Source organism: Microtus oregoni, unplaced genomic scaffold (assembly GCF_018167655.1).
Source record: "Microtus oregoni isolate MIOR12 unplaced genomic scaffold, Mior012 000009F_ref0000495, whole genome shotgun sequence".
Taxonomy (NCBI): Eukaryota; Metazoa; Chordata; class Mammalia; order Rodentia; family Cricetidae; genus Microtus; species Microtus oregoni.
The window spans coordinates 49,953,108-50,097,286 of record NW_024543068.1 but is presented as its reverse complement, the minus strand read 5'-3'; the positions used below and the strand labels follow the sequence as shown (position 1 = coordinate 50,097,286).

The window sequence follows — 144,179 nt, the reverse complement described above, 5'->3', positions numbered from 1 at the left end:
ATGTGCTAAAGTACTGTCTGGGTCGAGGGAAAACCGGTCTATGTGTTTATCGTTTTTTTTTTAATTAATGCCCCCTAAAAAGGTAACTTTCTATATTTATCAGACTATAATCCACTCCACATTTGTTAATTTCTCCTAAAGAGTCAGACAAAACCTCGGAGAATTCTTAGACCCAAACAGACTTCAGCTGCCTTTGTGATACAATGAAATGCTAAGCCTTCCATTTCCCCTTGTGACGGGATTGGTTTAGTCATCTTAAACCCAAGTCTTTTGAAAATAAGCAAAAAGAAAAAAATAAATAAACCTAAAAGAACTCTAATTTCAGGCTGCCCTGCTCTGCTGATGTATTATTCTAAATTGGCCACAGTTCGTTGGAAGCTTCCTAAACCGGAAAACGGTAATAATAACAAGCGCATAAAATGCATTTTATAAACCCACTTCTAAATTGGATCTCTTTCTGATGTGGATGCAAGGCCTTGGCCTCATCTTACCTACCGGGTTTGTAATGCAATTCTACCCCATTCCTGGCCTCAACCTGCTGTTCACCCAGCTTAGCTGGACACCCAAGCGAGCCAGGTGGGCTTCCTCAGTCAGCCCGCCTAGGCGCTCTGGCCGCTCTGGCTGCTCTGGCTGCTCTGGCTGCTCTGGCCGGGGCCGGGGCATTGTCCAGCTAATGGAATCCTGGAAAGAAGCCAGAGCTACAGCCAGCCTGTGTGGGGTAGGGTTTGTTTTGTTTTGTTTTCAGTGATCACACATATTTTGGTCTAAACTGGAGTGAAGACTGGGAGGTGGAGGGGAGCTTAGAGCAAACCAAGGACAGTGGCAGTGGCGTGTGGGTGAACTGACTGAAAGAGAAAAGTGTTGCAAAGATTTTTATAAATCTCATCAAAGAAGACATAGATGGAAAAGCCTAAAAGTCTGACCTCCCAAAGGAGTGTCAACAAGCAAGAGGCAGGGTGAGGAGCTACAAAGTCTTGTGAACTGCAGCAAAAGAGCTTGCACAGCAAAGGCGGGCTGGCAGGAAATGAGTTTAAACAAAGGAAACTGAGCCGTCTGGTTCAGAGGATTTAGAACGTTTTTCCCCCCAGCGGGTGCTTTTGTTTTGCTTTTGATGCTAAGGACACTTGCCTTGTCTTTCACAAGCACAAAAAAGAAAAACCAGTGTAAAAAGATAACGGGGCCCCAACCCACGTTGTTCTCTCTCAGAAAGCAGTCCTCTTGCAGTTCTCTGTGGCGTGCTTGATGCTGGCTAAAATGATGTGCTGGAAAAGGGGGTTTGTTAACAGGTTGAGCGCTGAAGCTTTGGCTCCAGCAAATGGACACGGAAATATTGAAAGGCCACAGTAAGTCATCTGGCAGAATCCACACAAACTACGCCAAAATCAGAGTTGCATCAGTGTGCCAGCAGTGAGCCAAGCCCATTATCGCCCTACAATAATTAATACACAGACTGATCGAAAAGTGTGTTGCAGCTTCTCTACAGGTCTCCTAACACGCTATTAACAACCATGTCAGATTGTTGTCCCTAAGTCCTCACTCTGCAGAAAGTCTGAGATGCTTATTTTAAGCCAGTCTTCAGAGATCCAAGAGCATAGCAGACTCCTATAAAGAAGCTCAGACTAGAGATGTTCAGGCACATGCCCGGTTTGCATGCCAGCTCTTTGGCCCGCACTTACTCTGTGGGCTCCTACAGTAGCCAGGCTGGGCTGGGGAAGCAGTCGATAACAGATAACGTGGGCCTCATCTGTGCAACCTTGGAGTTCTACAACCAGCACTGCAGAAGTAAATAAAAATCAGACACAGGAAAAGATAATCCCACAGCTGGGGAGAGAAAGATTACCTATTCAAATCAGCATGGCCAAATTCATTAAAGCAAGGTTTTTAACTTCTGTACACGGGAACCCCTCTCCCCCAAAGCGGGATTCAAGAGGTCAGCATCAGATGCGAGGAAGGCAAGGGGTAGGAGGTTTCCAAATGGGAGGATTTGGAGGCCAAAACAGATGGGATTACAGAGCAGATCTTAAATTAACAAGGTGGTCATAGCAAGGTAGTCATGATGACCTTTGAACCAGAGGCAGGGTTGTAAGAAGGCTATAACAACTTTTTGATAAAAACATAGTTGCATTTCCCAGAAGCAGCAGTACAGAATCATATGCAGTTAAAGTTACAGGTGGGGCATAGCCCAGTCCTTAAAAAACAGATTTAATCATAAACAGGAATGAACCTAGTTTGTTTTTACTATAAGATGGCTTTCAAATGTAAAATGGAGGCAGGCTGCTTCTTTAGTAAGGTGTAGAATGATAAGAACTATGCCCAGAGGAAAACTAGTGTGTGGAACTGAAGATGTGATGTCTCTTCCCGGCATTCAATGTCGAGACCAAGCTTGTCTCCAAGCCCCAGGCTCAGCCCTGTACCCGGTGTTTCATGTCCCCTGGTCTCCAGCGGCAGACACAGCCATTCTCAGGCACGCCCAGTTCTTTGTTCCAGAGCTCCTCTCCACAGGGCTCAAAACCAAAAAGGAATTTCATTAACACCTTAATGCAATGCCCACCTCAAACATCCTTCCTTCCCTTTTCATTCCTTTCCACCCCATCACACAGTATAAAATAGATTCATTCATAGCTGAGTGGTAGTGGCATATGACTTTAGCCCCAGCACTCAGGAGGCAGAGGATCTCTGAGGCCAGCCTGATCTACAGAGTAAGCTTCAAGACAGCCACGGATACATTAGAGAAACCAAGGGCTTTTGTTTGTTTGTCGTTTTAGGGAGGTTTGCTTGTTTGTTTTGTTTTATTACATTCATTCAGGAAAACTAGTCTCAGCCTATCAGTACAAGGAAAGCCATTGACTAAAATGGTAATTGTCAGCTAATAGTGGCCAGAGTGTTTGTAAAGGTAAACCTCCCGCCTTTTTATTATAAAAAAGATGGGAATGTAATGATCTGTCCTGTCCCTTTAAGAGACAAGCCCCCCCCCCAACCTGCTGAGGCAGGCAGATCTTCCTTCCTGCTTGATGGCCTGAGACTCTTCCTTTTCTGTCTCCCTCTCAAAGAGGGAGCTTCCATCTTTCTCTCTGCCTCTCTGCTCTTTTGCTCCCTTCTCCCTTTCTCCTGCATAACCCACTAAATAAATAGCCAACCTCACTCTGCATGGCATGCCTATCCATGTCTCTGTCTCTTGCCTGCTGGGTGTCTCCCTGCCTGCAACCAGCCGCCTTTGGAGACCTGTGGTGTGGTGAGGTCTAGTGCACCATCCCTGCCTGGGACTGGCTGCTTCTGGGGTCTGCTGCCTGCCCCCACTCAGGGACCTGTGGCATGGTCTCATGGCCTGCTGCCCACTGCAGCCACTCGGGAACCTGCAGCATTTTTACCGTTACCATTACAATCTTACACGCAGTTTCTTCATTTAAAGACTGCGCAGTTAGAAGGTTAGGGATCGCTCATAGCATTCATCAGACACTCAAGAAACAGCCATAGCTAAAGTCTCTGCTTCCCCTTACATCCTATGAGAAGAGCCACTAAAGGAACTCACAGAGGCTGCATGAACTAAGTTATTCCCAGTGTACAACACTGAGGAAGTGACTGGACCCGCGGCCCTCAGGTTTCTGTGGCATTTTCTACTTCCTAGCTGCACAGCAGTTCTGTTGGAACTGCGCTCCACACCCAACCACACTTCTGATCTCCACACAGCACCCGCCTTGGGTGGAAGTAGACGGAAGAGGGCTATTTATAGCCCACAGCCTGGACCGCAAGGTTTTGAGTGCAGTCCTGGGCATCCAGGAGCCAAGCCGCCATAAAGGGCATAAGTAATAAAGAAGAGGGGCCATGTGAGCGCCTCTCCTGTTTGTCCCAGTAGTGTAGGGGAGGGGGGAGAAAAGGTGTGACTAAGACAGCAGCAGTGGAGAGAGCCTGCCCTGCCGGTAGACAACCCGCCCTGTTGCCTGTCTGCTTCACAAGTGAAGAACAACTTGACGCTTTCAAAGCCGTCAAACACATGGTCTCTGGAAACTCTCTAAAGAAAGTTTTACAGATGTAGACGTTTTCTGAAAGGAATCTTGGGAGTTTTAGAATAATACTTGGTTATTTTTATCTAACCCTACTGCTCATCTCGCAGCCAAGATGAAATTCTAGACAAAATACAATTTTGGTTACAAATCCACGAGAGAAGAACTACACAAAAGAGAGATGAAGAACAAGCCTTCACCGCCTCAGTAACTGCCAGGCATCTTCTACACGCCAGGCGCTGGGTGGATATGACTTAAAGATTAGGAGTTCCAGGATAGTGAGTCTCAGAAACAAAACCAAGCAAAAGGAAGAAAAGTAAAATAAAAATAATAACCAGAAGATGAAAGTATACTGTGATAAGCAGTATAAAAAGAAAAACAAGGAAGTCTACAAGGGGAAAGCCCACTCCAAGGAATTTCTGTTGTTTTCTATAACCTAATAAGATTTTTTGTTTGGTTTTGTTTTGTTTATTTTTTGGTTTTTCAAGACAGGGTTTCTCTATGTAACAGCTTTGGCTGTCCTGGAACTCATTCTGTAGACCAGGCTGGCCTCAAACTCAACAGAGATCCGCCTGCCTCTGCTTCCTGAGTGCTGGGATTAAAGGCGTGCACCACCTGGCCCTAACATGATTTTTTTTAATGAATTATCTAATCAAAAGAAGGTGAGCTGGGTGGTGGGGGGCACAGACACAAGGTTTTCTTTTTTGTTCATTTGGTTTTTGAGACTAGGTCTCAGTGTAGCTTTTTTTTTTTTTTTTTTTTTTTTTTTTTTTTTTTTTTGGTTTTTCGAGACAGGGTTTCTCTGTGGTTTTGGAGCCTGTCCTGGAACTAGCTCTTGTAGACCAGGCTGGTCTCGAACTCACAGAGATCCGCCTGCCTCTGCCTCCCAAGTGCTGGGATTAAAGGCGTGCGCCACCACCGCCCGGCTCAGTGTAGCTTTGTTAGCCTAGAACTCCCTATTTAGATGAGGAAAACCCTGAACTCAGAGATTCACCTGCCACTGCCTCCTGAGTGCTTGAACTAAAGGCTTGATCCCACCATACATGGCAAGAAAAGATTTTAAATGTACATGTTTAGGTGAAAGAAAGGAAAAAATAAATAAATCTACTCAGTGGAAGCAATCCAGAACCCAAGCAGAGCTCCATGCACCTATAAACTCAGTGCAGGGGGCAGGGGTAAGGAGAGGAGGGTGCCGGGGTAGGGGTAAGGAGAGGAGGGTGCCGGGCAGTCGGCCTAGCCAGGAAATGAAGGCAAGCTTTGGTTCAGCAAGATGCCTCTCTCAAACGCCTGGAGTAATAAATCAGGACACCAAGATCTTCTACATGCTCACACACAGGCACCGATGTCAAAGAAAGAGAACGGCAGAGGCAAGAGAGGCAGTCAAAAGAAAGAGAACCAGGCCGGTGTGGCAGCACATGCCTTTAATCCCATCACTCCAGAGGTAGGGGCAGGCCAAGCTGGTTTATAGAGAAACTTCCAGGACAGCCAGGACTATAAAGAGAGACCTTGTCTCAGAGAGAGATAGAGAGAGAAACTGAAAGGTTCCTGGCACTTCGGGACTAGACACGATAGCGGGTGATAACAGCCGTGACTATTTTGTCACTGATAAGGTAGTAAAGAACGTTAACTTAAAACAAACAGAGTTCTTTCGGTTCCCAGATTTGGAAGTATCCGTTGGCTCAGTTTCTGGACCCAAGTAAAGCGCATCACGGTAAAGTTTACAAGGTGAAACAAAACTACCACAAGAGCCAGATTTAAGAATGAAATATTCTTTCAGACTCATGCCCCGAGGTCCACCCCTCAGCTAGACAGCACCTCCTGTAGCTTTCTCTGCTCCCAGTTCAGCTAGGAACCCCTTTAACAGATTTGCCTTCAATGAAGTTGGAGCCTGTTATAGAATTCAGGCATCTGCACTGGCCTGCCCTTAGGGTCCTGACAGGATACGACCTCACCTGCAGCCACTGAGAGTTCCTCCTGTGCACATTCTCTATGGTCCCTTTTAGAAGATGGGTAACACCAACCTCCCATCTCTCTCCCTCCCTTTTCCCCCTCCCCCTCTTCCTCTCTCTCCCTCCCTCTTCTCTTCTGCCACTCCTGTCCCCAAAGGCTGGTCTCCTCTCTCCCTCCCCGCTTTTCCCATTCACTTTCCCCCAATAAAAAACCCTTCCACATGGGCTCTGCTTGGAGTCTTTCTCTCGCGTGCTGCTTTTTTTGTTTTGTTTTGTTTTTTTAAATTACAGCAGAACCCTCAGGTCCCAATCACTTCTCAGAGTCCCTACCTCTGCTCAGAAGACCAAGCCTTCAACACAGGGGCCTTGGGAAGCATTCCAGGATCAGACCACAGCACCACTGGAAAGATAAAGTTCTCAAGATGCCAGAACCGCTGACGAACCTTTCATAGAACTATGTATAGGATGGCTGGGGTCAAACGCTGTAACTTACTAAGGGCTCCACACAATAAAAGCCTTATAAAATCTTATGTAGCTTTCCTTAAAACCCAGAGACAGAAACCATTTTATTCCGGCAGAAGAAACTGAGGCTTAAGGAAACCAGAACAAGCACGGAATTTGAACCCTAAGCAGTCAGACTTCTGAGGCCATATGCGATGGTGATCTCTTGGGGCTAGCTGATGACCTGTGTTACTTCCGGTCTGAGTGTGAAATGTCCCCCACAGACCCATGCGCTAAACAGTTGGTCCCCAGCCAATAGTTTTATTTTGAGTGATGTCGGGGTTCAGTCTATGAAGGGAGGAAATGCCATAATTATATCATAATCTTAAAAATAAAAGAAGTAATACAAAAAGACCGTCATGGGAGTGACAGGCACATGATGAAAGATTCTTAACTTCATGGTGGCCAGAAAGAAGGAGGGAGGAAGAAAAGGAGAAAAAGACATATATGTATACATATGATATACATATCAAGCCAGATATGGTGGCTCACAACTTTAATCCCAGCACTTAGGAGGCAGAGGCAGGTGAATCTCTATGAGTTTGAGGCAAGCATGGTCTACACGGTGAATTCATGACTATCAGGGCTGCATTAAAGACTGCCTCAAAGAGAGAGAGAGAGAGAGAGAGAGAAAAGAAAAACAGAAAATGAACATGGTTTTTTGTATATTAAAGAAGAAACCGATTTTGTTTAGTTATTGTCACATAGTTGAGTTAAATTTTGGCTGAATATATAAAACTACAAGATGTAAAGTGAGCATCTTCAGTGTTTTTCAAAGTTGATATCTTGATATCATTATTGCTTGTAATCTGTGGCTTCCCAAGCAGTTGCCACATGTTACTGGAAAACTGAGTTTCCTCTGGGGGTTGTTAGTCTCATTGATAAAAGAATTTATGAATAGACTCTACTGGAAGCTAGATAATAATTTTACTAAAGTTTATTAGAAAAATCCCAGAGAAGACAAGCTATAGCTTGCCAGAGGAGGAGAATGGAGGAGAAAAAGAACAAAGTCCAAAACCTACAGGTGAGGTCACCCCAGTGGAAGTCAGCCCGAGGGCAAAGGGTAAAGCCCCAAAGTTTTAGGGAAAATATCCTTAGAAGAGAGACAGAAGAAAAGGAAATGTTATGCTTTTCTGAGCAATTCAGAAAGGCCAGACAGGTAGAGAAAGCCGTGCGCTGGCACAGCTCTGTAAACAATTGCACAGAGTAGAAACTGTAGGAGGGAAAGGCGTGCGATTTCATTACAAAGATAATTATTCTTCCCAACTCCTTAGCAGGACTGTAGGTGAATCTGCCTTCCTGAGGGTGGTTCCTTAGCGAGGCCATTGGCCAACCCAGCTAGATTCCCTTACAAGAAGTGACGATAGCATGTCTCCACCTAGGGGGATTCCATTCTTAACCAGAAGGAAATAGCTTTCCCTTGACCGGCTTCCAGTTCTTCTGAATATTATAATCATCAACATTGACAACAGCACTTTACATAAACTCACAGCAAAAAAAAAAAAATGGCAGAAATGTTTAGGGCCCTAACGGGAATAGTTGAAAATCCTATCCCAACCCAAGTTAGATCCTGATGGCTTTTCAGAAACCAAGCCAGCAACTCAAGCAGCGGTTCTCAAAGTCCTGCATTTGAACATAACAGAATCTACATGTATACCAACAATTTGATATTAAGGAATGAGAGAGAGAAAAATATTAAAAGATTTTGATTCTGTAATTAATCCCTACATTTTTTTATAAGAAATAAAACTCTAAAACAATTATGGGGGGAGCACTGCAAGTCACAGAATGCAGTTATCCTGAATTTGAGTTGCATTTCAGGCAACACTGGTTGGACAGTTGTAGGGCGCGGCAGTTTCACAGAGTTAAGCACACTCGCCCTGTGTTCAGACCCAAGGCTGCACTGTAGTCACGATGAGTGAGCCTCCAGAAACATTGCAGATTTTCAATCAGTTTTGCTCATCTATCTAGAAACGCTTAACTGTTGTCAGACTCACGGCCCTCCATTCGGTTCCAAGGCTGCATGTGGGGCTGTGACCCAGAGTTTCAAAGCTAAACTCCAGAGACCCCTGACATACAGCACGCCTGGTGCCTGGTAAGGAAACCAGAAGCCAGATAGTTACTCTGGGACAGAGCAGGGAAGAGCAGTTGGTTCCTGAGAAGCAGAAGCAGCCAGGGAACAAGTGGCTGGCTCTGGTGTGGAGGAGAGGAAGTGAAAAAGATGTCTGCCTCTGGGTTTCCGCATTTGAATGGGAGTGGCTTCCTTCACCAGGACAAGCAATGCTCGGCAGGGAAGTGTAAAGGTTTACTTTTGGACGAGTTGCTTGGGAAGCTTCTAAGGGAAAATGCATATATATATATATATATATATATATATATGGAGAAGAAGAATAAGAAAATGTTCTGGCTGCATGGACTACAGTCCACACTGAGGTCTGGAAGGACGACAGAAACCTGACAATATTCAGCAGTGGATACCACCCGAGGGACAGGACAGAAAATCTCTCCAAAGTCACAATCTTTAAAAGCAGTGTTGTCAAGACTCACATGAAGAAATTCTCCAAGTGCAGGCCTGTGACCCTTGTCCCCAACAATAACTAGTCTTGCTGTGAGTAAAGAAGTGACTCTTTACAGTTGGTCCATTCAAGACAGAGGATGCAGATGACGTGACGTGAGCTTGATGGGTTGATCTCCCAAGAGGAAGGAGATACCTTGAGAGGAGGTGCTCAGACAGGTGTGGCGCTCAGACAGGCCTGGCGGCTCTTTGAGGTACAGTACATGGAGAACGCGGGCACAGTGTGCCGAACGTGAGCAGCCAGGGTGATGGGAGGAACTGACACGTGGATCGTGAATATAAGAGCAAGAGAGAAGAGTTTCTAAAAAGAAGAATGAGTAGCCGGGCAGTGGTGGCACACACACCTCTGATCCCAGCGCTCAGAGGCAGGCGGTGCTCTGTGAGTCCAAAGCCAGCCTGATCTACAGAGTTACAGCCAGGGCTATGCAGGGAAACCCTGTCTTGAAAAACGAAAACCAAAAGAAAGGAGGAAGGGAGGGAGGGAGGGGAAAGAAGAAGAAGAAGAAGAAGAAGAAGAAGAAGAAGAAGAAGAAGAAGAAACAGTGTCAAATTCTGACCCCTGAGCAGCACTTCTGAGGGCGGGCTCTGTTCTTGGCCTAAGGATCCCTAGAAGCAAAGGATCCACCCACAGCCATGGAAAAGGACCCAGGTACACCTGTCAACTCAGGCATAGATTTGATATTATGCATATCACATTTTCTTTGCTCTGATTAAAATCTATATAGACTCATATTTACTTAAAGTTGAGCGAGAGGCAGTTTTGTGGAAGAAGCTATAATCTCAGCGTGCTGGAAAACCCAGACAGGAAGACCAAAAGTCCAAGGCCAGTCAGGGTTATAGAGTGAAGCCCTGTCTCGAAAAAGATAAGGAGCAAGAAGAAAGAAAGAAAAAAAGAAAGAAAGAAAGAAAGAAAGAAAGAGGGAGGGAGGAAGGAAGGAAGGAAGGAAGGAAAGGTGATAAATACTATCTCTAGTATAGATTTTTTTTTTAAATTGAGACTTATTGAGATTAGCATTTCTGAGCACGCGATGAATATCAGTTCAGTAAATGATGAAGACCTAATTCAAATCCAAGTCTGTGAGTCCAGTGAGTCAGCTACAGAGGTCACACTCTCCTTTGTGTTACAGCCAGGGACACTGAGAAACAAAGGAGGGGCGCATTCCACAGGAAGAGGAGACAGAAGAGTTGAGAAAGGCCCCGTACTAGTTAGGTCTTAAAAGAGAAGCTCTTTTTTTTGCGCAAGGTGAAGAGGGTATTTCCAGCCACACAGTCTATGTGGGTAGTGACAGGAAGGAAGGAAGGAAGGAAGGAAGGAAGGAAGGAGGAAGGAGGAGGGAAGGGGAAGGGAGGGAGGGAAAGCGGGCAGGTAACAGAGTTCTGAAGCCCAGGGCTCCTGTGTGGGAGACAGGAGTCTTGGGAAGAAGATGGGAGGTAGGACTTCATCCCAAAGTATTTAACTGTTTGAGATGCAGCGTCCCCAGAGCAACTTTTGGCGGGAAATCAGGTAGCACTGTTGAGGAAATCAGGTAGCACTGTTGAGGAAATCAGGTAGCACTGTTGAGGAAATCAGGTAGCACTGTTGAGGAAGACATGACACAGGGGAGGAGGGTGCTCTCAGGCAGATCAAGTAAGACAGATAGAAGAGACCAAGAAAGCATGAAGCAGTAAGAGCTGGCTGGCTTGTGTCAGGCTTGGGGAGGAGGTGGCAGGGGCTACTTTCTGCATCGGGCAATAAACAGAAGGAGAAACCAGTCAGAGAAGAGTGGACAGGACTGAGAGGGAAGTCTCAGTCTGATGTTCGGTTGCCCATGGAATGCCCAGGAAGCCAGTTTGCAAAGAGAGCTGGGGACTTGGGACGGGTACCATAAACAGAGGGATGGGCTGTGGCTGAAACGGTGCATAGCTGTGCCATTCTGGGAAGAGTTTACAGTTCTCTGCTCCTGGGTAACCAGTCAGGCTTTAGTAGTGCTCTTTCCCCATTGTTTTCAACAAAAGGATAGCTCATAAAACAAGGACGACAGTAGACCAGGGCCCTCTGTCCAAATTGTGGCCATATTCTTTATTATTCCACCAAAGGCAAGATTACTTAGAATGACAGATTTTATTTAAGGCAAATAATATTTTATGAGGCATCTTTTAAAATAAATTTTCCAGCTTCGATGTTTGTGGATATCTCCCATAGCAATGATTCCGTTTTGAGGTGTGCTTTGGTTAGATAAAGGGGAAAGGAAAGAAAACTGCAGCGGAGCCGTCTTTCTTTATGACGGTTTGAGTGTTCAAAGAATTGAAGAATTCCCTTTCCAAACAAACAACAATTAACTCATGAAGAATGACAAGAGCAAAGGTAGGGGCTGGTAAGGAAAGTACTTACCATGCAAGCACAGGGTTCTGAGTTTGGATGCCCACACAAAAGCCAGACATGGTGCCACACACATCTGTCTCCTCAGCCCCTCCCACATGGGGACACATGATGAGCTGACCCAGGGGGTCCCTGTAGCTCATTAGTCAGCTGGCCCAGCCAAACTAATGAGCTTCAGGTTGAATGAGAAGCACTGTCTCAAAAATAAGATGAAGTGTCATAGAATATTGTTGTTGTAGAATGTATTATTTTAAGATGTGTTCCATTCATTTATGCTGTGGAAAATTTGTTTAATGATGCAAAGATGTGTTGCGTTCTTTTATGTCGCATTTATTTAGCTCTGTGAAGCTGTGTTACTTTGCCTGCCTAAAACACCAGATTGGTCTAATAAAGAACTGAGCAGTCAATAGCAAGGCAGGAGAAAGGGGAGGCAGGGTTGGCAGGCAGGGAGAATAAACAGAAGAAAAAGAGGAGCAGAGAAGTAAGAGAGCATCAAGGAGCGAGAAAAGAAGGAACCAACCACCCAGCCACACAGCCAGACAAGGAATAAGAAGGAAAGAAAAGATATACAGAAATAGAGAAAGGTAAACACCCAGAGGCAAATGATAGACAGGATAACTTAAGAAAAGCTGTCTAGAAACAAGCCAAGCTAAGGCTGGGCATTCATAATTAGTAATAAGTCTCTGAGTGTATATATATTTGGGAGCTGGGTGGCCGGTCCCCCAAGAGTAAGAGTTAAGAGTAAAAACTAACTACAATGGAGAATGATCATGGAAGACACTTGATGCTAACCTCTGGTCTGCAAACATGCGTGCATGTATAATGTGGGATTCCCCTCTGTATGTTGTGAATACAGTTGGTTAATAAAGAAACTGTCTTGAGCCTGTGATAGGGTAGAACAGAGCTAGGTAGGGAAAACTAAAATGAATGCTGGGAGAAGGAAGGCGGAGTCATGGAGCCGCTGCCAGAGACAGAGAGATGTTGAAACTTTGCTGGTAGGCCACAATCCTCATGGTAAAATATAAAATAATGGAGATGGGTTAATTAAGATGGAAGAGCTAGCTAGCAATATGCTTAAGTAATTGGCCAAGCAGTGATTTAATTAATACAGTTTCTGTATGGTTATTTAGGGAGTCTGGGTATCTGGGAAATGAACAAGTGGACTCCTTACTACACACATACACATACCAACTACAATGGAGAATGATCATGGAAGACACCTGATGCTAACCTCTGGTCTGCACACATGTGTGCACATACACACACACACACACACACACACACAAATGGCAAGCACAATATTTAATAGCAACAGGCCACCAAAACATTGCTTTAACTCAATTCCTCTCTGATGGTAGCAATACCACAGAAAAAGTTTCAGATCCTTAATCGTTGGTATGACGTAGGTATTTGTTAAAAGATGGGGGGGGATATTGCACAATTTTTGTAGTAATGATTCAAAAAGGGAGTTTCCACAACAATTATATACTTATTACATAGAAATAGCCACATTACTGGACAGGAAGTCACAGCCCAAGGAATACAAAAAATAGTTTTCCATCTGAACATTGCTTCATTCAGAGAGTAACGTGGTAAGAAAGGAGAGTGTGTAATTCCGGGTCACAGACAGGATCTCCCGTTTGAGCACGGATGTGCTAGCTCGTTAGGAAGATTGCAGGTCACAGGCTCTCCCATTAGAGCATGAACGTGCTAGCTCGCTAAGGATATTCCAGGTCACAGAGAGGCTCTACTGTTTGAGCGTGGATATGCTAGATCATTCAGAAGTTATAGTGTATGATGAACCAGCTCTCCTTGGGCAAGTTATTTTTTCCTGAATAAGAAACAGAGTAAAGAAGCGATGGAAGAAGCAGCTTTGGATCATCACAGCTGGTAAAGCAAGATCCTTCCCAGTCCTTTGCCAGGGTACCAGTCAGGAGCAGGAATGGAAGCCTTTGGAAAACTTTGGAAAACTGCACACTAAATGAGAGGACATCTGCCTTGTTTGTATGCTACCAATGGCACCCTGGGATTTCCAGGTTCTTATGTCCCAGGACAAAGAACTGAACCTAGTGCACATAGAGAGGGAAAAATGAAGCTGTTCATTAAAACGCGAGCACTCCTGGGAGCAGAAGCAGGCCAGAGAGCAGGAAAAGGCCCGAAGCTCTAAGGATGAGCTTTTGGGGTCACATACATGGCACGAACCTTCTCTGTGACGGGGATTCATTGAGTGTCCTAGGACACTAGGTGGGCTGAGCCAGAGACAGAATGCTGGGCAACTGATCTAATGTCATCAAAGCAACCCCAAGCCAGTGGTGTCCGTGGTCTTTGTTTCATGCCTCCAAAGGAATAAGGGAAGGAAGGCTAGCAGCGCAAGCATAGATATTAAGGAAAAGAGAAAATGAACTCCCCAGAGTGGGTGGGACTTTGATGGGAAGAATCAAGGCCATCTGCCCTGCAAAGTGGTCTTTTCTAGAAGCTAGCTGCTGTCTCAAGCTTGGAGACTCTGCAGCTTTTCTTCTTGCATGCTCTGCCCCTCACATGTAGGCCTGCTGGACAGGAGTTTTCAGTTCTATGGACTGTCTTCCTTCATTAGCTAATCCTGATGCCCCTCCCATGCCTGACTTTCCTGCCACACACCCTCTTTCTCCAAAAATCTCCTGCCTTTCTCTCCAGACCTGGGCCTGATCACAAAAGATGACCTTCAAGTCTTCTAGCTGCATTGGGAAGTAACCTACAGAAAAGCTCGTCTGTAAAAACATAAGATGGGGAGCCGGGAAGTAGGGTAAGGGACGAATTCGAAGTCCGAGCTGCAGTGCCACTGGCCACCAACCAGAAGGAAAGTGACCACAGCTGCGTGGCAGCAAAAGAAGTTGTGGAGGAAGAGACCAAATCAGCGGACTCTTATCCAGCAGAACAGGAAGGTATATTAAGACTTTTTATAATTTATAATGAAGACATCATGAGATATGCTTAGTTTAATTACAAAGGGACATAGGATGGAAGGATAGGGATGAATGAGGGTGGGGGTAAGAAAGTAGTAAGCTACTAGCTAAAAAGCAAAAGACTATTATTTTCCATTCTCAAAAGCCTGGAGAAATTAAACTAAATTCCTGTAGAGATCCCAGAGATGCCATGCGATCAAGTTTGCCTCCCAAACCAACTAGTGCAGAGACAAGGGCTGGGCTGCCGGCAGGCCACCCACCCATCTCCTAGCCTTCCCTCCCCTGACAGTGGTTCTTCCATGTAGACACATCGTAAATAACATGTGTCTTCCTTCTCCAAATTTCATTAGCGAATACTTCAGCTTCTTACTCTGGAGGACATTTCCCCTCCTGCCACCCAGCCTTGCGACTGGTGGCCGGCTGAGGATATCCAGAATCAGCCATTTCTTTTTGGCTGGCATCTGTTTTGGTTCATCAAATCTGTTAGTTCTGAAGTGGGCACAAGGGTTCACACCTATAATTCCAATGGTCAAGAGGCCTCAAGGCATGAGGATTGCTTTAGTTTTAGCCAGCCTGTGCTACAGTCAGGGAGAAGAGAAACAAACCATTCAGTGCCTGGAAACTCCCAAAAGCCACAGCTGCACGTAACAGTCTACAAAGGTGGAGATACTGTGACGACTGCAGAGGGGCCAGAACGTTGCAAGCCCGCAGCCATATGACCTTGGGCTGTCCTAACTCCTAAATAGCCATTTAGTACCCAGCTGTGTGTGTTGTAACATCCTCGTGATTGTGAAGCAAATTCTTGGGTAGCATATGAGCAGGTCTCTAGCTTCTCCCAACCCATAAGCTAAGGGTGTCATCAGACAGCATCTGAGACCTATGTGTCCTGGTAGAAATTACTATTGCCATGAAGAAACACCAGATCCAAAAACAAGTTGGGAAGGAAAGGGATCTTTTTGGGTTACACTTCCATATCACTGTTGGTCACTGAAGGAAGTCCAGACAGGAACTCAAACAGGTCAGGAACCTGAAGGCAGGAGCTGATGCAGAGGTCATGAAGGGGTGCTGCTTAGTAGATTGCTCCCCATGACTTGATCTGCCTGTTTTCTTACAGAACACAGGACCACCAGCCCAGAGATAGCTCCACCCACAATGGGCCACCCTCCCCCCCCCCATCACTAATTAAGAAAATGCCCTGCAGGCTTTCAGACAGCCCTAGCTAAAGGAGGCATCTACTTAGTGGGTTCCCTCCTCTCCGGTGACTTTAGCTTGTGTCAAGTTGACATAAGACTTGTCAGCACACCTACAGCAGAGGCTTCCTTGCTTTGCTGCAACCCACCTATCTGCTGTGCAAACCGGTGCATCTGAAAGAATTTTGATTTATGACTTTGTTCTGTTACTGTAAAAGCCTCATGAAATCGTTACCCTCGTTGGAACATGGTAACCGGAATGACTTGAATCTGTGTTCTCAGCCAGGGCTATTCATATTGGGTTCTAGAATAAACTGTCTCTTATTCGCTTTGAGGTGAGAACTATGTTGTTTTACTTCATCATCTTTTATTTATGAGATCCTTTGGCCTCCAGAGTTTGGAGTTAAGAAATTATTTGCAGTGTTTAGGGGCTGGAAAAGTTGCATCTAAAAATAAAAACAAAACCTTAAGTGTACATAAATTTTAACCTATCTAAATGTTGTTTGGAGTTTGTAATGAAAATCAAAGGGTGTTGTTTGGAGTCTGTAATGAAGATAAAGGGATCCGTAGGTGTAGCTAACTGGCAGAATGCATGCATCATAAAAGCTGAATTTGGCCAGATTGATCTAGGTATGAGAACTTGAAGGCTGCGAAGTGAGGCAGTCGTCTTGAAGGCCACGTTCCTTTGTTTAAAGGACAGAGGGCTGCTGCCCTTTCCAGAGACTCAACGTTATCTCCAAATTCCTTCTTCTTTTCACACAGCTAAGATGCTTTGAAAAAACAAAGAAAGCGTCCATCACCTTCCTTTTATTAAGACGCTATGGGAGCAGAGTAGACAATCGGAGAAAAAAAAAAATCAAGATTAACATATGAAAGAAGGCAGTTGAGGAGACAGAAAACCTTCCCTCCGGAGCTTCTGACACCCAGCAGTGCACAGCCAAGGGAACCCTGGAAGGTGCTGCTGGGCGAGGGGTGGGCTCTCTGAAGATGACCTATGTCAGGGTCAAGGCTCAACGCTTTTAGGCTGCATTCTCTTCTTTCAACTCCTCGGCTCTAAGGTTGGAGAGTTGGCTCAGTGGTTAGGGTGCACTGCTCTTGAAGAGGAACTACAGGGTCCCAGCACCCACATGGGACTCTTCTGGACTTTGTGGACCCCTGCGTTCATATATATACACATAACGATACACAGACACACGCAATTAGCTGTTCTCACCAGCTTCGCACTTTTAGAGGAGAGAGATCCCATTTCTAGGAAAGCATCATATTGTACTTTGAAGAGAATTTGGAATACATCAAATCCCCATCCCAAGCACAGTAAACCAGGAAGCAACAGGCACTTACGCCTCCCTTTCTTTAAACCCTCCCCGTCCCTTTATCACGTTATTCTAAATCCAAGGCACCCTTAACGGTTCCTCTCTCAGCTGTTGTGAACTGACTGCACGTGTCCAAAAGAGAAGAGGACTCTAAGCTCTCCTGTCTGGGACTGCCCCCCCCCCCCCCCCCCCCCAGGAAGCCTCCGTGCCAGCTGCACCCCAGGGTCTAACTTCATTCAACTCTCCTTTCAGACACTGCCTGTGTGGGGTAATGGCCTTTCCAAAGGACAGAAGACAAGCCTTTTTGAAGGGAGAGCCTCCCTAGTGTGGGAGTCTACCAGCAAGCAATTATAAAACTGCTTTATAACGGGACACTCACTGGGCCCCACACTTCAGATCCCAGCAGACAAGGCTCGCGCGGCAGCTTTGAAATCCCAGGGCAGTGGTCAAAGAACAGACCTCCTGGAAGGACAAAGTGTTCTTGTCTGTAGCGCAAGGGTGTGGCGTTTGTAACTAGTAAAATAATCGGAAAACAAAGGCCTCCGGGCCCTGTGGGGCACGGGGCTGGACTGACTCAGCGGAAAGCGGTGGGAAAGGAAAGTGGCTCTTGGATTTCGGAACCTCCAAAGCTGCACCACCCTCTTAGTTCCGTCCCAGCCGACAGGAAGGGGCTGTCAGCGACGAACACGTACACACGCTCACAGGCTCACACAAAACAGAAGGTGGGACTAGGAACAGCACGAGTCTTCCAGAGCCTCCTGTAGCCTGTGACCAGCCTCCTGCCCTGTCTCTGAATCCTTTCTTTGAGTAAACCACCAGTCTGTCTCCTACTGGGGAACGGAAGCCCACCCGCTGGTGATGCTCAGCCACCTACAGTCTCTGCCCTGAGCAGGGTCGTAAAATCAAACATCCTCATTAACATGAGGTAGCTTCCTGAATATCGTGAATAACCCCAGATATTTTGGTTGCCACAAAAAAACCCTGTTTGGAGGACTAGGGTTTTGAAAACAAAATAGTGCTTTGTTAGACATTTCATGGGTGCAAATTAATTGGAGAATTACAAAGCGACCAGAAGCTTACACCCGTCTGTAACTCCTGTCCCAGGGTACCTGCACCCTCATACAGACGTGCATGGACGTAAAACAAAACACCAATGCACACACACACCTTAAAAGCTGTCAGAAGTGACAACCACACACACATACACACATTCTTCCACCGCGGTTTAGGCTTAGTCTCTGCAGAATACGTTCTTCCAAGGGCCACGTTATTTTAAACACTCTGATTTCCGCAACTGAGAGAACCAGCGGTATGAATTTTTCATCATACCGTCCACCATTTTTACCTCTCTCTCCTATCAGCTCGTTTTTAATTTCACTTAGATGATTTTGCCCAAAGAAGGTGTGGAAACATTTTAGCAAGGAAAAAAATTACACATAGGTTTATGCTCTATCACAGATCGATGAGGTATGGATTCGAAATCCCAAGGATTCATATTCAGGGAGAAGAAATCATTGGCCAGGATGAATCGGAAACACTGTACTGACTGCCTTCCCTTAAAATATCAGAGAGTCAAGCATTTCAAGCACACTTCAGAGTGTTTCATTGTACACAGTGCTATGTCACCCAAGGGAATCTCCTACTAGTGTGGACTTCAGCATCTTCGGTACTATCCCCCACCTCCACCACCGCCCTCCCCTCCCCCACTGCCTTCCCCTCTCCCCACCCCCACTACCTCCCCCTGCCCCCTCCGCCCACCCCTCCGGTCTTCTTTACTCCCTCTGGGCAGTTTTGCTTCCCCTTCCACGTCATAGACCATCCATGATTTTACGCAGCCTTATAAAATCCAGGACTCACACTGAAAGCACACACGATCTGTCATTCAGAACCAGCTTAATCCACTTAAGAGTGTTTCCAGTTGTGTCCTGTTCTACAAATGTCACAATTGCGCTCATTTTTCCAGCTGCAAACATTGCCATTGTCTTTCTAGAGCCCATTTTCTTTGTCCTTCCTCGGGCCCCTTAAGCTGTTTCTATAATAGCTTCTGTGAACGGTCCTGTGGTAAATATTGCTATGCAAGCATTTCTCAGATTTATCTTGGAGTCCTTGAAGTAAATGCTAGGGAGTGTTGTAGGTGGGTCACACGGTGGATACACTTTTAATTTAGAAAGTTTATCTAAATTAATGAATTTCATATTTGAAATTCACTTGAAAAAACAGCTTTAAAAATATGTGTAGTGGGGGCTGGAGAGATGGCTCAGTGGTTCCAAAGGTCATGAGTTCAATTCCCAGCAACCACATGGTGGCTCACAACCATCTGTAGTAAGATCTGGTGCTCCCTTCTGGCCTGAAGAACAATGTATATCTAATGAATAATTAAATCTTCTAAAAAAAAGTGTAGTTAGAAAAGTTTTATTATGAGAGTTTTGGGGAGACAAAAAGCATGTAAAGCCAACCACAGAGCCATCTAGTAAGCCAAAAGTCTCTGAACGAAAACTGCTATGTTCTTAGATGATTTTATGTAATCTTTGAAAACACTTAAAATATACTTAACTCAGCAAGACTGCTCAAGTTCACAGAGCGGCCCTGCTCATTTTCTTTCACTTTTAATAATGGTAATTTCAAAGCCATACTTTCTAAAACTACATCACATGACACGGTTTTCATTCTGTGGGGTTCCAAAGAAGCCAGGCCTGGTAGCTCAGGCGTCTAATCCCAGCACTTGGGAGGTCAAGGCAGGAGGAGAGCCAAGAGTTTGAAGCCAGTCTGTGTTGTTTTGCGAGTTTCAGGCCAGCCTGAACTAATAAAGTGCAAAGACAAAAGTGGCAGGGAAGAAAGGGTTTATTTTTGCTCACAGTCCAGCGTGACCGAAGCAGCTGGTCACAATGGGTCCACAATCAGAAACAGAGCAGCAAAAGCTGGCACCCATCTAGCTTTCTAGTCTATACAGTCCAGGATACAACCCAGGGAAGGGTCCTGCCCACAGTTATCGTATCAATTAACATCATGGAAATCACCCTCCACCGACATCCCAAGAGCTGCTATAACTTAGATGGCCCTAACAGGTGAGCCCTTGTCCAGGTGGCTCTACGTTCTGGCAAGCAGACAACACCAGCCATCGCTGAGATCTTGTCTGGGAACCACGCGCTATTCTGAAGGACAGAATGGGAAGGGGTACAGAATAACCTTTGCGGGGCTGAAGAGATGGCTCAGCCGTTAAAGGCTGTGCTCATAACCAAAAATATAAGAATAAGAATGCTGTCTGGGATTACATGATTCTAGCAATCCAAGCACCCACTCCATCTGTCAGAAACTAGGGCTGGGAGGCCTGTTCTCAAGACCTTCAGTGCTAAGTCAACAAATCCCCTGGCAAGTCCAGACTAGGAGGTCTCGGAAGTTCTCGACATTTCTTAAGTTACAGAAGCAACTTCAGGAGTGTAGATGTAGGTAAACGTATTTAAACTTGGGTAAAAGTAAAGACTTCTCACTTGTGATTAATTTATATTAAACAACAGCTTTATTGAGATGTAATTCATATTGCTATTTTTTTCAGAGACAGGGCTGTCGTAGGATATTTGTATACTGTGTGAAGATATAATGCTGTGATTGGTTTAATAAAGAGCAGAACAGCCAATAGCTAGGCAGGAGGTATGGGGGGACAGCTGGTTGGCTGGACAGAAGGACTCGTTACACAGGGTCGTCTCTCTATGTAGCCTTGGCTGTCCTGGAACTTGCTCTGTAGACCAGGCTGGCCTCCAACTCAGAGATCTGCCTGTCTCTGCCTTCTGAGAGCTGGGATTAAAGGCGTGCACCACCAAACCCAGCTTTATATTGCAAATTTAAAGTGTTGCATTCAGTGGTGTTGTACAGAAAGAATCCCTGAATTACCACTGTTCAACTTGGCAATGCTGAGGGCTGACTGCGGAGGAGGACACGGAGAGCATGCATGCATTACCAGTTCGTTCTCTATCTTTAGGGTACGACAGTAAGCTCCACGCAGTATCTGACACTTTACAGTAAGACAGGTTCTGTGTTAGATGGTGTCTTAACTACTGGAGGCCACTGTCAGTGCTCTGAGCCCCTTTACCAGAGGCCAGGCTAAGCGAGGATGTCAGCGGCCAGCAGGCCGTGTGGATTAGATGTGCTATGTGCTGGGTACCGAACCCAGGGCCTGGCACAGGAGGGTATATGGTGTACCTCTGCCTTGTGCCACACCTGTCTCCTAAATGCATTTGCTGAGCTAGCCTCACAGGTCAGGAAAGGAAAAGAGAAAGCTTTATATGTGTGCATCTTTAAAATGATTTTAGCATGGAATTTTCTCAATATTTATTTTTATTCATTTCTATTTTAGGCAAATCAGACCTTCAAATTAATCTAATATCCGAGAATAATAGTTACTAGACAAATATTACATGTTTTTTACATATATTTACAAGCCATAAAATATTTAAAGTAAAATATACCATATATATAAAATGTATAGGCATAACAGTTCATTGTCAGAAGTCCTGACAAGTGTCTTCACATTTTTAGTTATGATAGAGGAATTTGTGTGTGTGTGTGGGTACACAGGCATGTGCTCATGTGATTGGAAGGCAGAGGTCAATGCCAAGTGTCTTCCTCCATTGTGTGTCTCACCTTATTTTTTGAGACAGGGTCTCTTACTGCACCTGAAGCTTTGATCTGGCCTGACTGGACGGCCAGCAGGCCCCTGAGATGCTCCAGTCAATGTATACCTGGTCTGTTCTATTCTTTTCAACTCCCTCACAGTAGGACCCTCCCAGTTCATGAGCACTGAAGTCCATATCAGCACTTTGGCATGGGTATGTCTAGGACCATGGTTGCTGTGATAGCTGGTTTTGGTGATCAAGCTGGTTGGACGGAGAGATGCCCAGAGCATTGGTGAAGCACACGTCTGACTGTCTGCAAGGGTATTTCTACAGAAGACACACGTGTGGGTCAGCACATTGAGGGAGGAAGGATGTAGGCTAGGGGCCCGGATGGGAAGAAGGGAGGGAGAGTTCTTTTACTCACACCCACCGTCCCTTCCTTAGAAGGTCTGGTTTCCTTCGCTGCAGTCTCAGGTTGGTGCTGATGTCCACTGTGGACACCAGACTCACTCTCCCCTCTCTCTCTCTCTCTCTCTCTCTCTCTCTCTCTCTCTCTCTCTCCCTCCCTCCCTCTCCCTCCCTCTCCCTCTCCCTCCCTTTCCCTCTCTCTCTCTCCCTCTCTCTCTCTCCCTCTCCCTCCCTCTCCCTCTCTCTCTCTCCCCCTCTCCCTCTCCCTCTCCCTCTCCCTCTCCCTCTCCCTCTCCTTCTCCCTCTCCCTCTCTCTCTCGTCTACCTTCTTTGGGCATCTACCTACATGTTTCCCTGACTATGCAGCCAGCCTACAGACAGCACTGTAGGGCTTTTCATCCTCTAACTGGATGCCCTGGTCCATTACATCCCCTTTCTATGTCCCCTGCTGTTTCTGTTCCCCTGGAGAATCCTTATCCAGTTCCAAACAATGCTACAGTGACCTCACAGGGAGCATCACCAAATATTTCTGGATTATAAGTGAAATGTACCAAATATCTGGTAGATAGTATCAAAACTGACACTATAAATTTAGGGCCAACGGCTTAATTAGCCAAGCACCAGGCATTTCTTCTGTGCAAGAGCCAACGTCAAACAAGAACCACTGAGACATTAAGACTATCATGAACTAAGAACATTCAAGAATTGAAAAGAAATACTTTCAATCTCTTTCCTTAGGTCCAGGAATCAAACTCAAAGTTCTTTGTGTACCACACAAGGACGCCATCACTGAGCTACTTGCTCAGCCCTTGTACGTTTTCTTTCTTGCAAACAAATTTTATGAATTTAGTCCCAGAAAGCCCTCAGCTAAACTTGCAGTCACTTTAGCATCCCTATTTACTGTCTCTATGACAACACATCTCACAGAACTTCTCCTCTAGCTTTTATGCCTTAAAGGGCCTGCTGTTTATATTCTGATCATGAATATAACAAAAATTGCTTGGTTTTGTTTTGAGACAAGGTCTTTCTGTGTAGCTCAGGCTGGCCTGGAAATCACTATGCTGTCCCAGCTGGCCTGGGCCTTTCAGTCTTCTTCCCTCGGCTGTCTGGCCACTGGGTTGACAGGTGTGTACTACCACCATATCCAACTCACATATTTTCACTTTTACATTTACCTCAGATATTTCCTGGCATAAAGAAATACCCAACTTCTGAGGCTTCTTGATTTTTGCTTTTCAAAAATTCAAGGGGATAGATTGGCTTACCAACAACCCATAACCTTATTTCTACTATGCAGTATTTATGTAAATATTTAGCAATTATTAACATAATTTCAGTAGGTAGGTTTGTACAATTACTGGGTTTCAAAATCAAAGTCTGTCCCTGACAGTTCATGTTTTCTGCTAAGAGACAGACACAGAAGGCACCCCACTGGCTGTAAAAATATACGGAGAGTTTAGAAGGAAGATACCAACTCTGTCCTCTGTGGGATGTCACAGCCTCCCTGGATGGCCCCAAACGTTTTAAAGAACAATGAGTCAATGGTCTGCCCCACCATTAGAGAATCCATTAGTGAACAAACCTGAGGACAAAGGTCTCCTAGACCGTGTTACAAGACATGCTCTGTGGTTTCGGTGGCCTGTTAATTACCTCTTACACAAGAGTCATGAGTAGGAGAGGCGTGGCCATTACCATCTTAGACTGCTGCCACTGCTGTCTGGGATACCTCGTTTAGCCGTAGCGTCGCCACGGTTTAAAGGGCGACCCACACCAGTTCTAATGCAGGATACCCCTTACTGCCTATTTCCTGAGACCCTTAAACAAGCTTAGTATAATCAGACAGATACTATGTTTGACGAAATGACTGAAAATTTTCACCACTCACGTCTTGTTCGGAGAATCCAGAAGGTAAATCTCAGAGGACTGTCTTCTTCAGCATCTTAGGAAAGTTGTTCAGTGATTCTCACTACTCACACGGCTGTTATCTTCTGAACTGGAATTATGAGTGAAACCAAAGGGGAGAAGATAAAAGCTTTAGCAGACTTGAAACCTACAAGTCCCCAAGGTGCAAACACCTTGTGGCTGCTCGAACGCTCAGGCTTCTGTGACCCCATGAGTCACGAGGAGAGTGTCACTGTGCCATGACCAAGATAGCAACACACCAGGCCCTTCATGCAGACTCTGCTCTCAGCTGCAGCTACCTTCAATAGGCCTAAGAGTCTTGTCAAGAGGAGACCCAGTATCATCCACAGCTCTTATTCAGCATCCAAAGTGAGCAACAGAGGTGCTGGGTTTGAGGGCTCTCTTTAAAAATATACACTGTACAACTAGTGAAGAGTGGGGGGGGTGCTTTAACATTTGAAGACTCACTTCCGTGATGAAGAAAGGTAGCTTACACAGATTCTGTTCATCACTATTGCCTTCTTTGCAGTCTCAAATAATATGTGCATTAAATTTCTTTTCTTTGAAAACTGAACACCTAAAGTTTTGAGAGTCATGGTGGAGGAAATATAATGGCTTACAGAGCTAGACTCTCAAACCCAGGTGATTCAGAGAAGCAGCCAGGTTGAGCTCGTCAGCATAGACTTATTCTGCTTGTGCCAAGCAGTCCGGGATCAGTTTCTCCACGTGCCCTAACCTCCCCGCTTAGAACCATGGAGCAATAACTACTAATTGAAGCGTGATAAACCCGGCCTACATTCCTCATCATTGAGACACTTAACGAGCAGGCTTTTAAGGACACTTTGCAAAATGGGGAGCCCTTAAAAAGGGGAGGGGATGAAATCTCCCAATGCCATCCTTGAAGTACATATAACTGACTTGACAAAAATTCTAGAATATTAGCATTACTTGGCAATGTAAACAGTTTATAAATTCATTGAAAACAGACAACAAACCCTCACACTAGTTGTGTTTCCTGTGCTTAGGAACAGGTGACTCCAAGACTGTACCTGCAGACCTTGCCCAGCCTGGGCAGCATGAGTCCAGCAGGAAGAAAAGGTCCAGAAAGGTGGGATTTGGAAGCAGCAGCGGGAAGCCAATTTCACCAAGCCCACGGCTAAGTTCTTTGATCACAACGGGACACTGGTCATAGATGCATATGAACCTGAATTTCCAGGCTCTGTGACAGCCACGCCATGAAAAGAAAAATTAATAGCCAATTCTAAAAGAAAAAACAAAGTACACTTGGCTGAGCCTGGTGTGGCAGTATACACCTTTTGGAGGTGAACACAAGAGGACTGGGTCACCAGCTATGCAAAGGTTAAATCCAGCCTGGGCTTCATGGATCCGAATAAATAAATAAACGCTTGATTCCCAGAATCTTAGAGTTTTATAATGTCTACACATCAAAGCATCTGTAAAAATCTATGAATTCTAACTTGTGTTTTAAATATTATATTCCTTCCTTCTGTGTTCTTCCTATTTTCTCTGCTCCTTACTAGTTACTGAAAAGCAACATACAGGAGCAAATGGATAGGAAGGCAGTCAGTCCAGCAAGCCTGACAGACTATGAGTAGGGGAACTGAGCAGTTAATACACTAAACAATAGTGGCCATTACCTCCCCTCTGTCAGGGAAGGAGGGCATTTTAACTAAGAGTGAGACTATAATAAACCATGATGAAAGAAAGTACAGGTCTGGATCTGTACTCATGGTTATACATAAACATGTGAATATATAAATATAATGTATATGGTGATACACACACATGCATGTCGGAGCAGTATGTGTACAACTCTCAGTTTCTCCCTGATAAATGCCTAGAAGCAGCTCCATGTCTGTATCAGCAAGCGTATCCAGCACCCAGCAACTGGTTTCTAATTGCTACTCTCACTCAAAGAAACAGCTACTCGAGTGTAGGGCAAGGAAGCGAACCTGGGCATCAGCTGTGCCAGGAACTGAGGAAGCACTGAAAGAACGCTAGGGATATGTCAAAGGGACATAGAAGCCAAGCTGAGGATGGTGCCTCATACCTACACTCTCAGTACTCAGGGTGCTGAGGCAGGAGGAAGGCAAGTGCCAGGCCAGCTGGGCTACATACAGAGACCTTGTCTCAACAAACAAAAACACCTAGCACTTAGAAAGCTGATGCATGAAAGTTCCTCTCATCCACACAGGGAGTTCCAGACCAACCTGCAGTCTGAGCTTCATGAGAGCCTATCTCAAAAAGAAAATAAAACCAAATCAACATCTACCTGAGAGCTCATTTCCACTGCTCAGATCTCAAATGGCATGAACACCAGAGCAAATCATGATAAACTGAATTAACGCTCATGAGGTAATACAAGATTTCAGGAAATCACAGCACATAAACAAACAAACAAATCTGCAATGACATAAAGAAATAAACAAATAAACTGTAATGATATAAGTAACATAAGTGGGAGTTTAATATTAAGCCATATAAAAAGAATGAAGGCACTAAAAGTCAGACCTTTTAAAACCAATCTAATAGTCAGGCAGTGAATGCTGAAGGCAGTGGACAACAGTAGACTTAGTAGGTAAAGGGTACTTTAGCCTCAAAATGTCTTCTTACAGAGTAATTCCTACTTACAAAATAATATGCTTCTAAGAGAGGAGCTTCACAAACATAACCAGCTCAAGTGTGTCACTATGCCGAGCCCCACCAACACTATCTCGCTGAAATAACTAAACCAGGCATTGCCAATAAGGAGAAACCACTGACCCCACAGGCATATGACGGGATGTAAGAAAAAAGGCATAATTGTGAAAATTTTGTCAAAAGGGGGATTGCCTGAATAGAACTATTAAGGAATAATAGTTTTCTTATGATATGTTAATGAATCTTGTCCACTAAAACACAATAAAAGATAAATCAAAGGGAAAAAACCATGCAAGAAATATTAGATAAACCCAAGTTCAGCTCAGGGACTATTTCTGCAACAACTGACCTGTAATCTTCATAAGCGACAGAGCGTGAAAGTCAAGGAAGGAAGCAGGGAGGAACTGTTCCAGAGTAAATGACAGTGGCTACTTCCCTGAGCCTGGACTGCATCCCTGTGTCCTGAAGGACACTGGTGAACCGAATGGCCAGGAGGACAATGGCTCTGGGCTGCATCCCTGTGTCTGGAAGGACATTGGTGAACCGAATGGCCAGGAGGATGAAGGCTCTGGACTGCATCCCTGTGTCCTGAAGGACATTGGTGAACCGACTGGCCAGGAGGATGAAGGCTCTGGGCTGTATCCCTGTGTCCTGAAGGACATTGGTGAACCGAATGGCCAGGAGGATGAAGGCTCTGGACTGCATCCCTGTGTCCTGAAGGACATTGGTGAACCGACTGGCCAGGAGGATGAAGGCTCTGGACTGCATCCCTGTGTCTGGAAGGACATTGGTGAACCGACTGGCCAGGAGGACAATGGCTCTGGGCTGCATCCCTGTGTCTGGAAGGACATTGGTGAACCGACTGGCCAGGAGGATGGCGGCTCTGAATGAAGGGTTGCAGATCTTTTTGTGTTATGTTTGTAACTCTCATCCAAGTTTGAAATTGTCCCAAACTCAAAAGTGAGGATGCATCCCAACCTGTGACTCTCCGTGACCGTGACCCCAGTGAGCCATGCCCACACCAACAGCCCCATCCTGATGTGTTCACTGGTGACTATGACTCCCCGCAGGCAAACGTGCATAGAAAAGTGGCGGACATGGAGAAGCAAGTTACTCATTGTGAAAACACAGCAAGGGCTGGCGTGCCAAATGCCTCACCGGGGAATTACCTGTTGCTGTTATTAGTGTCAAACGCTTCTGCTGCGCCCAGATTGTTACTCATAATTCAGCAAAATAATGGCTCCTTCGAGTTACCCTTCAGAAAAACCAAAGCTAACACGTATCAGACACAGGCTAACACTATGCTACGAAGATGAGGAAACCCCTTTCAGAGATCAAATGTCACAAAGGAAAAAAAAAACAGACTCACATCCTTCTATCCTTCTTCTTTTATTTCAGGTTAGAGGAGGCACAAATCCAGGTGTCCACAAATTACTATTCCATAGTTTGAAAGGAATGCTGATGACATCCTGTTTGCGCGTGGCCAATTAAGCATTGTGCTACCTTTAAAACCGCAGGCCATTCACACCAGCAAGGCTGTGCCATCAAAGTGATGCCACCTGTTCCTGAGACTATTGGTGATGTGGATGATGCACATAACCGCGCTCTATGAGAGCAGGGGTTAGAGGCGTCCAATGAAGACAGAGCCTGAGAGTAACTGTGGCCAGCTTGCTGCTCTTCCTTCATCTCAGAACCCCTGAACATTCATCTTTGCTACAAAGGGAACAAATTTAATGTGCTTCTTCAAAATCTCTTTAATTCCCCCAGTGCATCTTTATGCCGACATCTAAGTTTCTCTCTTCCAACACTGGGGTTGACATTTGCTCGTTTCTACACGTTATCCTTCCAACCACAGATGTCACATAAAGAAATGACAATATAGACAAAACCACTCTGAGGGAGAGCCATCACTCATGCACACTGTGAAGGAGCTCTAAGAATGGCATTACTTGAAAGAGTAGCAGGGACTTTAGATATCTAACCCGCGGTGTCTATGGTACTTTGATAAAGTTTCCTTTGTAGGTTGGCTGTAATGCACTGGGTGAACACTAAGCGGCATTTATGAAGCCTTGCAAAATTAACTGTCCGCCAGTATTTTAGTATCCCATTCTGCAGACAGTTTGAATATCCTATTCAAAGTAGCCGGTAACTGGCAATCATAACTAAGTAGCATTTGTAGCTGGCAGTCTGGCTGGAGAAACCAAGTCCTATTAATTAGCAATTTTGTGTCTTAGAAGACCCAAGAGGTCTTCTAAGTCATTGCCAACACTTGTATTATCAACTTTTTCCAACTTAATTTAGCACCTCTCAAGCCACAGCATTTGAAATCTAGGGTTTCTAGATAATCACTCCAGCAGACATAAGGAATTCACTGCAGAAGATTTACTAGGTAGCTCAGAGAAGGCACACTTGCATACCGCGCACAAACTTCTCAACTCAATCATCAGCACCTGAAAAAAATCCTGCTAAGTTCAAATTATTGAAAAGAAAGGTGTATTTGAAATGGAACTTCATAATTTAAGAAGACAAGAGCTAACAGCAGATACTGTGGCCTACATTAATGGGTAAAATCAAGAATAACTTTAAAGCTTATTTATTATTTATTGTGTTACTGGATATTGATATGTACAATTCTGTAGATATTCTGTCAAAAGAATACAAAGAAAAGATGGTCCTAGACACACAATCAACTGCCAAAAAATAAAGACAAAAAACAAACATCACAAGTGACCAACAAATAAAAGACTAGCTACTTTAACAAGAACAAAATTATTCTAGTAGCTCACTTGTCAGCAAAAACAGAAGCAAAACGACAACGGAATCACATGACTTAAAGTGCTAGCAGCCAGGGGTCAGCTCAGCGGTCAAGGCTGCTTGTTGGTGTTCAGGCCCAGCCCGCATCAGGTGGCTCACATCCACCTGTATCTCTGGCTCCAGGGGCTCTAACTTCCTCTTTTGCCTTCCATGGATGCCTAGGTTTGAGTGGCATAAACTCACACAGAAACTAACAAATACACATAAAAACAAAAACCTAACAAAATAAATCTTTAAAGTGCTGGTAAAAAAATAATAGTACCAGGTATAACAGATCACACCTATAATCCTGTAACCTCAGCATCTAGAGGGCAGAGGCAGAAGGCTCAGCACAGATTGAAGGCCAGCTACACTATAAGTTTGTGTTCAGCAAGGATTATACAGGAAATTTATTACAGAAATGCTCAAATAGTACACATAGCCTGATAATAACTTTTGCAAAATATTATCAAACGGACAGACTTTCTGACCCTGACTAATTTAGTAGCGACATTCACATGTATTCTATTACATGAATTTCTGTATAAATGTAAAACACAATTCTTCACACATACAAGCCATATCTTATGAACTCCATAGAGAATATTTACAACATCATAGGCAAATCCACTAATTCATTAAAATGGTGGCAATCAGTAACTAACATTACAAAAAGAGAAAGCACAGAAAAACCAAAGCACAAAGAAACGTGCTATTAATACACACCATACCGAGATGCACTCAGCAAGATCTAGAACAGGGCTGGCTTCTCAACCTTCCTAACACTGCGACCCTTTAACACAGTTCCTCATGTTGTGCCCCTGGCCATAAAATTCTTGCATTGTGACTTCAAAACGTAACTTTGCTACTGTTATGAATAGCTGATATGCGACCCCCAAAGGGTTGAAGCCCACAGACTGAGAACCACTACTTCAAAGGGTGGGAAACAACATAGGGAAAGAACGGAGTGTGGGAACCTAAGACAAGTATCAACAGAGGTCAGCGTCTGGACGAAATCTAGAAGGATCCTGGTTCTAAGACTGCAGTTTTTTAAATATTTGGAGAACGTGTGCATACGTGCACGGGTGCGTGTGTGGCCACACGAGACAACAAGCATGTGGAGCACAAAGGATAACTTGTTACAGTTGGTTCTCTCCTTCCTTCATGTGGGTTCTGGGAATGACACTCAGGTAATCAGGCTTGGCTTCAGGCAGCTTTATAAGCTGAGCCATCTCACTGATTCATGATTTTAAAGATTCAGAAAAGAATTTTGTCGTTGGGGAAATCTAAACCCCAAGTAGACAGCCAGTAGAGGAAAGCAGACTGGTCCTGAGTTACTCAAGCGAAACGAGAGCTATTTCAGGTGTTGGTAATTGCTTTTTGAAATAAAGATTTGTAGGCAGGGCAGTGGGGAGGGAGGATCTACTGGAAGAATTTAACTCACTTGGGACATACTCCTAACAGAAATACTGGGACTCCAGCTCCTTGCTGACTTCCCAGCTACAGAGAGGTGAACAGACCTCCTCCACGTGTTCCTAGCATGATCTACTCTGCCATCACAGGTCCAGAGCAAGAGAGACAGGGATCACAAAACAAAAGCTCTGAAGCTGGGTCAGTACCAAGCCTTTCCTCTCTTCTAAAGTCACCCTAGGTATCAGTCACTGTGGGGAAAGCAGATCAACAGTTATGCTGTCTACCTCCTGAGGAAGCTTGAACTCTGATGCATGATTTTTACTTACAAAGCCTTAAAATAGCTTCTTTTAAACGAGCATCTCCACCTACCCATTTTAGAATGCTATGCACATCTTAAGATACTCAGTTCAAAAGCAAAGTCCCTTTTGCATGTATAGATAAAAGTTAATGTGGAGGATTTGACATCCAATAAAATAGTGTCTCTGTTGGTATTAATTCAAATTCACTCAAGTTTTGCTGAATGTTTATTATAAAGCAACCACTGTATAGCCAGAATGGCAACTCACATCTGTAATCCTAGTACTCAGGAGGCTGAGGCAGGAGGATAACCCTGGGTTCAAAGCCATCCTAGGCTAACACAGTGAGTTCCAGCTCACTCTAAGCTGCAGAGTGAGAACTGTCTCAAAAAATAAAATAAAATAAAATAAAAGCAGTATAATTCTGTAAAAGCTCTTTTTAAAAGGTCTGATTTATAGACAGAGGTTCATGCCTAGAACCCTTGTCCTCAGTAAGGTGAGGTAGGATTGTGAGTTCAAGACCACCTTGGGCAACATAATGAATTCCAGCCCAACCTAGTGAGAGAGACAGTGTTCAAAACAAAACCAAAATAAAAAGGTCTGAATTATACAATATTAAACAATAGTTTTTGTATTACAGAGTTTCTTTCAATTTTCTTTCTAGTACTGGAAAGAAAACTGCGCCTCAAACACGTTTTCTACCACAGAGCTATCTCCCCAGTCTTCTTTTCCATAACAAATGGCTGGGTTTTATGTTAATGCAATGGTTAACGTTAATAAGTACCAGCATCACCTGGACGTGGCAAGCACAAAGATTGCTGAGCCCAACCCTAGAGTTTCACATTCCTGGGTCTGGAGAGGAGGCTGAGGTTTTGCGCTTCCCCAGGTTCCTAACTGATAATGCTTCTAGTCCATCACTGTGGCATCTCACTCCAGCTGCAGGGCATTCACATCTGCAGTGGGGATGGGACAATCCAGAGGTAATTGTTTCAGCAATGCTTTAAAGATGACTTTTTATCATTTTTAATAATGTGTGGAAGCAGATGCACACAAGTTCAGGTACTCCAGGAGGTCACAGGCGTCAGCCCCCTGTAGTGGGAATTGCAGGCAGCAGCAAGTGCTGGGAATTGAACTCTGGTCCTCTACAAGAGTAATGTATGCGTGTAACCGATAAACCATCTCTCCAGCCTTTCAGCAATGCTTTAGTTCTCCCTCGTTATAAAACTGGGGTAACCATTTGGCTTACTTAGGCTAATATTTGGGATTTTTTACCCAATTTACTTATAAAATCATCTTACCCCTTATGGGTAATATCTACAGAAACAAAAGACCAAAACAACAACAACAACAAAAAAAAAAACCCATTACCAGAAGAGCTGGGGGGGGCACGACAGCTCAGCAGCAGAGTAGGGGGGAATGGCTCAGCAGTAGAGTGGGGGGGGACAGCTCAGCGGTAGAGTGGGGGGACAGCTCAGCGGTAGAGTGGGGGGGACAGCTCAGCGGTAGAGTGGGGGGGGACAGCTCAGCAACAGAGTGGGGGGGACAGCTCAGCGGTAGAGTGGGGGGGGGACAGCTCAGCGGTAGAACACTTGTCTAGCACTCGAGGCTCTGGGCTCAACCTCCAGTATGGGGTGGGGTGGGGGTAGAAAAGACCCCCCAAATTGAAAGTAATTTGAAAGCAACAAGCATTTTTGAATATCCACACTTTGGTTTTAATTTCTGTGGACTAGTATTTTATCACAAACTAGAAAATAACCAAACCTTTAACTTTTGTTTCTTGGGGGACCATTAAGACTTTTATTGTACCCAAATGCTATGGAAACGAAAGAAAATGACCTAGATTTCAAGGAGCTGAGAATGTTTAGACTTTCTGAGCTCTACCAGGCTGCCATTGTGTGCCACAGCACACCGGTCCTGAGGAAAAACACGCTATGAGCTTTGACATCCCTACTCCAAAAATGCCTTTCTTCAAATACATGTGCAAGAGAACACGCCAGCCACTAATGTATTCAATTCTTACTATGAGTGACTCCTCTGACTTATTCAATAAAACAAAGCCCAACAGTGGGCACGACCTTGACTTACAAATGAAGAGACTAAGAGACCCCTATGAAACTGGCCAAGTCTCGTGAGCAGGTTCCATTATGAAACACGGGCTTGAGTGGCCATTACCACGACACCACACCGCCTCTCAACACATTCCTACTCCGTAAGAAGAGTTTATGTATAATAAACATTCCCAACATTCTCAAGTTGAGTGAGTCTCCACGTCACCAGAACATTTACAAGGTTTAGAGGATTTCTCAAAGGTTTACACGGAGAACTGAAATGCCAGGACTGGGACTCTAACTTTGAACCTCATGTTTTTAGCTAGTACAATTATTCTTCCCCAAATCTAACCTGAAGCACGATTAATAAAAACTCAAAAACAAATATTGGGGTTCAACCTAAAGACCCAAAAAGCAGAGCCAGCAGTCACTGGTTCTTGTTTCGACCTCAGTCCTAGAAGTGATTCTGCCTCCAGGAATCTCAGAATGAAACTGTGTCCAGAGAGCTGTCTCCTCCTGTTTTATAATCCTCTCTAGGGCTGGGATTTAAGTCGTGCATCGTATGGTTTCTATGACAACTAGTGTGGCTACAGGGATTAAAGGTACATGTGGTTGTGGCTGCTGGGATTAAAGGTGTGTGTAACTACTGTAAGGCTGATCAGTGGGGCTGTTTTACGCTCAGAGCTGTAGGCAGGTTTTACTAACATACAATTGAAATGCCACCACATTAACCTTTCACTTGACACTCCTGTATTTTGAATTTGCATAGAACTGGAACATTCTTTGGCTGTGGTCTATTGGGAACATCTTTGGTCTTCAATACTTTAATACTAATTTATGATATTTTTGGTGTCCTTTATTTGCTCATATTAAAGCCTTGAAAAGAACCTGAGGATTCTAGATCAATACTGTCCATTTCCAGGATGTTCAATAACTGAAACTTTAAAATCTCTGTCCAAGTTTGGTAGTACGTGCTTATCATCCCTGTGCCCAGGGCATTGAGGAGCTTGGCTGCACAGTGCGACCTTACTGCAGAAAACCGGCAATAAAACACTGGACTTGAAATGATAGTCTAATCCGAGATTCCAAGTTGCATTAATTTATTATAAGAAACATTTTTGTATCTTTGTTATTGCTAAAATCATTATTTGTATGATGAAACTGTTACATTAAGTAGAACACTGAAATATTATACCAGATTTCTCTCAAGGTCATTATGAACAATGAAATTCTTCTCAACAAGCCAATCCTGTCATGGCTTTGTTTTCATTTGCAGCGCTAGGAATCAAACCCAGAGCCTTGCACCAGGTAGGTGAGAGCCTACCATCCCCCATAACCCTAACTTCTACTGGTTCTTAAGTCACCTTCCATCCAGCCAGGGCGAGGCATCAGTTTCCATCTACATAGCCCAACGCTGCACCTTTTAGCCTTCAGTGGGATTTGCCTCATTTTATGATTACTAATAAATCCATCCAGGCTAAAACATAACATTCATAATCCACTATAGCATAACTTTGGATATCTGAGTCTTTAAATATCAAAAGATATTTTAAAACTTTTTGTTCTATAGTAATTTGAATTTAGAATGTTTAACCCAACTGACAGTTTACATTAAACCAACTCATTTCACATAGTTAACTGTTTCAGAACTGTGCTTTAGGTGCTCGTGGTGCAGCTCATCGACAGCAAGCTTGCTTCACAGACGGGGGCCCAGGGTTTGATCCCTGACACCACAGAGACAAATATACTTTCGAACAGAGTTCCTTAACTTAAAATCAAAAACCCAGATACAGAAGCAATGCCTAAACTCTGAGATTAAGAGATTCATTAGCTTATGTGATTAATAGCCCTAACAGGTGATACAGAATTTGATCTTAACCAACTGTAAATTTTTAATTGAAATGGCTTATATAAATATAGTTTTGTGCAATGCCCATTTTGCTGTTCTCTAAATATGGACTTGCTAATCCACTTCTTAGCTACAAAACAAGGGTCAAAAGCTAGTTAACACAAGCTACTTTTTGGGACTTTCTACATAGCCCTGGCTGTCCTGGCATTCACTCTGCAAACCAGAGATCCACCTGCCTCTGCCTCCCAAGTGCTGGGATTAAAGGCATGTGCCACCATGCCTGGCCCTAACTACTTTGTATAGCAAGAACAGAAAAGGGAAGGTTTTCGGTGAAAATCTAAACTGATTGAGAATTGAGGAAAACAAGCTTTATTTATTTATTATCCCAGCACAGACTTGGGGGTTGGGGTGAGAATACTGATAATTCAGTACAAGAGGAAACAAACCTCTCAGAAAATAGCCTCTGTGAAAATCACCGGAGAAAATCCAAACTGGTATAAAACTCAATAGCCCAGCTGATAAAAGTCCGTCTTACACATTTAATTAAAAGCTGCAGCAGTAGAAATACATTAAACTGAAAGCCAAACTGCTCTCCTAGTGCCTCAAGCCAGTCCTGGGAATTGCTACCCACAACTCTATAAGCAAACATGCTAGGTGACCACTAGTGCGGGTACATTTGACAGGACAGCTCCATTTAGAGTTACTTCATTTTGTAACAAGAATCGAGGTTCCAAAAATTCAGTTGTGTCACTGGAAAAAGAAATTAAAAACTCAAAACCAAAATGAGTCCTGCTATCGAAGCACACCTCCTTTGGAGAATGCAGACTGAGCAGCTGCTGGCTTCAGACCCAGGAAATACGCTCATTCGCTAATATGTGATTACTGAAAATCAGGCTCTTCCTGGAGATAAGAATTAAAGTTTTCGCCTCCTCCTAATTTCATTTGGTTTTATTACAGTAAGAGCAGCACCAGCTAACTGTCGTGAGATGGCTTTGCCACTCTCCCCTTCATCCCTAGGATCTGAATTCCTAGCTGCAGTACTGTAACACTGTTTCCTACCATCAGAGCTAGAGAGCTCTGGAAATCCTGTTCGGCTGATAAATAAAAACATTAAAGCTCAGAACACATACCGAAAGGTATCTTACAAATTCATCCCACAGCGCATCAGAAGACTAGAAAGCTTCCATCCCTCCCCAAATGCTACAAAAATATATGAAAAAAGCTCTGTTTCCAGCCAGCGAAGAGTAATAAAACACACATCTTTTCACTAGGTTATTTTAGAGACTCTGTATTGCAGTAGCTTCCTCGGACTGAATCCCCACTTTCTCCGTAACTCCATCCACAAACTCAAGCATATGCACTTAGTCAACATGTTCATATTTACTACACTAGACGGCAGAGTCGTTTGTAGGTTCACGTGACAGTTCTAGCAATGAACTATTTGTACAATAGCTCTAAGGCCCAAAAGCTGTTGTTTTAAATCTGTGTAGACAGATTCATAGTTATTTCTAAAGACTACACACCCAAACATGCTTGTCAGTAAAACTAATCCATGCACTGGAATATACCCCAATATTTTATTAACTATAGACTAAATCAATTCAACATTGTCATGAATTAAAGAGATACCATTAAAATTGATTCCAGAAAAACGCTAAAAAATTACCTAGCTAAAACTTCAAAAGAAAATCCTTCTTATCCCAGTGTATTCAATTTACCTGTGTGTATGTGTGTACACAATAATCTACACTAAATTCCCATTCATTCGCATTTTGTGTTTACAAAGCCTTTTTTGCAGTTTCTTGGCAAAGGCTTTCCCCAAAAGATACAAGCACAAACCACTAGGCATACACTCTTCAAAGTTTTATTTCACTAACTTCAGGTCAAATATTTCCACAAAATTGTTTTCTGGCCAATTACCAGCCTTTTTTGACTTTCCAAAATGGTAGTACCAAAAGATCTGTGGGTCAGGGAGAAGAGACCACTTTGAGAAGCATTGCATTTACTCATCTTCCCCAAGGCAACAAAGTTGGGTATCTGACTGTTCAACCAAACAAAGCTTTAATAGCATCCGCGAGGGCAGACAGGCAAACCAGGCTGTACACTCTTCAACTCGTCAGAACCAGCCCTAGGAAACCATTCCACACCCACACGAAGGGCACGGCCACTCATCTCTTCTTTTTCTGTTGCCGCAACATTTTTCTCCTTTTAATTATCATATCGTGTAGTTTCTCAAGTCCTTCCTTCAGTCCGTCTCCTATGATTGCACAGGTGGGCTGCAGGTGCCAAGGGGTCGATGAGCTCAGTTCCCCCATTGCTAACAATTTCTCAATTTCTGAGAGAGACAGTGAGTTCCTCAGGTCTTGCTTGTTAGCGACTATAAGCACAGGGACCCCCTGATTTTCTGATATCCTAGTTATTTTATGAAGTTCCGTTTTGGCTTCTTCCATTCGCTCCACATCGACAGAGTCCACCACGAACACGATGCCATCTGTGCATCGGGTATATGACTTCCACAGTGGCCTTAACTTCTCTTGACCACCTACGTCCCAGAAGTGAAAAGTGACTGTCTTGGAATTGCCCAAGGTTACCTTAATTTTCTCCGTGTTAAATCCTTTGGTAGGTACGGTATTTACAAACTCATTGAACTGCAGCCTGTACAAAACTGTCGTCTTCCCAGCGCAGTCCAAACCCAGAATAACAATATGAAAAGACTGAAAGGAGGGCAGGCTGGACAGGATGGAAGTCTGGTCTGACAGTCCATTCCCCATTTCCAGCAGCGAATGGCGTCCCAAACCGAACCGAACGTGTTCCTCTTGGTCCGCTTACAATTTCTCCTCCTGGGTGATCGAGCTACGAGATTGCTGAAGAGGAAACGAGCGTGTTATTACTGGGAACACGTTAAAACGGGTTCTCTCTAAAAAATAAGCGCCACGAGGAGCTCAATAAAACTTGCTGTATGTAAACACACCAGATGAGATAGGAAATGTACGAAGTCCAAAACAAACGGTGAATAACGTTCACCCAAAGGCTCCGATGCCCCTCTACTTGGAGTGGCGTGGATAGTAACGTGTACTCTTCTCTATCCTCCACGATCCCCGAACCTCAGAAGCTCACCTTGAAGACAACCCAGCCACCCAGCACCTGACGCCCGTCACCGTATCCACCCCAGTGCCTTTGCCGGGCACAGCACTGTAAAGGGCAACCCGACCCCGGAGATCTAAGCCGGCATGTGTCACCGCGTACCTGGGGATCCCCGAGACCGACGCTCTCACCTCCCGGGCTGGAGTCGGGATCCCAACGGGGAACCATTGGCCGCAGTGTGTCGGCCGAGACCTCCGCGCAGCTCTGCCTGCCGCCGCGGCGCAGGGAAGCCCAGACACGGCCCGTGGCCACGCCCACCCCACCCAGGCCCCGCGATCCCATTGGTCAGCGCGCCAGGGCGGCCACGCCACGCCCGCCCCCGGCGCCCTCATTGGCGAGGGTGCCCGCCGCTCCCAGGGCCGCGGAGCCGGGCTCGCCCTCGGCCCTCCGGCACCACCTGTTGCCGGGAGTGGGAAACGAGCGGAGCCGGGTGCCGCAGGCTCCCGCTCGCCCCGAGCACCTGCAGCGCCCCCGGGGACCGCAGCCGCCAGCCGCGCCCCGGCTCGCCCGCCGAGCGGCTCCGGCAGTGGTGCATCCCGCCCCTGACCGTCCCCAGGGCGTGACCCCCGCGCCACTCACCTGGCTGACGGTCCTCCGTCGTCCCGCCTCCGCGGCTGTCAGCCGCCGGGGAGTGTCCGTCCCCCGGGCAGCGGCGAGGCCTGACGGCGGCCAGGCCGACGCCGCGCGCCAGCCCCGCTAACGGTGCTCGCCCAGCCTCGCCACCGGCCGCGGCTCCGCCCCTCGCGCCGCGCCTGCCCGGTGTGGGGGGTGGGTGGAAGAGAGAGGGTCGCGCGCGTGCGTGCCAGCCGCGTCTCCTAGCAACGCCCAAACAAGGTCACGTTCCAGCCCTCCCGACGCCCGGCAGCGGGCGGAGCCGCTTCTCGATCTTTCTGCCGCCGCGGGCTGGGTGCGAGCGGGCGTCGCCGGTCCTGCTCCTCCTCCTCCCGTCACCCCACGGCGGCCTCTGCATGGGGGCGGTGACTCAGGGTCCGGGATACCGGAGGACACTTCCCTGGCGGGGCCCCTGACGTCACGCGGCGGCCTCCCCTGCCTGGGCTGGCTCGGATGGTAACCTCCTGCCTTTTGAAAGGCAAGGGGTTCCCTCCTACCTGCGTCTGTCTGCGCCCCAGAACCATGGGGACTGGAACCAATGCTCCTGTTATGGAGGAAGGAATGCATTCTGGAACGCTGAATGTTTGCAGTGTGGCCCAAGAAAAACAGGATAAAGCTGCACCTGATAGCGCACTATTTTCTCCATGAGATGTAGAATGTACCTGTGTCCTCTTGTGTTTGACAGTAGAAGGCAAACTGTCCATTTGCTAATATTCCATTCTCTATAAGAAAGAAGGAACCCAAATTGATTCATGGGCCAGGTGCAGAATGTGACCAGCAGTCCTTTCAGAGTGCTCATAAGAACAAAGGAAAGGGCTCTTAGCGCCTGGTTGAGCCCATGGGAAATTTTTATTTGAAATCTATAATAATGGTGCACCCTTAAAATGTACTTTAAAATACAGATTCTGAGCCGGGCGGTGGTGGCGCACGCTTTTAATCCCAGCACTCGGGAGGCAGAGGCAGGCGGATCTCTGGGAGTTCGAGGCCAGCCTGGTCTACAAGAGCTAGTTCCGGGACAGGCACCAAAAAAGCTACAAAAACCCTATCTCGAAAAACCAAAAAATAAATAAATAAATAAATAAATAAATAAATAAATAAATAAAATATAAATAAAATACAGATTCTGGTCAAACACATGCCTTAATCTCAACACTTGAGAGGCAGAGAGGTAGGCAGATCTGGATGCGTCAAGTCCAGCCTGGTCTACATAGAGAGTTACAGGCCAGCAGAGGCTACATAGTGAGACACTGACTCAAAAAACAAAATAATAAAATAAAAATATGGATGGTAACTTTCTTAAGAAATTTTCTAGTCTTCTCAAGACTGCTATTGTCAGTGGTATTTTTTTTCTTTTTATTAAAAATTTCCACCTCCTCCCCTCCTCCCATTTCTCTCCCCAGTGGTATTTTATGAATAACATAGAAAGACTTGTTTCTGTTGTTTTTCGAGACAGGTGTGTGTGTGTGTGTGTGTGTGTGTGTGTGTGTGTGTAGCCTTGGACCAGGCCGGCCTCAAATGCAGAACTCTGTCTGCCTCTTCCTCTGAGTGCTGGGGTTAGAGGGTGCCGCCATTTTCCATTTTTGTTGTTTTTAATAACTGATGTAAAACCTAAGCAGAGTGCTAAGTTTTAATACAGCATCATTAATTTTGCAAGAAAAGGCTGGAAATCTCAAATGACATATTCTATCAAGTTATTGGGTGTAATCTGAGCTAAAGATTGTTGTAAGTATGGGATCTCATTAGTCATTTACAGTCATTAGCCTAAAAAGTGAGAAAGGCTTTAGTGCAATAATTGCTCTCCGTGGGAATTTTAACAGCCATTCTTGATTAAGCTAGAATTGCCTACAAATCTCCTTAATACAGAGTAAAATTCCCATTTCAGTAGTGTTGAGCTCAAGCAGGCCCGGCAGGTGTTCCTTGCTCAGTTGCAGTTTTGCAGTCTTAGAAGCAAAGCAGGTGAGATCTGCAAACACCGAGTCTCCGCCCTGCAGAAGCCTCTCACTGAAGTTCGCTGGTTTACTCTGGCCTTTGACTGCAACAGTCACTGGCAGACGGCCGCCTGTTGAGTTTGAGAGATTCGCAATTTCCACGTGACCTGAAGAACTCCAACAGAAAGAATGACTGCAATATAGACCACCTGACCCCCCCCCCCAAGCTTGATGTATTTTCCCTGTACCTCTGTATAGAAAGAATGTTTGCTATGCTTACTCTATAAGCAGTAATAACAGTATACAAATAGCAGCAAATGATTAAAAGCCATGGAATTTATGAAACCCACTCTTCACTTTGCTGCACAGAGAGCCTATTTAGGTATTTTATTTAGTTATAATCCCTGGAAGATGTTACCGTTGGGCTCTAGTTCAAAATTGCACTGCTGTGCCCTGGGGTGTCCTGAGGAAACACCTGGGGGGGGGGGGGGGTTCTGTGGGAGATTTTAGTTTTTGAGGGCAACACTGACATCTGTTGGACGAAGTTTGTAACTACAACTATTGCGTTTTTCGCATTTCTCTAAATAAATGCAAGTTTGAAGCTATCCTGAGACAAACTACAGGTGCAGGTAGACACCAGGGCCTGAGGCTTCCACTTTTAGTTACGGTTTTGCAGATTCAGCTCAATATCTCTCAAGCCGGAACCATCGGAAAAAGGACCAGGGACTGATGATCGCATTTCAAGGAAGGATTCTGCTCGGTCATTGACAAGCCATTTTGAGCAACTGCTAAAGAAATGTCTAAAGTTTTTCTTGCCAGTAACTTTGTTGACTAACCGACATGGTTTCCGTTTTTTAACCACATTCCAGACCTCAGAGCAGTTCTGATATTTGTAGTACCCGTCTTCTCTCCCATAATCCACCGCATAACATTACAAGTACATACTAAAAGTAACATGTCCCTCCTAACCTTTGCCGTCTTTCTACTCTTCATTTAAGGCATTTCTAGTGGACTCTCCAAGTGAAATATCCAGCTAAATAGGAGGGAAGGCCTCTGATTGGAAGAACAGGCCAATGGATCTCTTAGATGCACAAATACATAATTACTGTGACTTTCAACAGGTTTTTGACCTGTAAACTAGAAATAGCATCAAGCCCTATACTTGTACAAATGGACAGAAAGAGAAATGCCATTTTTTAAAAGCTGGATATTAATAGAACTCTCCACCACATGGTGGGAGAAAGAAATGCAGGCGAAAGCAAACCGTGGCTACACAAGATGAAGGGATATTTAAGCACATCCAAAAGAAGGCTGAGAACCGCTCTAGAGCTTCTTTATAAGGGCATCGATCCCGTGACCTGAGCACCTCTTACGCTCAACCTTCACCACAGCAACTTAGCAGTATTCAGTCTGCCGTGTGATCTCACTATTGTTGAAACATGGCCTCTTGAGTTAGTCCGTACTGTCTGATGGCAATTTACTTAAGCGCTCCAAAAAGAAATCTCAGAATCATTAAGAAATTTATTCCGAGCTGGGCAGTGGCGGCACACGCCTTTAATCCCAGCACTCAGGAGGCAGAGGCAGGTGAATCTGTGAGTTCAAGGCCAGCCTAGTCTACAAGAACTAGTTCCAGGACAGGCTCCAAAAGCTACAGAGCAACCCTGTCTCATTCCATGTCTCACTTACGACTAGCCACCAATCTCCATTTCGTGCACGCGCATGCAGTTATGTAACAAAGCGGAGCATGGTCAAGGAAGACACCACTGTTAACTTGAGGTCTCCATACGCATGCACACACCACACACACAATCATGAATAAACATTTAATACTTGTGATAGTTGTGTTTCACTTATCAGACATTAAATGAATGTCAAAAATATTTTTGGGAAAAAAAACCCTTAAAATCCTGGAAAGTAAATGTCCACATAATTGGTAGTTGCCCCAAAACAAGAAAAGTAGGGTAAAATAGAGGAAAAGAGGGAAAGAGAGGAAAAATGATCCCAAATCTCTACTATTAAACTGTTCTCTTTTCAGAGTATTCTTTCGTGAGTGCCAAAGGCATTCCTCATGTTGCACTAGTATAAAGTCTCCATCTTGTTAGCCTCTGGGACAGAAAACATGAGGGTCCATTGCTAATGTTGTCAGAACTTCTCATCGTGCCTAGAGACTTCCTCTCTCCTCCCCACAGGTGGGGGAGGGGCGGTGTGCATGCTGGGTCTTGGTAAGTTGAAATGATCATAATACGAGGAGAGTTTCTCATTGTTTAACTACTCTGAATCACGGTCTACATTTTCTCTACAGGAAATCTGCTCCAAATTCTAGTGCAGATCTCCGTAGGAGGTTTTTAGTTTGAGGCAGAAGTGCTATTATATATGGAAATTCACTCGAACCATGTTCATGAGAAACTGGAGTCAAACTACCTGGATTCAAGTCATGCTCTGTCAACGGTGATCTCTGTTATATCGAGAAAGGTAACAAACATATATTTCTTTTTTACCTTTGTTGGGCAAGTCCATCTTTTAGAAAGGAATGTAAGGAACGTGCACAGGCGGAGCTCTTTGCGGCTGCAGCTGAGGAGGGATCCTGTGAGGACCCCAAGGGCAGGCCAGTGCAGATGCCTGAATACTAACAGGCTTTTTGGGGTCCATCTAATTGTTGGCTCTAGGCAGCTATGTCGAGAGATGTGAGCATAGCATTAGTGTGTATTTTGCTTTCTTATTTTACTTTATGGTAATATGATGGATCTGTATAAAGAAGTGTAGACATGGTCATTCGAAGGGAATGTTTGACTGGTATATGCTCTGGTTTGGTTGTGTTGTGTGTCGAGTGCTTAGTCTCCAGTGTGTTGGTGTGCAGATGATGAACGCTGGAAAGGATGGGCCTAATGCAAGGTACTGCCCTAGACTGGCTGGCCAACAAGCCCCAGAGATCTTCCTTTCTCTACTTTTTCAAGGGATTATATGTGTGTGGCACCATATGCAGCTTTTGAGTTTGGAGATGGTTTAAAACACAGCCAAATCTTGTTTCTTGTCCAAAGGGCAACAGATTGGCTCAGTAGACAAAAGGGTAAGCAAAGGAGTTGTAGAAAAGCACATACACGGTGTTGTGTTCACTAAGTATAAGATGTAGCAGCCGGTGCAGCTCCTGGGCATTTTAACTTGGAGTCTCTAACCATGAATGGAGGCCAAACTCAAAATACAACAACCAAGTGTGATGGCAAAAGGAGATGGGTGAGCATTCGACCATGTAGTTGACCAGGAAATGGATCACTAAGGCCTGTGTTTGAGTCTGTGCAGTGAGTCTCTAAACGTCTTCTCAAGACACAGTCAGCTGCAGGATTTCCAGGACTCAGCTGACTATCGTCCTTTAGAATCAGCAAATATGAGGCATTCCCCTTCTGACTGTGAACTGCTGGGTCTTTCCGCCCTTCCTAAGCACTAAGTATCACACAAATACGACAATATATCACTTGGAAAGAACATCAGTGTATCGTCTTGTCTCCCTCTGTTGACACTCACTGTAAGACCTATGTTTGGCAGTTTGATGTGTATATTTAAATAGAAACAGCACTGTATACAGATCAAAACAGCCTGACTACTGTGTGCACCCCTTAACAGTGTGCTGATAAACCTGAATCCACCCTTCATGAGTTCTGATGTTTTCACAGTTTAGTGTTTACCTATTTCACAAATAGACAAAAAGATTCTTCTCTCATGAACTTAATTATGAGCACCTTAGAGAAACAAGATTTTCATCGTTTGGTCCTTTTATTCTTTTCTGTGAACTCTGTGCAAATTACTGATTGGGAAAAACAGTGAGAAATACTCAGAGTCATGTGTCTGTCAAACCACTGGGACCTTCTTGGGCAAAATTTTGGTTTCTTCTCTGATAATTGGTAACTTCATTGATGAATTTGACTCTGTTCCAGATGCAAATCCCATCTGTTGACTTTCTTTCTCCTGACTTTGCCCTTTGGGAAGTTCCTCCCTTCCCACAATGCCCTGGAGCACATCTATAGCATGTGTTGGGAAGGCATGTACCTCTTCTGCCGTAGATGTCAGGGGTGGACAAGGAATCCTATGTTTTAAGCTGAATACAGCAAAACTCTCTTAGCTGAGGGAGAATTTGGATCTCAAAAGGTATTCAATGGTCAAACGATCATGGGCATTTGTAAACCAAATTTCAGATTTTTGGCAAAATAAAATTGCTCCAAAACAGAAGATTTTTTTGGTCTGTTTGGTTCCAGAGAACTGCATGTGACAGAAGCCGTAGGCCGAGGCTCTGTCTGAACAGGGTCCTGGCTGGTTAATAGCCTTTCTCTGCTGAGCTAATAGCAGCCACATTCAGCACGAAAACAGCCTTAATCTGATTTTGTATCTGGTTTGGCTCACATTTCTGGAAAGCCCCTGAGAAAGGTCTGAGTAGCATCTTTATCTACTGTTGCTTTGTTTATAGATACCGCTGGCTTTCCCAAGTTGCTAATCCCTCAGCCGGTTCAGATTGTGTTCCTGAGAATGGAGTGGTGGTCGAGGGCTCTCCAGTTCTGGAACTGCTTACTCCTGCTCACCCAGCCCACCCCAGGCCCTGATTTGGAGCAGGCTACTAAAAGCAGGAGAGAGCAGTCCACTCTCATTAGCGTCCTGAATTCTTCTCGTCTTTTTCCAGGAGGAACATAGTCTGCCTTCTTATTTACTGCTGGGAAAAGTCTTACTTGATGCTTTTAAGCTCCAAAGGGATTGCTTTACTCCTGGCTTAGGGTACTTGTTTAAGACCTCTCAGCATGTCTACCAACAAAACAAGGCCTAACACTGTTATAGCAAAACCCCACTTTGGGCACCAGTTTTTCTATTACAGCGTGTGGTGGTCTGCTTTAGAGAAGGGATTCAGATACCATGATGTGGTTCAGATACCATGGGATCTTCTTTCTGGTTTCCTGTCTTGAGATGAGCGAATCCTGTTGAAAGGGAAGGAAGCTCTGCCATTTGCTGCTGGCTTCTCCAAGTACTCCTCGTTGATAAAGAAGGGAACAGTTTGGTGGTAACCCCTTCAGCATCCACAGGGATATCTGGCTCTTTCACTGTGGAAATTATCAGAACACCCAAAAGATGGGTGTTTCTATAAAATCCACGTTTATGAGTAAAGGTCAGCAATCTCAAGAAAGCATCCTCCAGGACACCCGTGTTCTTCCTGCTGCCTCACTGAGATCTCCTCTAGTTGATGGAACATTCTGGGCTCAGCCCTTGACTGGCTATGGCTGTCTATATCCATTCCCAGGCCACCCGTTTATGGTTTGTTGTTTGTGTGGTCTCTTGCCTGGTATCCTTCCTCCTCAAGAGCTTTGTGCTTGGCACTCCTTGCTGGGCCTGACCACCTGGTTTTGATTGGCTCTCTGCCCTCTGTTGATAAAATATCACCTGCCCAGCTAGGTCTTCTCAAACTATAGTGCTGTGCTCAGCGCTTCTCTGGCGAAGGCCGTCTGCTGTCTGTGTTTACCAGAGTTCTAGATTCTTCCCCAACTCCTGGCCTCTGGAGCCTGTGCTTTTTATGCAGTCGGTGATATGTAAAATATGTTATAATAATCTTACCATAGAAAAGTCACTTGGCTACTAAATAATAATGTAAGAAATGTTAAATTCATATCTACTTATACATAAAAGTATTAAGCTACAAAATTAATGATTAGTAACTCATCTAATTTGACTAAATGTCACAACACAAAACATTTTCCAAAAAGATGTATTTTAATGGTGAAAAAGCATTCAGTACATAGTTTTATTATATTAAACACATCCTATCAAATATGTAAAGTTCAACTGATAGGAGTACAGTTCGCTTTATCATGAAGGGCTTGAGACTTCAGTTTCTAAAAAGGCTGAAGAAGCTTGTTTCAGAAAAGGACACTTGGGAGTGGATGGCATCCAAGCAGGGACATAAACCATCCTGCAAACAGAATGTCCAGAAGGAAAACACGCAGCAGTGCTGGAGCGCCCTCTAGTGTAGGAAGTCAAGTTTGAGAGTGAGAATTTCCTCAGAAATTCCCCTAAATGTTATGATAGTCTTTTACTTCTAGGTCTTATGAAAAGCAAAACGAGCTGGGAGGTGGTGGCACACACCTTTAATCCCAGCACTCAGGAGGCAGAGGCAGGTGGATCTCTGTGAATTCGAGGCCAGCCTGGTTTAAGAGCAAGTTCCAGGACAGGCCCCCAAGCAACAGAGAAACCCTGTCTCAAAAACAAACAAACAATAAAAAAAAAAACAGTAAAACTGATCAAAAACAAATGTTTGCTTTAAGCTGTTTCAATATAGTAACACACAACAATTTCTTTAAGAAAAAAAAGAAAGCAAAGAAGAGGAAGAAGAGGAAAAAGAACACCAAAGAATAAGAAGAGGAAGAGGAGGGGGAGCTCATACTAGTCATTTAAAAAACCATCCATTTGGCAGCGGCTTATCTTCTAAAACCAAACAACAAAAAGTAAACAAATCCCCAGTACAAAGTGGGGCGACTGCCCCATGCAGCTAGAAGATTAGCTGGCTTTATGAAACTTGGTTTACCACCTGCTGGAGTCCCAGCCCAAGAACCAGCCCGTGAATGTGGGCGGCTCATAGCCCTGCTTTATGATGACAATTGGTGTCCTCTTATCCCTTCCAGAAGGGTCTGTCTCAAGGTATGTTTTGGCTAAAAAGAGTTGAAAAGACAAAAGTTCAGTTAGTTTCAGTTAAATTGGAACAAATATACAATGAAAATTCTTTCATACAAGTAAAGGGTTACATTCTTCTTGCCCCCAAGTAGCCTACTACAAACAATTTCCTAATACAAACAATGTTTCTCTCATAGGCTATAAAGAGTACATTATAAAGTCTCATTTTGACTGAAAGAATTCCAAAATTTATGAGATTATCCTTATGGGTATCCTTATCGTTCAGTAAATAGAAAACTGTGTTTAAAAGGATACCAAAGCTTTTCAGAAATAATCATATTCTAAATTTCAGAAAAAATTACTCTAAGCTGGGCAGTGGTGGTACGTGCTTTTAACCCCAGCACTTGGGAGGCAGAGACAGGCAGATCTCTGTGAGTTTGAAGTCAGCCTGGTCTACAGAGTGAGTTCCAGGACATGCTCCAAAAGCTACAGAGAAACCCTGTCCTAAATAACCAATATATACACACATATACAAATATACATACACACATATACATGTATACATACATTCTAAATTAGGCAACAAAACATTTTTTTGTATCATGAAATTTTTCTCACTTTAAAAGATACTATTCCTCAAGTTCTGACAGACAATTGGAGCTCTCCGATTTGATATGTACTTTTGGAAGACAGGCTAAGAAAGGATAGGGACAGGCAGCCTGGCTATGGTAACCACGCTGGGTTACCGCTACAGTTCTGCCAGGACAGCTTACCAGACTTCATTGATTCCTTTTTCTCAACTTCATTAGCATCTTTGCCAATCCAAATGAAGATCTGAAAGACAGAAGGAAAGCCTGTGCTGTACAGGGGGTGCTGACTTGGCGCTTTGCCCACACTGCCCCCTTCATCTTTAGAGCCCCACACAGGGAGGGGGGACCCGAGGAAGCTCATTGCTTCCTCAAGGCTCCATCTCACCAGGAGACCCTTGCATTTGCATTCAGCGTCTCTGACTACAGTTTCTTGTTTGAACGTGTTTGCACAAGCTATTCTAGTTACAAAGTGGGCTTGCTTGCTTTCACAAGATCAACAGCTTCTTCATGATTTTGCACCCATCTGCTGGGCCTGCATGGCTGTCTTCTCCATCCCAAGCTGCAGGTCTAAGCAATAAAGGACTGCATGTAAGGCCGGGGCCTCTTTCTGAATGTCCTCGGGAATCTGGGGCATCGATCTAGTGCTTCCTTCTAGTATAGTGCAATATAGACTCTGATGAAGTGCTATAATATTCAGTATTTAAATGTCAAAAGTTTAGAATTTTATTTAAAGTGTTACATGTATAATTGTATAAAATAAATATGTGAATATATAATCTGTATATATCCACTCCTTTGTCAAATGTGTAAGTTATTCTAATTCTGAAGCAGTTTCCTGAGTTACCTTACATTTAAAGTCACCTTACAGGCACTAGGCTGTAAGCAACCTTGGTCAAATTAAGTTTCCATTGTGTTCTAATTCACACACAATGTGTTAGAGCACACAGGACACCATGACAGCACAGTATCTTGAATAAAAGGGATAATTTATAAAGAAATGGAATGCAGGACTGGGAGGATGTAGGACTGAATTCCCATTGTGGAATATTACTTTAACCAGGCAAAGATGTGTTCCATTTGTTTCCGCTGCCTTTATTGAATTATGTAAAGCTGTGCTGCTGTTTGGCCTTGCCGCCGAAGGCACCTGATTGGTCTAATAAAAAGCTCAATGGCCAGGAGCTAGGCAGGAGAGGGATAGGCAGGACTGGTGGGCACGGAGAAAAGAGAATGGGGAAAACGAAAGGGACACGCCTGGGGCCAGAAGCCAGGCAGCCACCAGCCACACAGACACTGGAAGAAGCAGGGAAGTAAGACATCCAGAAGGAAAGAAAGGTAAAAAGCCCTGAGATAAAAGATAGATAAAGAGAAATAGGTTAATTTAAGTTAAAAGAGCTAGCTAGAAAAAAAAACCCAAGATAGGTCAAGCATTAATGACTAATAAAAAGTCTCCATGTCATGACTAGGGAGCTGGTTGGTGGCCTAAAAGAAAAAGTCTGCTACAAAACCCCAATTCGAGTATGATCCTTGAAGACCCCAGGCTGAAGTGTGGTTTACTGAGTGACTTAGCTGCTAGTCACCAATCTGAAGGCTCAGGGTCCAGAGCACTTGCTCTTGCTGAGGATCTGAGTCTGATTCCCAGCACCCACGTGGTGGCTCACAACCATCCATCACTTCAGTTCCTGGGCATCTGATGTCCTCTCGTGACCTCTGCAGGCAAAACACTCAAACGCATGAGATAATAATTATTTTTTAATGTTTTAAATTTTAGATTTATTTTTATTATTTTTATGTGTACGAGTGTATTTCCTACAAATGTATGTCTGTGCACCAGATGTGTGCTAGGTGCCCAAGGAGTTGGTGAGTTGCCGTGTGTGCTGGTAATCAAGTCCAGGTCTTTCACAACGACAAGTGCCCTTAGCCAACCCAGTCCAAAATAAATAATTCTTAAAAGAGAGAGGAGAGAGAGAGAGAGAGAGAGAGAGAGAGAGAGAGAACCTGAAAACAAGGCTGTGGCAGATCTAGAACTCCTAGTCCAGTGTTTGACATATTGTTCTATATAATTTGGTTCTTAACATATGATTGTCCTTTTCACAGCTGTTAATTTACACAGAGATTTTAAAAGACCACCAGCTGTATATAGCTTATCCAGTCACTATTGATTTTCTCCTAAAGTAAGATCTTTGAAATAGTAACGCATTTTGCTACTTCAATTCAAACCTATTCTGTGCCTGATTTTCGCACCGCCCCCTCTCCCCCGCCCAATAGGGATGGGTTCCTCAGGACATCTTGTCAAAATTTAGGAGAAATTCTCAACAATTCTGTCTCTCAGAGCATTATGCATATTCATGAACTTATTAACTTGATGAGGGCACAAATGGCAGTGAGAATAGTTTACAAATAGGCGGCAGGCCGAAGCCGTTGGCCTAAAGCTGTACAGGTGGGCGCTGTAGAATTCTTCTCAGAGTGAGAAATCACCAAACACTATGACATTCATCTTGAGCGCAGTCTAGGTCCCCAGGCCCACTTATTATTGAATTAGCATTCCTCAAAGCAAGTGCTGTCCACTCTCAATCATAAGGACAGCCTCTCGTTATGAGCAAAACATACCTGTTCCCACGCATCGAGCAACATGACGTCGTCTTCTGCTAAGTCATCCTGCGTGAACTCTCCAGGAACTTCTTCAATCTGAAATGTTTGGAGAATTTCACGACCAAACAATACAGCAAGAAAGTTTCTGATACACAGGAGACAAATGCTGTCTTGTACTTTTGGTGACAGGGAAACACTTGATTAGTCACATTTTCCTCAGTTTAGGGGAACAGATTTATCTATGTAATCAAGTATCACATATTGATGGTACAGTCTGGTCTGGGTAGTGCCTAATATAAATATAGCATTAGAATCCCTTTAGGATGGACATGAACAGTCCACATGAGCACAGCTCCTCTTTAGGATGGACATGAACAGTCCACATGAGCACAGCTCCTCTTTAGGATGGACATGAACAGTCCACATGAGCACAGCTCCTCTTTAGGATGGACATGAACAGTTCACGTGAGCACAGCTCCTCTTTAGGATGGACATGAACAGTCCATGTGAGCACAGCTCCTCTTTAGGATGGACATGAACAGTTCACGTGAGCACAGGCTCCTCTTTAGGATGGACATGAACAGTCCACATGAGCACAGCTCCTCTTTAGGATGGACATGAACAGTTCACGTGAGCACAGCTCCTCTTTAGGATGGACATGAACAGTTCACGTGAGCACAGCTCCTCTTTAGGATGGACATGAACAGTCCATGTGAGCACAGCTCCTCTTTAGGATGGACATGAACAGTCCACGTGAGCACAGCTCCTCTTTAGGATGGACATGAACAGTTCACATGAACACAGCTCCTCTTTAGGATGGACATGAACAGTCCACGTGAGCACAGCTCCTCTTTAGGATGGACATGAACAGTCCACATGAGCACAGCTCCTCTTTAGGATGGACATGAACAGTCCACGTGAGCACAGCTCCTCTTTAGGATGGACATGAACAGTCCATGTGAGCACAGCTCCTCTTTAGGATGGACATGAACAGTCCACGTGAGCACAGCTCCTCTTTAGGATGGACATGAACAGTCCACGTGAGCACAGCTCCTCTTTAGGATGGACATGAACAGTCCATGTGAGCACAGCCCTCCTGGACTTGCAGTTCCCATGACAAAGGCTCCACAGATTTTGTTGCCTGCCTAGTCTCAATACATTTGATATAATTGTCTGTGTATGGAGTTACCTTTTATAAGTTATAGTTAAAGAGTCAGTAATTAATTTAATCAATTAACAAATTTAATAAGGCAGTATAATATATATGGAAATTTTCATTGTTTTTAATTCTAATGGAATACATTTTGCTTTTTTAAAAATGATTAAATGATAAAGTTACTGCAGTATCAATGTGAGTAAACACATGTTAATCTGTGGTTCAGTGTCTTAGAGAATTCTGCAATTCTCCCTAAGTATTAGGAAAATTTGACAGTTTAGGTTTTGGTCCCCAATTCCATGTACCTTCCATCTGAGCAGTCAATCACATGCATGGAACTGACCTTGGCCTCTGCCAGTCCATATTAACAAATTTGACTTAGCAGTACTTTCCTGTGCTGCTGACAATCACAGGAAAATAGTATAGAGAAGCTAACCAGGTAGCCTTACTTTCTAATGTGTTTGTTGTGCCCTGAGGAGATTCTAAAATCCTTAAGATAACAACAAAAAAGCAAAAGCAAAATAAACCAGAAGCAACCTAACATGTTTAGAGAGGAATCAATTGCTTTATATTGTCTTTTTGTTTTAAAGATTATTAATAATTGTGTGTGTGTGTGTGTGTGTGTGTGTGTGTGTGTGTGTGTCGGGGGTGTGTGTACATATGGCCCTAGGAAGTCAAAAGAGCGTATCTTGGATTCTCTGGAGCTGGAGTTCTATGTGGTTGTGATCTAACTGATGAGAGTTCTGGGATTGAACTTGGGTCCTCTACAAGTGCAGTAAGTGCTTTTAACCACTGAGCCACCTCTCCAATCCCGTACTGTCTTCTTATAGAATATTTATCAATCATCTAATCATTAAAAAAAAACTTAAGTCAGAAGAACAATATTAGGGCACCCACATTTGTAAAAGAAATATTGCTAAAGCTTAAATCATACATCAAATCACATACAATAATAGTGGAAGACTTCAATACCCCACTAACATCAGTGAACAGGTCTGTCAGACAGATAATAACAGAGAAATGAGGAAAGTAACAGATGTTATGACCTAACAGAAATCTGCAGAAGGTTTTTACCCAATCACAATATAGCATCTCAATATCTCATGGAATCTTCTCCAAAACTGATCATATACTAGGTCACAAAGCAAATCTCAACAGAAAACTGAAATAACACCCCATATCCTATTAAACCACCAGGGGTTAGATCTGGATATCAACAAAAACAAAAACAACAGAAAGCATACAAACTCATGAATACTGCACAATTCCCTAAGGAATGACTCGTGGGTCAAGGCAGAAATAATAAAGAAATTAAAGACTTTGAATATTTTAATGAAAATGAATGCATAATCAACAGAATACAAGATATGGAAGAGAGAATCTCAGGTGTTAAAGACATGAAAGAGGAAGATTCATTGGTCAAAGGAAACATTAAATCCAACAAATTAACACAGAGTCTCCAGGAAATTTGGAACATCATAAAAAGATCAAACCTAAGAATAAGAGGGACGGAAGAAGAAGAATATCAGCTCAAAGGCACAGAAAATAAATTCTCCAAAATCAAAGAAGAAAACTTTCCCAATCTAAAGAAGGATGGATATGCCTATGAAAGTACAAGAAGCTTACAGAACACCAAATAGATTGGACCAAAAAAAAACGTCCCCTCCATAAAATAATCATCAGCACTAAACTTAGAGAATAAAGAAATATTAAGAGCTACAAAGAAAAAAAGCCAAGTAACATATAAAGGCAGGTCTTCTCAAGGGAGACTCTGAAAGCCAGAAGGCCTTTTTTGCATACACTAAGAGACTACAGATGCCAGCCCAGACTACTATACCTAACAAAACTTTCAGTCGCCACAGATGAAGAAAAAAAGATATTCCATGACAAAACCAGATTTAAACAATACCTGTCCACAAATCCAGGCCTACAGAAAGTACTAGAAGGAAAACTCCAACCCAAGGAAGTTAGCAGTACCCACAAAAACACAGGGAATAGATAATCTCACACCAGCAAATACCAAAGAAGGGAGAAACACACACCACCACCAACAACAACAAAACCAATAAATAAATAATTAACAGGAATACCCCTTAATACTAATGGACTCAATTCGCTGATAAAAAAAAACCCTCAGGCTAGCAGAATAGATATGAAAGCAGGATCCGTCCTTTTGCTGCATACAAGAAAAACACCTGAACTTCAAAAACAGACAACAACCCTTTACAATAAATATTACCTTTTACAATATTCACAAATAATATCAAATCTTGGGGAACCTCGGAGTAAAGGTTAGGAAAATATTTTCCAATCAAACAGACAGAAGAAACATACTGATGTACCTATCCTTATATCTAAGAAAATAGGCTAAATTTAACAAAAATTAATCAAAAGAGATAGAGAAGGCCATTTCATATTCATCTCAGGAAAAATCCATCAAGATGAAGTCTCAGTTCTGAACATCTGTACCCCAAATACAAGGGCACCCACATTTGTAAAAGAAACATTACTAAAGTTTAAATCACACATCAAACCCCAAACTCTAATAGTGGGAGGCTTTAACACCCCAATCTCACCAATAGACAGGTCTTTCAGACAGAAAATTAACAGAGAAATAAGGAAAGTAACAGATGTTATAACTCAAGTGGGCTTCATAGACATCTATAGAATATTTCATCCAAACACAAAAGAATATGCCTTCTCAGCACCTCACGAAACCTTCTCTAGAACTGACCATTTACTTGGTCTCGAAGCAAATCTCAACTCATACAAAAAATTGGAATACCCTCCCTTATTGGATCACTATGGCTTAAACTTAGGATTCCACAACACACTAAGTACATAAAGCCCACAAGCTCATGGAAACTGAACAACGCTCAGCTGAATCACCAGTAAGTCAAGGGTAAAAAGAATCCCTCCTTTAAGTTCACATCAAAGTCTAGCAGGTCAGAGATGGTCAAACTTTTCTGATGAAGTGGAGGTGAGTGGCTATAGCCTAGAGTGAAATTTCACAACCCAGTATAGAGTCATGTACTGTTATGGACTGCATGTTTGTGTTCAGTGTCAGGAGGCAGAGGCTGATGGGAGGTAATGAGGTTTAGTTGAGGTCACGAGGAGCAGTGTACTAAGAAGAGACCAATTCAGCTCACCGGGCCACGTGATAATGCAGGAGGGCCCTCCCAGGCAACAGATATGCTGGTGCCTTGGCTTGGACCTCTCTGGCTGCAGAATATGAGAAAGCCATGCCTGCCGTTGAAACACCCCAATCTACCACACTTGTGTTAAAACAACTTACACTAAAACTTTGTGGTGCACAATTTCCTCCCAGATGAAACATTCCACCCGGGAAGGAAGCTCATTAGCACTCAGGGAGTAATGTTCTAAAGGGAGGTGAAACAGTCCATCTTGCATTGAGCTCATGAAGTAAAACACTGAACAACTTCAGGAAGTCCCTAAAACTGATTAGACACAACAGGTGTCTTCCTCCCAGAACATGCCTAAATAGCAAGGACTGCTGAGAGACAAGACAGGTAAGATGCGCGGAAGAGACTTTCTCCAGCCCACTGAGCTGCCTACAAGCCCTGCCCTGCCGTATGCTCCAGGTTTCCAGCTTTCGTGAGCTGTCGTCCATGCAGGAGTTGGCGCTGATGCCGTAGCTGTCTTTGAATCACTTCTGCTCCTATGACTAGCAAAACTCAGTGGTTCACCAAATTGGACTTGTGGTTTCCTTACTTTGGACTGTCACTGGTTCCCTATCTGGGGCGAGGAGACATTTGTTCCTGTCTCCCTAGGAATAGTGTCACACAATAGATGTCCCTAGTCTTCTAAGTTTACTTTTGATTGCCTGGATTTCAAAGGACTATAAAACAAAGCATTCCCGTGGATGTCAGTTAATTTTCAGGGGACCACAAAGCTCTCTGTGACTTTTTTCATTCAGTCAACCTGGAGAAAACTTCTATTCCTCTATGAAACTACCTGGAAATCTTACACTTGGTCCCCCAGGAAAGTATCTAACTTCTAAATGAGCAGATCCAGTCACCCACAGTTCACAAAGAAACACCAAAGGCTGATACGGGAACAAAGTAGCTATTTTTAAGGGCATTTTGTTATCTATTACTTTACAGTTTTCTAGATGTTTCTGCATTGGTCATATCATTGAGCCTTAAGCTATCCTGTACAGTCAACCCACAGTTGACAGAGAAGCTCACCTAGGACTCACAGGGTCACAGCGGGAAGTTCTGGGAGCCAGCACAGAAGACCTAATGTTAGGCTCTGTCTATTCAAGACACTTACAATGAATTTCCCAGTCTTGTTGGAGCAGCCGTAAAGCCGAGGTGGATGGTCTTCAGCCCGGGTTTCCAGCAATGGTGAGGTCTGGTAGTCTCCTCTCCCTCCAAGAGCGTTCCAGAACTCCTCTGTGGAATGCACAATGAGTGAGCCACTACATATTCAGGAGCACATGCTTGGTATGATTTTACCTGAATGGCAATATTGTCTCACCCTAATGTATTATACCAGATGTCATCAACACTTTTGCAATTAAAGGAGGCATCCTTGCACAACTCTAACAATACAAAAAAATGACTACTTATTGACTGAGGTCAATTAAGCACACTGAATAAGAAAGTGGCAACCCTAACCCACTGCACACACCTGGTTCTTCGCCTTCCTGAATCCTTGCGGTTTTGCACTTGAGGACCTCAGTCACATACTCCGCCCCTTTCTCCTCCTCCTGACTAGCCCCTTTTCCGATCCAGGTGAAGCCATTGTTTCGTGGCAGTTTCAGGACAAAAACGTCGTTGGAATTCAATGAGTTTGCATCAACGTCAACCTAGAGCATGAGAGAAAAATAACACAAGGATTCAAATGAACTATGGAGGTTATCAGAGCCTTCTGCTGAAACCCAGGAGACCAGTTCAGGACAGAGGTGAATTAGAGGCCTGGAACACTGGAGGAAGGACACCTTGGTCCTGGTCACATGATGCTCAGCTGCCTTCAGGCGGTAGAGCAAAGTTTAAAAATTTGGCAGAGTGTGGTATCCCAAGCTTTTAATCCCAGCACTCAAGAGGCATAAGCAGGCAGAGTCTCTGTGAATTCAAGGCCAGGCTGGAATGCACAGACATCCCAGAGCAGCAAAGCTTACATAGAGAGACCCTGCCTCAAAATTAATTAATTAAAAATAAATAAAATAGTCAAGTCATCAGTCAGGAATTGAGGGTTTTGGTCAAACATGATAGTTCTCACCTATAATTCCAGCACTCTAAGGGCTGAAGCAGAAGAATCATGAAAAGTCTAGCCTAAGCTACACAGAAGATGCTGTCTCAAAAGCAAGGCAAGAGGGCAGAGAGTCAATTGAGTGGTTAAGCACACACTGCTCTTTTGGAGGACTTGAGTTGGATCACCAGCACCCACAACGGGCAGCTCCCAACTGGTATAATCCAGCTCCAGGATATCCAACACCCTCTTCTGGTTACCAATCATGGTAGGCAAACATGGAAGACAAACCTGGTAGATTTTCACATAGACACACACACAAACTAAAGATTAAAAACAACCCAACTGAGGACTTGACAAAGTAATGAAAAATAATATTCAGAGATACTACAGGGGGCAAGATACATGTGACACCTGAACAGAGGGTGCAACATCAAATGCTAAGCAAAGAAAAGCTGGTCCCTTTCCTCCCCACTGAAGAGAGGGACCCCCAAGCCCATAAAACAGGGAGGACAAAGCGGGATAGTTTCAGGAGCACTAGAGTCGTTCTCTAACTCAGATAAATGCTGGCTCATATTATAGGTCTGTGTAGGAGATGAAAAGCAGCCCTAGAGCACACCTTCCCTGTAAGTAGAAGCTGAAGACAATGCCCCAGGTCTCCCAAGAGCAATTTGGATTCCTGTGCCCACAGATGAGGGAGCTCAAGATGGGTTAGACACTGGCCAGTGGGTGTGGCCTACGGAAATATCAGGCAGGGCCAAGACCCCTGCAGTCTCTGGCCTGGCCATGATCACCAGCATTCTCGGATGGGCTTGGATCTACGACTCTGTGGCTTGGTGACATTGTGACCACGTCTGTGAGACCTGGTCTGAACACACAGTCACATAACTAGGCGGGATTCTCTAAGTCCTGTGGAGCTGAGTGGCATATAACTCCCAGGGAGACCAGGAACAAGCAGTCAGCCAGACTGAGACAGAGCGAACCAGGAGTGATGAGGGAAGCAGGAGTGTGGACAACCAAGACTACAGCCGGGAGCATGTCAAGAAGGCTGGGGTGAGACACTGGACCGATGTTGCTCCTCGGCCCACCTCACTGGACCGTCCAGATCAACTCCTCTGCTGCAGGAGAGATGGGTCTTGCAAGTTTGTGACAACCTGACCTAGAGAGAAAAGCTACAGGAAAGGATGGCTGTTGGAATTTAAAAGACAAGATTTGGGGATTGGCAGCATTCCAGCAACCATAATTTTCCTCTTTCAGCAGGAACGAGGCCTCCTGGACCAAGCTGAAGGAAATCACCATCAGGGGAGTTGGTGGAGAATGCTAGCCACCAGGTCTGGATTTCCTATCTATATGTTTCCTTTTGAATGTAGAAGAAACAGCCAGAAATACGAAGAAAGGTGACAAGAAGCCAGTGCCCAGAGTGGTGTGAGCCTGGGGAAGGAGAACTCTTTCCTGTTTAGGAAGCATCAGCTTTCCAGGAGACAAGACAGAGATCACATAAAATCATCGTGACTGATGTATGGGCGGAACTGGAGGGTAAAGGCTGATTCCGGATGCTGCAAGGAGAAGGGGAAATCATTGAATTCAGTTGATGATGTCTCCCAAAGAAACACCAACTACGGAAGAGACCATGAGTCTTACAGTGGAACATAGTGCTCATCTTCTCCGCATCATTTCAATGATAGTATTTGTGCTGCCAAAGCAAGCTCAAGTGGAACAGTATGATTGGCTCTTCCATCTAAAATCAAATGAGTGTCCACGGAGAAAATAAATCCACTGTCAGTAGAATGGATTAAAAGAAATAGTTATGATTGAATACATGAGAATCTGAGCCCAGAATCCTGTAAGTGAGATCAATATGGAGGCCAAATTTAAATGATTGATCACATAAGATCACCTTGACCTGGAAGAGTAAACCCCAGGAGAACCACTCTGGAGGGGTGGCTAGGTTTCGGAGGAACGTTCAGGAGCCACGGGGACACAGCCACGGCATCAGAAAACTGTACAAGGAGGAGACTGTTAAGAGAAAAGGAGACAGAAGGAAAGTGACAGAGCCTGTGGCTGAAGCCATCACAATGAGAGGGGAAGCAGGACCAGGTTCTCAGAATATGACTGCAGAAGAGGGCTGTGGGGGAGAGACTACAGGGGGAGGAGCTGCCTTGGTGGAAGGTGGGAGCCCCATAATAAGAAGAGAAATGAGGGGGGCCTGAGTGGGCTAGAACACTGTCCTGCCTTCCCCATCCAGGGGTCCTAGTGAATGGAGACTGAGAGGAATCAGTTTCCACTGCAGAGGGTTGGTGGAGGCAGTCCTCAGAGGATAGCCAGAGATGAGGCAGGAGGAGTCTCAGAGACAATGCAGTAGACTGAGGAAAGATGGGCTGGATCTTCAGAGCTCACTGAGTGACTCGTCAAAAGTGAAAGGGTTTAGAGACAGCTCCAGATCTGGGGAGACACGGAGCCACGGAGCCGTGGGAGAAAGCTGGACTTCAACGGTGGCTCAAATTCAGACTGTGGTGGATACTCCAGTGTGGCCAGATTTTCTTGTTCCTAGATATTCCCAGGTTTCGTGGCCATCTGACCATGCCTCACGATCCTCCTACCCCGAGATAGAGCTATAGCTGCTTCCTGCCCCTTGCTGCCACAGTTTTCCTGCCTGTGATATTCTCACACTGCTGACGTAAAGGGCATTTGTTTGCCAGTGTGTAGAGGCCAGGCATGTTGGCAATTGCACACCCGGTGCACATTCACAGAGCATGTAGCCTTACCTCCACAATTCTGGTGATAGATGCCAGGTTCCTCCGGACTTGAAAGAGCCGAGTAGGGGGAGCCGGCGCCTGTCCCTCTTTCTTGGATGTCCCATTCTTATAAATAATGAGTGGTTTGTCTTTGAATAAACTCAGCAGGTGAGCAGGCTCTTTGCCTTGAGAGACGCGGACCTGGGTGCACAGGGCAGGGGAGCAGAAATATAACGAAGAACCTCCAGAAGCTAGGCAAATGGGAACTTAGGGGCATCCCCAACTATAGGCGCTCGGGAAACACTGAAAATAACTGACGTCATAGGTGTGGTTCAACAAGCCCACATCCAAATGGGTGAGCAGCTACTTATGAAGCATCTTCTGGTGTGGTTGCTCAGTTTGGAAAGTGCAGGACGGAGCACTGAAATCCACTAATATGTCATATAACCGGCAATCGCCAGCACGAGGAAGCGGGCACTGGCTGCAGTCCCTGCTTTCCTCCAAAGAGGACTAGAGAGGGCAAACGGTGGATTAAATTGTGTAATAATTGTGTAAATATTGCCAAGTTACTCTACCAAAAACACTTGCAAGAGCAAGGCCGACCTCCACCTATTTGAGAACCATTCCTGTGAAGTCCTGCCATCTAGTGAGTCAGTAAGAAATTAGCATTTCGTCAGCTGTAGGATTCAGCGGGCTCATTCCTGGAAGCTTGTGAGTTGTGTGGCATCTTCTGTACTGAGAAATCTCGAAGCACGATGTGTAGTGCAAACATTTTGAATCGTTTGTGAGAAACAGCTGTAAGCTCAGCTACACAACGGAGGTGATATCCTGCCCGACTATAAATACTGTATATTCCCGTGAATGAAATACTTGGTTAGGAATGGAGCTGCATGCATCTAAAGATTCCAGCAACCTTGTTAATCAGTTTTTTATAAACATGGTTGGAGTGTCCCTCCCTTTACACACGAGTCAGCTTGTTTGTGTGTCTATTAACTCATGCCAAGATGGAAAGAAATCAGCTAAAGACCAAGTTCAGCCTCTATGTCAGCATCTTATGCCTTAAGGCATCTGAATCGTCTCCCTGCTTAATTTGACACTTGAAAAATCAAACCACGTATTTACAAAGGTTTGAAAAACAAAACACTAACCAAAAGCACTTTTTCGTTGTTGTTTTTTTTTTTTGAGACAAAGTTTTTCTGTGTATCCCTTTACCCATCATAGAGAAAAATCAAAACAAAACCACCTTTTATGCCACACAGAACCTGAGTTCGCCTGACATCAGACATGAGGTAGCTAAGCTGCCACATCCTTGTGACGAGAACACTTCACGATGCTGAATCAGAACGGTCAAAATCAGGCCACTGGGAACTGCTGAGGAGATGTTTTTCCCAGCTCATGGAAACCAATGGAATCCCCCCTCCCCCAAACCCACCAGAGAATACAGCCAGGTGGTAAGGTAAGCAAAAGGGCTATAGAGAGAGAGGAAGTAGAAGAGAGAGACAGAGAGAGAGATGTCCAGCTAAAACAAGCATGTGCAGATGACGAGAGAAGACAGACACACTGCAGGTAGAGAGGAAGGGACGAGAGCATGCATTCTTCTCCTTGCCTTTTTCAGGACCCAGAGGTTGCCTGGGTTCTTTCCTGGGTCCCTCTTTCCCCCAAACCAGCAATTCTCCGCAGAGTCTCCATCAGACTGCATCCTTCTCACCCTGCCTGTCTCAGCAATTGACTCCTAAGGACCCTGATGAGTGCTTTGCCCCATGGAGTAAACCCGGGTCATCTCCCTAACATGAGGCCAGATGTTGAGCGATTATGAATCTGTCTCCGATTTTAATTCTCCTTTGTTTTGTAACATAACATCTTCACAGGGTCTCAGGATTAGGATGTGCACATACAAACACATAATTCTGTCTATTATTACTGTTCGTTCATAACTGGAAATGTCAAGTGATTGTAACATATGGGGGCGTCTCTATGCTTTCTTCTTGGTCTCTGAAATGATTAGTTTGTTGATGTCTTTATTTTGCCTTTGGTGAATCTGAATCTGAGGTCATCAGTGCGTTATTTAATATTTGAATTTCAAAATAAAAAGAAATCGACATAAAAGTTTCAAAATCCCTTAGAATGTGGGAACTGAGCCTCCCTTCGGAAGTGGGCTAGGAAACTCTGCCATCGCGTGAGATGGGAAGGTAAAGTACACCAACCTGCACAGCCTGTCCTCCCAGGGACCGATCCAACTGCACAGTCAGGAATGCAGACATGGTCAGCTCATCTCGTGTAGCTTTTGCCCCTTGCCTAGAGGAACGAAGCAAATCACACCGGCTTGTAGTTAACTTCCAATACCCTCTTACGTTCTTACACCACTCCAAAAAGAGACCTCAGGTACTGTAAAATATCGAAATGAAGCAAACGGTGCAACACGGCCAGAACAATTAAAGCTACTGGCGTATTGTTACCTACTAATCCTGGACTGCCCTGTGGACGTCTAGAGATATGTGCAGTGGGTACTTTCATATCCATTTGAAAGAAACATGGCCTTAGCCCCTTCAGTGACTTTACTGAGTAATCATGTCTGCCTAACCCCTGTTATTTTGGGAAATCATCCCTGTGGTACCCATGATCTGAGTACTAGCTGCCTGCTGTAGTCAGGGGTGCATCACCTAATACTACATTTGTAGCATGCCCCGTGGCACTTGATCTCTGGAAAGACCCACCATGTGTAGATGATCTGGCCCCTGGGGTAAGTGTAGAGGATAATGTAGCAGTCGCCGCCAAAGAACTCGCCGTGGGAGTGTGGGTCGATCTGGACTCTCCCACTGCTCTCCACGCGCCAGATCTGATAAAGACAAATGAAACAGAGACTGTTGAAAGCTTACTGACCTAAAATACCACTCATAAACTATAAATAGTTCCCACCTCAGACTCAGTATCGAGCAATGCTTAAGTTATTTTTCTAACCAATTTATAAACAAGTGAAAACAAGGTTAATGAATTTGACAACTTCTTGACTTTGAAAATCTTCTGTTTCTTGTGCTTCCTCCTCAATATTTAGCCAGTTCTGAGAATTTTGTTGTTGATGGTTTTGCTTTTAAATTGTGTTGTCATTCTCCTTTGAGACGGGATTTCCCTATATGTCCCAGGCTGATTTTGAACCCATGATTCTTCTGTCTTAGCCTGGTAAGTGCTAAGATTATGGGCATGTGCCACCATGTCCAGTAGTTCTGAGACTGTTGGTCTGTGTGTGTGTGTGTGTGTGAGAGAGAGAGAGAGCACACATGTGTATCTTTAAATTCATGAAAATAATATGGTACTACTACAGTAAAAACTGCAGTGCAGTTCAGAAATGGGCTTCAACTTTAGAGTAAAATACGTCTTCATCATTTGTGAGTGTCCAGTGAACAAGAGGCCACATTGTGCACCTGCATAGGGCACAATTCCTCCCACACGAGTGCCGGAAAGGAGCAGGGCAGTACTGGCTTTGGAATGTGGAGTGAGCAATCAGAAAGAACAGGGCAGGGAATCTAGGGACCAGCATCCCTGAGCCATCCCTCTAGAGAGCAGAGGGATCAGCAACACAGCCTCGCCAACCCAAGAGCCTACACAGAGCCTCCAGGGTGTAGCATCCCCAGTGTGGCCTAAGAGGCCTTCTCAGAGAAGCTGTGGCAGAGCTGAGACTTCTCTGTAGGCGCAGTGGGTGCTGGGAGCTTCGTCCATTCAAGGGCATTCTAGCCAAGCTGCCTGTGCCAAACTCCAGAGAGGACACCCAGGCAGGAGAGGTTTCAACCAGGAAGTTGATTTCCTTTGGTGGTGGCATCAGAACATCTATGATCTTGTCATTTCCCACTCCCAACACCTGTGCAGCTTAGTGTCACACTTCAGTTCTCTGAAAGGAGGAAAATTTAATCCCTAAATTTATCAGCATCTGTCGTTCAAGCATTGTGATGAGACCTGGGCATGCAGATATGAAGGCGCTAACTCGTGTCCTCAAGAAGCTGAGGAGGGGCCAGGAGAAACCTGTTAGGAAATAGCAGTTCCATGGCGCTTATGAGACAAATTCTGTGGAAAGTATCATCTCCAAGCACCGAGAAAGGCCATGGAGGCAGAGCTGTTGTTGGATGGAGTTGCTAGGAAACAGTAGTTCATGGAGGAGTGGGATGCTTCAGATGAGGATGACCAAGATGAGCGTGAGGAGGCCAAGGCTCAAATCCTGAAGGTCCCAGAAAGGAGAAAGGCCTTCAGTAACGCCAGGGGGCCATGAAGATATTTTAGAGGAGAGATGTATCATCCAGTGCTCATTGAGTTGGATCCCTGGAGAGTGGACTGAGTTTGAAGAGATTTGATCTTAAAACAGCTGAGGATTTTAGCAATTAAAGTGTCGATCAATACAATCAAGTCGAGTGCGCAGAAGAGATCTGCTTGTAGCTCATTTTGTTTCATGAATGCTTCCAACAGGTAGAGGGAGAAAAAAAAACGATGGTGCATTCTGAGTGCAACCTTGTACAACCCCAGACATGGACTTTCTGGTAGAAAAAGCTGTCTCCCCCACCACCACCTTAACGTCAGCGTACACCTGTGCAAACACAACTGGCGTCCAGCAACAGCTCTCTGGCTGTGGCTCCCACCGCTCAGTGCACAGTCTTGGACCACCTGCCTTACTAAGTAAAATTCACCCTTTAAAAATGTTCAAAGATTGCCAAAGCTATGTTCCCCCTCCCAGACACTATCATAAAGAGGCCTGAAAAAAACACAAACAGAAAGAGACAGACAGATGCGAAAATACCTCCACCAGCCTGATAAAAACACAAACATAAAGAAATAGACAGACGTGAAAATACCTCCACCGTGCCAGAGCCGTCGTCCACCATGTTGTGCTGGGCTGCCATCTGCGGGGAACTGTGCAGTTTGGATGCATCGAATGGAATCTGCTGTACATGAGCCACTTTCTCTGTGACGTAGACCTTCCCAAAGCCATCGCTCTGGTCCCTATCTTTCCAGTCCTTAAAGAACTGTTTGAAAATTGGCGTTTCTCCGCCTTCAGGAAGGACCTGAATCTGCAATTCAAAATAATAGTCAAGGGAAAACAAGAGACAGAGAAAAATATCTACGGCGGGAGAAAGAAGGAAGCAATGAAAATGCCGTCCTTGTTTCTATGACTACACTCGTAACCCTGTAAGTCTGTGCAACTATAGTCACCCAACCTAGGGTTTTCTCACGATGACCGTTCAGCTGCTGAACCTGAGTGACAGACGAGAGGAAGGTTACCCGTGTTACCAAAGCACAAATGTTTGTTCATGTCAGGTTCTCAAAGAGTTGACCAGGAAGAAATGATCTCACTGTATGATTTGTGCCAGGGTAAATATGGAGAAAAGGAGTAGCTAGCTAGTGGACATCTGAGCTGATCTGGAGGAAACCAAACCTGATGAGGTGTGACCCAATTCCTCACAATGGTCTAAGGAACGGCTAAGGGTCTTTATGGAAGTTATTATTTTTTTTTTCTTGAGACAGAGTTTCATGCAACTCAAGTTGGTCTCAAACTCTCTCTGTTGCTGAGAATGGTCTTGAAAGTGATCTCCATGCTCGCACCTCCTGAGGGCTGGAATTACAGATGTGCTCCACCACACAGCCAGTGTCAGGCAGCAATGGAACTGGAGTCCAGGCTTTCACACGCTGGGCATGCGCTCTCCCAACCACATCTCCTGCTCTGGGTAGCCCTACTATCTGATCACCACTGTCTGCATAATGCTCCTCACAAAAAGACCGCTGGGGACATGACACAAGGCAACACATGCTCAAGTGGAGAAGGACTACAGACACACAAGCACAGACGCACACACACAGACGCACGCACACGCACGCACACGCAGACATACATGCACACACATGCACACGCGGGCACACACGCATGCGCACTTATGCACACACACTACTTTGAAACAAACTTTCCACGAGCTTTGTGGCAACCACATGCCTCTCAAGTTTTAAAGGGTTTTCTGGTGATTGCTTCCCACACATACTTGAGTATTGGTAGAATAATTCATTTTCTGTAGAAACTCCTCGGCTGTCTTCATTGCAGTCTTCCTCTCCTGAGGGTTAGCATTTTTACCTAAAATAAAAATAAATAAAAAATAAATAAATAAATAAATAAATAAATAAAGAGATATAATTACAGACGGGGACTACGCTACCCTGTACATGGCCATACCACCCCGAACATGCCCAATCTCATCTGATCTCAGAATCCAAGCAGGGCCAGGCTTGTTTCTCCTCAGATGGGAATACACTATATGATTAAGAAATACTTACATACCAAAAATACATGTAGTTATCATTTAATTTATATATAGCAATGGGAGAATGGTGACATTCCCTGGTGTATTAAATACATTTAATATCACAGTAATTGATGGCATACTTAACTTCTGTTACTCAAATGCTTTCCTTAGCTCCCTAACCTTTGCTGAATAGTTCCGAAAGTTTGACCACTGGCTGCATCTTAGGTGAGATATTTACAAACTGTATCTCCAGAGGAGGGCTTTTTCTTTAAAAATCAGGACATTTCCTCCCCCCTCCTGGAAGAAGAGCGTCCGTGTGAGCACGAAATACGGCAAGCAGAGCAAGGGCTTCTCTTACCTTTCCACACAAAAATTTGTTTGGCGGTACCATGGTCTAAGATGAAGCATTCTTCAGAAAGGAGCATTGCCATGGAGAAGGGATTTTCTTCAGCCACCAGGGTCACTTTCATGGATCCACTTGCGTCGGAAACCTACCAGGAAAACCAAATGATCTCTTTTTGGGAGAAAACAAACGTTCTAAATCTGCTGTGGTGATAGCTACCCACTCTGTGAGTGCAGTGAGCATGGACTGCGCATTTTAAGAACATGAGCCTTATGATATATAGCCTCAAGACAAAGAGACAGAGCATCCCTGTGCCCAACTGTATCCCAAACACTTTTGTAAAAAGATTCTTAGAGGCAGAAGAACTACTAACAGAAAGTTAAACTTTGACACTGTCTAAAACATGGAAAACCTTGTTGATAATCGTACTGTGTGAGGCTCTCACAATGCTAGTGTATACCAAGTTCCCTGAGCCCTTTTGTTCCATGATCATTTATTTTAAATTTTGGAGCAAACTTTCCAAGAGGTGATGATGCTACACTCATTGCGGCCCACACAAAGCTGAGCATAAACTCGCTTAGGCTTCTGTCACTGGGTCCCTAGCAGGCGGCAGTGGCCGCACGGAGGAACACTAGTAGATTTTTCCATCTCAGTCCTGAAATTCAACTTCGCTTTGAGAGAACCATCAAGGCAAATTGTTTGCTGTCACAGGCGGAGATAAAGCTTTTATGGAGGCTTTGGAGGTGGTTGTACAAAGTTGAAGGTGGCATTTCTTTAGGAACCATTGCCACGCACAGGGTTTTACAGTCAGTTGTGGGCTGCAGGATGATCAGTTGTATGTTTGTTGGATGTGAAGGCTCCAGACCGAGATTCATTCAGTAACCAAGTTTTACAGCTGCAAGGGGAGTTTGCATTCTGTGTATTTAGAAAGTACCCGCAGTGATTGGCTCCCCAGTCTTAGCTATTCCCAAATGTTTTCCAAGATGACACAGCTTACAATGCCCACTACACAATAGCCCCACTAGAGGGAGCCATAGCTCAAGATTAATACTTTCTTAAGTTGAAATTCATTCATACATAACGCTATTCAAGATAGGAGTTTTGATCAACAGTGGGGAATAAATGAAATCTGTTTGTAAAAAGAGTAATGAAGCCACAAACTATTTAGTCAACAATGTCTGTACGGACCGTGTTAAAATTATCAGTGTTTAGCAGACATGATTATCAAATCATATTTTCCTTGCTCACCAAGGAAGGAAAGAAGCCACTTTCCCATTATAAAAAGGAAGTTCTGCTTCATAAATTAGTAATTTATCTTCATTCAGAACTTTGACGTTAGTAAGCTAGAAAGTTCCTTAAAGGTGTCAGGTGTGGTGGCACACACCTTTAATTCCAGCACTGCAGAGGCTAAGGCAGATGACTCTCTGTGAGTTCAAGACCACCTTGGTCTACAGAGTGAGATCCAGAACTGTACAGAGAGACCCAGTCTCAAAAAGGAAGAAAGGAAGGAAGGAAGGAAGAAAGAAAGTTCCTTAGAGACTGCCAAATGCAGTTTTTCTTCTTGATGAAGAGGAGAAAAATCCCTAAATTGTGCAGGGAGGTTGCCACCTGCTCCAAACCACTTTTAGGAAATTGTAAGAGGGGGAAGGGCACAGATGATTCTCATCCTCGCAGTCCCCTTCCCTGCCGAGCTCTGTGGCTTTTTACCAAGAGTGGATTCAAAATTCTATTGTCGGAAGAAACCTGAGCAATCGACAAATAGGACCACTTTCTTTCCTCCTCCTCCTTTCTGTCCTCCTCCCTCCCCCTCCCACCACCCCCTTCAGATTAGAAAACTCAGAGGACTGTGTCCTACGCAGTCACTAGGTCAATCGGGGCCTGGTTTAGGACAGGCTCCACCCTGGTTCCTTTCAGCTGACTGATTGGGACAAAGAAAGCACTCCTTGTACCGAAAGGATAGTCTGAAGATGAAGGTGTTACAATCCCATGGAGCGTTTATAAGAAAAACCTTACAAAATGTTTTATTCTTCAAAGGAGACATTTTAACAGCTATACTATATCAAAATCTAACAAACAAGGAGGTACCTATACCCTATTGTGTAAGTTACAGCAGGAACTCTTATCATTAATGAACAGAGTAAGAAGGTATAGAAGTGAACATTTTAGTACACGCATGTGGAAAATCACCCCACGCTTCCCTATGAAGGCAAGATGCACACTCTACTACATACAGTAGGGACCGTACAGTAGGGACCATACAGTAGGGACCATCTCTCCGGAGCCGAACTCAAAATTCCACCCCCACCCCACCCCCACCCCCCATGCACTCACCATGTAGAGCTTCGCCATCTTCCTGTTACTTAAATCAGCCACAGCGTCGTCATCGTTGTCCCCATCTGGGAGTTCAGGCTTCTTCCCTAAGACCTGGGAAAGGGGGAGCACAGGAAAAGGCAGTGAAGAATCTTACAAACAATGAACCACCTTACATTCATAAAGACAGCAACTATAAAACACACGCAGTTAAAATACCCGAGGCAGGAATTTCTTGTCAGTTTCTATAACCCAGGCCTCTTCCCATGAGTCAAAGCTGCAGGTGGCAGGAGATGAGCAAATGCTGCCCCTGCTGTTGACACGGACTCCAAGAAAGCCCGTGTGAAAACCTAGGTGCACCCCCTCTTATTCAGACTAACAGGGATTAAGTAAAATGAGTTCCTAAACTCAGTTCTACAGCAGACAGAATTTCTTCCATGGCCTCTGCGTGTAGAAGTAATCTGTAGTTCCTAATTCATTACTGGAATTATTGTTTGGAGATAAAATATTGTGATGGTAAATTAATCTCAACCTGATCTAGAATCGCCTAGGTGATAGGCTCTGGGCATGTCTGCGAGACATTGTGTTGGTTAGGCTGAGGTGAGAAGATCTACCCTAGATGTGGGCGGGGCCACTCCCTGGATTGGAGCCTTGAAACTGTCAAGAAAGAAGCTAGCTGGGATCAGCACTCAAGGTGCTACACTCCCCAACTCAATGCAGCTCGAAGTGCGAACTGAAAATAGCTCCTTCCTTTCATAAGCGGGTCTTGATAGACTCTTTTGTCAAGGCACTGGGATTGTAGGTACACACACCACACCCACAGCACAAGTACACTTCACATCTGATAATGCACAGACACGGACCACAAACAAGCTTTGTTTCGTGCTGTGCTTCCAACTTCTGGAACAAAACCTGAGACACAGTATTTATCATCTACAAGTAACTATCAGCTGCACGGATGAGTACATTTATCGATGCTTTGTATGCGTGATGCAAACCGAAAGCTCAAGTACGTTCTTCGGGAGACTGATCATTTGAATCTGCTTTGCATTTGTTTATACTAAGGCTGCAAGATATAAGAAGTTTAATTCATCAGTGTAAGTGGCATAAATAACACAGGACAGACCTAAATAAACTCACTCTAAGTAATGTGATTGTCAGAGTAGACATTTAAATTTGAACTCAGAAAAGAGACAAAAGGTATCCACAGAGATTCAACAAGTGGCTAGTGACAAATGGGTGCTCTTAGCTGTTCCTCTCGCCACTCCTTTGCTCTGCCATCGTGGACTCGAACCTTCTGGAGCCGTGAGCTCAGTAAACATTCTCCTATACGTTGCCTTGGTCACGGCGCTTTGTCACGGCAATAGAAAAGCAACGAAGACATCAGCACAGCATGGAGATACCTGCCACTGAATGCCAAACAATACCAAAGTCCGTAAACCTTACAAGAGCATGTGTAAGGTTGGGAAATTCTCCTGGGGACTTGGGCTCTGGGAACCTGACATCTTTTGTTTATGTGCATATATTGTTTATGAGCAGTAAAATATTTTAATTATTATATGGTCTAAAAGGCTGCAATAGAGTTTCTTTTTTTTTGCTAAAAGTTGGATCATACCCCAAATTAAAATACTTAAAAATTAAAATCTCCTTTTAAAGGCATTTGTGATTGATAAAAGCAAGTGTGGCAATGAAGAATCGCTCAGTCTCCTCGTGAAGCCCCTGTAAATCTGTCCCAAACAAAACAGCCACTGGGAATCAACAATTCTGGTTAAGGTAGAACTAATCCCGGCAAGGCCCCCATTGGGCCCACTGAGTCTGTTTAATTTCCAGACAGCAATTCCCACCTTAGCCAGGTGTCTTAATTAGCCCTTTGAAGGATGCTAACACAGTTGGGAATTGAACCAATATGACTTTCTGAAAACAGCCCAACTCCAGGGTAACGGTGGCATATGCTACTGTATCCCTGGGGGTCGTCTTAAGCCTCAGTTCAACAATGGAGCATTTACCAAGTACCTCACTGGGGAAAGAAAGTGAGTTTCCAAACACTTTGCCCGTCCCTGAAGGATTCTACACTCTGCCTAGAAAGAACAAAATAATTAAGTTACATCTCTCTAACAGCTATCCTGCGCGTCCTCATCTCTGAAACAGACTGCTCGTGCACTTTTCTGTTTCATTCCAGGCAAGATTGAACATAAGCATAAAATGTCTTCATTTTCAGTTCTGTGAGGTTGGCATCTGCCCCACGAGTCCTCTGTGTGTGGAGTAGGGTGTCCTGACAGCACAACGGGGCAAGGGAACAGAAGAGCACTGTTGGAGTCTGTCCCTAAAATCTCACCTTAGTCCTGTGCGGTCCTCGACCTTAGAGCTTGCTTCTCTATAAAATATCACCACCATCCAGCAAATTCCCAACCATCAATGTTCCTTCCCCTGTTTGCATAAGGATAGCTCCATCCCCTCTTCTTGAACTGGAAAGCCCACCCTCCACTCTGACACTAAATGTTCACATGGTCATGGACGGGGTTCTTCATGTGGACTCTAAAGAAGGTCCCATCCTTCCCGCCGTGCACCACAGTTCTGCTGCCAGCTCCCTCCTGCTTCCAGCCTCACCTCGTTCTTTCTCCACAAGCTTCCCAGCACACCTATTTCATACTATCCCTGTGCTTCAGGAATAGAACTTGAAGTCTGCCCTTTGAAGCACATATGCACCTGCAGGACATTGTGCTAAGTGAAACAGGCAGACACAGGAGGAAAGATCTGACATGCTGCCACTCACATGTGGATCTGAAGTGTTTGAACTCATGGGAGCAGGGGTGGGTTGTGGATTCCAGAGATCAGAGCCTGGTAGAAACGTGACTCTTTGGTTGTGTGATCCAAATTGCAGGTATAAGATGAAAAAGTTCTAGAGACCCAATGAACAGCCCAGTAACTTGTTAAAGGAATGCATACATGAGATTTTTCCAAGAGAGTGGGTCCTAGTTTTACACACACACACACACACACACACACACACACACACACACTATTTGATTGTGATAGTTCCTTCATAAATATACATGAACACCAAAACAAAGTCTCACTTTGTCTTCCTTAAATACAAGTAGCAACATTTCAGTTAATTCAGAGGTGAGTACTATCCTGTCAAGCCAGACCAAGATGGGGATCCCAGAACTCTTCCAGATGTGGGCATCACCCACCCCATACTCTAAGGCCAACACTCGGGAGGCAGAGACAGGAGGATCTCTGTGAATTCCAGGCCAGCCTGATCTACAGTGCAAGTTCCAGGACAGCCAAGGCTACACAGAGAAACCCTGTCTGGAAAGACAATTTAGAAAGAGAAAAAGTTCAAGGTCATCCTTGAGTTTGAGGGCAGCCTGGGATACAGCAGACCCTGTCCCAAAATAAGGTAAATAAAAACTCTAAATAGAGAGGATCAGCAATCTGTGATATGAGGAAATGTGGTCAGCAGCCGCTCTCTGATGGGAAGGACTCTAGAAATCTAGGAATTATCTCATGGGAAGGAAAATAAGCATACTTCGTGTAAAAATGGTAGGCTAATAAGCATTATCAACAATATGAACTCTTAAAACAGTAATATGTGTAGAAAGATATTAAAAAACAATACTTGGAATGAATTTTTTTCTCTCAAAATGTTCATATGTATTTCACAGAATTTTAGTAACAAGTATATTTCTTTAACAAAACACTAAAAATTTTACTACACCAAAAAAAAAATCTTTCTTGTTTTTCTTTGTTTCTTTTCCTTCCAAGCAAAGCAGCTGTGTCTGTATTCACGTGGAATAATTATCATGTCCTAGTCACTACAGGTCTCCCATAGACATCTCGGGCCACTCATGTTACCAAAGCACAGCAAGTATTCTGAAAGGGTTGCTAACTGTCCGAAAGCATTTATCAAAGACGCATTAAGGCAAAGACTTAGAAGCCACCCCAGGTATCCTGGCAGCCTCGGGTCTTCAGGGAAGAATAAAGTAACTCCTGAGATCAAGACGGCTGTTGGAAATAGTCTCTCATCTGAGCAGGAAGTGGGAGTAGCTTGCATTTCTTCTCAGTTCTATCAATCAAAGTACCAGAAACTTTCTACAACCTGAGGCTCTCTTTCTACGTTCAAGAGGTCGGGATCTATGTAAATATAGTGTTTTTCCTCTATCAAAATTGACCATTGTTTCTGCTGCTTCTCTGTCTTCAGCAAGAGCTCGGTTCTAAATAAGACAGAAGATTTTTACATTAACTAACGGAGTAGACAAACCCTCTCTGCTTCAGATAGACAGTCTCCTGCCTCAGAACTGCCTGGTCGTCATTGCCAGTGCCATGACCACACTAAAGGTTCCTTGCATGGAAAAGAAGCATCCCACAGCATCTTCATCTCGTTAGTATGCGTGCCTTTCCTTAGGCTTTCACAGCCAGCTGAGGAAGCTCTAAGAAGGCTTCAATGAGGGAGCATTTTAATCCTCGGTAATGTTTGCATCCGTGTTCCTCCACCTCAAGGAAAACCAATCAGAAGATCACAGCACACAGAGCATAGAAACCAATAATGAAAGCGAAGGCAGCTCCTCTGCCGTATTTACTTGCTGCAGCACATTTGGTGCCTTAGGTAAGACAAATATTTGATAATAGGGAAGATGCCTAGAGAAATAAACATGGGGAATTCTGAGGAAGGGCCGTGGCCTCCTGTGGCAGCTGCCTCTCCCCTGGACATGAGATCCCAACGCTTGCTCTCAGCTCTGAGCTTACCAGCTTCTTCAATACCCTTTGTCCTTTATTGCAGTATCAGATACATGGAAAGTCTTTGTCTTACGTTGTGACTGGAGGCATTCCGGAGTGAAGAATGCGGGACACGTGTGGGATGATGGGAAGGATGATGCGACTGGAGCATCATGAAGCGATCTAGCACAGGCTACCCACTAGCGCTCACTGCAAGGATGCCCCCCCCCCCCCAGCAGTGTTGCTGCAAGCTCTTGTCACCAGCCATGTGTCACTACGGATCCCATGGAGTGTGGTTACTGCAACTAACTGAGTTAAACTCTGTGCTTCCTTTCAGCTTATTTAAATTAAACTTAAATGATGGCGTAGATCTTGAAGAAGCCGTGTGGACCATGAGAGTCTGGGAGGTCTAAGAAATGCCTGGAGAAGCTGGATGTTGGTCTAGTACTCAGTGTTGTTCCAGCGTCCATACGTAAAAGGTGTGATTTCAAGACTTCCAGGAGAGCTAACTCATACGCCACTGGCATTGATAATAGGAGGTCCTATACAGAAAGTTAGTGCAGGAGCTATTGTGTGGAAAAGAAGCTCAAAAACTGTTAAAATGTATAAGACAGGAAGCCAACATTTGATTTTTTTTTCTTTGCAATCAGAGCACCCACATATTCAGATCCACCAATTGCTATCACCACTTGTGTATCGGAACAATCTGGGCAGTTAGAAAAGAGAATCTCAACGTCTGAGGGCAGACAAGTGAGTCAATGCCTTACCCTATCACTGTCTCTGCAGAACCTAAGTTCTGCTGGCCCTTCTGATGATGTGATCTAGGGACTCGGGCTATCAGTGCTGTCAATCACCCATCTCCACCACCAGGACAGCTCAGCTAAGCATTCTGATGCTTGCTTTGCCCACCACCTTCCCTGGACAAGCACACTAGTGGTCTGGAAGCTGCTCGAAAGCAAATAGCAGGGAAATTCCACCCTTTCTGGACACGACTAATCATTCTCCTGTTCTCCTGTAAGACCTCAAGTCCACTTTGAACACCTCTCTCTGTGAAGTTCTTGAAGAGATACTGCCAACATTTGCCTTTTTATTGACCATTCATTCTGCGGGGTTAGGAAAGCTGAGCTACAAGGAGCTTTTGCAAGGCCCCCTGAACTTGCTTCTGCACTTAAAATGGTGTGTTGATGGATATCACTTAATGTGATTAATCAAAAATGTATGTGACATGATGGTTGATATTCCTGGCACACTGTGAGCACAAAAGCTAAGCCCTTCAAATGTGGGCTGTTACCCTGGCTATATGGCCCTGCACATTCCTACTTGAGTGTGTTTTCTTAAGGCAGGGTCTTCACCATGTAGCCCTAGCTAGTGTGCAGAGAGCTGCCTGCCTCAGTGTACAGGAACTGGGATCAATTACCTCACCCAGCTCGAATCCTTTTCATAATGGCTTCACCATGAACTTTAACTATCTTCTCATGAACTTATATTTTCTTGTTATTCTTCATCTTAGTCTAATGATTTTCCTAAGCAGATTGCATGTCAAAACAGGATGTCTTGTTGATTTTTTTTAACTAACTAGAGGCAAAGTCTCTCTCATATGTCTCAAGCTGACCTCAAATTTACTGTTTAGCCAAAGATGACCTTGAACTTGCGATCTTTCTGCTTCCACCGCCCAGGTGCTGGGACTACAGGTATGTACCACCCAGTTTAGGTTAAGTGATGTAGGGAACAAAAGCAGAGCTTCCTCAATGCCAGGAAAGCACCCTACCAACTTGGCCATAGCCCATCAACTTCTCAAATCTTATATTTTAGATATAAAATGACAAGGTGAAGATGAGTCTGTTTATCCCTCTCTCAGCACAACAGAGAAGCCATGTGAGCAGCAGGGCAGTGGTTGACCACGCCCTGACAAAAGAACAGAGCAGTTATCTCTTCCCTTTGAGCTATCTCTGTATTTATGGTGTGTACAATGCCACTACAACCTGGTTATAAAACAAATTCTCCTCTCCTCCCATGTGTTAAACTCTTATCTCCTCCCACAGACTTGCACATAGGACTTTATTTTAGTGAAGCAAGAGATATCAGTTAGGCAAGATTTACTCTGGGAGTGCCTGAGGTGTACCAACCAGTTCCATGGAAGGTGGGGGATGTGGGGAACTATGATTCTTAACAATTTAGCTGTGGGCCTGCACTCAGTCAGCTTTCAATGCAGGGATGTAAGTGGGTTTCCCTGGTCACTGCTGAGTGACAGCATGGGCAGGGACTCCTAGATGAGTCTGTAGAAAAAGATGTTCACATGGTCAGGCAGTTATTTCACATTTCAGCAAATAGGAGAAAAGAATGAACCAACCCTTTGACCTAATTTAACTCCAGATATATCTAAAGCGATCATGTGGATTCTGAGATTCAAAATTGTTTAAAAAGCAGCTGGTCTTCAAAAGACCAGTGGCCTGTCCCCAAAGCTTTTCTACTCTGTAACATCCCTGAGCCTCTTTCCCCAGCAACCACTTCCTTGTTTTCAGTAAATCTGGAGAGGGTTGCTGGGAAGAGGTCTCAAGCTTGATGAGAGGAGGAGTGGGGGAAAAGAAGACTGCTCCCCCCTCCCCAGTTTCTTCCTGTGGGCAGAGAAAAATCTACACAAGTGTCCCTCAGGTGGAGCATCAGCAGAACCTCCACAGATATTGCTTTGTTCCCTTCCTTTCCATGTACACAAGTGTCCCTCAGGTGGAGCATCAGCAGAACCTCCACAGATATTGCTTTGTTCCCTTCCTTTCCATGTATGCAAATAGTTTTTATCATTCATCCCTTCAAAAGAAGATAAAGAACTCTGGCTTATAAGTAACATTTAGCTAGATTAGGCCAGCTTCTGTTTTAATGACAAAATCTCCTATGTTGACATAATCCAGAAAAATTCTAAGCACAAAAATTTAATTGCACACACCCGGCGTGGTTTGCATGCACTGGGATAGGATGAAAGTATCTTCACACCTTTTGTACTAGGCTTAAAAGAATGTAGTTTCTTCCTAAGACAATGCCTATCCCAATGATGCTGAATCTAATGCTTCCAGGGAGATGGAGCAGCTGGACAGAGACAGTAAGGGACCTGAGACAGAGTAACCATCTGGTCTACCCATGGCAAACATCCTGCTATCAAGACTATGAATGAGAACAGAGAAGACACAAAATATGATCAATTTATCAAAGTAGTCTGCCGAAGGGTTTTGAGTTATAGAAAACTCCAGGGTTTCTGACATTCTGGACAGTTTAGAATGGATAACCTAAGTTGGGCAAGGGGTCTCAGGTCTTCTCAGCATTTGAGGAACTGAGGGAAGAGAATCACTGCAAGTTTGAGGCCAGTCGCCTGAAGTCTTCTCAGAAATTACTTAGTTAATTAGACAGAGAAGCATGTTTGCTCTGGAAGGTTCCCCAGCACCTATTCTTGTTTTCACACAGCCTCTGAATGACTCACTTTTCCCTTCTATAAAGTGGGCACATAGCAAGTGCTGCAGTGGCCCCACCAGGCCATCCTTGCCCTGCCTTGGAGGTCATCAGGAGACTGTGTCTGAAATGTGAAAGCCTTTTCTCTTCCAGACAGTGTCACCAGCTACAGAACGCGCATGTGCACAAGCTTGCTGTTGATTCTGAGCAACAAACATCCAAGGACTGACCCTGAGCCAATGAAGGGTAGACTTGCTGCATAAATCTTGTAGTCACCTCAGCCTTCCCTGGGCCAGTTCCCAAATGTGCTCCACACTGCTTCTCCGGTGTCTTTCTGGAACTAAGGCCTGGGGCCTGCTCCATAAATCACTGATAAGTGACAAGGTCTCACTTGACCCCTATGTGTGCCTTCAGGAGTATCCTCCAGATCGTAACCGCCCTTCCCTCTGAGCCAGGTTTTGTGGGGACAGTGCCCAAAGGAGAGTGTAAGAAATATATCCATATCCCAGAACTTCTTCCCGAGGCAGCTCTTCCTAGGAGGTCCATAGAAGATGCCTCTCACATGTGAAGGGTGTTCATGGTGGCAGTTACTGCCTCCTTCAGAGTAAATGCATCTATTTGACTATGTAACTTCTAAACTAATAAAAAGTTATGCTATCAAGAGTGAGTGAGGACTAAAGAGAAAAATTCACCCTATGACAAACAGGCCATTGTCCAGCCCCAGAGCTCCAGGGCAGACAGTGAGCATCGCAAGTCAACTGTGGTGCTTATGGTACCCCCACCCAGGAAGTTTCTAAATAGCTCATTGCCTCATCTACACAAATGCTATCATTACATTTTATTTTTTGTTAGTGGTTTGCTTCATAGCTTATTCATTGTGACAGAACACTAGCATTTAATTTCTAGAGTATCTAAAGCCGAGGACGTCATTTAACTGTATTTACATGGAGTCCATGGCATACAGATATGAACACATTTTCACTTTAGTCATAAGGTTGTATTGTTTCATGATTAGTAGAAACATGGACTTTCTAAAACTAAAGTTCTTTTAATGGCTTCCTCTCCCCTTGTTGATGGCAGAGTACTATAGTTATCTGAACAATGGTTTCCTTATAAGGTCATTTTAAAATCATTAATGGCTCTGGGCAAACAATATTAACACCGTATTCAGATGTCCTCCACCTTAGGGAGAAAGGTCTTCATTCTACAGAAGCAATTTCTTCATGACATTAAACAAACACTAGTCATAAAATAAATGTTAAAGGAATATGAGCGGATGAATCATGAAACCCTTTTAAAACATAGGCTCAAAAAATTCTAATCACGAGAGATAGCAGGAAGCTGACATAAACTTGGAGTTACTGTCTGTTGTTTTAGACTTAAAAACTATGCCATTATGAAACAAATATAAAGGAGCATAACCATTAAAGAAGAAATTTGGCCATTAATATCTTGGGGTAGATTAATTTTTGGCTCAAAAGGACTGAAGCCTGCCATCTTACTATGAGTTCCTTACTAATACTGATAAGATGGAATCAATATTATAACATGAGGTGCAGGTAAACGACAGAGCTGAAACCTGTCGTTCTAGATCAGTTTTTATAGCAGTTTATCTAGTTTAATGTTTACATGAACTTGTTGACTCAGAAGTAGACTTTGGGGGCAAAGTTTTACTGCTCCCCTGCTAGTCGCTGTCTTGGAATGACATCACCCCACTTGCAGACTCTCCAGCCAGGCTCTCACTTCCACAGGAAAGAGGAAGTCAGTCATTCAGAAATGATTGCCACGTGGTATCATGTCAAGCCCACGCTGTAAAAGTGCTGTCTTATCAGTAAGGTCACAAGTCACCCTGTTGAACTTTGAGGAGACAATGACAATTATCTAAGACTCTGTCACTTTATTACAGCATATGCATATGGCTGACCTTGCTATATCTACACAGTTCTTATCTTGGTTCAGAATATTTCAATTCCTCCCATCAGAAGAATTTGATAAGGGACAAAATGCCTATTTGGGTGAAATAAATAACAGAAATTCAGATAATAGATTCATCGAATTAAGTGACTGAGTCGTCTGGTGCGACAGGCCTGTAATTCCAGAGACAGACGCAGGAGGATTGAAAATTCAAAGCCTGCGTGAGCTACAAAGTGATGTCAAGGCCAGCCGGGACAACTTATGGGGCCCTTAAATTAGAAGAGAGGGAAAACGGTACATATGAGGGGTAGATCCATGGCCGAAGCTTAGCACCCTGGGTTCAGTCCTCAATACTGAAAAAAGTAAAAGTTAAAAGAATGTCGTGTTGGCCAGTGCTTGGCAATAAAGCAGGAGGAAGTGGCTACAGCAGCTATAGTGCAATGTTAGCCCACGCACTTTCTCGGCTATCAAGAAAGAAGCTATGCACAGCGTCATTGCTGCAAAGGAAAATGGAAGAAAAGATTTTCTTGCAATGCAACAGGGAAGAGAAAGGGGAAGGAGCCTGCTTTCTGGTCCTGCAGCAAATATTTGATCCCTTTCAACGATCTTGAACAATAAACTAAACTGTGAATGAAAGTCCTCTCACCTGGCTCTCATAATAATATTAGTTCAATGAGATAATAAATTCTTGCAACCATCTTCCATGTAGGAATGAGGGTTTGACAATATTTAAGGCACTGTTCAGTTTCTCAAGAACTAACAGAAAGGTCCAGGAGAGCAGGGGAAGAGTCAACACTGAGCCCTGGGCTACCTGGAAAGCACACCAAGACAAACATAGTTTTCTACCACTCTTTCTTATTGTTTCTCATGTCAAATGATTTACTGTGTCTATTGACCAAATAAATTTCTCAGGCAACTCAAATTTCCATTCTTACAAAGTACAGAGTTTTTGCTAACAATAAAATACATAAAATACAGAAAACAGTTTAAGGAGTGATTATTTTAACATGTGTATTATAGACACAGAACAATCTTAAGTCTTTCTTATATTTAAGGATCTCAAAACTTCCATGCTTGCTCTCTGATGATAGGAAACAGGGTGATTTTATTTTTATTAAAAGTATTTTCCCGTGAAGCTTTAAAGCCTTTAAAAAAAATACTGCATACATTGTTCCAAAATGATTGCAAAAGATTTCCACACCAGCACCTCGGTTTTATTATTATACTTCATTCTGACTCTATAGAGATAAAGGGAGAACAGTTTATCTAATCCCTAGGAAATAATGCCCCTTCCTCTCCAGACAGGACAATTGAAAAGTGGTCAGGTTGAATTAAATGTCTAATCATGCTTCAATTAGAAGAGTAACGCCCAAATTCTGGGGCTGGAAGGATGGGTGCGTGGGTAAGTGCATACAGAGGACCAGAGTTTGCTTCCCAGCACCTGTGCCAGCTTTATCAGAATCCTTCATCTCCTTTCCCAGCCTGATTCCTCTCTTAGTGCCTTACACTGAAATACACAGCATGGGTGGGTGCTAGGAGTGAGTGTCCCAAAACTTAGGGCATCAAGTTCAAAATAGCTCCGATTTCTGTAAACTGAAGCTGCGTGATACATTTGGAAACAATGGAAATGGGCACAGCCTTTCACTCTTAAATTGTGAGAAGGAAAAGACATAAACCAGATGATTGAGAAAAGAAACTGGATCTCTAGAGCTGTGCAATCCCTTAGGGTTCTGGGAGCATTCCCCTTAAGTCAGAATGGTTGGTGGGCGGTTTGCTATCAGATCTTGAAGGAGCAATACTGGGGTGACAGCCAGGCCAAGTGGCCAAGGCCAGTGAGCAGCAGTGGTGTGGCTCACAGGGAGAGGCAGATCACCGTTCGTGACTGCTGGACACATCCAGGAAGCTGACCTAGGAAGGGAAATTCTACAGATGGGTGACTGTGTATTATTATCAAAGAGACAGTGGCTGCATGTGTTCTAGAGCTCAGGATTTCACCTGGGAATGTGATTATCTCAGAACACAGTAGTGACTTTTCTGGGAGTTATCTGTAACCAGCTACCAAAACAACAAAGACAAGTCAAATACGTGAGTTATTCTCCTCTAAATGCTACTTTATACAAATGTAGTTGGTTTTACCATGTATTTTGAATAAGAATATGGCTTTGAAGTGAGTGGTAGTGGCCCATGCCTTTAATCCCAGCTCTTGGGAGACAGAAGCAGGTGGATCTCTGTGAGTTTGAAGCCAGCCTGGTTACAGGATAGGCTCCAAAGCTACAGAGAAATCCTGTCTCAACAAAAGGGGGCAAAAAGGCATTAAGAATATGACCTTGTTCGTGTATTTGCCAGCACTGTCATCCCAACCTTGAGAGAGTAGAAAGGGCACCATTTCTGTATGTGTGTTTTGTGTTATCCAGACACGGATGAGCAACGCACTAGAGCTGTGAGCGCTACACGAAGGTGGTGGCAATGTCTGGCCTCAAGCGCTGTGGCGTGCGTTAAGATGCAGATTTTATCTGGCAGTGTACTTTGGGGAAATACCACTAAAATTTTGCTCTTTGACTAAATCAGATTTAGGAAAGTTAGTTTAAGAGCTGTCTGGACTCCTCAACTCTAGTCTTTACTCACCAGATTCCCAGATCTGTATTTTCTAAATATCAAATCAACTTGAAAGAATACTAGAGAAATTATTTTTCATTATCATTTATGACTGATAAAAACAAGAACACCCCAATTCACAGACTAGGCCAGGCTTTAGAGGTTAATCTAAACTATCTGTGACTATCAAAGAGCTTGAACAATAAATTTCATAAGAAGGATCCCAACAAATTGACAACTGCTGTGTGAAGTGTGGGGCCCTCAGCCCCCATCACTACTCTTTGCCTTTTCTGGGGCTTTCCTCCTTTGCTACACAGTAAAATGAACTGAGACTATGATCTTTAGTGATAACAAACCTGTGATGTTTGAACGAGAACAGCCCTTATAGGCCCATACATTTGGACGTTTGGTTCCCAGCGAGTGGACTGTTGAGGAAGGATTAGGAGACGTGGCCTTGTTGGAGGAAGTGTGTTGCTGGGGGCAGACTTTGAGATTTCAAGAGCTCAAGTCAGGCCTAGAATCCCTCTCTCTTCCCCTCCAACTTGAGAATCAGAAGCAGTCTCTCAGCTACTTCCCCAGCACCCTGCCTGCCGGCCACCATGATGATCGTGGACCCACCCTCTGAAACTGTCAGCCAGCCTCCAGCTAAATGCTTCCCTTTCTGAGCTGCTTTGGTCATGGTGTCTTGGCACAGCAGCAGAAGAAAAACTAAGACCCAACCCAAATGCTCAGTAAACACCATGAGACTCAATGCGATATCCTGATTTTCCTTCCAATTTTCTTTATCAAGAATCTGAAACAATGTTTGGACATACGACATTGCAGGACCCTTAGCGCTGTTTTTATAAAAACAAGAAAGGAACCAGTTCAGCCCCACAGTGACTACCTGTATCTCCGGAGCTGGTTTTATTGGTAGTATTTGCCACCGGCATTTATAAAGAATATAAAGTCAAATTCACTGCATTACACTTAAAAAGAATTTGACTTAGGAAAAAGCTCGCCCCATCTCAGTCTGGCATCTCACCAGACGCCATCTTAAAACAAAACAAACCAACAACAACAAAAAGTCCATAATCTAGATGATCAAACTATTATATCCTTCAAAATACGCGCTAATGAGTTCAGTGGCAGATGACCAGCCTATCATACTTAAGGCCCGAGATGTGAGCAAAAGTACTGAAGAAAAGAAGAAAGAATCTAAGTGGGTGAGAGATCCTAGAGAAAGCAGGTGTGACGGAGTTCCCACTGTACCAGCATTTATGTAGTAGTTAGAATGTAATTGGCCCCCATAATGCCATAATCCCATAATTCCATAATCTCACGATTAGGAGGTGTGACTTTGTTGGTGTGGGTACAGTCTACACACTACACATACACCTATACACACACCATACACCACACACACACACACACACACACACACACACATGCGGCTCAGACTTTTCACTGACAAATCACAATACCTTCATCAGCTCTGACGGCTCACTTCCTTCTTCCACCACAATGAGCTGAGATCTTCCCTTCCTCTCATTGTCCCGAATGCCAATGGCAACCTGGCTGGCTTTCAGACGCTCGTATTTGTTGCAGGAGGAACCACACCACTGGTAAATTTCCTAAAAGAAAAAGGCGGATCATTTGGCATGAAATGTATGTAGAGGACTTTCAGTTTTAGTATGAACCTCGCTGTGATTAATAAACATGGTTTGATAAAATACGGAAACATAATAATATTATTATATGTCATAGATACACAAAGGATGCTAGCTAGTAGAAACTCACAACTGACAAAGTGCAGAGAATTAGTGTCTGCAGAGGGCTCAGCCATAAACCAAACACCGGTGTCACATGCTCTTTGACAATAGCTCAGAGAACACAGAGGAAGAAGAAGTGGAAAGATTTAAAAAGCCAGAGTTCAGGGAGAACTGGGATGTTACTTATATAAGTTCTGCACAAGATAAACAATCAAAATTCCAGCATGGATTCAGAAGAGACACACAGCCCCATCCATCCCTAGTTAGGAGCCTGACAGTAGGTAGCTGCTAGGAGAGAAAGCCAGTTCTCTTTAGAGGTGTGTCCAGTGACTAGCCCCACACCCATGGGCATAAGGCAGCCCTAATTAGATCCTGTGGAATAGATAGATAGGGAGAGAGAGAGAAAAAGAGAGAGAGAGAGAGAGAGAGAGAGAGATCATGAAGTTGGGAAGGGACCATGGGGAGTAATCCTGGAGGAGTTGGGGAGCTGGATAAGAATGATCAAAATGCATTGTATACATGTCTGAACCTCACAAAGAATACATACAAATGTTATACTTTTTAAGAAGAAAATTAGAATCAGCTACTAGTGAGGTATACAAAATTTTACGTATTTATCTGCATCTTCTTGATCTGATAGCATTATAAGGAAAGCATTTAAATGAAAACTACAGATAAATATCATCACTCTTCTTGCTTATTACTAACTATAGTTTATATAAGTAAACTTACATAGACTACTTAGATTAAAAATTTTAAGGTAGCCAAAATCTGTTAAAACTCTAATGCTCATAAATTTTACATAACATTTTTGTAAAAGAATTTATTTACTTGTTCATTCATTTAAATTAGCCAACACAAATTATGTATATACATGTGTATGTATATATTATGTGTATATACATATACATATTTGTATATAGATATAAAATCCCATATAATATGGAACTTTAAATAGATGAGCGTTATTGAATGACTAAATCTAAGAAACTAAGAAATATAACATCGCACAACAATTCTTTTTTTTTTTCTTTTGGTTTTTTAGGACAGGGTTTCTCTGTAGCTTTGGAACCTGCCCTGGAAATCACTCTGTAAACCATGTTGGCCTTGAACTCACAGAGATCCACCTGCCTCTGCCTCCAAAGTGCTGGGATTAAAGGCGTGCGCCTCCACTACCGGGTCACTCAATGATTTTTATAAAGAACCATGAGAAGAGTTAATGACCTTTGACTCAGCAATAATTCACTTAATAACTGTTCACAAAACAAGATAAACTTACATGTACAAGAACTGCAACCATTATATGATGTTAGTGAGGCGGTACAAAGATAGTAAGTATTCCATAACAGGATAAGCTGTTTACATTAAGATGCACAGAAAGAGATGGGTGCTAAACTACTAAAATGATTAACACAGAGATGCAGAGAAATAGGAAAACGGGTTTATTATATCACAGAGATTGTACTATGTGTTACTTTGGCTGAAACCTTACAGATTTAAGTTTGAGAACAGTGCTCATAATATACACAACTGCATCTGTACAATAAAGACGTCTGAAAATTCCTTTGAGAATATAATCTCATCACTTTCCCCTTTTCTTTTCCTCTCTCCAAGCCCTCCCATACGCCCTTGTTCTCTAAGGTGAAAACATTTTATGAGAAAGTGACTTAGCAAATGAAAGAAGCTAGTGGTTCCCGGGCACCCAGACTGGGAGAGAGCTCCGAATTATCACACTGTGGGCGATAGAAACCCACAGGAGCTTCCTGTGAGGGTACTCTAGCAGCAGAGAAAATCAGTAAATATGCTTCTAAGACCAGGAGTTTCTATGGCTCTGTACTACAGAAAGGTTAGGACCTGAGCTGCGCTAGCAAAGAAACGCATCCACAGAGGGATTGCTACGGAATTGCCATACAGGACACTCAGGATTCGTCATCGCGGAACAAAAGGTGTGTTTTAATCGGGTGTGGAAATCTCCCAGGTAAACTAGGAAGAATAAAATAATCCCACAGAATAATACACGTAAGCAGAACCAAAAATACGCATTGGCTACAGAGAAAGGTATTTAAGGAGAGGTCGCTTTAAGTGCTTTGGAGGCGTGGCCGGCTATGGAGAAACCCAAACTGTCTCGTTCTTTTATGAAAAGCTCTGTGTGAGGGCCATTCTGGAGAAGGAAAGATAAATATGACAGAACCAGTAAGGATGTGTAGAGAGACACTGTACTGGTGTTTCGTTTGTGTGTCAATAAATAAAGCTTGCCTGAGGATCAGAGAAGTAAAACAGCCCCACTGGTCAGCCTTACAGACCAGGCAGTGGTAGCACGCACCTTTAATCCCAGTAGCCACATAAATTTACCATAGAAGCCAGGCAGTAGTGGTGCGCACGCTCTTAATCCCAGAACTAGAGAGCATTATAAAATGGGAGGAGACAGCTCTCAGTCTCAGTCTCTCATTCTGAGATTCCAGGAGGCAGGATGGCCATTTTGGACTGAGGTAAGACTCGGTGACTGGCTGCTTTGCTCTTCTGACCTTCCGGATGGACCTCAGTTTCTGTCTTTGAGTTTCTGTTAATCGAGCTTCAAGACACCTGCCCTAACATATTTGCGTCACCATGGTTTTCCGGTTTCCACAAGTTTCACCTGGTGAACTGTGGAGCAGTAGTTAGCATGGCAGCCAAATGTGAGGAGGGTTAAGTGTGAGTGAGGAAGGCGGCCACTCCTTGGTATGTGACAGTGTGTTTTCAGATTCTGAATATACATATTGATAACACGTATATGTTTATATATGTAACATACTAACAACAGAAAGCTGAAGGCACCCTCACACTGTGAGACATCTTCATTCCAGAGACATTCTGTCACTCACAAGCAGTGCGCTAAAACAACAAGCTTTCTTGGGGGTACCGGGACAAGCTGGACAACATGGGCTTGTGCTGTTCTGTCCCTTCTCTTTATCATGTTACAACTGACTTCATCTTTAGTCCTCTTGAAGAACAAAGCATGCCCATGAGCAACTCGAGCTTTGATAAGAAATACCAAGAACTGTGTCTTCTAGTCCATTTATTCTAGAATGTGATTTCATTACTCGGTATCATCTCTTTGAATGTTTCGAATAGAGTGGTTTGCTCCCATTAATGCCTCCCTAGTCCGTTTTCCAAACCTGCACATTGGAATTTGAGGCATGCATGCAAAGCCACTTGAATTCAACGCCAAGGTCAGCAATTACAATACCCTACCTGAGAGGATCACTGAGAAACAACTTACTGCAAGGTCTCTGGCAGATTCCAGAACTCACTAGCATCAAACCATCGTGGGTCACCTTGGGCACACAATACTTACATGGCGCCCAGCTCACCATTCTACCAAGGGCAACCCAGGGTCTCAGAGTCCTGTCCTGAGCCCAGTTGACGACAGTTTGCAAGCAATTCCTTTCATAGTAGATGTGAGGGAGCAAGCTTGAGTGAACACTAATTCATAACACATAAAACAGAGAAAGGCCAGAATTAACTCTCTAGGTCTCTCAGATTAATTAGTGGCTTTCATAACAGATTTCCCCCATAGTTACATCATCATCTAATTTGTTTATATTCTCATTATCTCCTTTGTATAAATGACCTCTCTTCTATTTCAGAGACTTATGTAAAATCCTAATTGTACCATCTTTAAAGCCTAATGGAAACTTATTAAAAAAATAAATAATGACAATTCCATGAACATTATTATTTGTAATAAAATTGTATGATGGTCTATGGATTCCAAAATCTTATCTGTATTTTTTGATGGAGCTTTTCATACGCATATCAATTTACAAATAAAATCAATTATTAGTTGTATAAAATATTCCTCACTATTGTGTAGAGAGACCAGTTTCTCTGTTCAAATTAGGGGGGGAGTAAGCATTACTCATATTTAAATGAGTAAGGATTCTAAATGAAGATTTCCTTTGAGCTTCAAAATGACTACAGAACTAAAATTGTAAAAAACAAAAAAATAGCTGACTGTCTGCTGGCAGTAACAGGTTAAGCTTGCTTTAAAGGTGTAAACAGGGTCAGATCTAGTGCTGGCCAGGTGAGGTGCAGGGCCCACTTTCCTGAGTGCTGACGGGGTAGGGGTGAGCCAGCTCTGAGAGCCTGAACATGGGAGATCTGGCCCTGTCCCTCACCAGCAGCAGCACTCTGGAGAGTGGCCCCTGCACCTTGCTTGGGCAACACAGTAGAGCTGGCCCTGGCAGTCCACGTGAAGGAGGGCCTGCCCTGAGGGCTTGAAAGCAAGAGAATTGCCCCCCACCTCGCTCATTGCTGCAGTGGGTGAACTATCCAGTACAGTCAGTGCTGGGGAGCTCAGCCTGGGGGTGAGCTAGCCAGGGCAATGTAGCAGAAGCCAGGGGCTTGCAAGGAAAGATAGGTGTACAAAAGGGTTTATGTGTGACTCACTGTGTCACACTACAGATCCCATGATGGGATTTTTTTCCTTTTTTTTCCCTTCTCTTTATTTTATTTTATTTTATTGGGGGGTTTGCAATGGCAGAGGATGGATACAAAGGGATGGGGAAATGAATGGAATGGAGACGCATGGTGTGAAAAACACAAAGGACAAATAAAAAGAAAGTTAAAGAATAAAAAATAAATAAAAGTGGAAACAGAATTGTAGCGATCCCTTCCATTGAAACTTCACCGTAGGACGCTGTGCCTAGGGTGTTTCATTAGAACAGAGCCTTCGCTGTGTGGGAACGGGGCGGAAAAATATTAATAAACCACGCTGCCCAACACTCGTTCTGGTCAGGGTAAACGGAAGACTCCTTAGCTTTTCCACACAGGAAAACTTTGTATTCAATTGGCACCATGCTTGAATAAACTCTCCTATAACTCAGCCTGATCTGTTTTCTAAATTTGAGTCCAAAGGCAATTCTGAGTAGAACTATAATTAAAAAAAAAACAAAGCCTAGATTGACAGGATAGTTTAATGTGTGCCATTACAAGAAAATGTCTGCTATAGTCCAAATAATTTTGCTTATAATACTTGCATAGGATTTGACTGAAAAACTTCCATCAGTTTGAGGGTATTAGGCACTGAAAATTGTGAAATAAACATGGTTTTAGAGGCAACTGTTTTGCCTTCTAAGATGGTCAGGCATTTAGCAAATATTAGATGTGGTATTTCTTTGGACACAGACTATTAAAAACATCTCGATACATCTGCACAGTTTAGAATATTTGCTTAAGTTTTTAGTAGTTATATACATATTGCCCATGCATGCCCTCCTTAGACGTTCATAAAACCTTCAGTAACTTCCATCCAAACTGTTGAAGGAAACAAATTCCTCTGCATAACTAGGAAAGGAAGAAATAAGGACAGAAAGAAAAGACCACCTATTATTGGCAATTAGTCTGATCCACGAGTAACCAGAAACAGAAGTGGGCATAGGGTAATTACAGGAACAGGCGCATTTGAGGAGGGGGGAGGGCTATTACTTATCTACACAACCAGCATTTCAAAATTTTCCTTTCAACTATGTGGTCAAAGTTAATAAGCAAGACATCAAAGGGCAGCCAGGCACCACGGGGGACAGGAAACAAGAGCAAAAATTAGCCAGTGCTCAATGACGCCCTTGGAGGGCATTGAAAGGGGCACAGGACAGCCTGTGTGGTGTTGACTCACAACACTGCAAACTTGGCAGAGCTACATTGCATTGGAATTCTTTTCTAAAATTTTTACAGAGGAAGAATGGTGACCCAGACTTCAGTTCTTCACCTCGGTTTTTCCTGTGTTCAATTTTCCTTAGACATAGTTAACTAAATACAGAAATTCATCAAGAGACTCCTTTTGTCCAGAAGTTCTCTAAGCTTCAAACAATGATTTTGGATTCCTCCATATCACTATTTAACCTCTTTGGTTTGGGGGATAAACAAATGCATATTTATACGCTATAACCAACTTAATTTACCATTTTCAGTGGTATATGTATTTATTTCTCTTAAATCCATTTTGTTACTTTTTACTTTTATTTTACAATTGCAGTGTGTGTGTGTGTGTGTGTGTGTGTGTGTGTCTGGGGTGGTGTCTGGGTGCATATGCATGTGCGTGGAACACGTGAGGAAATCAGAGAATAACCTGCAGCCTTCAGGAGTTGGCTCTCCTTCCGCCATGTGAGTCCTGGGGACCAAGTATAGGTTGCCAGGCTCAGCAGCACAGTCCCTTAAGGGCTGCTCCCTCTCCTCTCACAAGCCCATGCTTCTTTAAATGAAGGGTGGAAGGTGAATAATTGATACACAACGCCACTGAATATTTGGGGACCGGAAGTAAGTGCATCCTCACTTGGGCAGAGCAACCTTAACAGAGGAGAAGCGACGCGATTTAGAAGGACAAAACCTGCAGGACTGACGGACTCTGTAATTCTACGTAGTGCCCTAGAGCAGTGGTTCTCAACCTGTGGGTCGTGACCTATTTGGGGGGTGGGATCAGAGGACCCTTTCACAGGGGTCCCCTAAGACCCTCAGAAAACACAGCTGTTTGCATTACGATCCATAACAATAGTATAATTACAGTTATGAAGTAGCAATAAAATAATGTTTTGGTTAGGGTCTGCAGCATTAGGAAGGTTGAGAACCGCTGCACTAGAGGGACAGAGAAAGGGGAAGTAGCTCGAACAGGTCTTGTCTGCTGATGCCAATGCCACCCACTGACACCAGGTTTCCTGCTTTGCGCTTCTTGCCACACCAGCACTAGAGAGATCAGGCGACACCGTGTTCTCTGGACAAGGAAAGTGTTTGGCAAGTCAAAGGGGCCTTCCAGACTCTTATCAAAAGCCATTTCCAGCCACTTTATCAAAAGCCGTTTCCAGGAGCCGTGTCCGACTCAGCTACTCAGATGACTCACACAGTCTTCGTGCCCGCAGCCCTGAACCGCCGGGCACCAGCAGAGAGCTCCCACCCGGAAGTGGTTCTCAGCATCCACACTACCCCGGAGTAGGCAACCCAGGCAGAAGGAGCTTCAAGATCACCCAAGAGTCACCCAGACCTATAAATTCAGAATCCTTTGGGATTAAATGACAAGTTCAACATCTAAATATTTTTCTAAAATATCCAAACATGGAGGCACAAATGAGAACTGAAGTAGAAATCCTAACGTCTCCGCCATTGTCGCGCATCAACTCCAGGGAGACTGTGCCTTCAGCGTGCTCGGCTTCTACCCTGCCACGCTCTGTGCCTCACACCTAGAGGTCAAAAGTCAGCTCTTTTCACTCTTACCCACCGCTCGCGAGCAGAGAAGGCAATGCCATGGGCCCTGGCTTGTACTGCAGGGCAGAGTGTAAGGATCTCAGGTTGAGTTTATCGGTCTTCTTATCTTTGCCTTTCACCACAGGCTCTCCTCTTAGGAAACAGCTATTACGCACTACTTTGGAGTAAGGGCTAATTTATTCAGAATAAAGAACAATTGTTTAGCCCGTCTTGTTTTTTTTATTTTTAAACTAACTTTTTTTTTTCATCTAAAGCAAAGATGAAAAATAAAAGCCTGTATGAATTTGGGATTGTGACAGGAAAAGACTCTCTTTTGTCGGCAGAAGGGTTGAACCTAGGGCACCATGTGTAAAAGGCAAGCTCTCTACCGCCTAGCAGAACCACAGCCTCCACAGAAAGACTTTTATTTTGAGAAGAGAATGAGAGAAGGATGCCTGGAAGGATGGTTTGTGAACCAAGAAGCACGGCCGTGTCCTTAGGAGCTAGGAAATACTGGAACTATGGTTCCTAACACACACTCCACTTGTTGGTTTGGTTGGTCTGTTGGTGTAGCCTGGGCCGTCTTGGGACTTGCTCTGTAGACTAGGCTGGCCTCGAACTCATAGAGATCCACCTGCCTCTGTCTCCCAAATGCTGGGATTAAAGGCGTGCACCACCACCGCCCAGATCACAGTTCCTATTTCTTAGACGAGACTATAATACGAAGTAAGGAAAGAAAGAGATGAAGGAAAGTGGACTGGAAGCAGTCATCCAGGTATGCTTGTGCTCAGTGGATTTGTCTTCAGCATAGTTTGGATAGACATCACAGCCCAGGATGCTATTGGGAAGAAGCAGGGCCTTTAAGAGATGAGCCTGTCTAGTCTAGTGGTGAGAGAGTGGCATGACCTTAAAGGAGATACTGAGATCCCAGCCCCCCTTCTTCCTCCATTCTGCTTACTCAGATGCTCAGATGCTCAGATGACATCAGGAGACAGACAGACAGACACACACACACACACACACACACACAGGAGGAGAGGACAAAGATGGAGAAATAAGAAATCAAAGCAATAAATAGAACCACATTGCTACAGTGAAGTTTCTAAGTGAGTTAAGGTTAGTCAACTCATACCCAACCTCACCCTATTCCTGGGCACAACATTGTGTGTGTGTGTGTGTGTGTGTGTGTGTGTGTGTGTGTGTGTGTAGTTTACATTTTAGACCCGCCCATGGAAAGAGGTCTCTGAGGATAGAGTAAGACTGAGTTGTCAATGGCAACGAAAACCGTATCTCTCATCACGAGCTCCCTTGAGCCCACGTGCTTTCTACTACATAGATGCACGTTTGTATCCATATCTGCTCAACAGTTCCTGTAAGTTCCAGGCTTTGTGCGAGGAACAAATCCTGCGAGGGGAGCTGCTGAGTGACTGGAGGGAAAATGCGGCAAATGCCTCGAGAGATGGGACATCCTCCATGCCGACAAAAAGACAGATAAGCAGAGACCTTCTGCCACAGGCTGGTCGAGGCCGGAAAAGGAGGTCAGGGGGCATCCTGCAAAGAAGGCAACACCCGTGACGTGTGTCTGAGCATGAGACACTGTTGGGTGTCTGCAGGAAGAAGGTGTTGCAGAAGTGGAAACTATCCCAGGCAAAGGAAGCTACCTGAAGAAGCAAAGACGTGGCCTCTGGAGAGAACACGTCATCCACGGTGTCTTGAGTAGCAATGGTGATGAAAGGATGGGCGGGTCTAGAGTAGACTTGGAAAGTGATTAACTGTAAGAGGCACCATGGGAGAAGTTATCAATCTGACTCCTGGCTTTGGAGTTCCACAGCCCCAATGAGCAGTGGTTCTGTTACAAGATAGGAGAGCAAGAGAAATGGTTTGAAATGAGAGTGAACCTGACCGTCTTTTCATTTATCTATTTATTTATTTTGATGTTTTTGAACTTGTTCAGTTTAAGGGTCTCATGATAAACAGAAGTTAAAATATCTGGGCAAATCAAACATACGCTGAGCTCAGGGACAGACTATGAAATGGAGAATTGCCAAGGCATAACATTTAAATTACCATGAGAATGAGTACAATCCCAAAAAGAATGTGATAACAAGAAAATAATTAAAAATAGTGCCACCTAGAAAACACTGCTTGGTGGCAGGTGGGCACACAGATCAGGCAGATGAGAAAGGAAGATGAGTCAGCCAGCGAAGGAATGAAGATGAAGGTAGGAAGCGGTAACACACAGTGCCCATGACAGCGGGGGGGGGGGGGTATGAACAGACGCACGGACACACAGGGTGAGAGTGAGTGTATGAGGGTATAGCATCCATGATATCACAGAAATGGTCTCCAAAAATAAACCAGACACTGTGGACTGGTGCCTGGTGAATAAGGAAGTAGAGACTGCTTTTTCAAAGCGAAGTGGTTGGACGCTGGGGGAGGGTGCCAGGTTCCAGGCAGCAGAGCAGGGTCAAGCCTCATCACTCATCCAGTGAGTTAACAGGGAAACATAGCCAGCAGAAGGCCACGGCCAGAAACTGGCCACAGGAATTTCCACTCCACGGGAGGCCTCCAGGCCTCCTTCTCCACTTGTGGCTGACTCACAGGCATTTGTGAAAGCCAGCCACACATCCCGGGCCTGGAGAGTTACGGGTGCGTTGCTGGATTGTTGTTTTGTTGGTTTTGACGCAGGGTCTCATTTAGCTCAGACTGACCTTGAACCTACTCAGTAACCAAGGATGAACTTGAACTCCTGACCCTCTCCCCTCTACTTCTCAAATGGTGGCTCTGGCAAAGATCTAGCCACATCCCGTGTTATTTTCTAATGACAAATATAAAAACCACTCCCTAAAATAGCCACTATTTTCTCTACTTTTATACTGACTGATCAAACTCGTTACGTTACAATCTCATGTCTCATGCTCAGCAATTCACACCTTAAGCGGAGAGAATGTCCCCACACCTAAGATCCCAGGAGAGAGCGTTTCGAAGGCGTACAGAATCATGTTAGTAATACTGTTTATCACAAAAGCGACATTTCTCAAACATTATTAAAAACAGGGTTTAGGTTATAAATATAACCTAAGTGTTGTCCAGCTGGCTTTGCTTCAGCAACAGCTTTGGGCATTGAACTTGCATCTGTCATACTTGCGTGGTAAAGCAAACTGCACAGGCTTCAAGTCCGTGCCCTCTAAAGCAGCTAGTGGTCTTTGAATGATTAGCTTAGAGCTACCCTTGAAATATTAGGGTTCAGAATAATCTTGTTCAAGGTCCCTCTTTGTTCACTGCGCCACACCCCAAAATAAAGTTATCAAGATAATCACAAAGATGTTATCACCACCATTCAAAACCTTGAGCAACAAGTCAACGGGTTAAAGGTTAGTGACTCAGACACAGATCTCCTGGTCACTTACTGCAGAGTCAAGAGGATCCTGCCTGGGTACCCTTCAGGGTGCACAAAATTTCCGTGCCTTGAGAGGTAGCTGAACACGCTGCCTCTTCATCTCATCTATGAAGCCTAAAAGCAGGAAAAACTTGAGTTTTGCTGAAGATAACTCTATAATTCGGGAGCTGGAGAAATGGCTCAGCAGTTAACAGTGTATACTTCTCTTGAAGAGGACCCCAGCTAGTTACCAACACCAGGACTGGGTGGCCCACAATCATCTGCAATTCCAGCTCTAGGGGCTTCCGTGCCTTTTTTGGACCCTGTCAGCACACACGCACATACTCACACACAGACACACAAGCAAACACACAACTGAAAACAAAAATAAATCTCTACAATAAAGATTATTTATTGTTAAACAAAAAGATGTCTTTGAGTTATGCATACCCTGAACCCTTGAGGTTTTATGGGCATAGACCCACAGGCTGGCATTGCCTATGAGAAGAAGCACGTATCATTGGAACCTTAACCTGCCTACCCCATCCAACTACCTGGCCCGTTGTGAAACTCATCATTCGTTTCACAGAGTAATAATTTCACAAAAATGACTCTCGGTAGAACCCTAGACAGAGAGACTTGCATTGTCAGTTCTGAATTCAGCAGATTCTGAAATAATTTCAAGACGTCCAGCCCCACGCCATCTCACACAGCACAGCATGTACTCTGCGTGGTGACAAGAGTGTGTGACATAGAGATCGAAGCCTCAGGCCCCTCTGGGGTCACCACTCAACAGGAATCACCCGCACACACCTTTGAGGACTTTGTTCCTTCAGAGAACTGAAGTGATGACTACTGTCTCTCAGGTGTGAGCATGCTGGGTGAATCCCAGTCAGGTGAGGCTAGAGAGAGCATCAGAAGCCAGGTCAGGATGTGAGACTTAAGAGGAAACCAAAGTTCCAGAGGTTAATCATTTGCCCAAGGTCAAAGAGTAGATAGTTAGAAAGCTAGTCATTCGTGATAACTAAATGGATTATGGCATTTGGACAACAATAGGGTAATGCATCCCCTTCAGAACGTAAAATCTTGCGAATGAGATGAATCAGGGCACCAGAAAGGGCTTCTTGTTTAAGGTCTCCAGAGATCCCCTAATCAAATCACCTTCACAGATGAGAACCTGAGACCACTGTAATGAACTAGAACTGAGGTCTTTCTTCTTTGTCTTTGAAAACGCTATTATTTAATATGCAAACCACCCACTTGTAAAAGGCTTTAAAATATGTATTAAAAGCTAAAACAAACACTTAAAAGTGCACAGGTTTAAGGGACAATTGCAGGTGATTTTTAGAACTTTGTAGCTTAATGATACCTTTGGGCTTTTACTCCCCATAAGTATTTCTTTATTTTTGGTGGTAATGAAGGAGTAGCCATCCTACCCAAAGCACTCTACAGATTCAATGCAATGCTCCATCAAAATTCCAACACAATTCTTCAAAGATCTCAAAAGGACAGTTTCATGTGGAAACACATACACACACACTCACACACACACACACACACATACACACACACATGATAACCAAAATAATCCTGAATAATGAAAGAACTGTTGGGGGTATCACCTTCTCTAATTTAAAGTTGTAGTACAAGCTTTATTAATAAAAACAGCATGGTATTGGCATAAAATCATAAATGTTGATTAGTGGAATTGAATTAAAGATCCTGACATAAACCTACACACCTATGGACACCTGATTTGTTTAAATAAAGTAGCCAGAAATACGTGCTGGAAAAAATACAGCCTCTTTAACAAATGGTGCTGATCTAACTGGATGTGGATATGTAGAGAATTCAAATAGATCTATGCTTATCACCCTGCACAAAACCCAAATCTAAGTGATCACAGACATCAACATAAAACCAGATACACTAAAGCTGATAGCCAAGAAAGTGGGGAATGGCTTTGAACGCATTCGTATAGGAGATTCTCTGAACAGAACACCATTAGCATAAGCATTAAGATCAGCAATTAATAACACATTAAACACAAAAGCACATATAAAACAAAGGATTGAGACAAAGTGGCAGTCCACAGAATGGAAAAAGATATTTACAAACTCCACATTGAATAGAGGATTAATATCCCAACTATATACTCAGCAGTAAAAAACAAGGACTTCTTGAATTTTGCATGCAAATGGATGGAAATAAAAAACACTACCCTGAGTGAGGCAAGCCAGACCCAAAAAGAGGAACATGGGATGTACTCACTCATATTTGGTTTCTAGCCATATATAAAGGACATTGAGCCTATAATTAGTGATCCTAGAGAAGCTAAATAAGAAGGTGAACCCAAAGAAAAACATATAGGCATCCTCCTGAATATTAACCTTCATCAGGCGATGAAAGGAGACAGAGACAGAGACCCACATTGGAGCACTAGACAGAAACCTCAAGGTCCAAATCAGGAGCAGAAGGAGAGAGAGCACGGAGCAAGGAACTCAGGACTGCGAGGGGTGCACCCACACACTGAGACAATGGGAATGTTCTATCGGGAACTCACCAAGGCCAGCTAGCCTGGGTCTGAAAAAGCCTGGGATAAAACTGGACTCGCTGAACATAGCTGACAATGAGGACTACTGAGATCTCAAGAACAATGGCAATGGGTTTCTGATCCTACTGCACGTACTGGCTTTGTGGGAGCCTAGGCAGTTTGGATGCTCACCTTACTAGACCTGGATGGAGGTGGGGGTTCCTTGGACTTCCCACAGGGCAGGGAACCCTGATTGCTCTTTGGGCTGATGAGGGAGGAGGACTTGATTGGGGGAGGGGGAGGGAAATGGGAGGCGGTGGCAGGGAAGAGACAGAAATCTTTAATAAATAAATAAATAAAAGAAAAAAGATTTGACACCCTCACACAGACAAACATACAGATACAATGCCAATGTACATAAAATAAAAATAAATAAATTACTTTAAAAATTAAAAAAAACTAAATAATAAGATATGAGATAAGTTCTAAACAAAGATTTCTCCATAGAGGAAACTTAAATGAGTGAGAAACATTTAAAGAAAGGTTCAACATCTTTAGCAATCAGAGAAATGAATCAAAACAACTTTAAGTTGCCATCTATGCCTGTCAGAATTGACAAGATCAAAAACACAAGTGACAGCTCACGCTGGCAAGAATGTGGAATAAGGAGAACACTTATCTATTGCTGGTGGGAGTGCAAATTTGTACAGTCACTATGGAAATCAGTGTGGCGATTCCTCAGAAAGATGGGAGTCAATCTACCTCAAGATGCAACTCTACCATTTTGGGGCATATACCCCAAGAAGGTTTCATTTTACCACAAGAATACTTGCTGAACTATGTCCACTGCTGCTTTATTCATAATAGCAAGAAATTGGAAACATCTTAGATGCCCCTCAACAGAAGAATGGGTAAAGAAAATGAGGTACATAGAGTATCACTCCACTGTTTAAAAAAATGACATCATGAAATTTGCAGGCAAATAACAGGAACTAGAAAAAAATCATCCTGAGTGAGGTGACCCAGACCTAGAAAGATAAACATGGTATGTATTCATTATATGTGGATATTAGCTATTAAGTATATGATAACCAAGCTGCAATCCCTAGAACCAGTCTTTTACTTCCAATAAGTATTTCTTTGTTTCTGGCGTAGGGTAATGAGAGAGTAGCCCAGTAGCTGGTTTGTGCCCAGACATAAAAGCCAGGTCTCAAATATGGCTAGTGGAATGGATTGGGTTTTAAAGTTGGAAGGAATTTCTCATGAAATTTACTCAACTCAGAATAAGGAAGCAGCCATTCGCCTGTCCAGACACCCAGTGCAGGAGTGGAAACTGTATTTTGAGTATTGGCATTAGTGGAATCTCAGTAGAACACACAGATGCTATGAACCAAAACAATCAAATTATAGGTTAACAGTATTGAAACTATAGACACACCCTAACTTAGAGGAGTGGGTGAAGCTTGTGCTTTGGGGCTATTCTCCAAACTATAACCTTAACACACTTCATTCCTTTGTTGTTGACAAATTAATTCTATTCACATGAAACTAACCACATAGCTCTACTTTTAGAGTCCTTACTGCTCCCTTTTCTGCAGTAGAATAAACCTTTGGCATCTGTCTACTGCTTTATCACAAATACAGCCAGCTAGCTACAGTAAAACAGTGCTTAGAAGAGAATCAGATAAACCTGAACTCCAGCTCTGGCTTCACCATTTAAAGGCTGTGCAACCTTGAATGGGGTCTGGGCAATTCAAACCACGTGCTAATTGAAGCCATGGACTCTGTGTACGGCTTGTTGTAGTGTAGGAAATGACTCTCAGAACATGGCTGTGAATTACATCAGAAGAGGGAGGATCCATCTTCCATGCCTTTTTATGCCGTGGCACATGGTTCTTCAGGAGCAGGGAATGCCTTTTACTATGACTTGAAAGTCTAAAAGACACCATATAAACCAGTTCTAACATAAGGCCTTAAATTCTTCTTTGTTATAACAAAAATGATTAAGAAATGTGCCTGACATTAAAGGAGCCTATTTCCTGGGAGAAAAAGTAAGTTTGATACAAAATACCACTGCCCGTGCTATTAAGATGATGAGAATATTTGTACCTCTGGTTTTTCATCTAATAACCTTAAGATCATTGAAAAAAATATGAAGCATTATGGCACACATACGTACTCATGTATGTTAATATTTTAAAATATTTTCTTCTTAGTTCTTGCATATGTTTAGAATCGTTATATGGCCAGCTTAGATTCTGGAACCTTTGGTTGCTTAGAGAATCATTTCCTCCACCTCAAGCCATATTTTATCACACACAATCAAAGACAAAAATAACCAGTGGAAATCTGTCCAGAGTGATGGGGAAATATGTTGAATATTGTTCAGTTTCTGTTCTATGGTAGGAAGAACCAAATCACTCCTCTATTCTAAACCAGTCAGAGAACAAAAAACCTTGAAGTCTCAAATTGTGTGTCATTTGTACCGCTGCCAAGTGTGTGGACGTGGTGTGCGTCTGATTTGATGTAGCAAATTCCCACAGCTGTCACCGTGTGCCCACGAAACTTACGGTGCCAAGGTCAATGATGAAGCAGTCGCCCTTATTGAAGCTGTCCCAGCTGAGAGGAACCTCCGTGGCCCTGACCACTCTCCGGCCCTTCACATGCAGGAGTCTCTCCGCTGTCAGGTCGTTGGTGAGAACGTGGTTTAGTCCGGAAGCCACGCCTCCAGCCTGGTCAACACAAAACAGAGACGTGAGACTGCTACCCAGACACAACAGGGGCAAGGCAAGAATGCACGGGCTGGGCCAGGACGAAAACGCAACGGCAGGCCAGGTGGACCGTGAAATGGGGAAAGAGAATTATTGGTAAAATCAACAGGCCAATCGGTTACTTTGCTCTCCTCCATCATAAAAATCTAATATAAAATTAAAAATATTCACTGAGGACCCGTTGCATAAAAAGAAAAGTCAACGTTGATTGCCCTCATGTTTCCCAGACAGACTGTATGTAGCAAGAAAGCAGCAGGAGGCTGGAAAACTCGGAGATGAGGCGCCTCAAGTCCAGTAGTTCAGAACAGGTACCCAGCCTTCCATTGTCACTCACAGAAAGGAGGGTCCCAGCCATCCCCCTGTCACAGAGTAGAGAAGGAAAGAGATGTGGCTAAGAGGGGGCTGTTCCTAGGAGGGAGACAAAAACAAACAAAAAAACCCAGGACTGAGTATTTTTGTCTTAAATTCAGGGAGATACAGATCCTGATTATACAGCCCCAAACAGAGCAAAACGAAGGGCAATGAATGAGGGTTCCTGAAGAGAAAGACTGTTGTTCACTGCAGCTTTGTGAGTACTGCCGTCGCCTCTCACATCCTTCTCTTTTCCTAATTAGATGTTAGGAACTGTTTCTTTACCTTCATAATCAGCAAAAAGATGACATACATAATTATGAGGCTGTATTATAAATTTATATATCTATATACTCTATTATGTTTGTATATCTATATGCACATATCTATACATATATACATACACACATACATACATAGACACACATTTTTTAAACAGCATTATTAAGTTGCCCAGGATGGCCTCAAATTTACAACCATCCTGCTTCAGCTTTCCGAGAACATGCCATGTTTTAAAAATAAGTAGAAATGCATTGTGATCTATTTTATTAAAAATAGTAAAGGATAGTATGTGAAAAGAAGAAGTTATAATGTAGAAGCAAATCTAGATTGTGATCTCTGGCCTCCTTTTCACATATAAAACATTCAGCCTAATCCCATAGAGTGAACCATCAGAGCAATTTATACCTTGAAAATTTAACATTCTTTTAAAAAAAAACATAATCTGCTCTCTGGCCCGTGAGATGACCGAGTAGGTAAAGATGCTGGGCGCCAAGCCTGATAACCTGAGCTTGATCCCCAGGACCCACACAGTGGAAGGAGAGAACTGACTGCTGCAAGTTTCCTCTCACCTCCACAAAGGGGGCCACAGCACACATACACCACACACGCACACACACATGCACACACATGCAAAAAACACACGCACACACTCATAAATAATAAATAAATAAATATAATTCTTAAAATTAAAAATAATACTGCTTCTAATATTCGATGCCACAAGTTCTGTCCCCCATTTACCCAAAAGAAGCTGTCTGTTGTCAGGCTGGCAAGGTGGCTCAGTGGGTAAATCATTCCTGGCAAGCCTGCTGACCTAAGTTGAATCCCAGGAACCTACAGAAAGGTAAAGGGGGAGAACTGACTCCACCAAGTGATCTCCTGGCCTCCACACACATGCAGTGGTAATAGCTCTTTCCTGAACACTGTCTGGGTTAGCACTAGATGCTTCCAGACCTTTTATGCTCCCACTAGGAAGGGTCACAGCTAAGCAGATGACCCTTCTAGTCAGTGGGACCAGAAGCACGGGTTTGTGAGCGAAATGCTTCTGCTGGTCGCTGTCTACAATCACGACTTGAAAAAAGAATCTGAGCCAGAAATTCAATGCCAGGGAGCAGTGGTAATGGACTTTGGTAGCCACTTTGCTGGCCTTGAAAATTCCCTAAAGAAAAATGACACAAACTCTGAGACAGGAAGATGATCCTGGCAGCTCCCAGCTGAACCTTTACATGGTGGACGGCAACTTGGCATGATTTTGATAGACTTGTTAATGGCAGGCTCTCTCAAGTTTGCCCACTCAAAATAAACACTAAACTCCTTCCCGGGTACTCTTCCACTCTTTCTCCGTCCTGATGTCTGAGTCATTTATTTATGTTGAGAGCAGCAGAGAATGGTGATTACCAGCTTAGGCATCGAGGTCAGACAGTCAGGGTCAGACAGTCACATGATCACTGACTAGCGAAGACCGTCATAAGTAGCATAGACTCTCTGAGCCTTGCTTCATTTACCTGACAGGACAGAGCTAATGGTAAGTGCACCAACGGGGATATATTCAATATTGTTTTTGCATGTCATGATTAGTATAATCTATAAACTTGAAAGTAAAAACGGGGAGAAGCAGTACCGTTGGTCACCTCTTCCATTCTGAGTGGCTAGCTATCTCTGACGTTAGCCACACATCCTAGTATGCTGTCCTTCCAGCAGCCACCCACATTAGCATCGTGTGGCTGATCAGAGAATCAGCTGACCCCGATGGTCTATATGGCCTCCACTTAGAAACATCCCCTTTCTGAAAAATGCTGATCTGTGGCAACTTTGAAGTTGATAGAAGATAATTACTCAAATACTACAAAGTTACTTTTTTTATTATCTTTCCTTTTGCATATGTATTCTAGAATTTGATTTTCAAGATCCTGTTACTAGCCAAGTTCATCCTGAGTATGTGGTATATTAGAATCTTATTGTTTACCGTAATCCTTAATCCCCATATCGTGTCTGTTTGGGGAACTAGCATGAAATACATAGAATGTCCCAGAAAACTAAGGGTTTGACAAGCTTCTGCACTCCCCTGCAGCGAGCTAGTTGTCTGGATGGAATGTTTTCCAGCAAGGTGACTCCATCGGACCTGCTTTGAACAAGCGGAAACTCTCAGGTCTTGAACTGTTGGGTTCAAAGAAATGAACGAAACCTCAGGATCTTTTGACACAAACTAGAGGAGCTGATGGGAATTCAACAAAGCAAGAGGCAGCAATCTCATGTTTGAAGTGGTTTACAGCCGAGTGTGAAATAAGAATATCAAGAAACAGAAGAAATCTGTGGCTGTTCTGTCTTGTCTCATGGTATTGCAGACATCCAACCAAGGACATAATCAGGTAAAGAAAGGCATAAACCTGACATGTTTTAGTCATCGTTTGGGGGTCTGTTTGGTTAGTTGTTGTTTCGTTCTGAACTTTGATATAAGTGTGACTATATAGTCAAGCTGGCCTTGAACACATGATCCTGCTGCCTCGACCTACCAAACATGATAACATGGGTATACACTCCCAGGTCTGACTTAAATCCACCATTTAAACACATATTCAGAAGTCCTGGTTAGCTCTAAGGTCTTAGGTAGTCTGCAGGAGCGAGGCAACAGAGGATCACCTGATGGCCCTTATTTTCCTTAGAGAGGTTTTGCTTCTGAGGTATCTGTTTGGGGAAGGTGTTCCTTGTGTTTTAGCTGAGTTCGCAGACAGGGAGGGAAGGACTAGGGAAGGATGGTCCAATTGCAGAGCTTACTGGGAGAATTAGGGTGAGGCAGAAGGGGTCTAGCCTTTGCATTGCCTTAGGAGGTAGACCTATCTATTAATACTTACACAGTTGGGTTTTTTTGTTATCAAGGAGCTGAGAACGAGTCTCAATTGGAAGAATGCTTTCTCAGCATTTGGAAATCTCTGGGCTCTTCATCTCAAACACAGCATAGACCAGGTATGGTGGCACACACATCAGCCTAGCACTTGTGAGCTAGAGGCAGAAGCATCAGGAACTCAAGGTCATCTCTGACCACACAGTGTTTGAGATTAGCCTAAGACTACAAGAGAGAGTGTCTTGGACTTTCTGAAGCTGGTTTTCCTTTCCTGTGTACCTACTGACAAATATGAAGATAAATCATACATGCACACACATGCTCGTACATTCACACAGAGCCTAAGACCAAACAAAAAGCAAATCCGTGCCCTCCAAAAAGTTGTGATCCCTGAAGACACGCAGTGTGAACAACCAGGAAGAGAACCCCTTTGAAAAGGCCACAATGAACCGCGTCCCACAGAAGCGCTTACCTTGTACTTCAGACCCCCTTTGAAGTAGCCCACGAAGTCGGTAGACTCATAGCCTTGAAGTTCTCTGCTCTGCACGGGCTTGCCCCCCAGATAGTCGTCCATCTGGACCGTGAAGATGGCTGCTGCCGTGCTTTCATCCTGGGAGCATTCCTTTCCTGAGACAAGACAGACCTCAGTTACTAGAGGAAGAATACGGAGGCAGAGAGGGGATGCGAAGGACACCAGACGCTCTCTGTATGTATGTATGTATGTGCGTACGTACGTATGTATTTATTTATTTATATATTTTAATTTAAATATAATCATACTGCTTCCCCCTTTTCATTTCCTCTCTCCACCCCCTCCCGTTCCTTCCTTCTCAAATTGATATCCTCTTTTCCTTTGACTGTAGATATAGACAGATACAGGCACACACAACTAGACTAATCCAACCTTCTGAACCCATCTTTGTTGCCTGCGTATGCAGTTTCAGGGCTGACCCAGTTTGTATTGGGTAATCAATTAGGCTAAAGCTACCTCTCCCAGCAGAACAATGGCAACATCAATGGACAGGTAAGCATGGAGAAGCTTTCGTTGCGGTGATGTTTTTGGACAGCAATCTGCTGCCGAAAGACCCCTTATCAGGAGCAACATGTGATGCTATGTGGCTCATACCCAGAAGTTTTTCATATTCCTGACTTTTCCAGTTTCTTTTAAAAAAAATGTAAAGAAACACTATGACGCAGATCTGCTTGGGGAAAAATCAGTCCACGCTAGCGGGACTCAGGAAAGCATTCACTTCATACGGAAGTTAGATCCTGCCAGGAAACACCTTGGGCTCCTTCATCATCACTCTGTCAGGCTCACAGGGTGCCGGTGAGAAGTACTTGTGGGCCATAAGGAGATAACGCCATGTTTTTTTTTTAAAAAAACATTTATTTTTAAGATTTATTTATTTATTATGTATACAACATTCTGCCTCCATGTATGCCTACACACCAGAGGAGGGCGCCAGATCTCATTACAGATGGTTGTGAGCCACCATGTGGTTGTTGGGAATTGAACTCAGGACCTCTGGAAGAGCAGACGGTGCTCTAAACCACTGAGCCATCTCTCCAGCCCAACGCCATGGTTTTTAAGATAGGAAAATGAATAAAGCTTCACCCATCCTCTCATCCTCTGGTTTCAATCCTATTTACCCCCCTTTGCTATCTCTTCACTTTTTTCTATGAAATAGTCACTGACGGAAGGAACTAATGTGCTGATGTCTCTCAAATGCTACGCATCTGATAGAATTTAAGACAGTATAAAATTAGCTTTTACAATTATGAAATAGAATCTACCCAGGCTTCTCTGCGCCGGTGTCTACGCAGGATGAGATGTTCAGAACCAAGATAGCTTGAGGAAGACTCACAGTTCATTTAAAAAAAATCCCACAACCCTAAACCTTCATAAACCTTACTACATCTGAGCTGAATGAAAATTATGAGTAATAATTCAAATACCAACACATTTATAGCACTCTTACCATGGGCCACACAGTACTAGCGTTTTATATGAATGGCATTCAAGTAGCCCCATGAAATGAACCTAGTTATATCATGATACTGTGGAGGTCATGGGCACTGGGAAAGGCTGAGTAGTTCTTGAGGTTATAAAAGACTTTCCAAACAGGTTCACAGAACTCTAAACAGCAAGCACTTAAGAAGGACAATACATGTGTTTTAAAGATTTTTAGAAATGATTTGCGTGTTTGTTTGTGTGTGATATGTGCACGGGAGCACAGGTACTCCAGAAAAAGGCATTGGACCCTCTAAAATTGATATTACAGGCAGTTTAAGCCACTCAATGTGGGTGCTACAAACACGGCTCAGGTCCTCTGCACGAGCAGGAAGCACTCCCAACCACTGAGCTATCCCTCAGCCCCACATAAATTCATTTATTACAGTTCCTATTAACAGTAAATTCTTTGGTGACCACAGTATATATCTTTCCCCAATGAGCCACAAGTTTAGAAGCAGTGACCGTATTTCCCAGAATAATGCCAAGTGAAATTTGGTGTGGGGTTTCCTTCTGTATATGTGATGCTTTTATTGGTTAATGAATAAAGTTGTTTCGGTCAATGGCTTAGCAGAGTAAAGCCAGGTGGGAAATTGAAACAGAGATATAGAGAGAGTAAGCAGAGTCAGAGAGATGCCATGTAGCTGCCGAAGGAGACAGAAGCTGGATCCTTACCAGTAAGTCATAGCCTTGTGCTGATACACAGACTAATAGAAATTGGTTAATTTAAGATGTAAGAGTTAGTTAATAAGAAGCCTGAGCTAATAGGACAAGCACTGTTGTAATTAATATAGTTTCTGTGTGATTATTCAGGTCTGGGTGGCTGGGAATGAACAAGCAGTCCCTGCCTACAGAAATTCATCGAAATTGAGGAAAAGAAGCCAGTTAGCTGGACTAGGGAAATGCAAGTTCTTAAGCTCCTTCACAGTTCCCCTTCCTTGTTCAGAGGCGACCAGCATAGCAAGTATCTTCTCGGACAAAATCTCAGCAGCCAGAACAGTACTTATATGGCAACAGCTTTGTAAACGTTCTGTGGCCCAATGTGTTCTAACATGCACCTTAAAAATCCTCATGCAGTTCTGCAATCTGAAAAGATGCTGCTTTTGTTCTTGGCCCATTTTTCCAGCTCTCATAACAGTAGATCTTGGTGTAAACTTCATACAGAGACGATTTAAGAGAGACGCTTAAGCCAAGGTTGAGATCAAAGTTATCAAGGAAGATGTAAGGACAGATACATTCTGATCTGACGAGTTGCAACATGGCTCTTTTGAGTTAGGTATGGATGGTGGGCATGAAGTTAATGAATGAAATGGAAATAAGTTAATTAGACCATGCTCTTGTCTGCTGATGTTGTGCACTGTACCGGGCCAGGGAATAACAGAACGCATAAACCAAAGTCCTGGCCTGCAAAGCTTGAAAAGTCTTAAAGAAGCCAATATCAACCTTTTCGATGTGTGGAACCGAGTCAAAGTCTATTGAGTTATGATGCAACTCTAGCAGGTACTAGAAACGTTTGTGTATGAATACTGCTTATTATGACTTCATTTGATGTCCCATGTGAATTCTGTTTGTGACCTCATCCCTTGTTTTCCTAAGCCCGTCTACCGATGTCTGCCATGTCACCCTGTCTTTGTTGCTTTATATTTTATGTGTGTATGTATATCCCACTCGTCTGTGTGGCGGGAAACTTCTAAAACTGGGAAATGGGACGAATTTATAAACAAAACACAGATTTAAAGAGGTCTCACCGCTAGACCTACCTAGTTCTCATTCCCAATTTTAAAGATATTACCACATTGGGACCAGACAGGATACTACTCAACACGATGAGTCGCCTCTGCTGAAAACATATGGAGCTACTGGCCGATCTGTAAAACAAGTGTGGCAGAGCACGGAGTAGGACTGAAGGTAGGGAGCACAGACTTGCACAGGGGATCACAACTCCGACACCCACAGGGATGCAGTCAGCCTTACTTGTACTTCCCCAGTGTGACGTGTTCCCACGGATGGGTTTATGTGGTTAGAGCTGTGCTAATCCCCACGTCTGCCTTCAGAGTCCAGATACTAAAGAGCTCCATCGCCAAGAAGACCCTCAAGCCACTTTCTTTAATTTTTTTCTACACGTGTTTACGTAGTTTAGGCAACATACCACAGCACGTGTGTGGGCATCAGAGAGCGACTGTCAGGAGTTGCTTCTCTTCTTCCACCACGTAAGTTCCAGGGATGGAACCGAGGTAGTCAGGCTTGGCCTAAGCAGCAAGCTCCTTCACTCACTGAGCCATCTTGTTGGCCCAGCAATCAGTTCCTTGGCATTGTCACTAGCCCCTTGTATGTTATGAGATCCTTGTATTGTATATTTTGTGTTATATATCATAATCTAGTCCTTTTGTGTCCCAGTGCCCTGGGTAAGGCCACACACACACACACAGCATGACATCATTGAATGCTGTTTTTAAACATTACCATCTGAAGCTGGCAAGGAGAAGGGGTGAGGGAAGGTGTTTGTAATAAGGTTGACGGCACCATAGCATCTTTAAACTCACCCCTAACTACAGACTGGATGCTGTGAGGAACCAGAAACAAAAGCTGGGTGCAGCTCTACTGCTCGACACAAAGCCGAAATGTTTTCCGAGGAACAGTATAAAACATTTTGAGCTGCAGGCAACAGCTTTTTCCTTTCACTGCTTCTAGACAGACAGCATTACCACACTGTGTGGAAACAGCATGGGCAGACCCGAAGGAAGGCTGTCAGCATTTTTTGCTGGTCGTAGTCCCGCCTCCTTCCCACCTTGCTTGCTTCCTCCTGCCAGGTCTATCCTTTCCTTTGTACCCTGGGCATTTCTCCCAGGCAGCCTCTCTTTAACTTAACTTCTTCTGGCTGACTTCCTCATTTCCTTCAGGAAGTCAAGCATTCTTTCCCCTCTAACTAATCTTCGTGAACTCTTCCCTATTCCGATATCAGAATAAACTCTGTCAGATGGGACTGCCTCTGCCTGGAGACCGGAAATAGGAAAGGCTCCTGGCGAACACTGAAGGTGTCCTGGCTCTTCTTCCTTTGATAGAATCTCCCCACTTGCCTTCCTTTCCCTGTGTCTGACACGGCTCTTGTCCCTGTCACACAGAGCCTGGAAACCTCTCGGGTCACGAATCACGTTCTACCAATGTTTTATCTTTTTTTTCCCTTACAAATCCTTTGGGGTTCTAAATTATCTAGAAAGTTTCATAAACTATCTCAAGTGACTTGCAAGCTCCTGGGCAGCCTGAATTTATAGATGAATTAGATTGTCATTAATATACTATTCGCTTTAGTTTTTGAAGGTTTTTAAGATCGTAAGCTCTTTCTGCCCAAATAGACTATGTCCTATTATAATTGTGAAACTGGTTGGCACTAAATGGATAATTGGAAGTATAAGTGAGCCACTTAGGATATGGAGGCAGGAGGATAGAGCATGAGAGGCCAAATCTGGGCTACATTTAAGTTCCAGAGCGTTCTGGGCCAGCCTAGTTGTAAGGCCCTGCTTCAAACAAATGCATAGAAACAGCTTAAGTGAATCTATGAATCTGGCAGAGCACAATACTTAAGGTGCCTGCTTGGGTAAGAAAAGTGCACTGAATTAAAGACTTAGACTCAGAGCCTTCGGTATGCACTCTGTGGATGAAGCCAAACGCAACTTGGGAACAGCAAGCGAGTTTTCTCCGATTTAAACTCACCCTGATGACACTTGAGACCCACATCCACTCCAGACCCAAATGCACAGTGTGAAGGTTGTTCTACCTGGGGTCACTGTTTCATGAATAGAACACAGATTGCTGTGTAGTATGACTGGAGAGGCATTACCCGAGGAAACAAACAGCAGGGAGCTCAGCCACCATAAGCAAGCAGCCAGGACTGTAAAAGACACCCCGTTCCTCTCTGTGTTTCCTGTCTCAGATGCCCGCTCCCGGCGTCTGCTAATGCTTAGAGAATCACTTCTAAATGTTTTCACTTGTTCCTTAAAAATTTTCAGATGTTAGAAACTAAAGTTGAACGGTGGCTTTCAAAGGGTGTGGTTTTGTGTGCTTCCCCCCTGGGCTCAAGAATAAATATACCGAAAGACACACCTGTATCAGGAGGCAAGCGAGTTTGAAAAGAAGGCTCAGATTTTCTGCACGTTGTCAGGCGGGGTGTGCCTACTGGCACAGGACCTCACCGGGAGAGGTTGAACATTCAGGATGTTTACGGGTAAAAGTAGAAGGTGGAGACAGTGGAACACAGGGCCAGTGTCCTGAAAGCCTGGCGCCAAAGCAGCTCCAAATTATTACGACCGCTGAATGGAGCTGTTCTGGTCCACACTGTGTCCTTGTTAACACCGATGAATAATAAATGAAAAATTGTAAACGAAACAGCCTATCCAAAGAAATATACCAGCCATACAGAGCAATTTTTAAACATGGATGATGGTTGTATTCATTCCCCCAAACACGCAAGCGCTGTTGCACACGGAGACTCTTGGTCTGGAGTGGCACAAGCTACTAGTCTCAATTAGCGAAGAAGCCTAAGCTGGTGCCCCAAGGCAGCAAATAAAAATAAATAAAAGTTTGGAACTGGGCGTGGCGTTTTCTCTCCAACTGCGCAGATGTCCACAAACAAGTTTGACTTCATCTCCGCCCTGCCTGAGAAACCAGGGCTGAACTTGCCCGAGGGCGCTCAGTCCTTGGCCAGCACCCGGGTTTTTCTCAGGCAGCCGCCCAGGAATAGAATGGGGTTTGGGTTAAAGGGAAACGCCGGAGGAATGAGCATGAACTACAAAAAGAGGTTTGGTCAAGGCCGACATGGGTTCTCCTCCTGGGTGACTCACCTCATCCCATTTACAGCCGACCAGGAGCTGACCTGGGGCTAGGAGAGGGTGCTAGCTAAGTGTCACCCATCCCACCCAGGTGATGGGACCCTGGGCAGCCCTGTGCCCCTCACCGCTTACCCAGCCAGAAGTGCAGGCGATAGGAGAAGCCCCTGCTCGCCTTGGCCGTGTGCAGCACCAGGTAGGCGTCTCCGACGTAGAAGTCACCATGGGCACCCTGCGGCACCGGCACCAGTTCCAGCTTCTCGACCCTCCACACCTGCAGCCCCGCCTGCTGGCCCGCTCGCGCAAACTCGGGGTGCTGCAGCTCCTGCGCCATGGTACCTGCGATGCTGGCAGAGCTGAGGTGACTGGATTCGCGCCCTCAGCCCAAGTAGCGCTAGGTGAGAGAGAACCAGCCTGCCCGGCTTTTAAAGGGCTCGCCCGAACCGGAGGCGGAGCCTGCAGGGCAGCCAGCAGCCACGCCCGACCCCGGGCGGGAACCTGCATCTCAGATTGGACCCGGCTGACTGAAACTCTAGGAAATGCCCCCCCCCCAAAAAAAATAAATAAGTAAATAAGTAAGTAAATGGTATAAAAGACACTTTACATGGCAACACATGGGTTCTTCTGGTAGCACCCAGGCCGGTGCACGCTGGTCCCGCCGCTCCAGTTCCTTCCCTTGTCGGGTTTGCCCTCTGATGCCCTAGGGGTGGCGGATGGGAGCGCAGGTTCTAAAATAACCCATTCACAAAACAGGTCTAGCTATGAGGGCCACAGCGCGCACCGCACCGTTAGGGGTCGGAATGACTGGTTGTGTTTCTTCCGCAAGCGCGGAAAACTGTACTGCGCGGTCCTTTAAAAGTCCCGCATTGTCCGCTCCCTTGATTCTTGCCGGACAGCCTCTCCGAGATGCCTGGTGGCCACAGCTTTCCTTTGGATAGGTTTGGAAACTCCATGTACAACAGCACGTCAGGTTTTCTTGAAAAGATAAAAATCTGACAAACTATCTGCGCTACTGGCGTCAGCGCTCAGCTAATCCCTTGGAGTCCAGGAACTGTGGTAACGTGTCACCTGCCTGTGGTGTCAAGAAAGTCACTGCAAACACCGACAGCAGTGGCCCTCCAGGGATGCGATGCGTTTTGAATTTCCTGTTAGCTAACTTCAGGGCCCTCATTTCTCGTTTCACCGACGCTTCTTGGCTTTGCTCACTAGAGAATAATTTGCATTCATTTTTCTTTGCATTCAGAAATAATATAGTAAAGAATTCTGTTATTGAAAACGCGAATTAGAAACTACATATCAGATTAGAGCGTTACTGTTGTTACTTCACAGACCTGTTTCACTGCTTCTCAAATTGCAGACTTTCCTGGAAGGCCACACAACATAGTAAGGGCACTGGTAGATTTTCTTTTTAATAAACATTTTCAAAATAAGTAATACTCAAAGTGTTAAAGATTGAATAGCACAAAATCTGTTCAACTGCCCAGTGTGCTGGCTGGAAATCCCAGGACTGGAGGAGGGGATGCTAAGGAAGGAGGATCATTGAGGGCTCCAACCAGTCAGGGCCACCTTGTGATAACCTTTCCCGAAACAAGCAAATAAATGAATAAATAAACAAACAAACAAATTGTGCAATAAAATTTCATCTGTATTTCACCCAGCTACCTTCCCCAAAGGTAACTAAGTTGTCATTTCATTGTCTTTTTTTTCCAAAGAAGTTATTTAAGCAACAAGAATATACATAAAATAGCTATGGCTGGGGGCGCTGGGGACATGGTCAGCTGAAAAGAAGCCCCACGCCTGGTACACACACCCATGCTCACACATTGGAATATACACACTCACACATAAACATCATCCATGCACGCACACGAGTTAATGTATTTACTTATTTTTTAAATTTTGGCATGTCATCAAGAAGATACTCAAGCAGGAGAGATGCAGATGACAGGATACAGCGAGGAAGATTTTCCGAAATGAAGGGGGGGGGGGGTAGCCAAAGCAGAGGTCCGAGAACTCAACGGTGTACTACAACCAAATGAAAGTAGAAAGGAAGCCCACGCCTGCAGTGTAGGCGCAGAGAAAAAGTCAAAGACAATGGGAAAGGGGAGAAGTAGCTACAGAAGTAGCTACAGGCAGGAGAACAAAGATAGGGCACAACAAAGCTCTGTAAAACAAAACAAAACAAGACAATTAAGGGATGTGTTTTAAATGTGGCAGAAAGGGGGGAAGGGTTAATTCTCAATTCTACAATCGGAGTATCCTTTTGTTGTAATTTAGTAAATAAATCAAGTAAAAAAAATTAAATTTTTAAACAGAAACAGCACCACACTGTTCTGAATCTGTCTCTTTTATGTGTGTCTATCTTGCTGCCGTTTGTTATTGTTGTTTATGGAGTTGGTTGGTTTTTGGTTCTGGTTTTGAGGTTTGTTTGGTTTGGTTTGGGTTTTAAGATGGGTTCTCATGTAGCCGGTATGCACATGCTCACCTTGAATTCAATATGCAGCTAAAGATGATCCCGGACTTCTGGCCCTTTACCTCTCAAATGATGGCTTACAAGTGTGTGCTACCACACCCCACATTTGGTGGTGGGGATCAAACCCAGGGCTTCTTGTATGCTCCACTAACTGAGGCACATTTCAATCCTTGGGTGCATGTGGAAGCCTCAAGTTTAGGGAAAATGGATAAAGCTTCCTGGAAGTAGTCCAGGGATGTATGTCTCCTGATGACTACTCCTGGCAACAGCACACACACACACACACACACACACACACACACATGCACACATGCATATGCACACACACACACATGCACACATGCATATGCACACACACATGCGCAAACACACATGCACACACACATGCACACATGCATATGCACACATGCATATGCACACACACACATGCACACGCACACATGCACACACACACACAAACACACACACACACACACAGACACACCAGAGGGGGGGAATATCAGTACTCCATGTTCAAGGAACTGCCCTTTTTATAGACTCTATAGTATTCTATCTAATAAATGACTATATTTTTGTCCAAGTTCACAAACATTTAAATTGTGTCTATATTTTGCAAATTAGATTGTGAATCTCTTTCAACAAGCTTTCTCATGCGTGCCAGCACAACCAGGCTCTGCTGCCGTCTGTATTAGTTGGCTTGCTGATGGTGGTTGTGACCAAATGCCTAACAGAAGCAACTTAAAGAACTGTTTACTCTGGCCCACTGCTACCCCCTCAGTTTCTCTACCCTCAGCTACCCCCTCAGTTTCTCCCTACCCTCAGCTACCCCCTCAGTTTCTCCCTACCCTCAGCTACCCCCTCAGTTTTTCCACCCCTGTTCCTATGTATACCTTCTTTGGGGACTGGGATACTCCTAAGAAATGGGAATGTTCCTATTCTGGTAGCATCATTTGTTAGAAGTTGAGCTACTGATCAGCAAATTTTATTAGCTGCTTGCCCACTTTTAACCAGAACAATGGAAGATAAATATAGTCTTTCTGTGTGTATCTGTCTCTGTCTCTCTTGCTCTGTCTTTCTCTGTGTCTGTCTGTCTGTCCATGCGTGCATGCATGTGTGTATGTGTGTTTGAGTATGTTTTCAAAATTTTTAGCTTTTTATGATCTAATCCCACCTTTGCTGTCCTTACCTCCCTGGACCCAGTGACCCATGTTCCCATTCCCCTGCTCTCACCTCATGAAGCCATAGGCCCACCAAGAGACACACGCCTCAATATTCCCTGGCATCACCATAATGCATGTTGGATAGGTATGACTGCACTGTTGGGTTTGTATTGCTCTGTACTTATTTTTCATCCATCTATAAATTCTTCCATCCCACAAGGAAATAGCCGATGGAAACAAGTCAAAGGTTGGGGATTTGGAGCCTTATGACTAACTCGAGGTTGGTGTTTTGAGAGTTGATATCCAAGTAGAAAATACCACATTATCTAATCCTCAAAACAGCAACTATATCAAATAATACAGTTGAGACTTTCTGGGTTGTTAGAATGTGTTAGCAAAAACAACTGGCTCGGAGCTGGAGAGATGGCTCAGTGGTTAAGAGCACTGGCTGCCCTTCCGGAGGACCTGGGTTCCATTCCCAGCATCCACATGGCAACTCACAACCATCTGTAACTCTGGTTCCAGGAGATCCAATGCCCCTTTTCCTCATACACCAGACATGTGGCTCACAGGCATGCATGTGCACAAAACACCCACACACATGAAAAAAAATATAATAAAAATTAAAAACGGCTTCAAGTGTTTGTCATTCTTCAAGTCACAGGATGTGATTTTAAAAGATTTTCTTTTTTGCTTTTCTTTTTTTATTTCTCTTCTTTTAATTTTTTGAGACAGGGTCTTCTTATATTGCCCTGGTTTTTGGACGTGAACTTACTATATATATATAGACCTGGCTGGCTTCAAACTCATAAAGATGTGCTTGCCTCTCCCTCCTAAATGCTGGGATTAAATATGGGTGCTACCAGGCTGTGGTGATATTTCATTTGTATTTTAATAAATAAAGCTTGCCTGAAGGCCAGAAGGGAAAACTAAGCCGCTAAAGGGCAGGCAATGGTGCCTCACACCTTCAATCCCAGTACTGGGGAGTCGCATGTATTTAATCCCAGCTCTAGAGAACATAAGGCAGAATAAAACAGGTACTCGCTCTCTTTCAGTCTGAGGATTTCTTAGAGGTAAAAGTTCTCTAGTGGCTTGGCTGATTTGCTTTTCTGCTCTTCACGTTGAACCCCAATATCTGTCTCTGAATTTTTTAAATCATGCTACACCATGCCCGCTCCCATACCTTTTAAGAGCACTAAAATTATTCTATAGAAAAATTGCAAAACATTTACCTGTGTGCAATGTATATTCTCCTGCAGGTCAGGAGCATCAGAAGAAACAAACAAAGCAGCTAGATTATGTAAAGGTTTTCTTCCTCATGTGTCCTTTTTGTAAAAGACGACAGAGGAGGCTAGCGGAATGACTCAACCGCTAAGAAGAAGCCTTGCTGCTTGTCCAGAGGACTCAAGTTCAATCCCCAGGACTTTCACTGGTTGGTTCACAACGACTTGTAATTCCAGCTCCCAGACACAGGCTACCCTCTTCTGATGCCCGGCACCTGCGCACAGGTGGCACACACCCTCACAGACAGAAATGGACACATAAAAAGTAAGACCTGAACCAAGTAGTAGTGGCTCTCACCTTTAATCCTTAGCACTCAGGAGGCAGAGGCAGGCAGATCTCTAGTTCGAGGCCAGTCTGGTCTACAGAGTGAGTTCCAGGACAGCCAGGGCTACACAGAGAAATCCTGTCTCAAAAAAGAAGGAGGAGGAGGAGGAGGAGGAGGAGGAGGAGGAGGAGGAGGAGGAGGAGAAAGGAAGGAAGGAAGGAGGAAATGAGAGAGGGAGGGAAGACCTGAAAGATTTAGCAATATTCCTCTTAATTAATCGTACAATAAAACCCCACTATTTATTTCATCACAGGCACAAAACAGTCTAATCAGCTACTGAAAGTATGTTCATTTGTCTCTCCTCATGGGTTTCTTCTTCCAAGAATGTTTCAATCTTCTCCTGTGCCTCAGAAATGTGCTAATAGCTGCTTATGTGTTACAAAATACAAAGTAACTGTTTGTTTGTTTGTTTCAACAAGCTTTGGGAATTACAACCTCAAAACAAGATGCAGAGTCCCCACTGGCTTTTCTTTTTCTTAACCATCTGACCATCTTTCCAGCATACCCGGAAGGCTGACTGTTGCATACAATGTGTGGAGACAGTCCCCACGTTTTTTATTCACTTAGAAACAGCCATGGTTGTTGAAACCAAGCGTAAGTGAATGACAGGAAGTTCACTGGGGGGGAGGGGGTACCACATGCTTCACATATGTTACTTATGACTCTCCTTTTATTATAAATGATAAAATGAGTACGATTAAAATACATTTATTTTACTGGCCCTTCTGCTAAACTGTCATGATTCGTGTCTATTTACCAAACCATTTGCAGGCATAAACATGGGACCCGCAGCCAGAAGACCTGAGGGTTGCAAACAATAAGAGATTATGCATGTCCGACCCAAGCACTCGGTCAATAAACACTGTTAATAATTAGCAAAAGTCATTTGTGAATCTTGGAGATCAGAGTGGAAATGTGCTCTAGGGAAGTGTGTTTTGGTCCAGCAGGCCCAAGGAGACAAATTACAAGTCTGAAGGGGGGGGGGGGTGCACGTAATATTGTTATCATTGTTTCTGTTCTTACTCAGAGGCAGGGTGTGAGTACTACGGTGTGCATGTGGAGGTCAAAAGGCAATTCTGAGGACTTGTCACTCTTCTCCTTCCTCCTCTACTTGGGCTCCGGGATCAAACTCACATTATCAAGATTGGACCTGCAGGTGGCAAGCACCTTTGCCTGCTAAGCCATCTCTCTGGCTCCAGAAGAGTGTTTTCTTTCGAGTTTTTGTTTTTAAGCTTCAGTAAAGGTCTTGAGCGCTGCCCCTCAGGAACAGGACACTTTAATGTTAATACAGTACTGGTACCGTCGAGGCAGAGCTCATGGCTCAGGGCTGAGGGGGCAGTTTCATTGGTGCGCAGGCATACTGTCACGATATTCCTTTTCAACTCATTCGCAGCGGCATGAATCTTTATTTCTATTTGGCTCAACCTTTTTTACCGATGATATTTTTAAAAGAAGCACAGACAATTACAACTGTTTGGTGGTTGCATCCAAATTTTGTAAAGTATTTTAATACTACCATAATTCAATCAGTTCCCGATCCCTGAGAGATGGCGTCGTGGTGACTGGCGAGGTTGACTTATCGGAGGATAAGTTATTGGAACCAGTTTCATCTTCACAGGGATTTATGATTAAAATATTCATCTTTGTCCTTGAAGTGCAAGTTTTGTAGCTGGATAAAGTTGAGCTTCAGCTGCTTGACTCTGCGGCAGCCTCTCGCTCTTCCTTGCGTGAGTCTCTGGCTGGGCCTCCTTGCCAGCAATCACAGTTAACACGCAAAGTCTGGCGGTGGTCCCGGATTAACCAGCTCATGACAAACCACTTCAGATTTTCAAGGAAACTGTCAGCAACACTGAAATGCCAGGAGTGTGTGATTTCAGGGAAAGGACAGAGGTCAGACATCACCAAACGACCGTTTTCTTACTGAGATACTTACAAAGTAAGATGAGGCGATTCACCCGAACAAAACCAAAGGTTGTTTTACCAAGTTGCTTGGTTTCCTTCTGCTAACCAGAGGTCACTTCCTTTAGACAGCTTCCTTCTCTGAAATCCCAGGGCTTCTGTGAACCAGTAAGGTTTGCGTTACATATTTGAGGAAGCTCTATACTTAATATCTATTTCTTTCTTTTTTTTTTTTTTTTTTTTTTTGGTTTTTCTAGACAGGGTTTCTCTGTAGCTTTGGTGCCCATCCCGGAACTAGCTCTTGTAGACCAGGCTGGCCTCGAACTCCCAGAGATCCGCCTGCCTCTGCCTCCCGAGTGCTGGGATTAAAGACGTGCGCCACCACCGCCTGGCCTTACTTAATATCTATTGAAGAGAACCCTTATCCCTTCTGTGCCTAAACTGTTTTGCTCCTGCTGTCAGTAAGCCAATCAACAACCCTTCGTGGAGGGGGCAGGACACTTTGCCAAAGGAGCTCTATGTAGTTGGGATATGGGGACCGTTTTCTAAAGAAGAGTAAGTATTTCTTTCTTAGACATTCTGTGAAATTCTTGTTGTGTATTTTAAACGACAGTTACACATAATGGTGGATAATATTGTCAAATTGTCGGGATCTAGAATAACACTGGAGAGGAATTTCTGGACATGAAGGGATAGGCTTCATTAATTGGGGTGGAAAGACCCACCCTGACCATGGGAGGCATCATTCCATGGGCTGGGGTTCTGGACTGAATCAAGAGGAGAAAACTGAACATCAGCGTTCATTGTTCTGTCCCTGACTTCAGATTGGATGAAAACAGCTGCCTAAGCTCCTTGCTCTCCGCCATGGTGAGCTGTGCCCTTGAACTGTGAAAATAGTGTTTTCATTTCTTAAGTGCCTTTGTTGGGTATTTTGTCACAAGAAAAGTAATTAACACACACATATGTTTATTGGAGTCAAATTTGAAATTACCAAATATAGGTGAGATCAAGATCACACAATGTAAAATAAACACTGACCATGTGCTTTAAAAATCGAGCCCTTAAGATGACCGTGTATGTGTTAATTGGTAATTTTGTGCCCTGGAACACCTGGCTCTTGGGGGGGGGGGGTGAGTGGGGCTGAAAACAATAAGATTTTTTTTAACTCAGCTTTCTTTTTTGAAAGCCTGACTGTGCACAAATGATTCTGCATCATCTTAGAGTCAAAAAGGATTCTACTTTTAACCAAAAATTATAAAAAGCTTTTATACATATTTATAAAGTATCACATATGTTATACAAAAATATAATATTTCTTAAAACCTTGATTCTTTATGACTATGTTGTCTATGATCACACATTTCTCCTCCTCTTTTACTTCAGCAAATGTATTTTAAAGAAGTAAGCGCCTATCCTTGGTCAACTGAATTCCATGTCTAAGAGATTGTATCATTAAAAATTCAATGCATTTTCTCAATAAACTGATAGATATTTTTGTAAAGTTTTGAGATGGTTTTGACATGCCCATGCACTGCCTGTCTGTCCACCTGTCTGTCTGCTCACACATCCTTCTTTCACAATGTTAGTGGCTGGAGCACAGGTTCCGGTGGCAGCTGTCCTGGCTTCCTGTTTGTGGGTCCAGCTCGCAGCTTCTCTGAAATCCCCGGGCTTCTGTGAACCGGCCAGTTTGCCAGTTCCAGCTGAGCATCTGCCAGAACGTGGTTCTGAAACTCAGTGTTCCGAGATCGAAACTGGGAGTACCAAGACATAGGATCGTTACAGGAATTAAAGGTGTGCATACTAAGGTCTTAAAATTATTTTTGCCAACAAACATTTACATTGCTCAAATTAACATGAAAATCCACATCTACCCACAGGCATTTGCGTCAAAAGGAAGTGCATGTGGGCAGATAGCTTCCATTACTCATGAAAAGACATGAATGCTATTTAATTATGAAGTTCCTTTTAGGTATGTATGCCAACATTTACTTCACTGAAAATAATTACATTTCATTATATTAATACACTATTTCCTATTTGTGTGCTTCTAGTTGCCTCAAAACGCATCTCCTTTAATAATATCTCAAGAACAAACTTTCAAGCATGCTGTTGTTTTTTGCATGTGTACAATACTAATGCTAAAAGTAGACTTCTAAAAATAGAATTATCAGGCTAAATGACTTTGGTTTGGTTTGGTTTCTTGAGTCAGGGTCCTGCTATGCAGCTGGCTTTGAACTCTTGATCCTCCTGCCTCAGTTTCTCCAGTACTGATTACAAGCATGCTAGCTCTACATTAAAAAAAAAAAAAGTCTTAGGGTTCCTTTGAGTTTTGTTGGGTTTTTTTTTTTTTTTTGAGACAATATATCTTGTGGTCTAGGCTGGCCTCAAGCTCACTGTAAGACCGAGGAAGAACATGAACAATTGATCCTCCTGCCTCTGTCTCTTGAGTGTAAAATACTAAACATGAGCTTGGCTAAAGTTTTATGATGTTACCAAATTAGATCCTCCAAATCAATAGAGCAATGGCCATTTTTCCATACCTGGTTACTAAATTCTAAGTAACTTTCATAAAAAAAAAATCTTTACCAGTTTGATGCATGGAGAGTATCTATGATTGGTAGTAAAATCAGGCATCATTCTGCGGGTTTGCTACCTACTCTTATTTCTCCTAGAAATTTAATATCATGCAATTTATATGTGTGCTTTCTAAACTAAGTATTCTGATTATAGTTATATATGATAAAGATTAAATGTTCCATTTCCTTGGCTCTGTTTTCCCTAGGAAGCCTTCCCAATCATTCAATAGCACTCCCATCTGCTCTGTTATAAAGATAGCAGATCTTTCTTCATCTCTGGACTTTTGCCCCCTATGAAATATATTTGTACTGTCATGTCACAGAGAATGTAATCTTTGTCCCAACTGTAATCACATTCCTCACTGTGACATGATTAATAATCCTTGTATACATACTGAGCTGAAGCACAGTATTTTTCATACATAGAATTATTACTTTGTAACTTTCGGTATAAACTGCTATGTTTCCCTTTGATGTGGCACATTCTCACTATTTTCTATTCATTTTTGGTTGTTTGATTGTTTTTGTTTTGTCTTGTTTTACAAAACATTCCAATGCTCACATCTTTTCCACAGGAAACTAAAAATAAATTGAATATCAGATTTTATCCTTGATATCATCTGCTCCTCTGAGATGGGGTATTATCTCAGCATTTTCTCACATATTCATATATAGCTACAAATCATATTTCAGATAAAAACCCTCTTAACACTTTATAATTGAGCATCATACATAAACACATAACTGTAGGCGCCTTTAATCACGGCACTTGGAAGGCAGAAGGCAGGAGTGTTAGGCAAGCCCGCCCTAGATAGCGAGTTCCAGGTTAGCCAAACATGTAGAGTGAGACCCTGTCTCAAAACAAGCAAAAAAAGTTGTCATTAACGAAAGAGGGGTGTGACGGGCAACACCCACATGCTTGATATTAGCAGGATAATCCCAAGCCTTTTAAACCCAGTCCTGATCCTCAGCTACGCCGAGCTGTGCGTTTGCCTGTTGCAGACCACAAAACAGGAGCAGAGCTGCATAAACACTCGGTGGAGACGCAGAACCTGAACCCAAGCGGACCTCTGAAGCCCTGGCTCCAACAATTGCTGGGAGCGCCCTGCATCTGTGACACTATTTTACAGTTCTCCTGGGAGCGCCCTGCATCTGTGACACTATTTTACAGTTCTCCTGGGAGCGCCCTATGTCTGCGACACCGTTTTACAGTTCTCAGTTCATTTGCAGTTGGGAAGGCTCCAATTCTAAAACATCCACAGTGGGGAAAGAAGGACCTGGGGGCAGATCTGGCATGATGGAGCCATTTGGGAAGCAGTCTGGCAATACGCAGTGTAAACTGCAGGCGTGTAGTAACACTTTAACTAATACTTGTGCTCCCAGATTCTGTTTGTGTAGGCGAGCTTCCCAGATGCTCTTCATAGATACATGGACAGGAGACATGGACAGTGGTACTTGCCAGAACGTATTTGTGGACGGAAGAAAGTAAGAGCAGAGCTGGGGTGTAGCTCAGGTGGCAGAAGGCTTGCCTAGCGTGCATGGAAACCTGCGTTCAATCCCCAGCATTTATTTCATAACCGCGGGTGGTGGCACAGACCTCATTCCAGCACTTGGGCGGAGGAGGCAGCAGAAGTTCAAGGCGATCTTCAATTAAGTTCGTAGGTTAGGGCCTAACTCAAAGCTATGTGGGAACTCGGCCCCTAACGACAGCACAAAGAAGTCAAATGTAACCAACGGGAATAAGGAAATGTTTGATGCCAGTGTCAGGGGTGGACGCTTGTGAGAAGAAAGACAAGGTGAAGTCGGAGGAAAGAGCATCATGGAAGGAACGGCAGCATAGGCAGGCTTCAAGATTATAAAGTCAATAAAATAGAGCAGCGAACTTATGCAATAAAAAAGCATGCTCACATTAATAGAAATGAGTGTCATGGGCTGACATGCTTGCACATGTCTGAACGTTTGGAATGTAGCGTGGAAGAGTGTACATGGACTGAACATGATAAGGACAGGAGGGGGCTGAAAATGGAGGAACAAGTGAGGGAGACTGCAGTGCATGTGACCAGGAAGGAGCACGGGTCAGTGATAAATGTGAGTCAGGCTATAGTGGCAGGCCTGGTGACTCAGACCTGTGTGTGAGTCCAGGGGCGAATGACGCTAAGGAAGGAAGGTCTAAATTTCAAGGTTAGTCTAGGCTACAGAGTGAGTTCAAGGCCAGCCTGGGTGGCTTAGAGGAACCTTGCTGCAAAATAAAAAGTAAAAAGTTATCTGGTAGAGCAGTTGACTGGCGTCCCTGAGGGCCGAGGTTCAATCCTCAGGATGAAAACCAAAATAACACCAATAAAAAGCCACAAACCGAAGGATACTGCCAATTCTGTTCTGTGGACCTGAGATCCAAAGTCACAACACAACACCAAATAAAATAGACCGTGTCAGGCAGGACGGCGCCCCCTGCACCGACAAGGCCCTAGCAGTAGGCTAGGATTAAACAGTCTACACAGGAAGACCCTACCTCAGTAAACAAACAGTTCCTACAGCTTATTTCTATATTTCAGTGACAGATTTTTAATGTTTCTCTACCTGTGTGCAAATTTCACCGTTGCCATAATAAAAAGATTAGGGATTTTGGGAGCTAGTGAGAAGGATTGGAGGTAAAGGAAGTGGTTCTGTCTCCATGATCTCCTCAGAATACTTTGACCTTGAGTGAAAAAAAAACAAAACAAAACCTTTAATTCAGGCAATGTTTCATATGAACTGTGAAGCCTGAGTTACTCATTGACTATTTTATTACCCTCTGCTTTAAGAATGTGTAGAGACGTACTTGTATTTATGCCCTAGGCTTTTTATAGCCTAACATGAAAACATGTTAAGAATAGTCTGCCTCACACAGCATAGATCTGAGAGGTTTTCTCTAGCCACAAATGTCCCAACAAGCCTCGGAACATAATCACTTATTGATCTAAGTGTGCATCACAAGGGTTATGGCTTGCTGAGTGTTTCGAGTAAAAGCAAGCAGACAAACAGAGAAAAACATTTCTTCCCTCCTTGCTGCAGTCAGTGGTCTCAACCGTTAGCCTCTTGCACTGATATTTTTCTGAGTTTTTTCATAATTTTTTTTATCTTTTGAGATCATAATATAATTATATCACTTCCTCCTTCCTTTTCTTCTCTTCAGCTCCTGCTGTGTACATCCCTGCTCAAATTCATGGCCCCTTTCTTTCAATTGTTTTTATATATGTGCATTTGTGTATATGTGTGTGTGTGTATATATATATATAATTTATATCTTTTTTCACGCTGACCATATGGTGGTGAATAAGCAATTGATGTGTTCTTCTGGGGAGTCTATTGCTCCCACTCTCAGTGTTATTCAGTTGCCAGCAGCTCTTTGTGTAGGGCTGAAGCCTCATAAACACTTGCCTCCACACTGACATTCTCATCGTGATTTCAACAGTGGATTAAAAAAGGCAATACTGATACATGAATCGTCACTAAAAATAACAGGTAAAAATAAGACAAGCTTTTCCTTCACATTTAGAGACAAAGTGAAAATGCTTGTGAATGAATTTTGAAAGGGCAAATGAGACGGAATTACATGCATAATAACCATTATGCTGAATGATTTGCATGACCCTAGGACTTCTGTAGTATTCAAAGGTCTTGGTTCTGTATTAAAGGATAAACTTGAGCATTGTGGGGTCTTTAAAAATCATTCAACTGTCCTTTCCACCTTGAAATACTTTTGCAATGGGATGCATGAGGGTGATGTAGCCGGATGTATTTGTCAGAGTCTGTGGTCCTGATTCTGGACCAACGTTTTGTGAATGAGAACTCCTGGAAGGAAGCTGTGTCTGCAGAGACCGAATGAATTCCACAGCAGTGGTGTGTGGAGTGGGGGCTGGAACGTTGCAGGTCCAGAGGCTAACTATCTTATCCTGAGTTCACATTTGCAGCCCCCGTGGAGCCAATCAGAAATCAGATGGCGGTCTCCCATAAAATTATTTTTTATGCCACGATTGCACAGCTGGTATATCTTGTCTCACACATTGGTAACATAACATGCAAGATCCAAAACTTGAATCAACTTGGACAGTTGCTGATTTTTTTTCCTCCCCCAGCTGCCTACACAGAAACTTCCAGCACTATGAAAGCAAGCTAGCTGGAAGAAAACTGGTACTTCAGTCCTATCATGGATTCTTTGTGTTTTACAACCAAAGTGTGTGCTCTCTTCATCAGCAGAGTCTTGTCATCCGACTCTGGAAGGCAAGAAAGGGGAAAGGCAATAACATGTATAGCATTGGAGACCTCTGGGGACTTCCTGGCCAAGGACTCTTAAGGAGGTTGTCTTAGTCAAAGTTCTATGCTGTGAAATTTCAGAGGTTTAGTTTGTTATCAGCATAAAGGGGAGCACGGTGACTTGCAGGCCGACATGGTGGTGAAGAGGAGCCAAGATTTCTACATCTGAATCCACAGGCAGCAGAAAGAGAGCAGCATAGGTTCTGACCTGAGTCTCTGAAACCTCAAAGGCTGCCCCCAGTGACAGGCTTCCTCCAACAAGGCCACACCTCCTCCAATAATGCCACTCCACTCCCTATGAGTCTATGGGGACCATTTTCATCCAAACCACCACAGAGGTATGCCACATCTGACGCTGGATTTTTGTTCAATACTCTATGACCTCTGGTACCCATGCAGGGTACCTTGGTTCACACTCTTTCAAATTTTAATTTGTAATTAGCATATACACTAGTAGATTTTCATGTGACTGCTTTAGTTTTAATTACTCCTCCCCCACATCTTCTTTCCCATCCCCCACCTCGTTCTCATATAAACTTTGTCACCTTCAGTATTTCCTACCCCTATTTTCATATTTCATGTGTTCTTTAATGCCATTCCCAAACCCCTTTGAGACCACCCCCAGACACCATCACCCCTTCCTCCCTTCCAGGTCTCTCTACACACATTCCACATCAAGCAAATAGAGTGCTTTTGGATTTGAAGCTAGGATACACGATGAAAGAGAACACATGGGAGCTGGGTGTGGAGGCACACACCTTTAATCTCAGCCTTTGGGAGCCAGAGGCAGGCAGATCTCCGTGAGTTTGGAGCTAGCCTGGTCTATATAGTGAGTGCTAGGCAAGTCAAGACAACATAGTGAGACCCTCTCTCAAAAAACTGGGGGAGGGGGTGGCGGTAGGCATTCAGGGATGAAGGAAGGGAGGAGAGAAAGAGACAAAATGTATTAGAATTATCTTTCTGGGTCTGGATTATCTCAGTGTATTTTCCAGGTCTATCCATTTTCCTGAAGTTTTCGTAATTTAATTTTTCTTTACAGCCGAATAAATTCCATTGTGTATATGAATATATGAAGCACAATAAATTCCATTGTGTATATGAATATATGAAGTACAATAAATCCATTGTGTATAAGAATGTATGAAGCACATTACCACCATCCGTTTGTCAGTTGATAGACGTCTAGGATGACTTCGTTTCCCAGGTGTTTTGCCTTTTATTTATTTTTTTAATATTTATTTATTTATTATGTATACAATATTCTGTCTGTGTGCAGGCCTGAAGAGGGCACAAGACCTCATTACAGATGGTTGTCAGCCACCATGTGGTTGCTAGGAATTGAACTCAGGACCTTTGGAAGAGCAGGCAGTGCTCTTAACCGCTGAGCCATCTCTCCAGCCCCTGCCTTTTATTTTAAGGTAGCACAAAGAACAACTGCACAAAAGGCAATACTTAAATCAGCTAATCTTTTTGAAATGTTTAAACTAATGACATTTTAGGGAGACTCTCTTATGGCAAAATATCTATTTCCACATTGGTTATGACATTTTATGATAGTTTAAACATTTTAGCTAATGAAAAATCAGAAAGAGGATGTTAATCAATTGATAAAATAACCCAGGAGGCTTCTTCCTTCAGTCTTTAAGTATGACAGTGTCCCTCTTTATCCTCTTTCTCTGATCATAAAAGACGAACAAAGCATATTTGTATTCAAATATTTTAATATTTGTGTTTGCTGTGGAATAATCCTCTTGTACACTGTAAAGATTTTTCACTTGAATTAGTATAATAAAACACCAATTGGCCAGTAGCCAGGCAGGAAGTATAGGTGGGGCAACCAGACTAAGGATGATGAGGAGAGGGTGGAGTCAGAGAGTCACCAGCAAACACAGAGAAGCAAAATGAAAATGCCCTACTGAGAAATGGTACCAAGCCACGAGCTTAAACATAGATAAGAATCATGGATTAAAGTAAGTGTAAAAGCTAGTTAGTAACAAGTCTGAGATATTGGCTGAGAATTTATAATTCATATTCAATTTCCAAGTTGGTTATTTGGGACCAGATGGTGTAATCAGAAAACATCTAATTACAGTATCCAACAACAAAGTACAATACTTCATAATTTTTCAGAAAATAGCAACCAACTTTTAATTTTTTCAAAGCCATAAAAAGAAAATTCTTCAACTTAAAAATAACATACTTTTCTCTCTCTGCAATACAATCTGTAGACAAATGGACATGTATGCCCAGTACTAAACTAGAGAGGAAGACTTTAGCAAGGTTAGTTTTCAGTGGCAAAACTAGGGATAAAAAGAATTCCTGAAATTCGGTTCTCCCTTTACCTGCTCTGAAGGCCCTGAATAGAGTGAGTAGTCAGAAACTGGACTTTGCAATAAAAAAGAAAGAAAAAAATCTACACAAATTTCATTTCCAACCATTCTGTTTATACAGCTCTGTGGCCATCGGAAGTTCTTCCTACTGACATCCTCTGTAAAATGATGGTGACAAAACTTTGTGAGTGTGTGCATGTGTGTTTGTGTGTGTGCAAGATAGATTATGCATAATAAAACTAATAGCTATAATGGTTGCAGAAGGTGCTCCCTAAGAATTATTCTTACTTTAAGGTGATGTTCATATTAACTTACAATAGATGCAATAAATATGTATGTTGGGTACAGAGATTGTTTTGAATTTTCCATATTGTTTATGCAGTCAATGACAAAAAGGCAGCCTACAGCTGTGCACTTGAAGGATCCTGAAGACTGTCCCGAAGCTATGAACTAAGCTATGAACAATGACTAAGAGCTGTCATTGTCCGGTTGGAACACTGTTTCTTTGGAGTTCTAACCTGAATCTGGCTGATACCAGCCTTGTAAATCACGAGTCTCTTTTCTCTCTCTCTAAAAGATAATTCCCACATAACCTTGACAATGACATCATAATTTAGGTAGTCCCTGTCAAAAAAACTTGCTCAAAGTTTTGTCCTTTCTCAGGATGTGCCAAAGGAAACTACAGGCTGCAGGCAAAAACATTGGAAAACCCAATCATTTGACAATGTCCAGGTCACCTCAGGTCTTCGTGGTTGTTAAAGTTAATGTAAATATAGGTCATTTCCTCACAGCTTCAATTTCTTCATTATGAATAGTTTTTGCAAACCCAAAACAAATCAATATCATTGTGTGCATATTTTTTTAAAAGCTGCTTCGGTCAATATTTCCTCCAAATTGTCTACATTTCTTATCTAGTGGGATCTTGATGGTTTTAAGTCACCCTCTCTCCACATGATCCTACATGGGTATTCATTTAAGTGCAAGAAGTCAGTTCAAGAGATTTAAAATTCAGCATCCTGCTCTTGGAAAAAAGAAAATGAGTTCAAATGGCAAGCAAAAGGAGAAGGAGGGACCTCAAACTGCTAAAGCGCTCACTAAGCTGGAGAAGCCAATTAACTTTGCTCTTCGTGGGTACCATTGCTGTGTGTGTGGCACTCAGCTTTTCGAGTACACTCACTCATTGATGGAGCATTTCCTAAACATTTGCTGCTTTAGCTGGTGCTGGGACACAGCGATCTGAGGAAGTAGGCATGAGAACAAAGAAGTACCTAGCTCCAAAGGACCATGGCCTCCTGAACAACATTTACATATTACCATGGCCTACTGTAGGACACTCACATATCACCATGGCCAACTGTAGGACATTGACGTTCACATATTGTGAAGACACTGCCCGGTTCTGAGGAAAGGAGTAACACCATGAACAACATTCACATATCACCATGGCCAACTGTACGACAATGATGTTCACATATTATGAAGACACCGCCTGGTTCTGAGGAAAGGAGTAACACCATGGGAACTGCATTTCAAAAGAATCAAACAACCACTGTTGTTTTGAGACTGGGCCAAGCTGGGCCTGGGACTCCAGGTACCTCCAGATAGGAGGCCACTTCAATAATTCACACCAACGATACTGGGATTTAGACCAGTCTATTTACTAGAGACTTTGAAAAGTACTTAGGCTTGCGAGACAATGGCTTATAAGGTGTGAAATAAGAGACCAGGTGGGCTCTGTGTTTTGGGGTTTTGGATAAGCTTGTTGAAGAAGGCGATTGCTGTATGCTGAGATGAGAAACCCGGGGGAGGCTGAGTATTGACTACGGGGAGCTAAGGATCACTGGACGTTGTCGAGAAGTTTCAATAGTTATAGGCGAGAATCTGAGAGTCTGGGTTTAGGAGAAATACCAAGGTGAAGGATGCACTTAGGGAACCCTCAGTGAGAAGCCAGCCTGGCAGCAGTGAGAATGCGTGGAATTGCCTAGGGCATGTGTGTAGGTAAGGAGATGAGGCCAAGCGCCACGTCCCGAGGAGTTCCCACCTCTCCACACTCACATTCCCTGGGTAAATTCACCACAGTGATGGATCTAACCAACCTTTTCTACGTTTCCATATTTACTCTTTCATGTTTCGCCTATTAAAACTCTAGAGTCTGAACTGTGCAGAGGACCCTCTGTCGGTTCATTGCCTCATCTTTTCAGAGAGTGATGCTTACGTAAACAGAGATGTTAAGACCCCTTTGACCTGTTTTGACTCATTTCTATAGTGAATGAACCCGGAAGCAGATAAGATAACCGGTCTGGCTTCTTCTTCTCTCCTTTGTGAAATGGTTATTAATCCTTGATCTGAAACAAAACAGCACTGCCATGTTTTATTTTTATTGGTTTTATTTCCCCAGAGTCTAAACAGACTTTTGGAAAATGGTTCCAATGTTCGGAGAGGAACTTTCCAGTCCCTTCAAGCTGCAAACTGCCTGAGACTAATGATCTTCAGGGTGGACATTTAATGTCCCATTCTGGATAGTATCTCCTCTTTAAGTGTATTTGAGAGGCTTGGGTTAAGTATTAGGAAAAATAACTAAAAGAGAAAGATTCTGCATTGCTTTCAGCATGCCATAAATATAGCCACTCCTGGGCCACTGTGGAGCACGCAGACACAACACTCAATTTTTTCCGCTCAGAAATAAACACTATTACAAACTACCTCCCATCCTTCAATTCTCAAACTAATGTGTTTCTCGAAACAATTGTTTGCCTGTGCCACAAACGAAGCCTTGGCCTTTGGCCTCCTCTTTCCCACTAGGAAGGAACCTATTTGATTCTAAGCAGCTTCAACTCTGGCTGCCACACCGTTGCTTTTTTCTTTTTAAATGAAACCCTTTTGTGTATACCCAATAACTATTCCTCTACACACACTGGTGTCGTTACCCTTTAAGAAGTATATGTGATACACACCTCTTTTACACTGAAGGATGTGGACATTAGTACCTGCCATAGAGAAGCTGAGTGGTCAAGATTAGTCAGCATTTTTATTTCCTTATCTGTTTCTTCTTAGTTTAACCCCAGTCTGGGACATCTTCTTAACTCTGAGGAGCAACAGAAAGTAAAACTTCCATTGGCACTTCCTCATGGTTGCCAGACCCAAACTTCACAAAGAAATCAAAACCCCATGACAATAATTATATCCATGCTGCAAAGGGAGTTCCAAATTTCACAACTCTGCCTGAAAATGTGTTGTTTAGAAGTTTCTCGTGTCTCTGGGACAGTGCAGACTTCTCTGGAATCCAGGCTGGTGCCACAACTCATCTGCATTCTGATTAAGATCCAGGATCATGCAAGGGGATTTCAGGACATCGTCCTTTGTTTTTCTCCCTCAGTTTTCCCCGGAAGTAGCAAGGGAAGATGAGCTCAGGCTCCAGAACCGGCTTCAGCAAAGGCTGGGGCTTTGCTCATCGTCACCCCCGAGAAGGACTTCAGCACAGACCCCAGCTACAGTAGGACCATGACCCAGACATAGTTCTCTGCAGCAGCCCGGGTGTCGATGTCACCATGGCACCAAGTGGCAGTGCAGGCCACCCGGATCTTCATGGTTCCAGCAGCAGCAAAGCCGTCGGACACCAACACTGTCCCAAGTGGTGGCCCTGACCGAAGAAATCCACATGGTCCTCATTGCAACAGGAACCAAGGGCATCAATAGAGTCCCTGGCTGCAGTAGGTTAACAGACCTGGACATGGCTCCCCGCTTCAGCCCCGGCCCAGACATCACAATGGCACTGGATTGCTGTACAAGACACTTAGGTCTGTATATCCCAGATACAGCATGGCTCTTGGGCACTGACAAGGTTCCAGATGACTGATCAGACCCCAGGCAATCACACGGCCCTTGGTTGCAACAGGAGCCTCAGACATTGGCTCAGGCCATGGCTGTGGTAGGAACATGGATCCAGCCATGTCCTTTGGCAGAAGTCTGAACCTGAACATCACCATGGCCCTGGATGACTAGAAGGCCCACGCCTCAACCTAATCCTCACCACCTGCACCTCTCCAGTTCTAACTCTTTCCACACCACCAGAGTCATTCCGCTTCTTTCTCTCCCATTTCTCCACCACAATTCATTAGTCATAACAGGACTACTCACCTGGTGTCAAAAGACGCTAGGTGGACCCATGGATATCTTCCTGCCAGCCCAGGTCTTGTGGACCCGCCTGAGACAAATAGCATCAATCAGGCCATGGCTGTCTTCCCACCAGTCCAGGTCTTGAATACACATTCTTAACATTAAGTTCCTAATGGGGACTTGGGTTTCCTAGTCTATAAAATTATAATAAAAATGACCACAGTGATAGCTCATCATATGGCTTAAAGAGATTATGGGGAGTCATACAAAAATAACTATGAGGTACTCAAGGTGCAAAAGTCCATTAAACAACCCTAGCATCAGGGAGTCCTGAATCCATCCTGATTTACACATTTAGACACTCCCTTCTCCATCCACACCAGGGTGAGGCTGAGAGAGTACAGCAGTGTTACCCTGAGGTTTCTTCGATGACAGGAGAGAAAAGAAGGTGCCCTCAGCCAAGATCCATGAGTGCTAAGATGTAGACATAGAATATTTTCTAATCCTTAAAAGATTTTTTCAAGCCTGTATTAGCTAAGGATTCTACCACTGTGATTAAGCGTCTTGATCAAAAGCATCCTGCGGAAGAGAGTTTATTTCAGTTTACGATAGTGTATCGTGAAGGGGAATCAGGGCAGGAACTCCAGCAGAAATCCTGAGGCAGGACGAGAAACAGAGGCCATGGAAGCATGCTACTTACTGGCTTGTTCCTCCTGAGCTGCTCATTTTTTTTTCTTTATATTATATACCCTATGACCACTTGCAGTGGGTAGCACCACCCACAATGTGCTGGGCCCTCCTACTTTAATCACTAATCAGGAAAATGGCCCCACAGGCTTGTTCACAGGCCAATCTGACCGAGACATTTCCCATATGACATCTTGATATGACAATGATTCCAACAGAGCTAAAATTCTCCCCTCGTGCCGTCGTAGCCCTCACACTGTGCTCGTGTGACACTTTACTCACGGGTGTGGAGGGATACAGACACTAGCAAACCTGCTATGCTGCTGTTCTACGGAGAGCTCGCACACACAACCGTATAGACTTACCCCCAGTATACCATTCTTGACACGAAAGACAAACGCCTATGTTACTGGCTTCTGGACTTGTGTGGTTTTTTTTTAAGGCAGTCTCACTGTGTAGCTCAGGCTAGCTCACCTCACTATGATGGAATTGTGGGCACACACCACCTCACTCAACTTTATAACTGTGTGCTATAGTCTCTATTGTGATTTAAGAGCACAGCCTTGCACTTCCTTTTTGTAGTAATAGGAGCAGTGGGGCTGCGTCCCCAGCACTCTGGTCTCCTGCTAGCTTATGCCTGAAATAACAACACACAAACTGTATTCATTTAATCACTGCTTGGCCCATTTCTATCTAGCCTCTTCTCGGCTAACTCTTGCACCTGGACTAGCCCATTTCTAATCATGTGTGTAGCCCACGAGGTGGCTTACCAGGGAGATTCTAGCCTACGTCCATCCTGGGTGGGAGCTTCATCGCGTGTGCCTGGGAGAGCAGAGCATGGCGTCTCTCTGAGGCGTCTGCTCTCGAGAGGAGAGCTGTTGAGTCTGAGCTCACTTCCTCTTCCTCCCAGCATTCTGTTCTGCTTACTCCTCCCACCTATGTTTTAACCTATGAGGCCAAGCAGTTTCTTTATTACTTAACCAATGACCTTCCTCGATCACCTTTTGTTGTTCATTTGGCTGTTCACTCTGTATTGCTGCTTTTTAAGGTCTATGTTAAACAGTGGAGGGAAGCAGCAGGTGCACTCTGGATACATGATTGGTGCAAATCAGAGATGCAAAGTCTGTTCTGCCCAGGAGTATGGACTCAGTTTGACATGAATAATGTGTTCCGATGTGGAAGCAGTTCCATGGACGTTAGCAGTCACAGGACCAAAAAAGATGATAGATAGATAGATAGATAGATAGATAGATGGATAGATAGATAGATCAAGGCAGTTGCCAAACACGCTGTTGGGAACGTGGGGTGGGCAGGCTACAGCAAGGCAGGAAACAATGTGCCATTGCTTTCAGATATTATCTGATGATGTTCTCAGCCTCCACATATCTGAGGCTGCTGTGTTTCTTCTTGTGCTATTCAGTTTGCCGTGTCCTTGTCAGTAGAGGCAGGGAGACATAGCCGAGTGCTGCTGCCTGTAGAACGACGAGATCCGCTCTTCAGGATCTGTGCTACCAAAGCCGGACTGTGGGATTTTCCATAGGGAATTATTGCAGGAGGAGTGAGAATGAGACCAAGTGTGTTAAATAGAAATAAAGGACAGTCCCTGCTTCTGACTTAGCTGCAACCGCTGGGGGCAGGGAGGGGGAGAGAGAGAAAATAGGAAAAGCAAGTTGGCACACATCCAAGGCATTTGTGCAGGCCTCTCAAGAGACAAAGTCGTCCCGACGTGTCTTAACAATCACTATTATCTTGTAGCTTTTGAAGTTCAGAGAAAGTAATTTACAACCAAGTTTAGAGAGTTAACAGTTTTTGAACTAAGTAGAATATTATATATATTATATATTACATAAGCCATATATAATATCATTCTGAGTCTGTTTCTCCACAAGGTAATTCTATCTACCTTTTTCTAGGAATAATTGTGAAAGCAAGACCCATTAATTTTAATTCTCTCTATTGAGTCAGAAAAGTTCCCAGGATTAGGAGTTGCATTTGGCAATCCCAGAAACTTAACAGATAATAAGTTTAGGAAACTGCTGAATCTTAGGAAAAAATATTCAAGAAAGAAAGAATTTCCAGGGAAGATTACAGATGTTGCATGACTGACTGACAAAGTAGAACTAAAAATCGCCCAAAGAAACAACAACATGAGAGAGAAAAGAGCCTGCAAGCTGCTCCAAGCAGCAAAGTCCTGCTCTGTCTATCCTGTGCCTGCTGGTCCTTGCCAAGTGAGCACTGCTTTCAAGGCCGCCTTGTTGAGGAAACCCTTGGGCAGGCAGTCACATGCTGATCCGAGATTAGGCTACACGGCTCCTGATGGGGACTTTGAGGTTTCAAAGACCATGGCAAACCCCGAGTCTCTTTCCGTCTTCCTGTTGCCCACAGATCCAGACGTAGAACTCTTAGCTACTTCCCAGAACCATGATCCCTGCATGGTGACAATGCATGAAACCCCTGAAACCGTAAGTCAGCCCCAATTGCGTGTTTTCCCATGGTGTCTTCACAGCAGTAGAACATTGACCAGACATGAATCCTCGAGCTCTGGTTGTCTTTTATGAAGACACACTGACTTAAAGTCCAGAAGATGAAGCACAATAATTGTTTCCGTTATATATTCATTGCCACACATGAATATATACACACATAATGTACACATAATATACACACATAATCTGGGTCTTGGATTTTTTGTTACTAGTATAAAAAAAATACGTGCATTCTAAGGAAATTTAACTTTCATATCTCTATTTTTCAAATTTTGAGAAAGTTGTTGGGTTTTTTATCACTTTTCTTTTGTTTTAAGGACTGGTTACTTTGAGCAAAAAATAAATAAATATAAAAGTTTTCTATACTTGCTTTATTTATCAGGGAAAAAAAAATCCCTCGAGACCACAAACGTCCTGGCCCCAAAGAAGCACTCTTCATCTGTAGTTCTGAACTCCCTTGCTTGAGATTCCCTTAGGAGAAATAACATTATCTGTCTGGGTGATCACATCATTGTGTTCCTGACTCTCAACCAGCAGGAAATGCCAGCTGCATCAGAGTGTGGAGGGCTCCTTCGCTTCCCTTGCCTTTTGATCCTGCCTTAGTCCCAGAAGCTGTAAACCATATATCATCGAACCCGAGTATGTAGCAGGTTATACCAGCTAGGTCCATGTAAGAACCCTCTGTGATGCCCACAGCAATCATCCAGCGGTTCACTTCTCGGCATATGTCTACTGTTAAAGCAACATGAACAGCATTATTATCATCAATAATCATAATCAATAACTGAATCAAAGTGATATCAGTAGCCGTGTCACAGTTCATATATGTTATACTTTATAATAATCTAAAACCTGAGAAACTAGATTCAAACTTTGAGTAGCTAATTCAGCATCACACAATTCCAGGTTAACTCATGCCCTGTCTGGATCAGCCACTAATCCCCTTCGCATAGACTGTGCACTGCAAAGTAAAGAGAGACAGGAGAGGTGAGAAAACACAAGGCCACTCAGATCCTGTGCTCCATCTAGGTTAGAAGACGTGACTGCTGTCTCATAGGTAAAGGCCTGCGCTCTGAGAGTCTATGTGAGTGACGTGCCCAGGACCACAAGCGAGGTAGGGTTTCCGCTCAGGCTTCCTGCCTTCCAGCACCGTCCCTCTGCTTCCTGGGGTCTGCTTCAAGAAGAAGACACTGAATCCAGACTCTGGTGAAAATAGAGGCAGCTCTCAAAGGTGAGTGTGGGCAAGAGAGGCGGGAGAGAACAGAGTGTGAATTGAATCTTGACTCCTGGGGAATTGTGGGAAGTGTCAAGTGACAGCATTAGTGATTGTTGGATAGACACTACTGGGAACCTTTGGCTCTTCCCATCTGCCGTAGGCAGCCCCAGCTTCCGGACAAAGCCTTAGGCAAGGATACACCAACGCTTCCCAACGGAAGTCTGGCAAAAAAGTTTTCCAGTCAAAAACATTGGGAGGGTAAACACGGGGGACTTCAAATACTTCTAAAGGAATCTTTAAAAGTGACAATATATTGGTAGTTTTCAAAATTCATTAAAACCTGGGAAATAATAATTAGTGGGTCTTTTGATCTCTACTTAAAATGCAGCGATCACCAAGCAAATACATCATTCAATGTTACTATGATATAGTTTTTCTAGGCTACAGTATATTTCAGTTAAAAGAATGATTGAATAGTTATTCTAAAGAGTTAATATAAGTGCTCAGCAACATCCTGAATTCCTGGCTCACCTACTTAGGAGTGTCTGCGTCTTTTTCCACACAATTCATAAAAGCACGGTACATATTACTTGCTGTCTGCTGGGTGTCTGATGGAAGACACTACAGAGGAAACCAGCAAAAGCAAATATGCGTTAACTTTAATAGGTATTTCTTTTTTCCTAAATTGGTAGCTATGCCTCTTTGCCTTCGTGCCAGGCATGGTCACCCACACCCTCTAATCCTACACTCAGGGAGCTGAGATGGGGGATGGCAGCTCCAGGTTATATAGTGATTTCTAGGCTCCCCTGGCTACACAGGAAGATCCTATCGCAAATGATTGGGAGGGTGCACTTTGACTGCTCAGTCATGGGCCGAGTGAACATCTTGTTCATCTAAACCTCACAAATTACAGAACAGACTTATTTGCTTAGGGCAGACTCTAAACCATCATAAAAGCATGTTTTCTCAAGTGTTGTCTGTGTGGGGTGGGGAGGGAGAAGGAGAAAGAGAAAGAGAGAGGGAAGAAGGGACGGAGAGGAAGAGAGAGGGAGAGAGGGAGAGAGAGAGAGAGAGGGAGAAATGCATAGAACTTCTTGTGAGAACTTCTTCTTTGAATGTAATATTTAAATTCACTAAACCAAGTGCCCAAGGGCTCCCAGTAGGGGGAAGGGGAAATCTGGGAAATAGCCCTCACGACATCCGACCTTCAATCTACTCTATCGACAAGATTCATAATAAGGGGGAAATAAAAATATCTAGATAATGCACTGCTCACATTTCAAGAGGAAGTCGGGGTTCTCTGTATGATTCTTCTTAAAGACGCTTCTCACAGTAAGTCAATACCGCCTGTTCCGATGTGCTGTGAGCGACATTGCTGGACGTGGTCCCAAACCTGCACAGACGAAGCTGTGAAGCTGGAGAGACAGCCCCGTGGTGGAGAGCACAGCTGCTCTTGCAGACGACTTGGGTTCGGCTCCCCGCACCCACACAAGCAGCTCACAGCTGTGGATAGCCCCGGTTCCAGTAGGTCGAATGTTGTCTTCTGCCCTCAGGGATACCACACGTGCTCGTACATACACAAGCAAACACTCACACACATTTAAAAAAATCCAGATGTGATAGCACACACCTTTCATCCCAGCCAGAATGAGCTATGTAAGAACCTATCTCAAAAACAAATGAAAGATGTCATCCTTTTGGCGTTTATAAAACCTACTGGTAAATGTGATGCAGATAGTTGAAGTTTTTCAACACTCACAACTTTGTGACAACTCCCTGTACTCAAGTTACTTAAATTTAAGCCAGGAGTTCTTCTCGAGAATTGTCTTTTTGCCTATGAACCACAAACGACCAGCATGGCAGGATAACAAACACCAAGGGTATAATCATAGCATCATACCCTGGCAATAGCAGTAACAATTCTCTAACACCCACTCAACAAGAGGGGAACCATGCCTGGTGCTGGAAACCTAGCCAACTGCTCAGGGCCGGTGAAGTCATGGATCTTGGAGGAGAGCCTACAGCTGCCATTTTACTAAACCAGCATAGTCCCACCCTACAGTCTAAACATCTGTCCTTGTGCCCACAGATAAGGGTAGTCCTTATCTTTGCAACAGGTGGAAACCATTACAGAAAACCACCGCCAGTCAAAATGCAGAAAGGTGGAGCCCAACCCCAGTGGAGAGGGCAGACAGACTGTAGAAATCAGAGGTCATAGAGTTTGCGGTGGGGTTGTATCTCCTAGGAATGTCAGAAGCTACGCTCAAAGTCTCTCCCACGTAACTGCCTGGGAACTGAACAAGGATGCCAATAATGGACTTGACAAAGAGGACTGGAAAAGCCCAGGGCCTCAACCCTACACAGAGAATCACAGGCAACTAAGGGATGCTAAGAGAAATAGTTTTATTTCTAATTGCTCATCCAATACCAAAGCATCAGCTCTGAGAACATATGTATGAATAACATTTTACAGACTAAGTATATTACAATGGGGAATACACACACACACACACACACACACACACGCATGCACACAATGTGTGTGTAACAACAGTTAATGAAAAAGAGACTGTGAATTGGAGGATAATATGGCAGGTGCATAGAAAGGTTTGACAGGAAGAAAGGGAAGAGAGAAATGATATATTAACCTCAAAATGTAAAGAAAAATGAAATAACACAAAATTTTCACTTCAAATGAGCATAATAAAATAAAGAAGATGAATTATAATAATTGAGCACGTTATGCTTAAAACATCATTAAACAAAATATTCACAAAATAAAAAATTGTCCTTTAAAAAGTTTGCTAAGCAAGATTGGTACTATAAGGGCATAAAGGATGGGATTACATTAATGCTGATACTAATGTTAAAATTGTATTTTTCCCAACATTAGATATTTCACTGACAAATGGAGCTTTGAGGATTTTCATCAGAGCCTAAAAATAATAGATGAAAATTTGAAAGGATAATCTAAGGTTCAGCTACTGCATAGAAAGCATATTATGCTGGTAACTAACTCAATTACCTTTGTATGAATAAATCATAAATAGTGTGTGTCTTAAGCAGCATTAAATTAAATATGTACTCAAAGTTTGGCAACTTAATCACTTTTTACTTCTTTTGAAAATGGATTTTTTTTTTATATAATATATTCTGATTATGGTTTCACCTCCCCCAGCTTCTCCGGGATTCGCCCTAACTTCTCTCTCATCAGAATCCACACCTTTCTGTTTCTCATTAGAAAACATATAGACATCTGGAGGACAATAATAAGATAAACAGAAGGAGAGGAGCCAAAGGAAAAGCTCGAGAGAAACGTGTAGATGGGGAGACTCGTGTTCAAACACACAGAATTCCCTAAAAACGCAAGCCAGAAGTCATAATATATGCGAAGGAACTGTAAGGTTTAAAGAAATGTCATCAAAACCTTATGAAAGAAAGACCCTCCAAAGATGTCCTTTGATTTCATTTTGTTGGCCATCTACTGCTGGGCGCTGGGCCTGGCTTTAAGAGTGGTTTGTATCCCCAGTGAGGCTGCGTTGGAGGAACTGGTTTTTTATTTGCACATGGTTATCAATTGGACATAGCTTCTGTGTTAAGGATAGGGACTGTGTCCACTCCTCCTCTCGGCGCTGGGACCCTGTCTGGGGCAGACACTGGGCATGCTGCCACAGTCTCCCTGATTCATCCGTCCTGCTCTGTGTAGAAAGTCTTGTTTCCTTGGCCTTCTCCATCCCCTCTGGCTCCAGCAATCTTTCCACCTCCTCTTCTGCTGGGTTCTGTGTGCCCTGAGGGGATGGTTTTGGCAGAGACGTCCCATTTAGGAATAAGTATTCCAAGGTCTGTCTGTCTCTCTCTGCACATTGTCCTGCTACAGGTCTCTGAATTTGTTCTCATCTAGTCCAGGGGGAGGCATCTCTGATAATGTCTGAGCATAAAGTGATCTATGAGTATAGTAGAAGACAATTACAGGTTAGTATTTGGTTTTTCCCTAGGTTCCCAGCCTATCTGGTCTTTGGTTCTTGGGTACCCTAGCAGTGTTAGGGATGGTTCCACCTCGTGGAGCGGCCTTACAGTCAGTCAGTCAGATAGTGGTTGGTTACTTCTTCAGCTTTGTGCCATTGTTGTGGCCAACACACGGGCAGGTCACCATTGGAATCACAAAGACGTTGTAGCTGGGCTGCTGTTTACCTTTCTCCTTTGGAAGCATATAGAACACCTTCCAGTCCCAGGAACACCAGTCTGTAGAGGTTTATGCTGTAGGGAGGCACCAACTCCACCTTTCCACCTTCGACAAGTTATGTGGGTGCTGTCTTCAGCACCAGGGCCTTGCTGCCAGTTTGTGGAGAGCAACCAATAGCCTGAGCTCTTTGGTCAAGTTGGCAGCTTAATCTTAATTGCTGATGGGTTTACTTGTGTTTGGGTGGCGGGAGGGGAGGGGGGTGTTTTTGTTTGTTTTGGACTTACTTTAAAATAAAATTATTGACACATTCCCAAAGCAGAGTAATGATGGATTGCTTTTTAATAAGTAGAACAAGTAAGTTTTTTTTAATTAGTTAAGTAAACTAAATTGAACTGAAATAAAATTTGTATGCTCAAATAAAATACAAAGGTCTCTCTTCAACAGCTGAATTGACATGGAACTGAATAGTGAACACAGCAAAGCTCAGTGTGGCTCTCAGTGAGTTCTTTGGAGTCTTCCCCCAGCGCACAGGGAATACCTGGAACACCAACCTTCCTAAAGGCTACTGTTGTCTAGTCAGACAGAAAGATGGCCACAGTGGAATCAACCTATAACAATACTGCCATCTGATGGTTATACTGGTTATAACACTATGCTTCTCATTTACTCACAAAAAAACTAATTCCAATAAAGTAAAAATGAACTTCATTCCTTGAACTTTACTTCGTAAGACTTAAAGTTCCAACAAGGACTTGTGAAATATTTAAACAATTCCCATGAGCCAGGCGGTGGTGGCGCACACCTTTAATCCCAGCACTCGGGAGGCAGAGGAAGGCAGATCTTTGTGAGTTAGAGACCAGCCTGGTCTACAAGAGCTAGTTCCAGGACAGGCTCCAAAACCACAGAGAAACCCTGTCTCGAAAAACAAAACAAAACAAACAAACAAAAAAAAAAACCAATCCCCAGAAGCTGTGGACAACTGATAACCACTCTCAAATGAAACCGTGTTTCATTGACTCCCCATTTTCAACAGTAATGTATTTCATTTTGAAAGGGAATGATTTGATGCCCTGAGCGGGACATTTATGGTCCATGGTTTCTCTATTTACACTAACAAACATAACAAGTGTCATATGGTTGGCATTCATTGACTGTTTAAACAAGCCAACCACAGTTGTAAGGACTTCGCCTTCATCGATACTGAGAATTTGTAGTGTCATCCCATTTACAAATAAGGAAAGAGGCTGCACAGTTCAGGCACAGCTACCAAGGAGGGTGAAAACGGAAAAATCTGACCCTGGGAGCCATGCTCCTGCCTGCTATAGTACAAGAAGAAGTTCATTCTTTTTCTCACACGTGTGCTTTATCTATCTATCTATCCTTTTGTTTTTCTCTTTGCATAGGAAGAGTCATATTCACATGCTGAAGTTATATTCATATAGAATATATTCATATGGTGATAGAATTGTTTTTGAACTCATTTCTGCTTCTGACGTTTCTGACATTCCTTTCAATTATAAAACAATTCTTGCCTATACATCAAATGATTGTTCATTAGAATGAAACATTAAAATAAGTCGATATCCTTTTCAGACAACCTTTATTCATCCATCCATCTGTTCAATGAATTTGCTTTATTAGTTTTATATTACACACTCCTGACAAGTGATGTCTCATTCTCAAATCATATCTAAAATATTTTTTTCAAACTTAAGGAACTCCTCCCAGACCTGGCTCATTCACCATGCAGAAAAACCCATCAGAAACAACTTGCTGCCCAGTCTGAACTACATACATTATTCAGTCAAGTACATACATATAACACACACGTGGTTTTGGTTACATAGCATCTGTCCAAACTAAGCAAAGGGTGAAAGCGTGTCTCTCCTGGTCTGCTTCAAGCTGCTGAGAATCAAAACCGCTTTCTTACCTGACTGCGTCATGGAGTTCTAGGTCTGAGTACTCCCTGCCCACGCTCATCTTCCAGGCTCCACAAACATTAACTTCACTTTGTGTGACTCCAGACATGGAAACGGAGTTGGAGGCAAAGAAGGCAGGCTTTCTGGAATGGCCGCTGGGGCTGACCACGTAAAGCTTTATTTCCTAAAAGCCTCCATTTTTCTTTTTGAACAGTCCTTGGTCAGCGGGCTTTTTTTCCAGGGTTAACCTTCATTTAGGCAGTGGGGTTTATAGGATGTTTTTCACCTGTTGAGAACTGAGAGCTCGTGGCGCAGTATGTAGGGGGTGTCTTCACCTGGAAGAACTTGCCACAGGAATGGGAATGGGTGAAGTCAGTCTCTAAAGAAACAGTGCACTCACTGGCTGCTCTCTGGGCGAGGGTAATCTTTGAAGGGCTTACGAAGCAGAACGGGGCTTCAGAAATGGCAGAGAGTGTGTGTGCAAAGGAAGAGAAGAATCATTGCTGTGTTTCCTAAGGACCTTTGTCAGAGCAAATGCCATGTGCTGGGGAGCAGCAATTTCAAAAGAGTTGACTGACAAGCCTTGTCTTGAAGGTCCCCTGGGAATTAGACACAAAAAGCGAAGCTGTAAGTCTGTAGTAAGACAGTTTCAGCACTGCTGGGTGGGGAGCAGGACCCGTGAGCGGATTCTAACAGAAAAGGAGGAGAGGAGCGGTTGAAGGACAAGTGTAAACATTCCAGGAGCTAAGGAGGGGTCTGACATTTCACCCAGGCACACACACAAGGACAGGGTGCCGTACGTCATTTCTCCTGTGCTCATGGCTGCCTCAACCATCACAGGTACCACACAGCTCCTGCTACCGGATCCTGTGACTAAGTCATAGCTATTGGGCTGGAAGATGACTCAGCAGTTAAGAACCACATTGTTCTTGAGGAAGACCCTTGCAGGGAGGTTTGCGCCACCTGTAAACCCAAAGTAATGGGATCCAATGACCGTCTCTGATCTCCAGGGGCACCTTCACTCATATCCACACAGACACACATACACACAGTTAAAAATGAAATCATTTCTCTGGCATGCAGAGTACTTGCATTTTTAATTATGTGTATACATCTTCCAGAAAACTTGTATTCTCTGAAGACAGGAGCCTGCTGAAAACCAGCTGTGCTTTTGTGCAGAGCACCCAGCCGGTACCCAGAGAGTGGTTAGGGCACTCAGGACTTAATGACTATCAATAGCTCACTGTGAAATGCCAGTGAATCTGAACTCTTTTGGGGAAGCAGAAAAATTACCAATTAGAACCGACACAATGAAGTATACCATGCTGATTGGCAATCAGGATCTTAGGTAACTCTGACTTCCTTGTTCTGTGCTGGAATTTTATGTTTTCATATTAACATCAAAATAGAGGATCTTTAGGTGTGGGGGAGTGCATACCTTTAATCCCAGTACTGGAGAGGAAGAGACAGGTAAGTTTTGAATTTGAGGTCAGTTGAACAGAGGAAGTTCCTGGGCAACCAGGTCTACGCATAGAAAGACCCTGTCTCAAAAGGGAAGAAAGAGAGAGAGAGAGAGAGAGAGAGAGAGAGAGAGAGAGAGAAGGAAGGAAGAGAGGAAGGAAAGAAGGGCAAGGAAGGAAGGAAGGAAGGGAAAAAGAATTGTGGATCCTTGAAATTCTGTTAATATTCAGTAAATTAAAGTCATGAATGAAGAAAAACTTTTGAATATACATTAATAGTGTCAACTTTTCAAATTAATATTTTGTAGGATAAATTCATGAATTATTTTCCAAACATTAAATGAAGTAGCCTGTTTCATAATATTACAATGAAATGCCCAAGGCAATTAACTTTTAAGAGACAAAGTTTATTGTGCTCACCCTTTGGAAATTCAAAGACCTTCATGACTCAGTTTTGTTTTTGTTTTTTTTTTTATTTTTAGGTTTTCTTTTTTGTTGTTGTTGATTTTTAATGAGCTGTACAATTTTTCTCTGCTCCCCTCCCTGCCTCTCCCCTCCCCTTGTCAACCCTTTCCCAAGTCACTGATGAGTCCAATGGAGACAGGTCTTGATTCCATCTCAGGGAGGCAACAACAGACCCTAGCGTTCTCCAGACTAAATCGCTAGAGAAACAAGACACCCTCTTATTCCAGTCACCTCCTGAAATAGTCTTGCATCCTACATCTGATGATCTCATGGTCTTAAATAACATTCTAAAATATTAGGTCTTTACCAATAGACAACATTTAAACACAGTTTGTTTCCATAGTGCCGTGCCCATTACTGTGTGTGTGTGTGTGTGTGTGTGTGTGTGTGTGTGTCTATGTGTATGTGTACATGCGTGTTTGTTTCTCTGTCTCTGTCCATGCAGGCACACATGAGCCCACATAAGTCAGAGAACACATGTAGGAGTCAGTTTTCTCTCTCTCTCTCTCTCTCTCTCTCTCTCACTCTCTCTCCCTCTCTCTCTCTCTCTCTCTCTCTCTCATTTGAGTTCTAGGGATTGAACTTAGGCCATCAGATTTAGCAAGTGCCTTTACCTGCTGAGCCACCTCACTGGCCCCACCAAAACTTTTAACAGATGTTCTTGATTTGAAAGTAAAAAGCTACAAGCTGTGGTATTTTTCAGACTGTGAATGCCAGAGGGGTCACCATGTTTTCATCTGGACAATACAAGCATCACTAAAAAAAAAAAAAAAAAAAAAAAAATGGTTTTCAGGGGCTGGAGATGCGGCTCAGTCAGTAAAGTGCTTTCCTTGAAAATGTGAGTTTGAAGCCCAGATTATTAAATACTTTACATTACAAAGTTCACAATGTTTCAGAATCAAGATTGCTTATTACTGAGCATAGAAATGTCGACTGTGTAAGAAGAACAGAAAAAGACACAAGGGTAGGCAGAAAGAAATGAGTTTTTTCTTGGAGCTGTTGAATCAGATCTTCTATTTTCTGAAACAATTTTACAATAAATCCTTATAACAAGAGACATTTGCCATACTAGATCAATAAAAAATTTTCAATAAACAATATATATATATAATTTTGTTTATATATTATGTATATATATATAATTTTCAAGACAGGGTTTCTCTGTGTAGCCCTGACTGTTATGGAACTCTCTCTGTAGACCAGGCTGGCCTTGAAGTCACAGAGACCTGCCTGCCTCTGCCTCCTAAGTGCTGGAATTAAAGGTGTGCACCACCACCGCCAGACTTAAAATTTTGTTTTTAATTTTCCACATGATATTGATCAATTTTAAGAAAAGTATGCAATATAAATTTTAGTGCAAAACCAATCCATAAATAATAGAAGTAAATTTTTCATTTTTATTCCATCATGTATTATTATTATTCAAAGTGTGTTTTTGCATCTACTTCATTTTCAAGCAAACTCAAATGTTTTGAATAAACCAAAATGACAAACAAAAATGCCATACATTCCTCAACTGACTCACAACAATGTGTTTTAATTAAATAAAAACTCATGCCAATAAACTTGCTTATTTTGCCCCATTTTGTCATATACAGCGTACCTTCTTTGTTTCGTTTGGTTTTGTTTTTTGAGACAAGGTTTCTCTGTAGCTTTGGAACTAGCTCTTGAAGACGAGGCTGGCCTTGAATTCACAAAGATCCATCTGCTTCTCCCTCCTGATTAAAGGTGTGTGCCACCATCACCACCGCCCTGCTCAAGCATACCTTATTCTTAAATGCTAAAACAAGAATGTTCCCAAATACACAATGTTCTACTCTAATTTGGCAAAGACCACACACCTAGCCAGTTTCTTTCAAGTCATCAGTAGGGTACCAAGGGATTTTTTTTTTCATGACAAAGCTTAATAGGGCTTATAAATTATGCATAAATAGACAGTATTGTCTTTTCCCACGGATGCATGGGAGAGTCTCTAGAACCAGATGGTTATCACAAAGAGAGCTCAGGAGACAGTCACAGACCGTAGTAGGCTTTCTCTTTTGTCCCTCGACTTCAGCACACACACCGCTGCTACCCATGTTCTCCCCAGGCAGCAGACAACGGTACTCAAAAGCTGTGGTGGAAGGGTGTCACCCCAATAGAAGACCGTGTGCTGGTTCACCGCAGCATGGAGAGTTCTGCGGAGGCCTTAGGTGTAAGCAGGAATCTATACATGGGCCTGAGGCATCATAGACCTCACTAGGACGCTGGAAGTCTTCTCAAACACGCTCATTTTAGGCAGTTGCACGTAAAGGGCTGAGTTCCCTGCTCTTGATTCCTCTCCACGCTACCCACCCACCACCCT

At 43.7% G+C, this 144,179-nt stretch overlaps 2 protein-coding genes across 5 annotated transcripts; both read right to left on the bottom strand.

Annotated features, from left to right (window-relative positions):
* Nucleotides 1-36,848: 36,848 nt before the first annotated feature.
* On the bottom strand, nucleotides 36,849-38,852 carry Arl4a (ADP ribosylation factor like GTPase 4A). Of its 3 annotated transcripts, none has more exons than XM_041658609.1 (2): nucleotides 38,534-38,852; nucleotides 36,849-37,674 (listed from the first exon to the last, which is right to left on the bottom strand). In XM_041658609.1, the coding sequence occupies exon 2, from the start codon at nucleotides 37,579-37,581 to the stop codon at nucleotides 36,979-36,981; it is 603 nt and encodes a 200-aa protein (XP_041514543.1). In that variant the 5' UTR covers nucleotides 37,582-37,674; nucleotides 38,534-38,852; the 3' UTR covers nucleotides 36,849-36,978. The 3 variants fall into 3 exon arrangements, with proteins under 3 accessions (XP_041514543.1, XP_041514542.1, XP_041514544.1); XM_041658608.1 differs by lacking the exon at nucleotides 38,534-38,852 and adding an exon at nucleotides 38,057-38,206; XM_041658610.1 differs by lacking the exon at nucleotides 38,534-38,852 and adding an exon at nucleotides 38,086-38,151.
* Nucleotides 38,853-46,243: 7,391 nt separating this feature from the next.
* Scin (scinderin) lies at nucleotides 46,244-109,391 on the bottom strand. Of its 2 annotated transcripts, XM_041658367.1 has the most exons (16): nucleotides 109,099-109,391; nucleotides 102,602-102,756; nucleotides 98,454-98,615; nucleotides 82,472-82,621; nucleotides 68,364-68,456; nucleotides 66,048-66,180; nucleotides 65,432-65,520; nucleotides 64,253-64,468; nucleotides 62,132-62,253; nucleotides 61,622-61,712; nucleotides 59,448-59,618; nucleotides 56,122-56,299; nucleotides 55,762-55,883; nucleotides 50,331-50,408; nucleotides 47,907-47,967; nucleotides 46,244-47,171 (listed from the first exon to the last, which is right to left on the bottom strand). In XM_041658367.1, the coding sequence occupies exons 1-16, from the start codon at nucleotides 109,295-109,297 to the stop codon at nucleotides 47,044-47,046; spliced, it is 2,148 nt and encodes a 715-aa protein (XP_041514301.1). In that variant the 5' UTR covers nucleotides 109,298-109,391; the 3' UTR covers nucleotides 46,244-47,043. The 2 variants fall into 2 exon arrangements, with proteins under 2 accessions (XP_041514301.1, XP_041514302.1); XM_041658368.1 differs by lacking the exon at nucleotides 50,331-50,408.
* Between the last annotated feature and the right edge of the window lie 34,788 nt (nucleotides 109,392-144,179).

Excerpts from the sequence above, each read along its gene's own strand:
- Arl4a (XM_041658609.1), bottom strand. The coding sequence starts at position 37,581 with ATGGGGAATGGACTGTCAGACCAGACTTCCATCCTGTCCAGCCTGCCC.
- Scin (XM_041658367.1), bottom strand. The coding sequence starts at position 109,297 with ATGGCGCAGGAGCTGCAGCACCCCGAGTTTGCGCGAGCGGGCCAGCAG. Across the intron at positions 65,521-66,047 it reads ACAAATTTTTGTGTGGAAAG|GTAAAAATGCTAACCCTCAG; the intron begins GTAAGAGAAGCC and ends TTTTTATTTTAG. Across the intron at positions 62,254-64,252 it reads ACGGCTCTGGCACGGTGGAG|ATCTGGCGCGTGGAGAGCAG; the intron begins GTATTTTCACGT and ends TGTCTTTATCAG.